We start from the raw sequence: 144179 nt of genomic DNA, 5'->3' as shown, positions 1-144179 counted from the left end.
CTACCCACACTCTGCTGGACCCTAAGCAGACGAGCTAACCACACCCTGCTGTACCCTGAGTAGACGAGCTAACCACACCCTACTGGATCGTAAGCAGACGAGCTAACCAAGCTCTGTTGGACCCTGAGCAGACGGGCTACCAACACTCTGCTGGACCCTGAGCAGACAAGCTAACCACACTTTGAGGGACCCTGTGCAGACAAGCTAACCACACTCTGCTGTACCCTAAGCAGACGAACTAACCACACTCTGATGTACCCTGAGCAGACGAGCTACCCACACTCTGATGTACCCTGAGCAGACGCGCGAACCACACTCTGATGTACCCGGAGCAGACGAGCTACCCACACTCTGATGTACCCTGAGCAGACAAGCTAACCACACTCTGATGTACCCTGAGCAGACAAGCTAACTACACCCTACTGGACCGTAAGCAGACGAGCTAACCACACTCTGCTGTACCCTGAGCAGACAGGCTTACCACTCTCTGCTGTACCCTGAGCAGACGAGCTAAACACACTCTGCTGTACCCTGAGCAGACGAGCTAACAACACTCTGCTGTATCCTGAGCAGACGAGCTACCCACACTCTGATGTACCCTGAGCAGACGCGCGAACCACACTCTGCTGCACCCTGAGCAGACGAGCTAACCACACTCTGCTGTACCCTGAAGAGGGGCTAACGACACTCTACTGTACCCTGAGCAGACGAGCTAACCACACTCTGATGTACCCTGAGCAGACGAGCTCCCCACTCTCTGCTGTACCCTACGCAGACGAGCTAACCACACGCTGTTTGACCCTGAGCAGACGGGATAACCACACTCTGATGTACCTGAGCAGACGAGGTAACCACACTCTGCTTTAACCTGAACAGACGAGCTAACCACACTCTGCTGCATCCTGAGAAGACGAGCTAACCACGCTCTGTTGGACCCTGAGCAGACGAGCTAACCACGCTCTGTTGGACCCTGAGCAGACGAGCTAACCACGCTCTGTTGTACCCTGAGAAGACGAGCTAACCACACTCTGCTGTAACCTGAGCGGACGAGCTAACTACACCCTACTGGACCGTAAGCAGACGAGCTAACCACACTCTGCTGTACCCTGAGCAGACAAGCTTACCACTCTCTGCTGTACCCTGAGCAGACGAGCTAACCACACTCTGCTGTACCATAAGCAGACGAGCTAACCAAGCTCTGTTGGACCCTGAGCAGACGAGCTAACCACTCACTATGCTGGACCCTGTCCTGACGGGTTAACCACACTCTGCTGTATCCTGTACAGACGAGCTAACCACTCTCTGTGCTGGACCCTGAGGTTTAGCAGTTTAAGACTTTGATGAAACCCACGAGCAAGTGTATGGTGCTGACAACAAACCTAAACATAATCTGAGCTTGAAACTCACAACCATAGGAAGTACTTCGCCTTTCACGGCAGGGCCAGCCTGTTCCCTGTTTATATGTATCTAGAGTCCCTACATCCTGATATATAACTGAATGTTACATTAGTTACCAGGGAGGAAGAACTGTACAATTAATGTTAGCGGACAAAGTAAAGCCTTGAGTACGTGTACAGTGAGAAATATTTTCAGTATTACTCAGTAACTGTGATATGAACCACTACTAAATAGAACCCGATATCGTGAATCACGAACAAGTCATACAACCATATCTGTTTGTTTTAAGAACGGGAACTACCACACCCAGGTAATAGTACCAAGCGAAAGATATAATCGTCGGCCTCTCGGGTTGTGGTGGTTCCTTTAATTCTCCACTCTGTAAATGTGTCAGATTTTCCAGTTTAGATAACTGTTGCCTAATCTATACTATTTGGCAGAGTTAGGGAACAGCTTTGACACTGTTGCTATCCGTTAATCTGTTGAACTTCCTTGCTCTTAAAGGCCAGTGTCAAATTAATCTGTTCCTCGTTCAAGATTCCTCATTGACAGCTTATATCCATTCAATGTTATAATTGTCAAACCCGTGGTGATTCCGAGTCAGAAAAGGCCCCAGGTACCACGTGCTTGTATAAAGGGTGGGTTATGGAATTGGGGGCCGGGCGTACAGGGTATGAACTGATTGACATATGTCCTCTTGAGCCGACGCAGTGATTTGCCTGGCTTAGATTTATTTAGTTAAGGGGCTATCGTGATAATGCTTGACTTGTGTTGCGTAACATATTCCATGTTTACTTAACATTTGACAGGAAAATTATCATTAATACATTAATAAATGTTCTGTATAAGAGATACCACTGCTCTAGGGTGACCTCATCAGTACTCCCTCGATAATCAATATGATCGAACTAAACTGACCTCATGCTGTGAAGGGGCGGTCGGGTAGCCTAGTGGTTAAAGCGTTCGCTCGTCACGCCGAAGACCTGGGTTCGATTCCCGACATGGGTACAATGTGTGAAGCCCATTTCTGGTGTCCCCCGCCGTGATATTGCTGGAATATTGCTAAAAGCGGCGTAAAACCATACTCACTCACTCACTCACTCATGCTGTGAAGTGCATAATTGACAAATCCGCCTTTGTCTATACTGTATCGTGGCATATGGGAGGCTATATCAATAAGGCCTTTTGGGGGGGGGGGGACTTTTTCAAAGGGAATCAGAGGTTTGAACTATTTACATAACAGCATCTGAGGTTACCTCTCAGTATATTTGACAGATAAATACCGTATTGTTCCTTTAAAATGTGCAAAACTAAAGTAATCTGATGTGTTGGTTCTTGAAATATATACATACATGCGTGGATAATTCTGTTAAATATGCCACAATGTTTCAGACGAATGGATTTTTATTATTACAGGTGCACGTTTGTCCACTGTCTACTGTTACAGTGGCCCACAATGACTCTATCAGTTCAGTAACACATGTATGCAGGACACATAATTAGTCATGGGAAGTTCAACAGTGAGTGAGTGAGTACGTAAGCATTGTTGTATGTCATTTTAAGCAACATTCAAGAAATGCCACGCCGGAGACTCCAAGTATGGGCTTTACACATAGTACCCATTTAAGGAATAGAACTCACTGAGACGAACGAACGCATTAGCCACAAGGCCACCCATCGCCCCTGATATGCAGCATACCACCTCCAAGGAAGTGTTCTTAATACAGAAGCACTCGTCATACGAGGAAGTGATGTTTATCTGCCAATATTTACCTTTCCACAGCACATGTCCTCGCTGAGGGGGGCTGAGACAGGACCTAATGCATAGTGAGACACCCGTAATGGACTGGAACTACATTGATAACTATCCATAACACTTAAATCATAGTCAATCATAGTAAGACACCCATAATCGACTGGAACTACATTGATAACTATCCATAGCACTTGAAGTTCACTCTTTCATCGTTTAAGAATAATTTATATCGCTATATATCAATATGCTTGATATCTATCATAGTCGTTCTTTCCATGAACGTGTCAAACACAACCTCATATGTTTTATATATAGGTGTATGAAGTATACACTGACACGATGAATCTGAAGTGTTATGGTACCTTTATATCTTTTGACTATATATTATCTACACAAGTTAGAGGTACAGCAAATTTAATCATACACGCAAATAATACAAATTAGTATCCGAATGGACGGCAATATTGATATTTGTTATTATCATGTGGCGGCAGTGAAATCGTCAGTCCTGGCAAGTGAGATGTATACCAGTGGAGCCATGACGCTGATGCTGGAGGTGGCAAGGAGACTGAGCAGAAACTCTCCTGGGTGTCGTTGTACAAAGCGATCTTAGCGCTAAGGTAATCGTAACTCCCATACCTTAACACAGACTTACGACAGTCCTAGCGTTATGGTTCTTTTGTACAACGGCACCATGGTGTGTAGGTCACGGGAGGAAAGTGACCGACTCAGGCAAATATGAATATCTTGTAGTCAAAAACGTGTAGTCGGATAGAAAGGTTCGAGAAATCAACTTTTAACATGATGTCATGATATTATTGCGATTACTGTTGGTATTCGATGGTGTCAGGTCAGTGTACGCTTCAACAATATCTATGGATCATGTTGGAAACTGGGATCTGTGCAAGTTTGAGAATGTTGTCCACGATACTCATGATATACTGTGAACCAATGGTAGTCTCTATGAGGTGAGTGCGTCTGCTAATTAAAACGTAATGTCTTCAGACCATTTAAACTAAATAGTTTGTAAAGTGGCCTTGTTAATTTATTGTTTTCTTAAGAGAGGTTCAGGAGAACTATTACAAACAATTCTTGTATATCCAACAATCCGGTTCAGTGTATTTTCATTACCCAAAAGAAACGCTCTTTATTTACCGGTTAGTTAAATTTCAATGACATTTTGGATGACTCTCGTTAGTTTCAACCACTCACATTCAGTTATCGAGACAAATTGCGTCAGTGACATTTTCATTATTTTCTTAAGTCGGCTACGTTGATTAACACCACCTTACATTATATTACAAAAAATTTCTTAAGTCACTGTATTTTTAGGCTACTCATTATTTGATAAATTATTGACCTTTTGACGATCCTCGAATATCTAGCCTCAGTACTTTTGATATGGTCGAAGGTGAACATCATGAAACTAATTAAGTATGACTCGCACATGAACCTTCTGGCTCTTGGCCCCTGTGTCATATTTTACAAGCGCTTTGAAAGATGCCTGAAAACGCTACTCCGTTTACAACTATTCGTATACACGTAAAAACTAAGTACAATGAAAATGAACTGAACACTCGCACTGAGAGTCAAGTCTAACCTGATTGACTTATATCATCAATTACCGATAAATTAAAACAAGCTTGTCATGATGATAACACTATATAAACACAAATTGCCCTGCGTATAAGTTGCGATCATAATGCATTAGGCCACGTGACACTTTTGGGCAACGATACCATGTGTAATAGATATATGGAAAGCTCTTTGAAATGAGCACCGATATAATGCCTTTTTAGCCATTTGAAGTCATAAGTGAGTAAGTAAGTTAAAATTTAACATTGAGTCATTTATGCAAAGGCATAACGAGGCATAGCGTCAGATTACATGGGTGCTTTTTGTTGCTTTTGTTTGTCCCATATTACCTCTGATTGACAAGAATTAGACAGACTGTATGCTGTCTCTTTATAATTAATTTTCACCATATGGAGAGATTTGTTTTGTTTTGAAATCTAAGTTTTCTTCGAATTTTTGCTTTCTGGTTGGTGAGATTTGCTTGATTTCATTTGTTTATGTAGAAATATAGTTGCATATTTTTACTTTAAACAATCTTAATGACCATGTTTAACCTATAAAACGACGGGTGTAAATAATCGAGTGTTAGTGCATGCTACTTATGATCTGTGGTTAACAATAAACGCTGTTATGTCCAAAACCGTAAACACCAGTGTCAACAGCAAAAATCATTTAATTATTATATTGTATAACTTAGATAAATCGGTGCAGTGGTTTTAGGTGCTTATCGCATAACGGCTTCTCATACGAGTTCATATTCTAGGTGTATGTGTTTATCTCAACCTGAAACATGTCTAAAGTATTACGTTACTTGGGAGTAAACACAGCTACCCCCGTGTCGTCTCTGTTTCTAGGCAACTGTACATGTCACTTTGACATTTCAAACGTTGTGTTCAACAGGTTAAAGGTGGGGCACGATCGATACGTTATAGACAGGGTACATCGACTATATAGTGATTACACCAGCAGTTGTTGCAGAGCCTAGCTCCCGTCGGTGAGTTTCAATTCTTTGTTTTAGGGTTGCATATACTGCCGAAGCGTCTTGAATGTTTACTTCATTAATAAAAAAGACTCATTCTAGTTATGGGAAATTATCTAGACACGCCAGCATGCCTCAATAAAACAAACTTTCAGGGTTTATATCGATGAATTACTTTTCCATGTCGAAACTAAGATAGCTACGCGATAAATCACAAAGAACAAAGAAGAAAGCGTGGTTTATTTCACCCCGAAACATTGTTCTAGTATCACGTCATTTCTGGAGATTCGAACATGCGCTTGCAACGTAATGACATCGTAAATTGGATGACGTTTTCTTTGGGAAGGAAGTGTCTCGTCAGTTGTTCCTCACAGATGTATCTCGCCAACGCAGATAAACGCAATGGCCAAACGATCGAATCCAAAAGTGGGCGAGATAGGAAATTGTAAGAATATCCGGGACATAGGAAACTTAACCCCCCTTTTTAGAAAATGAACTTGTCCAACATTGCCGATGTTGGATAGTATTCTGGGAGTCATCATTAATTCAATACGGGTAAATATTTTTAAAGCTTATTTCTTATTTCAAACATTTTATTTAGATCCTTAAAGAGGCTGTACATAATGATGATATGTCATATAAAACATAAACAACCATCATTTTTTATTTCTTAAATGTAGCGTATATCTCTTACCTATAATAATCTTTATACTTTTTTGGAAATTTATATGTCGATGTATTACTGAGCAGCCTGGAGCGCATGTACCCTTTGTTCGAGAAAATCCAAAGACACTTAAATCACACTGTGGATCTTTTAGATTTTCTTTAACCGCCAAGTGGCATTATTTCAATACGTATTCATATTTATAATTACTTAAAAATATTCTTATGAACAAATATGAATGCAACTTTCCTTTGCGCAATGTCCTTTCAGTGAATGATACAAAATAACTATCAGCTTTCCAGACATATAACCAAAGGCAAAACTCATGTGACATACAAAAATAAAACAGAATCAGTCAAAACATTTTACTGCCGGGGGTGGAATTAAATCATATAGAAAAAAATGTATGAAGCTACGATAACAGTCCATATGAAGAACTCCCCTGTTATATGCTAATGTGTCATGTCACACAAGGGAGTTCAAGGGTAAGTCCACGCAGTCAGTAGTGAATGTATACATCCACCTTGTGCATTGATGTAGGGATGACACCATCGCCCGAATGAGGCCACTAAACGTCAAGGAAAGACTTTCCCGAATGTTCGTCATGCATTGCCTGAAAAAGGCAAGCAATCCCACGCCATTTGATTGGTTGCACGCTGTAGTAGACAATTGTAACCGCTCAATGCTAGGCCAGATGGATTCACCCATGATTCTCAGAAACCAATTTCAGCAAGTCACGTTGACAGATACCATGAACAGACTATGTTTCCCTGAACTTCCCACAATAGTTCAAACTCCAGGGACCACCAACAATTTCATTTTCTATAAGAAAACCATTTCACCCATGTTGTTCAGTTCTAGGCAGAACGTGGCCTTGACAGCTCATGATGTAAATTCCATAGCTTGTGGCTTCCAAGACACTATATACTTCTACCAACCTGCAGGTCATATAAACACTGGTGACTTCTCTTATGCTGACAATGACAACTATCGTCAGTTATTGAAATAATGACCATTCAAATAACGTGAGCAACCAACTATAGTTGTGACCATCGGCAGTGACACAACCAATTGCGACGACGAGTGCGACACGAACGGGTCAGATTGCGAAAGAAAATATCATAAGACGACCCCTCTTATGCTGTCATTCCACAAAACGGTGTATAGCACGAGCAGTACGTGTTGGCGCTGTTCCTCCTATCGTTGTGCTCCCCTCCGTTCAGGATGTCAACTTGTACATATAACAACATGATAGTTTCTTAAACAACGTTTTCCAGTGATGGGAATAAAAAACAACAAACAGCAGAGGTATTGTTGGGTACAGGATATTCATTGCCGTGTACCGTAGTAACATTTAAAAGACTTTTCGCGAATTTGAGTTATTTTGCATATCTCATTTGGAGCCAGACAGACTGTAAACGTGATGACCACAGATGCATCTCTGTCCTCTGAGGTTAGGGACAGTTTCAAAAATGGAAGCAAATGTTATTTGAAGCTTACTGAGAAAGCAATATGTGAAATGCTGGACATCCTCACTGATAACATCAATGTAGAATTTAGGCAATATGTAGGCATCCAGATGGGATCCAATTGCGCTCCCCTTTCTGCTGATCTGTTTTTTTTCATGCATTTGAACCGGAACTTCTGCTCTGATTGATGAAATCAAAACAAGGGAATTTGGCCAAGAAGTTTAACTAAAGCTTCACGTCTACCGATCATCTGATATAGTTCAGTATCGTCCTCCCGGAAACAGGTCCAGGGTTCCTTCCCCGGCCGCGTCGTTCAAAAAAGACTTTAAAAGAAGATACTTGTTACCTGCCCGGCACTTGTCATTAAGGGGATAAAACAGGGACTGGTTAGCTCGAAGTCAGTATACAGTGTCTGTTGTATCTCAGTGGGCTAAAATCGGCATTAGTCAAGACTAGTACAAACATTCAAGCACGCATGTATGCACGTGCACACACGCACACACACGCGCGCACACACACACACACACACACACACACACACGCACGCACGCACGCACGCACGCACGCACGCACGCACGCACGCGAGCACACACACACACACACAGAGCACCAAATACCAAACAGATATTACAGGATAATTTGCCGCCCAAAGTGTCAGCAATAAATAGAAACAGTATCGGATTCCACTCTTAAAGTATTTGATTCCTTCTCATGATACGTAATTGTACGAGGGGCTGGGCTGTCAATGACAAAGACCCTACAGGACGAGTGACAGAAAAATAGACTTTTCTGGTTTGGCGCCAAGTTGCGTCCTAAGCTCGCTAGCATTTATCCATGCAGAGTCAACTACAAAAAAAGGTTTGGGCCGTGACTTTAAAAATGAGCCCCATTATGTTGCAAAACGAATATATTCTTAACGTTTTTCTTTTTGTATCAGCAGCAAAATCTCTCCACACAACAGGCGTAATTCAAAATTACCATAAACACGTCCCATTTTAATTCTGGAAACCCAAAAGTCCAGAAACTCTAAGCTCTTTGCCCAGTCTCGGTTAAAGGTATTTACAAAATTAAACATGCCGTTTTCATGGGAACATACCAAGGAAGAAAAAATGAAAAACAAATTGTTTAAAAACTCAATATTTAGACTATGTCGCCCATGGGCCTGCCCATGGGCGAAGTCTGGCCCATGGGTAGGCCCATGGGCAGGCCCATGGGCGAGAATATGTTCCTTTACTTAAAACTCATGTTTTTGTTTCGCAAATACATTTAATGTATTCATTCAAGTATCATGACACAAAATTTAACTCATTTTAACTTAATTCAACGATTTTTTAGCGTTATTGAAATATTTCGTCCATGGGCGAGAAAAAGGTTTGGCCCATGGGCGAGAATATGTTCCTGTACTTAAAACTCATGATTTTGTTTCGCAAATGCATTAAATGTATTGAAAGAAGTATCATGACACAAAATTTAACTCATTTTAACTTAATTCAACGATTTTATAGCGATATTGAAATATTTCGCCCATGGGCGAGAAAATGGTTTGGCCCATGGGCAGGCCCATGGGCGAGTATATGTTCCTTTACTTAAAACTCATGATTTTGTTTCGCAAATACATTAAATGTATTCATTGAAGTATCATGACCCAAAATTTAATGAAAAAATGAAAAAAAAATGTTCAAAAACTCAATATTTAGACTATGTCGCCCTATTGCGAAATGTGGCCCATGGGTAGGCCCATGGGCAGGCCCATGGGCGAGAATATGTTCCTTTACTCCAAACTCATGTTTTTGTTTCGCAAATACATTAAATGTATTTATTGAAGTATCATGACACAAAATTTAACTCATTTTAACTTAATTCAACGATTTTATAGCGATATTGAAATATTTCGCCCATGGGCGAGAAAAGGGTTTGGCCCATGGGCGAGAATATGTTCCTTTACTTAAAACTTATGTTTTTGTTTCGCAAATACATGCAGGTGTTCTTACTATTTTCATGGCACATGATGTAACTCAATTTTACTCAATTCAGCTATTTTACAGATTTATTGAAATATTTCGCCCATGGGCGAGAAAAGGTTTTGCCTTCGAAATCCTTGATTATTATATCATGCCAGAGTTCTGAAATTCAGTGACAATGTTGCTGAACAGTAGAATCTGATGGACGTTTTGTGCAGAACCTGTTTGACACTATGGGTTCCAGGACCACTAACACTCTGAGCTGAAAAAGTTTGATCCTAACCGCACCCAACATCTTTAATGAACCCAGCCTTATCTCTCAAAACGTTTTGGCAGTTTATCATACGAATTCATGTCCGTGTACAACATTAAATTTTAGTTAGTTTCTATTTCATTTCCCATTTTATGACCCGTTGATACATCCCACTGTGCAATTACGTGACAGGTACGCGTGCGCGTATTTTAATGGAAAGAAACTATTCATCTTTTATTGCATAACGTTTGGCTGAATATCTTACATTCTAACGAAATCTCGAAATAATTATTTAATTACAAGCAGTGTCGAACTGACCAGTAGGTATTATGTTTCAATGCGATTGAGGAAAACGTGAGTGAATATTGTGACACTAAAGCAACTTTTAACTGCATTGTCACTTTTGGTATGAAAATGGTAATAGTTAAGAAAAACGTAACAGCCTTCTTATGATAATTCTCATATTCTCATTAGTACGTTGTGTCTAATTACAGTGTCGGCCTTATTTACAGGTGATTCTACAATGCTTGTTGTCGGTCAATTACAATCTGCCACACCACGCGTGAATAAACAGTTATGCAGGTGTTGCTGTGGGCAAATACCAAGCCTGTACATGTATATTTTTGTGGATACATGTATTACATATTTTCGTTGATATGTGGATATATTAAGCACCAAGACACAAAAAGTTTATGAAAGATGAATTTGTGCCTTGATATATATATTCAACGCGAACGAAGCTTGTATTTTCTCCGCGATCCTGATGTGTGTCATCGTTTAATTGGTCATTCATTAAAAGTATGTTGTGAGGCGATATCAAAGGAGCCGCTCAATATACACAGGGTCGTCCGTTTCGCGTGAACTACCACCCTACCCTGTCAGTAAGAGTTATGTAATCGGTACACAAATATATTTGGTGCGATGTCAGTGTGGAAGGAGTTTGAATTACGTCCGCCAGTGGCCACAGAAAGTATAGTACTAATCAACAAGGCCAATGCCGTACTAATAACCTAGTGACTCGCGTAGCAACGGCTGTCAATATGTCTGCTACATCTACCATACCATCATCCCTGTCACAACTGGCGTATTAACGGTTTATTCAAAAAATTATTGTAGAAATGTCGTTACCAGACTAACATACGTCGTATTCAGTCCTCAACTGGATGTCACATTCCTTATATCAGTTAACAGCCCTGTTTGTGAAAATATGTATTAGACATAAGATTTAAAGACTAATAAAATCAATTGTAAGACCGCATAAACCATAAAACCGAATAAATATGTCTTGGTATCATCTCTTGTCTATTAGATGATGGCAATGACCGGAAATGTTATAACGTTAGATTAAGAAGGAGAAACATTAAAGTGTTTTACAATACTTTGAAACATGAGCAATATAAACATGCATGGAATAGGGGAAAAGGATGAAAACAAATTGAAAGGATTTTAATACAAAATTATCGAACTAAATAACTTGCCTGAACAGAAGGGGTACCCAAACTTGTTTGACAGTTATTCGTGTGTTGTAGACTGTCGAATGGGACTCATGTGTGTACGTAGGGTACGCATATCTATTGCAAGTTTTAGTACTCATACACTTTCTCTTTTTGTGTTTTGTTTGTTTGTTAGTTGTATAACGCCACACTTAGCAATATTTCAGCTGTATGACGGCGGTCTGTAAATAATCGAGTCTGGACCAGACAATCCAGTGATTGACATCATGTGCATCGATCCACGCAATTGGGATACGATGACATGCATCAACCAAGTCAGCGAGCCTGACCACCCGATCCCGGTAGTCGCTTCTTACGACAAGCGCTGTCGCCCTTATACGCCAAGAATGGTTTGTTGAAGATCTTCACGGGTCTGTTGAATGCAGGGATTTGTGTAAAGTCATCAGACAGCATACAATGCCAACTAAAAAATTATACTCAGTGTCTCCGCAAAGTAATATAGTACGGTACTTAGAGTACATGTGAGTTTATACTCAGATAAGGGAGATGTTTAATCCATATAACGTGTTATTATTCTACCTAACAATGTATTTAATGAAATGAATGCAAAACAAACTCTACGGCTAAAAGGTTTCATTGAAAAAACTACCCCTAGTCTTGACTAATAAAACAACTGCAACCCGACACAGATTAAACGCAACTTACAAACACAATCATAATCTGGTTAGTCTGTATCACTCAACGAGGCCGCTTACTCTGCCCACAGTATGACAGTATTGGGCAGTTCAGTAATTAGGAGCCAAAACCAGGCAGGTACGCTGGTCACACTTGACTGGTCTGACTGATGATTAGGTCATCTGACAGTTGGGAGTGAACCATAGCAAGAAGTATCTGCGAAACTATTTGCTCCTTTTATGGGACCGATTAGTTTTATGACCATGGGCCTCGGCACAAGCGTGGTGTTGGAAGACAAGTTATACATGTACATCCGATATGGTGACTGTTTTTCGCTATTCATATTCTAAATACATTCATAATACCACAACATTTTAGTACTCCTTGAAACTTTACAATCACTTCAATATGTACAATAGATTGAACGAGAACACTTGATATATTGCAGATTATTAAATCATTGTCTCTATTATCAGCCGCTACGTTTGTATCGTTTGCATTGTACAAAGAAATATGTTATCTGTCCTTTTGCAGATTTAGCCTCAGAATGTGCTCATTCGAATTAGGAACGAAAATAATTGCTTATCATGAGTATATATGATACAGTTAAAAGTTACTTGTACACTGTATTCACTTTAAAGTCGCATACGACCTTCGCGAGCGAGTTGAATGATCCAGGTTAATTGGAACGAAGTCTAGAAAGGGTTATAAAGTTGTGTAATTGGTTTGTTAAATATAATTTTTTAAATTCCTTTTATTTCAATATGTAAAAACATAACTATGCGCTTAAAAACAGAGCTGACTTGATGGGAGATAGCCACCTCAGATTGTCTGTTGGACACGGTTTAACCTTACTGTGTCCTCACCCTGGTTGTTGTTACCGTTGTTATAAGGGATTAAGAGCTACGGCTCATTGCATTTTTGGTTACAGTCTGTATCACTAAAGTGGACATGTGCAGGTGAACTCTGTTCAATTAGTATATGAAATGCCCCAAAATGTGAACTCCAGACAATAATAACCTGAGGGTAAATCCACGTGCGTCTGCCTTTCCCCTCGTTCACCTTCGAAATCCTTGATTATTATATCATGCCAGAGTTCTGAAATTCAGTGACAATGTTGCTGAACAGTAGAATCTGATGGACGTTTTGTGCAGAACCTGTTTGACGTTATGGGTTCCAGGACCACTAACACTCTGAGCTGAAAAAGTTTGGTCCTAACCGCACCCAACATCTACACGTTTGTAAGCTTGTAGACATCATTAAGAAGTAATTAACAGTCCCATGCTGAGACCTTTCTCAAAATTCAGACCGGTGGCAGGCTGCCAACAAAGAGAAGAAAATATCGCAACCCCGACACGAGTGTGCTCAGTCAAACAATGAACTTACGACCGGCAGAAAACAACTCCAGTTGAATATGCCGATGCTGTATCTCAGCCGTGTTGGCCTGAAAATTTAAACATGCTAATTAAATCCAAAATCGTATAATTATTTTTAATAGAAACCGTATCTTAATTTGTTCTTGCACTGCATCATATCGTGTATTTCATCTGTATATGTGTAATGTGTATATGTATCAATGACTACACTTATACCGCATTTTCTGCAACAGACTATAATTAATCACCTTATTATTGTCTCTCCATTTACCATGGCTGACTGCACAAATACCCTTTTAACAGTGGACACCGATATCAGTATACATGTAGGCTTTTTGTTCAAAAAGGAATATGCAGGAAATTATATGTAACAATTAACTGTGTACTAATTACATGTTTGAATGTTATCAGTTTTACGTTCTGAGATACAGTGATGTAAGCATCTTCTAAAATCTTCTAAAAATATCATAAAATACAAAACTCTCTGCCGTAATTTTTTGTGGAAATCATTCGATCAAGTAAAAATGACTGCGTGACAAGACGAATCAACTATTTATACCCGATAAAAGAAACTGACGTATTTTAGGAACAGTGCTATAACAAGACATTTGAAATTTCTAACAAGCAGATACATTAGAGACAGTGACTAGACTACACGTACGTAATCCGTATCAATCAAAGGTGTAAAAAACTGAAAATCATTACTATATTTATTACAATGCAAATACTTTAGTGATACATTTTTTAGAGGAGAGGGCATACACACAAGTATATTGCTTCCGTGTGTGAATGCAGGTTGTACTTGGTATCTCAGTTCTCAGTTTCATACCGGTTGTATAACTGAATTTGTATATGGAACCATGCGTACAGCATGACAATTACTTGCTATTTGTCAGTTTACAACACACATAACACGGTCAAACATTTTTAGGCACCGCTTTTGCGAGTTATTTAGTACAATAATGTTTTATTAAAATATATTTCAATTTGTTTTCACCATTTTCCCTATTGACAGTCGTTGTTACGTGCGTCACTAGGTAATTAGTACGGATTGACCTTGTTTATTGTTTCTATACTTTGAGGATTTCTGTGGCAAGTGGCGGACGTAATTCAAACTCCTTCCGCACTGACACCGCATCAAATATATTTGTGTACCGATTACATAACTCTAATGGACAGGGTGGGGTGGTAGTTCACCGGACGATACTGTGTATATTGAGCGGCTCCTTTGATATCTCCTCCAAACATACGTTTATTGAATGACCCCATTAAACGATGATACACATCTCGATGAATATATCAAGGCACTAATTCATCTTTCATAAACATTTTTTTGTCTTTGTGCTTAATATATCCACATATCAACGAACATTTGTAAAACATGTATCCTAAAAAAAATAAACATTTTCAGGCTTGGTATTTGCCCACAGCAACACCTGCATAACTGTTTATTCACGCGTGGTGTGGTAGATCGTAATTGACCGAGAGCAGGTATTGTAGAATCACCTGTAAATAAGGCCGACACTGTAATTAGATACAACGTACTAATGAGAATTATCATAAGAAGGCTGTTGTTTTTTCTGAACTGTTACCATTTTCATACCAAAAGTGACAATGCAGTTAAAAGTTGCTTTAGTGTCACAATATTCACTCATGTTTTCCTCAATCGCATTGAAACATAATTCCCACTGGTCAGTTCGAAACCGCATGTAATTAAATAATTATTTCGAGATTTCGTTAGAATGTAAGATATTCAGCCAAACGTTATGCAATAAAAGACGAATAGTTTTTTTCATTAAAATACGCGCACGCGTACCTGTATATTGCATACCTAGTGTCACGTAATTGCCCAGTGTGATGTATCAACGGGACATAAAATGGGAAATGAAATAGAAACTAACTAAAATTTAATGTTGTGGAAAATAACTCCAATGAATTGGAGTACACGCACATGAATTCGTATGATAAACTGTCAAAACGTTTTGAGAGGTAAGGCCGGGTTCATTAAAGATCGCTACAATATGTAAAACAGGTGAAATTTGTAGAACTAAAGGAAACATCCAGCCAAATGCCCTTTTTAAATAGTAATGTAATGATATAATATAAAGTATATTTCACATGATACAATATACTTTGCAAACAGTTAGTTGATGCTTGAAAGGGACTGACGAAAACATGGGCGAAATATTTTAATAACGCCGTAAAATAGTTGAATTAAGTAAAAATTAGTTAAATTTTGTGTCATGATACTTGAATAAATACATTTAATGTATTTGCGAAACAAAAACATGAGTTTTGAGTAAAGGAACATGTTCTCGCCCATGGGCCTGCCCATGGGCCAAACCTTTTTCTCGCCCATGGGCGAAATATTTCAATATCGCTATAAAATCGTTGAATTAAGTTAAAATGAGTTAAATTTTGTGTCATGATACTTCAATAAATACATTTAATGTATTTGCGAAACAAAATCATGAGTTTTAAGTAAAGGAACATATTCTCGCCCATGGGCCTGCCCATGGGCCAAACCTTTTTCTCGCCCATGGGCGAAATATTTCAATATCGCTATAAAATCGTTGAATTAAGTTAAAATGAGTTAAATTTTGTGTCATGATACTTCAATAAATACATTTAATGTATTTGCGAAACAAAATCATGAGTTTTAAGTAAAGGAACATATTCTCGCCCATGGGCCTGCCCATGGGCCAAACCTTTTTCTCGCCCATGGGCGAAATATTTCAATATCGCTATAAAATCGTTGAATTAAGTTAAAATGAGTTAAATTTTGTGTCATGATACTTCAATAAATACATTTAATGTATTTGCGAAACAAAATCATGAGTTTTAAGTAAAGGAACATATTCTCGCCCATGGGCCTGCCCATGGGCCAAACCTTTTTCTCGCCCATGGGCGAAATATTTCAATATCGCTATAAAATCGTTGAATTAAGTTAAAATGAGTTAAATTTTGTGTCATGATACTTCAATAAATACATTTAATGTATTTGCGAAACAAAATCATGAGTTTTAAGTAAAGGAACATATTCTCGCCCATGGGCCTGCCCATGGGCCAAACCTTTTTCTCGCCCATGGGCGAAATATTTCAATATCGCTATAAAATCGTTGAATTAAGTTAAAATGAGTTAAATTTTGTGTCATGATACTTCAATAAATACATTTAATGTATTTGCGAAACAAAATCATGAGTTTTAAGTACAGGAACATATTCTCGCCCATGGGCCTGCCCATGGGCCAAACCTTTTTCTCGCCCATGGGCGAAATATTTCAATATCGCTATAAAATAGTTGAATTAAGTTAAAATGAGTTAAATTTTGTGTCATGATACTTCAATAAATACATTTAATGTATTTGCGAAACAAAATCATGAGTTTTAAGTAAAGGAACATATTCTCGCCCATGGGCCAAACCTTTTTCTCGCCCATGGACGAAATATTTCAATATCGCTAAAAAATCGTTGAATTAAGTTAAAATGAGTTAAATTTTGTGTCATGATACTTCAATAAATACATTTAATGTATTTGCGAAACAAAAACATGAGTTTTAAGTAAAGGAACATATTCTCGCCCATGGGCCAAACCTTTTTCTCGCCCATGGACGAAATATTTCAATATCGCTATAAAATCGTTGAATTAAGTTAAAATGAGTTAAATTTTGTGTCATGATACTTCAATAAATACATTTAATGTATTTGCGAAACAAAAACATGAGTTTTAAGTAAAGGAACATATTCTCGCCCATGGGCCTGCCCATGGGCCAAACCTTTTTCTCGCCCATGGGCGAAATATTTCAATATCGCTATAAAATCGTTGAATTAAGTTAAAATGAGTTAAATTTTGTGTCATGATACTTCAATAAATACATTTAATGTATTTGCGAAACAAAATCATGAGTTTTAAGTACAGGAACATATTCTCGCCCATGGGCCTGCCCATGGGCCAAACCTTTTTCTCGCCCATGGGCGAAATATTTCAATATCGCTATAAAATAGTTGAATTAAGTTAAAATGAGTTAAATTTTGTGTCATGATACTTCAATAAATACATTTAATGTATTTGCGAAACAAAATCATGAGTTTTAAGTAAAGGAACATATTCTCGCCCATGGGCCAAACCTTTTTCTCGCCCATGGACGAAATATTTCAATATCGCTAAAAAATCGTTGAATTAAGTTAAAATGAGTTAAATTTTGTGTCATAATACTTGAATGAATACATTAAATGTATTTGTGAAACTAAAACATGAGTTTGAAGTAAAGGAACATATTCTCGCCCATGGGCCTACCCATGGGCCAGACTTCGCCCATGGGCAGGCCCATGGGCGACATAGTCTAAATATTGAGTTTTTATACAATTTTTTTTTCATTTTTTCTTCCTTGGTATGTTCCCATGAAAACGGCACGTTTAATTTTGTAAATACCTTTAACCGAGACTGGGCAAAGAGCGTAGAGTTTCTGGACTTTTGGGTTTCCAGAATTAAAATGGGACGTGTTCATACCATTTTTATTTGTTTCAACAAAATCAGGAATGGTACTCTCGTGTCATTGGATTTTGTGGTTCATCGATCACTTGATTGTCTGGTTAGTACTACTGTGTTACGTCAGGCAATGTACATTTACTTTTTAGTCAAATTGTGTGAATGGCGGGTGCTACCGGTAGGCAGGACATGTTGACCCTTTTCGCGAACACCTGGTGTCATCACTTATTTTCAGTGGTCAATTCATAGAATTTCCACAGTTATTTGCCCTTTATGCCAAGTGAAATCTGTTTCGGCAGGTTAGTTATTCTCTTGCATTGACAATTCACACGTGATACCTCGCCTACAGTAGAGGAAACGCTGTTCAGCACACAGGTCATGAAGCTTTACGATTCAGTTATCATTATCTGTATAATGAAGGTCTAAAACCAGATTTGGAATGAAGAAGTAAGTTCAATTAGACAACACACTGAAGGACTATAGGAACATAGTCACATCTACATGCTGTTGGGCACAATTTCAAACATCTCCGCCGATAGTTACAGTTATATTTTCACACTGAGCAAACATGTTAGCCCGTCGCAACTCACTCGCCTCTTAAGTATTTGTAATCGCAACTTTGTTTTCTTCTCCCAGTAAATCGCTGACAAGAACTACCGCATGATAAGAGTATAGCTCATGGGTGCGAATATATTGATTGACGTGCCTATGTAAACACGACATAAAGTTTAAGTCTCAACAGGTTTTAAAATAGCTATAACACTATGTGGATGACTCATTGCAGATTGTGATTTGTACTGAACTAAAGCCGTTTCAGCGAAATAGATGAAAACATTAGCACAAAATGTTATATTTAAGATAACAATTTCACAGTAAAGTACACATTCTTGTACCTTTGTGGTTTGAGTCCCATACTGAATTCGACCCACACTATAGCTACCAGACTGAGGCACCTTATCGCCAGCACACAAAGTCAGGGATCTAACCAACTCAGACACCGAGGCTTCCACAAAATGAAAATCCGACAACTGTTAGTCTAGGTAACGTACTCTTCTGACAAGTGTAAATTGGTTGCTGGTTGGTTGGTTTGTTGCACTCAGCAATATTCCAGTTATATGACAGCGGTCTGTTAATAAGCTTGTCTGGACCAGGCAGTCCTGTGATTGATATTATGAGCATCGATCCACGCAATTGGCCTGACCACCCGATCCCGTTATTCGCCACTTACGACAAGCATAGTCGCCTTTTACGGCAAGCATAGGTTGCTGAAAACCTATTTCACCCCGGATCTTCACGGATCAATTGTAAATTGACACGGCTCCCAGACGACCAAAACCAATGAACACAATGTCATTTAGAAAATGGTAAAATATAACAAATGTTATATTTTGGATTACATTAAGTACAGATTCTAGTACTTTCGAAATGGCATTTGGTATTCAAAGCTGTCCCAAATATTAACATATGTCACATTTGGCCACTTTCTAAATGGCATTGGGTATTCATAGCTGTCCCAAATATTAACATATGTCACATTTGGCCACTTTCTAAATGGCATAGTGTGTTCATAGCTGTCCCAAATATTAACATGTGTCACATTTGGCCACTTTCTGAATGGCATAGTGTGTTCATAGCTGTCCCAAATATTAACATATGTCACATTTGGCCATTTTCTAAATGACATAGTGTGTTCATAGCTGTCCCAAATATTAACATATGTCACATTTGGCCACTTTCTAAATGGCAATGCTTGGTCATAGCTGTCCCAAATATTAACATGTGTCACATTGGCCACTTTCTAAATGGCATTGTGTGTTCATAGCTGTCCAAAATATTAACATATGTCACATTTGGCCACTTTCTAAATGGCATTGTGTGTTCATAGCTGTCCCAAATATTAACATATGTATCATTTGGCCACTTTCTAAATGGCATAGTGTGTTCATAGCTGTCCCAAATATTAACATATGTCACATTTGGCCACTTTCTAAATGGCATTGTGTGTTCATAGCTGTCCCAAATATTAACATATGTCACATTTGGCCACTTTCTAAATGGCATTGTGTGTTCATAGCATTCCCAAATATTCACATTTGTCACACTTGACCACTATCTAAATGGCATTGTGTGTTTATAGCTGTCCCAAATATTAACATATGTCACATTTGGCCACTATCTAAATGGCATTGGGTATTCATAGCTGTCTCTAATATTAACATATGTCACATTTGGCCACTTTCTAAATGGCATTGTGTGTTCATAGCATTCCCAAATATTCACATTTGTCACACTTGGCCACTATCTAAATGGCAATGTGTGTTTATAGCTGTCCCAAATATTAACATATGTCACATTGGCCACTATCTAAATGGCATTGGGTATTCATAGCTGTCTCTAATATTAACATATGTCACATTTGGCCACTTTCTGAATGGCATTGTGTGTTTATAGCATTCCCAAATATTCACATTTGTCACACTTGGCCACTTTCTAAATGGCATTGTGTGTTTATAGCTGTCCCAAATATTAACATATGTCACATTTGGCCACTTTCTAAATGGCATTGTGTGTTCATAGCTGTCCCAAATATTAACATATGTCACATTGGCCACTATCTAAATGGCATTGTGTGTTCATAGCTGTCCCAAATATTAACATATGTCACATTTGGCCACTTTCTAAATGGCATTGTGTGTTCATAGCTTTCCCAAATATTCACATTTGTCACATTTGGCCACTATCTAAATGGCATTGTGTGTTTATAGCTTTCCCAAATATGAACATATGTCACATTTGGCCACTTTCTAAATGGCATTGTGTGTTCATAGCTGTCCCAAATATTAACATATGTCACATTGGCCACTATCTAAATCGCATTGGGTATTCATACCTGTCTCTAATATTAACATATGTCACATTTGGCCACTTTCTAAATGGCATTGTGTGTTCATAGCTGTTCCCAAATATTAACATATGTCACATTTGGCCACTTTCTGAATGGTATTGTGTGTTCATAGCTGTCCCAAATATTAACATATGTCACATTTGGCCACTTTCTAAATGGTATTGTGTCTTCATAGCTGTCCCAAATATTAACATTAGTCACATTTGGCCACTTTCTAAATGGCATTGGGTATTCATAGCTGTCCCAAATAATAATATATCCCACATTTGGCCACTATCTAAATGGCATTGTGTGTTCATAGCTGTCCCAAATATTAACATATATCACATTGGCCACTTTCTAAATAGCATTGTGTGTTCAAAGCTGTCCCAAATATTAACATATGTCACATTTGGCCACTTTCTGAATGGCATTGTGTGTTCATAGCTGTCCTAAATATTAACATATGTCACATTTGGCCACTTTCTAAATGGCATTGTGTGTTCATAGCTGTCCCAAATATTAACATATGTCACATTTGGCCACTTTCTGAATGGCATTCGGTATTCATAGCTGTCTCTAATATTAACAGATGTCACATTTGGCCACTTTCTAAATGGCATTTTTTTTTCATAGCTGTCCCAAATAGTAACATATGTTACATTTGGCCACTTTCTGAATGGTATTGTGTGTTCATAGCTGTCCCAAATATTAACATTAGTCACATTTGCCCACTTTCTGAATGGCATAGTGTGTTCATAGCTGTCCCAAATATTAACATATGTCACATTTGGCCACTTTCTAAATAGCATTGGGTATTCATAGCTGTCCTAAATATTAACATATGTCACATTTGGCCACTATCTAAATGGCATTGTGTGTTGATAGCTGTCCCAAATATTAACATGTGTCACATTTGGCCACTTTCTAAATGGCATTGTGTGTTCATAGGTGTCCCAGATATTAACATATGTCACATTTGGCCACTTTCTGAATGGCATATTGTGTTCATAGCTGTCCTAAATATTAACATATGTCACATTTGGCCACTTTCTAACTGGCATTGTGTGTTCATAGCATTCCCAAATATGAACATTTGTCACACTTGGCCACTATCTAAATGGCATTGTGTGTTTATAGCTGTCCTAAATATTAACACGTGTCACATTTGGCCACTTTCTAAATGGCATTGTGTGTTCATAGCTGTCCCAAATATTAACATATGTCACATTGGCCACTATCTAAATGGCATTGGGTATTCATAGCTGTCTCTAATATTAACATATGTCACATTTGGCCACTTTCTAAATGGCATTGTGTGTTCATAGCTGTCCCAAATATTAACATATGTCACATTTGGCCACTTTCTAAATGGTATTGTGTGTTCATAGCTGTCCCAAATATTAACATATGTCACATTGGCCTCTATCTAAATGGCATTGGGTATTGATAGCTGTCTCTAATATTAACATATGTCACATTTGGCCACTTTCTAAATGGTATTGTGTGTTCATAGCTCTCCCAAATATTAACATATGTCACATTTGGCCACTTTCTAAATGGCATTGTGTGTTCATAGCTTTCCCAAATATTCACATTTGTCACATTTGGCCACTATCTAAATGGCATTGTGTGTTTATAGCTGTCCCAAATATTAACATTTGTCACATTTGGCCACTTTCTAAATGGCATTGTGTGTTCATAGCTGTCCCAAATATTAACATATGTCACATTGGCCACTATCTAAATCGCATTGGGTATTCATAGCTGTCTCTAATATTAACATATGTCACATTTGGCCACTTTCTAAATGGCATTGTGTGTTCATAGCTGTCCCAAATATTAACATATGTCACATTTGGCCACTTTCTAAATGGCATTGTGTGTTCATAGCATTCCCAAATATTCACATTTGTCACACTTGGCCACTATCTAAATGGCAATGTGTGTTTATAGCTGTCCCAAATATTAACATATGTCACATTGGCCACTATCTAAATGGCATTGGGTATTCATAGCTGTCTCTAATATTAACATATGTCACATTTGGCCACTTTCTAAATGGCATTGTGTGTTCATAGCATTCCCAAATATTCACATTTGTCACACTTGGCCACTTTCTAAATGGCATTGTGTGTTTATAGCTGTCCCAAATATTAACATATGTCACATTTGGCCACTTTCTAAATGGCATTGTGTGTTCATAGCTGTCCCAAATATTAACATATGTCACATTGGCCACTATCTAAATGGCATTGTGTGTTCATAGCTGTCCCAAATATTAACATATGTCACATTTGGCCACTTTCTAAATGGCATTGTGTGTTCATAGCTTTCCCAAATATTCACATTTGTCACATTTGGCCACTATCTAAATGGCATTGTGTGTTTATAGCTGTCCCAAATATGAACATATGTCACATTTGGCCAATTTCTAAATGGCATTGTGTGTTCATAGCTGTCCCAAATATTAACATATGTCACATTGGCCACTATCTAAATCGCATTGGGTATTCATAGCTGTCTCTAATATTAACATATGTCACATATGGCCACTTTCTAAATGGCATTGTGTGTTCATAGCTGTTCCCAAATATAAACATATGTCACATTTGGCCACTTTCTGAATGGTATTGTGTGTTCATAGCTGTCCCAAATATTAACATTAGTCACATTTGGCCACTTTCTAAATGGCATTGGGTATTCATAGCTGTCCCAAATAATAATATATCCCACATTTGGCCACTATCTAAATGGCATTGTGTGTTGATAGCTGTCCCAAATATTAACATATATCACATTGGCCACTTTCTAAATAGCATTGTGTGTTCATAGCTGTCCCAAATATTAACATATGTCACATTTGGCCACTTTCTGAATGGCATTGTGTGTTCATAGCTGTCCTAAATATTAACATATGTCACATTTGGCCACTTTCTAAATGGCATTGTGTGTTCATAGCTGTCCCAAATATTAACATATGTCACATTTGGCCACTTTCTGAATGGCATTGTGTATTCATAGCTGTCTCTAATATTAACAGATGTCACATTTAGCCACTTTCTAAATGGCATTTTTTTTTCATAGCTGTCCCAAATAGTAACATATGTTACATTTGGCCACTTTCTGAATGGTATTGTGTGTTCATAGCTGTCCCAAATATTAACATGTGTCACATTTGGCCACTTTCTGAATGGCATAGTGTGTTCATAGCTGTCCCAAATATTAACATATGTCACATTTGGCCACTTTCTAAATGGCATTGGGTATTCATAGCTGTCCTAAATATTAACATATGTCACATTTGGCCACTATCTAAATGGCATTGTGTGTTGATAGCTGTCCCAAATATTAACATGTGTCACATTTGGCCACTTTCTAAATGGCATTGTGTGTTCATAGGTGTCCCAGATATTAACATATGTCACATTTGGCCACTTTCTGAATGGCATATTGTGTTCATAGCTGTCCTAAATATTAACATATGTCACATTTGGCCACTTTCTAACTGGCATTGTGTGTTCATAGCATTCCCAAATATTCACATTTGTCACACTTGGCCACTATCTAAATGGCATTGTGTGTTTATAGCTGTCCCAAATATTAACATATATCACATTCGCCACTATCTAAATGGCATTGGGTATTCATAGCTGTCTCTAATATTAACATATGTCACATTTGGCCACTTTCTAAATGGCATTGTGTGTTCATAGCTGTCCCAAATATTAACATATGTCACATTTGGCCACTTTCTAAATGGCATTGTGTGTTCATAGCTGTCCCAAATATTAACATATGTCACATTGGCCACTATCTAAATGGCATTGGGTATTGATAGCTGTCTCTAATATTAACATATGTCACATTTGGCCACTTTCTACATGGCATTGTGTGTTCATAGCTGTCCCAAATATTAACATTAGTCACATTTCGCCACTTTCTGAATGGTATTGTGTGTTCAAAGCTGTCCCAAATATTAACATTTGTCACATTTGGCCACTATCTAAATGGCATTGTGTGTTTATAGCTGTCCCAAATATGAACATATGTCACATTTGGCCACTTTCTAAATGGCATTGTGTGTTCATAGCTGTCCCAAATATTAACATATGTCACATTGGCCACTATCTAAATCGCATTGGGTATTCATAGCTGTCTCTAATATTAACATATGTCACATTTGGCCACTTTCTAAATGGCATTGTGTGTTCATAGCTGTTCCCAAATATTAACATTAGTCACATTTGGCCACTTTCTGAATGGTATTGTGTGTTCATAGCTGTCCCAAATATTAACATTAGTCACATTTGGCCACTTTCTAAATGGCACTGGGTATTCATAGCTGTCCCAAATAATAATATATCCCACATTTGGCCACTATCTAAATGGCATTGTGTGTTCATAGCTGTCCCAAATATTAACATATATCACATTGGCCACTTTCTAAATAGCATTGTGTGTTCATAGCTGTCCCAAATATTAACATATGTCACATTTGGCCACTTTCTGAATGGCATTGTGTGTTCATAGCTGTCCTAAATATTAACATATGTCACATTTGGCCACTTTCTAAATGGCATTGTGTGTTCATAGCTGTCCCAAATATTAACATATGTCACATTTGGCCACTTTCTGAATGGCATTCGGTATTCATAGCTGTCTCTAATATTAACAGATGTCACATTTGGCCACTTTCTAAATGGCATTTTTTTTTCATAGCTGTCCCAAATAGTAACATATGTTACATTTGCCCACTTTCTGAATGGTATTGTGTGTTCATAGCTGTCCCAAATATTAACATGTGTCACATTTGGCCACTTTCTGAATGGCATAGTGTGTTCATAGCTGTCCCAAATATTAACATATGTCACATTTGGCCACTTTCTAAATGGCATTGGGTATTCATAGCTGTCCTAAATATTAACATATGTCACATTTGGCCACTATCTAAATGGCATTGTGTGTTGATAGCTGTCCCAAATATTCACATGTGTCACATTTGGCCACTTTCTAAATGGCATTGTGTGTTCATAGGTGTCCCAGATATTAACATATGTCACATTTGGCCACTTTCTGAATGGCATATTGTGTTCATAGCTGTCCTAAATATTAACATATGTCACATTTGGCCACTTTCTAACTGGCATTGTGTGTTCATAGCATTCCCAAATATTCACATTTGTCACACTTGGCCACTATCTAAATGGCATTGTGTGTTTATAGCTGTCCCAAATATTAACATATATCACATTTGTCACTATCTAAATGGCATTGGGTATTCATAGCTGTCTCTAATATTAACATATGTCACATTTGGCCACTTTCTAAATGGCATTGTGTGTTCATAGCTGTCCCAAATATTAACATATGTCACATTTGGCCACTTTCTAAATGGCATTGTGTGTTTATAGCTGTCCCAAATATTAACATATGTCACATTGGCCACTATCTAAATGGCATTGGGTATTCATAGCTGTCTCTAATATTAACATATGTCACATTTGGCCACTTTCTACATGGCATTGTGTGTTCATAGCTGTCCCAAATATTAACATTAGTCACATTTGGCCACTTTCTGAATGGTATTGTGTGTTCAAAGCTGTCCCAAATATTAACATTAGTCACATTTGGCCACTTTCTGAATGGCATAGTGTGTTCATAGCTGTCCCAAATATTAACATATGTCACATTTGGCCACTTTCTAAATTGTATTGTGTGTTCATACCTGTCCCAAATATTAACATATGTCACATTTGGCCACTTTCTAAATGGCATTGTGTGTTCATAGCTGTCCCAAATATTAACATATGTCACATTTGGCCACTTTCTAAATGGCATTGTGTGTTCATAGCATTCCCAAATATTCACATATGTCACATTTGGCCTCTATCTAAATGGCATTGTGTGTTTAAAGCTGTCCCAAATATTAACATATGTCACATTTGGCCACTTTCTAAATGGCATTGTGTGTTCATAGCATTCCCAAATATTGACATATGTCACATTGGCCACTATCTAAATGGCATTGGGTATTCATAGCTCTCTGTAATATTAACATATGTCACATTTGGCCACTTTCTAAATGGCATTGTGTGTTCATAGCTGTCCCAAATATTAACATTAGTCACATTTGGCCACTTTCTGAATGGTATTGTGTGTTCAAAGCTGTCCCAAATATTAACATTAGTCACATTTGGCCACTTTCTGAATGGTATAGTGTGTTCATAGCTGTCCCAAATATTAACATATGTCACATTTGGCCACTTTCTAAATTGTATTGTGTGTTCATACCTGTCCCAAATATTAACATATGTCACATTTGGCCACTTTCTAAATGGCATTGTGTGTTCATAGCTTTCCCAAATATTAACATATGTCACATTTGGCCACTTTCTAAATGGCATTGTGTGTTCATAGCATTCCCAAATATTCACATATGTCACATTTGGCCTCTATCTAAATGGCATTGTGTGTTTAAAGCTGTCCCAAATATTAACATATGTCACATTTGGCCACTTTCTAAATGGCATTGTGTGTTCATAGCATTCCCAAATATTAACATCTGTCACATTGGCCACTATCTAAATGGCATTGGGTATTCATAGCTGTCTCTAATATTAACATATGTCACATTTGGCCACTTTCTAAATGGCATTGTGTGTTCATAGCTGTCCCAAATATTAACATATGTCACATTTTGCCACTTTCTGAATGGTATTGTGTGTTCATAGCTGTCCCAAATATTAACATTAGTCACATTTGGCCACTTTCTGAATGGCATAGTGTGTTCATAGCTGTCCCAAATATTAACATATGTCACATTTGGCCACTTTCTAAATTGTCCTGTGTGTTCATACCTGTCCCAAATATTAAGATATGTCACATTTGGCCACTTTCTAAATGGCATTGTGTGTTCATAGCTGTCCCAAATATTAACATATGTCACATTTGGCCACTTTCTAAATGGCATTGTGTGTTCATAGCATTCCCAAATATTCACATATGTCACATTTGGCCTCTATCTAAATGGCATTGTGTGTTTAAAGCTGTCCCAAATATTAACATATGTCACATTTGGCCACTTTCTAAATGGCATTGTGTGTTCATAGCATTCCCAAATATTGACATATGTCACATTGGCCACTATCTAAAATGGCATTGGGTATTCATAGCTGTCTTTAATATTAACATATGTCACATTTGGCCACTTTCTAAATGGCATTGTGTGTTCATAGCTGTCCCAAATATTAACATTAGTCACATTTGGCCACTTTCTGAATGGTATTGTGTGTTCAAAGCTGTCCCAAATATTAACATTAGTCACATTTGGCCACTTTCTGAATGGTATAGTGTGTTCATAGCTGTCCCAAATATTAACATATGTCACATTTGGCCACTTTCTAAATTGTATTGTGTGTTCATACCTGTCCCAAATATTAACATATGTCACATTTGGCCACTTTCTAAATGGCATTGTGTGTTCATAGCTGTCCCAAATATTAACATATGTCACATTTGGCCACTTTCTAAATGGCATTGTGTGTTCATAGCATTCCCAAATATTCACATATGTCACATTTGGCCTCTATCTAAATGGCATTGTGTGTTTAAAGCTGTCCCAAATATTAACATATGTCACATTTGGCCACTTTCTAAATGGCATTGTGTGTTCATAGCATTCCCAAATATTAACATCTGTCACATTGGCCACTATCTAAATGGCATTGGGTATTCATAGCTGTCTCTAATATTAACATATGTCACATTTGGCCACTTTCTAAATGGCATTGTGTGTTCATAGCTGTCCCAAATATTAACATATGTCACATTTTGCCACTTTCTGAATGGTATTGTGTGTTCATAGCTGTCCCAAATATTAACATTAGTCACATTTGGCCACTTTCTGAATGGCATAGTGTGTTCATAGCTGTCCCAAATATGAACATATGTCACATTTGGCCACTTTCTAAATGGCATTGGGTATTCATAGCTGTCGCAAATATTAACATATCCCACATTTGGCCACTATCTAAATGGCATTGTGTGTTCATAGCTGTCCCAAATATTAACATATGTCACATTTGGCCACTTTCTGAATGGCATTGTGTGTTCATAGCTGTCCAAAATATTAACATATGTCACATTTGGCCACTTTCTAAATGGCATTGTGTGTTCATAGCTGTCCAAAATATTAACATATGTCACATTTGGCCACTTTCTAAATGGTATTGTGTGTTCATAGCTGTCCCAAATATTAACATATGTGACATTGGCCACCTTCTTAATGGCATTGTGTGTTCATAGCTGTCCTTAATATTAACATATGTCACATTTGGCCACTTTCTAAATGGCATAGTGTGTTCATAGCTGTCCCAAATATTAACATATGTCACATTTGGCCACTTTCTAAATGACATTGTGTGTTCATAGCTGTCCCAAATATTAACATATGTCACATTTTGCCACTTTCTGAATGGCATAGTGTGTTCATAGCTGTCCCAAATATTAACATATGTCACATTTGGCCACTTTCTAAATTGTATTGTGTGTTCATACCTGTCCCAAATATTAACATATGTCACATTTGGCCACTTTCTAAATGGCATTGTGTGTTCATAGCTGTCCCAAATATTAACATATGTCACATTTGGCCACTTTCTAAATGGCATTGTGTGTTCATAGCATTCCCAAATATTCACATATGTCACATTTGGCCTCTATCTAAATGGCATTGTGTGTTTAAAGCTGTCCCAAATATTAACATATGTCACATTTGGCCACTTTCTAAATGGCATTGTGTGTTCATAGCATTCCCAAATATTGACATATGTCACATTGGCCACTATCTAAATGGCATTGGGTATTCATAGCTGTCTCTAATATTAACATATGTCACATTTGGCCACTTTCTAAATGGCATTGTGTGTTCATAGCTGTCCCAAATATTAACATTAGTCACATTTGGCCACTTTCTGAATGGTATTGTGTGTTCAAAGCTGTCCCAAATATTAACATTAGTCACATTTGGCCACTTTCTGAATGGTATTGTGTGTTCATAGCTGTCCCAAATATTAACATATGTCACATTTGGCCACTTTCTAAATGGCATTGTGTATTCAAAGCTGTCCCAAATATTAACATGTGTCACATTTGGCCACTTTCTAAATGGTATTGTGTGTTCATAGCTGTCCCAAATATTAACATGTGTCACATTTGGCCACTTACTAAATGGCATTGTGTGTTCATAGCTGTCCCAAATACTAACATGTGTCACATTTGGCCACTTTCTGAATGGCATTGTGTGTTCATAGCTGTCCCAAATATTAACATATGAATCATTTGGCCACTTTCTGAATGGCAGTGTGTGTTTATAGCTGTCCCAAAAATTAACATATGTCACATTTGGCCACTTTCTGAATTTCATTGTGTGTTCAAAGCTGTCCCAAATATTAACATATGTATCATTTGGCTACTTTCTAAATGGCATTGTGTGTTCATAGCTGTCCCAAATATTAACATATGTCACATTTGGCCACTTTCTAAATGGCATTGTGTGTTCATGGAACAAAATAGCTAAATTATTGCATGATGCGGGTAATTTTCATCCTATATCTATATCGTCAACCTTTATTTCTCCTGTGTGTAAATTGCATAGCTGCATTTATAAACGTAACACGCTCATGGGTGTCCTTCTTCCATGTAGGGGCGGTCGGGTAGCCTAGTGGTTATAGCGTTCGCTCGTCACGCCGAAGACCCGGGTTCGATTCCTGACATGGGTACAATGTGTGAAACCCATTTCTGGTGTCCCCCGCCGTGATATTGCTGGATTATTACTAAAAGCGGCGTAAAACTCACTCACTCACTCTTCCATGTATCCATGTTCTTAAATGCTAGGCCTGAAGAAGCACATACGCCATGTAGCTCTCTACATTAGGTATCTGTCATCTTATGTGTACTGACCATGCTGACAGAGAATTCGATGTTTTTGTTAGGTTAATGTAGGCACCGAGGATGTATTCATATCAGCCTGTAAAACAAGTATTTGTCCGAGACAGTCACTCGTCAGCATCTAATCACAAGACGAATATCAAGAAGCTAATAAAATGTATATTAATATGAGTCGCTAGCATCTCTATGGAATTAATTCGAGGTGCGCACCCATGTACCACAGTCTGGGTTGGGAACAGCAATACCCATGTGTGAGCAACATGGTGCCTTACATGCATACAAACGTGCATGCCATCGTATCCCAGAAGCGTGGGTCATTGCTCATGATGTCAATCACTGGATCGGCTGGTCCAGACTCGATTATTTACAGACCGCCGTCATATAGCTGGAATATTGCTCAGAGCGGCGTTAAACAGCAACTAACAAACACACAAACGTACATCTACACTCTCGTATAAAAGAAGTCGGAAAGACGATTCTAAAAATCCGTGGTACATTCTATTTTTTTGGTTCTTCAATCACTACATAAATGAAGATATTAGCAATTTCTCTATTTGCTCTTACGTCGATTGCGACTGATGTATATATAGGTATAGGGTGAAACGGATTAGGTATGTTTACCATGATGCTGCCGTCCAGTTACATGTTTGTGTTATTTATTACAATTGAGTGTGCTAAAGCATGTTGGTTTGGTTGGTTTGTTGTTTAACTTGCTTCAACCAAGTCAGCGAGCCTAAAGCATGAGTGACATATAAAATACTTTACCACCAAACGAACATTAACATGGTGCCTTGGCAAGAGATAACATGTTTGACTTACTCTTATTGCTCCAACTGCCTAAACCCTATTATTTGTGTCAGCGTACAAAGTTACGCTGACATTACTAACAAACGTACACTTTAGAAACTTGGCAGCTGATAAACTCGGAGCAGCAACCACAATGAGTTACCCTTGGAAACACCCATCCAGGGCACAACGAAAATATTCCTATACAAATATGTTTACGGTTTTTATTTTTCGAATGGTTGCAGTGTGTACCCGCTGTGCACTTGAAATCAATTTCAAGATAACGTTACCCAAGTCTAACTTGCACAGGGTACACAGGTCGGGGGAGCATAGTTACCTAGCAATTCGACACAGTTACATTAGATAAGGTTGACAGGCACATGTTTGAGAACTTGAATGACACATGTTTCGAACAGACTGCCCTTTGCTTCGTACAAACCCATAGGAGATAACACTGGGAGTGAGTACCTGCTCAGTTTGTTTAGATCCAATGTGCATTGTATAAATATGACTCCGTATGGTTGACAATAACTTCCAAACAAAATACAAAGGCTAGAAAGAATCGGAATGAACAATAGGGTGAAAATACATCCATACGAAGGGAAATATCCATAAGCCATCATATCTAGTGAAAAAGCCTAGCTATCTCATTGGCCAGTAACCGTCTTGTAGCAAACCCCTAAAAGTCGGTTGGTCGGCCTGTACAGATACCGTGACATCATTATGTTTGATTTAAATGTCAAGAAATAATTAACCATGTTCGCACTTCCAGATCCCATGCTGAAATCGGATGTCTGTCACAAGATAGATCGAATTCATAGATAATTTTTTATCGAATTCATAGTCAAGATATTTTTTACCGAAAATAAGTACTTTACATGTGTCACTAGCGGGGCAACCGAAATTCCATTCATTACTTCCAACACAGTAGGTGAGATGAGGTGAGGTGAGGTGAAATTGGGTTTTAACGTCGCGTCCAAGATTATTGCACTTATATAGCGACGTGCTTGCACGTGTGGGTCCGGACTGATGCTGATTTATAGTGCTAGCACGCTGTGATACCATGCCGCAGTTTAACATGAATACCCCACCCAGACACAGAATACTGAATCCGAGCAAACCAGTCCTTTACCCCTTAATGCCGAGGACCAGGCAGGGTAACAACAAATACCATATTTTAACGTCTTTTGGTATGACGCGGCCGGGGATCAAACCCCGGACCTTCCGCTCTCCAGGCGGGGATACACAGTAGGGGATTCCAACATTGTAAATGGTAGTTATGGTAATAATAAACGAATTGGGAACATATTGCAACTGGTAATAAAGTATAACAGTAGATGTTATGACCGCAAACGATCTTGAAGGAATGTAGGGATACGATGGGAAATGTCAAAATTGACTTTTGTGGATCAGTAGTGCATAATACCGCCACGGTTATGTAACATATCCATTCACTCGACGAGACATACTGCGTATCACTCTCCCAATGGCGATTTGAGGGGGGTTGTCCCAATCGTCTTGCAGCGGCTGGCCGTAGCCAGGTTCAACCAATGTAGTCGGTGGTCTATGACGTGAACTCAAACCCAACAAGCCCAACTTATTGCCATGGAAACGTGAAAAATAAACATTTCTAAAATTCCTAAATAGCAAGAGGCACCAGTTCAGTATGTGACTGTTAAACATGCACAGTTTTTGTTTGAAAGTATTGAATGGGTTTAGAGCTATGCTCCGGAAACAAACTCTACCCTATAGAACCTAAGTCCAACTTGTTGCAATGGAAACGTAAAAAATAAAAAATTATAAAATTCGAAAATAGCAAAAGGCACCGGTTCAGTATGTGCCTACTAGACATGCAAAGTTTTGTAAGAAAGGATTTAACAGTTTTTTAGTTATGCTCCGGAAACGAACACCACCCTTATAGAACCTAAGTCCAACTTGTTGCCATGGAAACGTAAAACATAAAACATTATAAAACTCCTCAATAACAAAAGGCACCAGTTCAGTATGTGTCTGGTGAACATGCAAAGTTTTGTAAGAAATTATTTAACGTTTTTGAGTTACGCTCCGGAATCGAACAGCACCCTTATAGAACCGAAGTCCAACGTGTTGCCATGGAAACGTAAAAGTTGAACATTTATAAAATTCCTAAATAGCAAAAGGCACCAGTTCAGTATGTGCCAAGTAGACATGCAAAGTTTTGTAAGAAAGTATTTGATGGTTTTTGAGTTCCGCTCAGAAAACGAACACCACCCTTATAGAACCTAAGTCCAACTTGTTGCCATGAAAACGTAAAAAAGTAATAATTTATAAACTCCTAAGTAGCAAAAGGCACCAGTTCAGTATGTGTCTGGTAAACATGCAAAGTTTTGTAAGAAATTATTTGACGGTTTTAGAGTTACACCCCGGAAACGAACAGCACCCTTATAGAACCTAAGTCCAACTTGTTGCCATGGAAAAGTAAAACATAAAAAATTATAAAATTGTAAGAGCCATTAGTTTCTAGTAATATTTGTATGATAATAGTGAACGAATTGAAAACACATAACGTAATACCACCAAGATTTGTCAAACTTTCATTTACTGAGTATGAGACTTGCAGCGGGTCACCAAGTTCATCCAACGTGGTCGACGGCCTATGACGTTGCACACACGTCTCCCTATCATGTCCAAAACGTGTTCAATTGCGGAAATGTCTGGGTACATTTCTGGCCATGGCATTCTATGTATGTGGTGCTGCTGGCGGTGAGCATTGACCATTCGTGCACGGTGAGCATTGGAGTTTTCGTCCATAAAGACAAAACGTCGACCCACACGCCTTGAAAACGGGACGACAACGGGTGTCAGTTTGTACAATACAGCGTGAGGTTCTGTCAACCATAGAGTTGCCACCTAACATCAAATCCGATCCATCGCTAAATCTGTCATAATGTCTCAGGTTGGCGTTCATTTCGACGTCGCAAGATACGACCACGACAATCAAGTAAGTGTAAAGTGAATCGGTACTTATCGTAAAACATTAACGTAACAATTACCCCAGTTTCGACACTGTGGACTACATTGCCGTCTGTTAGCAATATGAATATTTGCTAGGGGTGGCACAACACGTGGCCGTCGGCCATGGAGATGTTGCACGCCGATAGCCCGTAGGCGCTCCTCGAAATGCAGACGCCGCATCACAAACAATAAATGAGTGAGTGAGTGAGTAAGTGAGTTGGGTTTAAAGCCACTTTTAACAGTATTCCAGTTATATCGCGGCGTGTCAGCTTAATGTGGGAGGAAAGCCCGAAGTGATGAAGGTCTCAGACGTTTACCACTTCCGGGTGAAACCCACTTACCCCCCAAAAACGAAGGAGTTCAAGTACTGTATGATAAGCGGAATCAATATAATTAACAGAAAATATGGCCCACAGAGACTAATCGACCTTCCTTGAAAGTGTCAAAATCAGGAATGACACCCATACGCACGTGTGTTGCGCTACTGCGTGAGGCACATGCAAAATCGCAAAAGAAACATCACCCAAGTAAAACTGCATAAACAGTTGTCATTTGAATATCGGGGTATTTTTTGTCAAAGTTTCTAAAATTTGGCATTACCTTGTCCGGAAAAATGATGAAATTTGATGAAAAAATAAAGCAGATCACAAATAAACCGATCACCCAAACGCATCACGGCAACGACAAATTGAAATGCACATGCGTTCCCCCATTTCCTGTCCTATATGAATCCACTCAGATCGGATAAAATTCATTCGTTATTGAATTGCTACAACATGCCAAGATTGACAAGAAATCAGCGCCACCAAGCCCTTGGGCGATTGCGAGCTGGACAAACCGCCCGACACGTAGGCAATGGATTTCAAGTCCACGTTAGGACCATATACAGGCTCCAGCAACGGTACCAGACCACCAGCACCACAGATGAACGACCATGTAGTGGAAGATCAAGGATCACCACTCGACGTCAGGATCGTCAGATTGTGTGACAGCATCTTCAAGATCGCTTTGCTGCGGAAACTGCTCGACAGACCATGGGGAAACACCGTGCGTCGACGATTGACGAGCAGACACCTCCACTGTCACAGACCACACCGAAGACCCATTCTGGCACCACGTCATCGCCGGGACCGTCTTCAGTGGGCAACACAACACTAGCATTGGCACCACCAGCAGTGGAGAAGAGTCCTCTTCTCAGACCAGAGCCGTTACTGTATCTTAACAGCAGATGGCAGAGCGAGAGTCTGTCGACGCCGTGGAGGGACGTTATTCGGATGCTTGTGTTGTTGAGAGAGACTCGTGGGGTGGTCCGAGCATCATGGTGTGGGGTGGAATTGGTCTTGCATAGAGGGTCGGCCCTGTGGTCTTCCAGAACATCGGTCCAGGGAGAGGCAATGGTGTAACAGCAGCTCGGTAGATTGATCAAGTCTTGAGACCAGGGCAATACCTCATTTGGCACGTCGAGTTTTAGCATGATAACGCCCGTGGCCACACTGCGAGAGCAACAAGAGACGTCCTCCAGCAGAATTGCATCAGAACCATGGAGTGGCCTGCCATCAGTCCCGATTTAAATCCCATTGAGCACCTGTGGGACGAGATTCAAAGACGGCTGAATGACGTCCGACCAAGGCCGACAACTGCAGCTGAACTGCGTCAGGCGTTCCTCGGAGTAAGGGCTCAGGTGCCTATGGCCTTCATCAACCGCCTCATCCATTCCATGTATCGACGTTGCACGGCAGTCATCAATGCACATGGCAGACACACGAGATACTGACTTGTGATGCCATTTTCTCATAGACTGGTGTTGTGTTTCACTTTATGAACATTTGACACTTTAATTTCAACCTTGATCACAGTTTTGCCAATTTTCATCTTTTTAATATGTCTCAAAGTATGTTTACAGTTTTTGGACAAATAAAGTTTCTCATATATCTACCCATGGTGACATTTGTTTTGCGGTTCAGTATGTCAGACGTGTTTTCGTGTTACGCTTTACAGATATAAATACTTGGTATTAACATTTATATTTCATGATCCCCTTCATTTTCGTAGAGTTTATATGAACTTTAGTTTTGCATAAATTACATATTTCACTTTCTAAACATGTCACGTGTGACGAATGCGGTAACATAACATCACATTACTCGTCGTTATAGAGGCAAGCCTGTCCCAAATAAATTGAAGTGGCAAATGCATTACAGCATTTATATTTAACAGCTTTCAATCAATGTCAAATATTGTCAAAATGGAACATTGCATGCCACATTCTGTATATAACACAGCAGGGTGTTGATATGATATATTGCTACTTGGATCCACATATCGCCGTCGGGGTACGAAGGTAGGTAATCCTCCACGTAACCTGAACCAGTAAAATGCACCTCAGAACAAGGATATTATAATGGGGAACTATTCTAACCCGGATCAATACTTGGGAGCTGACTGAGTCAGCTGTGCTTAGACTTGCGTGTGTTATCTGTGATATGTGTGTCGTTCACACGTTTCAATTTACGACAAGTTGCTGCAAGGTAGGTGTTAAACTGATTTCCTAATCAAACAAATTATCAAATCATATATATATAATCAGTCAACAATAGAATGTTTACAATCAATTATTAGAGGAGATTTACACTCAGTTATAGAGAGGTACATATATGTGAAAAACATGACATGGAATCATTACACAAGATATATGTATATACACGTACAACATTAGTCACGATACATATTCCAAGGTAATCAAGGTAATACAACAGTTTACAAATGGTTGAACATAGTATATCCGTCAAACACTAGCTGATAGTGAGTGAGTTGGGTCTAACGCCGCTTTTAACAGTATTCCAGTTATATCGCGGCGTGTCAGCTTAATGTGGGAGGAAAGCCCCAAGTGATGCAGGTCTCAGACGTTTACCACTTCGGTGAAACCCACGAGCACGGGTATGGTGCTGACAAACCTAGAAACATAATCGGGGCGAACCGGGATTCGAACCCACAATCATAGGTTTCTGGCGTGCCCAAGGGACGCAACTCTGCACAGCGAATCGCGGCGCTTGAGACGACTGGGCCACCCGTGCCCCCACTAGCTGATGCATTACCCGAGTTGGCATTCAGACTAGATACATTCAGCTCAGCCACAGTACATATTCCAAAAGGTAAACAACGTAATACGGTTAACAATATTGTCATGATCTAGACACAGAAGTAGTCCATGGGAATATCTAAGATATAAACTGACGTCCAAAAGAAACTTTACCAGAGTTTGAAATCACTCTTGCTCAAAAACAACAAAACATACATGCATGAAGTAAAGTGTATTGCGAAAGTCAATATATCAACATAATCATCACTGAAAATGACAATCATATCGCGAACGAGAATGACGTCAGAGCCCCCCAAAGTTGGGTGTGGTACAAAACTCGAGCTTTCAGAATCATGGACAATAGGCAGAGTACATAAACAATCGCTCACGTTCAAGAACAAGTCATTAGTAGCGTGTGTGACCACCAAATGCCTCAATACACGCAAAAACTCTTCGACGCACAGAAAAAATCAGTCGTCTGATGTGGTCACGTGGGATTTGACGCCATTCTTCTTGGAGGGCCAAGATCAGTTCTTGCCGGTTGGCCGGAGAGTGTGGTCGTTGTCGAACACGACGATCCATCAAGTCCCAGAGGTTTTCTATGGGGGACATGTCGGGTGAGCGTGTAGGCCACGGCAGGACGTTGACGTTGTTGGCTGCGAGGAAGTTAGTGACAATTCTGGCTGTATTGGCTCTAGCGTTGTCATGCTGATAAATGACACCACATTGCTGCTGTTGGAGAAATGGTAGGACAACTGGACGAAGAATATTATCCATGTAACGCTGAGCTCTCAAGTTTCCGTCAACGATGACCAGCGTTGTCCTCTCCTACCAACAGATCCCTCCCTCCCATGACACTACAATATGGTGCGACCTCCTGCACGCAACACGCCGCCGTTTGTTCACCCCTTCGGCGGTAAACACGTTGTCTTCCATCAGCCCTAAACATGCAGAATCGAATTTCGTCAGTGAAAACAACCCTCTGCCAGTCACGTCGTTGCCAACGTCGTACAGTCCGGGCCCAGCTCAATCGCAGGCGACGATGTTGCGCTGTCAATAGCTGCCCTCTGTATGGTCTAAAATCCCTGATTCCATGAGCCCTGAATCTTCTGGCCACTGTCTGTCGACTAACCCTGTGACCTAAGGCATTTGTCGCCGATGACGTCACTGTCAGGAAGCGATTTCGGAGGTGCAAAGTACGCAAGTACCGGTCATAATGGGGTGTAGTCACCCTGGGTCTGCCTGTTCTTGGCATGTCAGCAGTCCGCCCTGTCTGTCTGTAACGTTGCATCAAGTTGGTAACGGTAACACGGGAGCAACCGAAGGTTCGTGCAATATGGGCGTGGGCGGCTCCCATCTGTACCATACCCAAGGCTCGTTCACGTTGTTCGACTGTGAGTCGTGGCATTTCTTTCGTGTGTTTTTTTATCACTGTGGATGTCTGACTTGCCGTTGCAATCGTTTTATACCCTTACCCGCATGTGCATTTGCAGTTGTCCGTGGTGCACGTGTTTTTCACTTTTTCGCGTGTTATCTCGCAAACATGTAACAGACTATTAACATTTTCTGCATACACTATTGTTGTCTTTAGGTTATGTGTTTTAGATAGACTTCATCGAAAATAAATGTTTTACTTTGTCTGAAATTTATATTTTCAGTTGGTAAAGTTTCTTTTGGACGTCTGTTTACACACAAGTATGACATTTTCAGTAACCAACTAAACTTGCAGGTATTGCTATGGGTAATAGTATATTGTTTGTGCCTTAACATTGGACAAGATAGTACAGTTTCTTACCTGAGTGAATAAACAGTCAGTTTATTAGACAGCCACAGAATGATTTGTGACTGTCTGTCGTCCATATTTATACCTATTCTAGCAAGTACAGATAATCTCATTGACTGATTAAAGCTGGAGATAAAATTGTTTTTGCGAACTTAAGTGGCACTATTTAGACAAAATTATATAATTTAGTTTGACCAAGACATCGATGATAGCAAGAATAATAGTTTACCAGCAGCTAGTATGCAATGAATGTATACACGGTACGGGTGATTTGATAAGGTTGGATGATAAAGATATTAACGTACTTATATAAATCTATCAGACCAGCAGCATGAGAGATCGTGGTTAGTTGGAATATTCCCTTATTTTACAATTTCCAATTCTTAATAAGTGGCACTTTACGTGAAAAAAGATTTGTTAAACTTTGTTCGTTTTCCCCATGTTAATAATATATGATATACAGCTGAAAGCGACTTATTTCATTTTCATATGTAAATGACAATATAGGGCATATAGGGATTCGAGAAAACACTATAACACTTGTGAATGGAAAGCAGTATTGCGCCAGTGAAGGACGCACCAGTAAGAGAAACCGATCTACCACGAAGTGAAAGACAACTGTAACATTTCAACGCCAGGCCAGTTTGATTCAATCTTGATTCTTCAAGCCACGTTCAGCAAGCCACGATTGACATAGGACGGTACCATGAACAGTACAAGATCTTCGTGTTTTGGGTATCCTTGCTAGGTTTGGTTGAAGTGATCTTAGATGAATCCATTATCCTGCTTTATCTCACACGCAGGATAATGATATTGGGAGTGATCGTCACCAATGACAGTAACTGGTCGTTGCTGCTGTTAATTTAAATGTACGTGTATTGTCGTTCCTAAGATGTCAGGCCACAGTTTACCAGCGCAACACGGGCTCAGTAGTATAACACCTTCTGCAAAACAACAACCACAGCGTGTATGATAGCGTGTATAACATAATATATTCGTATAGAAAAAAATCTCAACCCTCTATATACATAGAGACAAGGAGTGACACCCGCCATCTCTATGCTGCGCCGCTGAGGTAAACAAGAAAAAGGTGGCCGGAAATTACGGTGCGACACGGGCTTGAGCTCAGCAAACGTTTTTGTAAAAGCACTTATTTAATCACGACAACAATCAGATTTGTTTAAGAAGCGTCCCGATTCAGCCGTTTCCAGCCGAATTTGTCCCGATTCTCCTGTTTCAATCCGAATCTGATCCGATTTGTATCTTCCGCATGGTAAAAAACGACCGAGTCTGTCCGAAAGAGATCAGACAGTGACCGGACAGTGAACCAACAAAGACGGTTCGCATTCGGCAAGATCTGGACGCAATCTGGTCTCAATCGACAAGTAACGGCAATGAACAATTTCTCCGAATAATGCCCGTTCATCACGACAGCGTCCGGACCAACAGGACCCCGTCCAGACAAGACAGGATATTGTTACAATTTTGATCCGTTACAGCAGAATCTGACATAGTCACGATTGTAATCCATACGGTTGGGAGTGCTTGGCCGACCTCTCTGGTCCTTTCCCGATCCGTAGGACTCTGTTACGAACGTTCAGACAATGATAGGACATTCCAGATCGAGGATAGTAATCCGACTTGTTCACTTTTCGTATCATAGCTCTGTCTGATCTGAAACGGGAGCCATAATCGGCACTGTGTGAACGCAGCCTTACATGTGCAATACAAAATTGGCGAATAAAGTGAGGTGAAATTGGGTTTAAAGAGCAATATTCCAACAATTCCAGCCTTAGGTGTCTACATTTCACAACCTCTGGGGTACAATCGAGCATGTTCTTCCTACCAAGATTCTGAAGAGTACACTTTAGAAACTTGCCAGCTTATAAACTCGGAGCTGCCACCATAACCCTTGGAAACACCCACCTACGGCTCAACGAAAATGTTCCTAAACAAATATGTTCACAGTGTTTATCCGCTGTGCACTTGCAATCGATTTCAAGACAACGTTGTCCAAATGTAACTTGCACAGGGTACACAGGTTAAGGGATCATATTTACCTAGCAACGCGACATAGCAACATAAGATATGGTTGACAGGCACATGTTTGAGAACTTGAATGACCCATGTTTCGAACAGACTGCCCTTTGGATCGTACAAACCCATGGGAGATAACACTGGGAGTGAGTACCTGCTCAGTATGCTATGCTTTAAAAGAACTTATATAGCGACGTGCGTGAATGTGTGTGTGTGTGTGTGTGTGTGTGTGTGTGTGTGTGTGTGTGTGTGTGTGCTTGTTCTAGTCTGGACTGATGCCGATTTATAGTGCTAACTCATTGAGATACCATGCCGCAGTTGAACATGAATATCCCACTCAGACACAGTATACTGACTCAGGCCGACGAAGTCCTTGTTTTAGCCTCTTAATGCCGAGCGCCAGACAGGGTAACAACTAGTACCATCTTTTAACTTCGTTTGGTATGACGCGGCCGGGGATCGAACCCTGGAACCTCCGCTCTCCGGGCGGACGCTCTTTCAGTAGACCATGGAGGTGGTCCCACGTGACGAATAAAGCGTTTGTGACAAGTAATGATAAGGTCATGTGCATAAATGAATACACCGGGAGTTGAGAATGATTGTTAAGTGGACACTGATTGACAGGTATATTAATTAGGCGATAAACATACTTTGTTTTTAATGTAGAGCTAGGTTACCTTATATTTAACCGCGCTATATTGAATTTGGAACCGAACGCGCAGCGTGAGGTTTCAAATGTTAAATTTAATCTTCCTCTTTGCAAAGCAAAACGCTTAATAGATTTAGTGACAAACAGAAGGAAAGGACTGAAAGAATCGCCCTGAAATATTCCTCTTCTAATAGAAGGGTTTCGAAATCACCACCTGTCCCTGCGAATACATCTCAGGTAATTGATTTAAATGTTTTCTTTTGTTTTTAATGTTTTCCAATGTCGTTTTGACATTGATTGCTTTTAGCAACGTAATTGTTAGGAAAGTTCCATCCAGGATATGTCTTTCCTTGTTTCATTTCGTTTAATTTGGAACCGGTTTTCTTTTGATGATTTGTTAGCTTTTTGTGGTTCAATGCCATTGGAAACTGTATATAGTTCCTCTAGTGTTCGAGCAGCAGCATAGACGCAACAGTTAATGTCATGCAGAGAACAGTCCGCATTGAGAGTGACTGAAATAATGTCATTTAATTTATTAAGTTGATTCTGTGGAAATGATTTGATTAATTTGTTTCGGCCTCCGTTCTCAATCGGAAATTCAAATTTAAATATAAAATGACATAAACAAAATATACAAGGGGACATGGAAGAGGGGTCTAGCCCTAACTGGGTGATTTACTCTTACTTCAGGGAATAATTCCTCCCTATCCAGAGAGGCATACATCATTTGGCCCTGAGCACAAACATTAACTTCTGAATCACGACCTTAAAGTCGATAGCATGTCTTCATAAATAGGTTTTTAAAGTTGTTTATTTTAAATTTCAAAATATATTTTTATTTTCTTCTCTGATAGGCATTTAAAAGTTGGAGTACTAAGTAAGTGAAGTATGTTGAGCTGACACAGGAGTGTCGGATGATGCTGTCAGTTGTTAGAAGGGTGTCTAGGGATGGGTGGATTTCCTTAATGCGGGTTCTGATGATATCAGTGGCCTCGTCCCGGGGTACATTAGTGAACAGGCCAACAACGTCGTAGCTGATTTAGGATCCTGGTTGGGGTATGTGGAGCATCTTCTTGCAGAATTCTGACAAATCTGCCACAAAGGACTCGGCAGTCTGCCCAAGAGGTGCGAGGAGGCGGGCTAGGTACTCGACCGTATTGTTGTGGACAGTCTCTGGAGCAGACTAGGAGACGTGCTTTGACGGGGTCTTTATGAATTTTTATGTTTGCCCGGGCATAAGGGTGAGGGGTGATGAGTTTTCTGTGGAGGGTGGGGCCGATTTCATTGCTGTCCCAAAGTTGGTTGAGTAAGGTCTTGAGCTCTTTCTGTAGGCTGTTTGTGAGGTATTTCGTTAGCTGCGTGTAGCTTGATTGATCATTGAGGATGTTGTCGGTAAGGTATTGAAGTGGGTGATGTCCATGATGACAGTTGTCATCATGGACACCACCCACTTCAATACCTTAACCGACAACATCCTCAATGATCAATACACCTACAAGCAGCTACTTTTTTAAGAAGCAGGTAATGTTTTGCCGTCAGTATAGCATATCGATAAAAAGACGATGACACAAGGCAATGGAGAACAGCTACATGTTTGTCAATTTGTCAAAAATGAACGCAAAGGCAATACTGAGAAACAATTTGTGAAATACTGGACTTTCTATTTGCTAGCATCTATTTAAGATTTGGGGTAAGACATTTCGGCAAGAAGTAGGCATCCCCATGGCCACCATTTGCGTTCCCCTACTTATTGATCTGTTTCTTTATGTAAAGTCAAAACGAAGTAATTTGGCTTGCCTTTATGAGCAATATTCCTGCAGCTCCAGCCCTTGGTGTCTACATTCATAACATTAACCCTTTCGCCCCGACTGCCCGATTTATCGGGCAGCATAAACCGTGTCCCAGTACCCGGCTGCCCGAAAAATCGGGCGAGAACTGTCCAAGCCCCACACACGGCTGCCCGATAAATCGGGCGGCGCGAGCGTGTTTACAAAATCGCTCTTTCTACTTCCTTTCTCGTGTGTAATCTCGTTCTAAATATGGAAACGAGATCTACACGTGACTGACACGTCATTCTATGGAATTTCCCCGTCTTTTTGGCGCGAAAATCGCGGATGTCACCTGTTTTCGCGACAGGTATTTTTCTCGCTTGAATCGTAAATCAAGCGCAATGGCGGCCAACTACGATTCGGATAGCGATCAGATGATTAACAACGACTCTATCGGGAATAATAATGTGTTTGAATTGAATAAATTAAGCGAAGGGGAGAGGGAATTTCGCGAATATTTTGGTGAAGATTTTGACGGTTTCGACGAGGTGTCCCCCCGTCAACTTTCAAGAATGGGAGTGGCAGAGGGACCACAACAGTGGAGACATGAGGGATTTTGAAGAGGCGACCGGACTCAAGAATATATATATTGACACGTACGGTGAGTGAAGAGTCATGCTATTGATTTTTTCCAACTGTTTTACAATGATTCTGTGTTTGAACAGATTATCAGTGCGACGAATGAGAATGCAGCCTACACGTGAACGAGCGATCACAACAACAACAAAGGTGAGTGGCATGACGTATTTGTTTCTTTTTTTTTTTAATTTATTTTTCTGATCGCAATCCGAATTGTAGTTTGCCGGTTTGTCGTATGTCCTTATATTTCGCTCAATTTGAATAAAATTTATTTCTATAATCATGTTTGTTCTCTTGTTTTTTACATCTTAATTTAAATTTTAGTAACTGTATAAATTATTTATTTATTAATTGATTTAATAAAGTACTGATTTAATTTATTATGCAGTTGTAAATAGCAGTGTATTGTAAATATGTTATCACAACTTTTATATTTGCAGAACTTGAATTTACGATCTTTCTGTCCTTTTACAATCTTTCCCTCTTCAGATCAATCTGTGATATCTTCCCTGTGATGTCATTCTTATAGTAGCTGTGGTTCAATGTTCATGTAATGTGATAAATTACTTTTTAAAAACTTAAATACTTAATTTTTGTTTCAAATCCTGAAAAAGAACAAAATAAATCAAATATTTGTTTTTACCTGTGTTAACGAGTTTACCTGCGTTAACAAGTTTACCTGTGTTAACGAGTTTACCTAAGAGGCTGTAGGTGTATCATAAGTAATATGTGACATCAGTATAGAAAACAAAGTCAGTACCAAGAGTTGTAAACTTGTTTATTTGTTTACAGATGTGCATGAAGAGAATTTACCTGTAACACCTGCGATTACCTGTGCCGTCCAAGATGACAAGACCACTGTGTTATGTTTACCTTGTATCTGTGATTTAGTTTTGTAATTTTTAATACAATTTGAGCCAAAATTCATTGTCTGTTTTCATTTTTTCAGTGTTTTCAAGTTTTATTTCACTTGTAAACACCTGTAATTAGAAAATAACAAAGGTTAGAGACAATAACAACAAAGAATATTAAAGTATACTTAATCCTCTTTACAATGGTATATGATCAATGTATATTAAAAGCAAGATTCTGGTAGAAAAAGTGCATCAAAAATGATGGTGTGATTTTCCAATAATACTGCCAGGGAGGCCACTGTACAGGCCTTGTCAGTGTCAGGGACTGCAGGGTTTCAAGGGACATAACTCTGGGGCAGCCAGTGATGAAAGAGTTAATACAATCCAGGATGCGCTTTCTACCAAGATTTCAAAGAGTGTCACACATCTCTTGCTCAGAAATTGTTTGATCAAGGTTACAACACTCAAGGCCTCAGTAAAGCTTTCAAAAGGTGTTATGGCAAACATGTGGAAGACATTTCCAGATTTGACGCATCGGTGACAAAACATATGTCCGATGCGATTCCCTATTTTCACTTGCAGCATATGTTCCCGTGTTTTTTTTCAGATGATCACATGACTTGTTTCAATGTAAACTTATTTCAGATTTCTCCGTTTTTCATTCTAGGTAATGTAAAGTACAAGGATTCCAGATGAGATGTTACTATGTAGCTACTGTGGTGAAGATCTCCCATCGGGGACTAAAAGTGTACAGGGAGAAAAGACGTACCATGAGGAATGTATCAAGTGAGTTTGTCGGTTTTATTACAAGTCTCTGTTCTGTTTTACATCTGTCTCGGGTTTCTGTTCAGTTGCACTATGCAATGGTTATTTATTTGTTTAAATACATGAATGAAATGACAACCAACAAACAAACAAAGCACATTGAAACAAGGTGCAACGAACTGTAAATCACTTAAAATGAAGTCAGCAAATACATTATCACATTTTCTTACTATATTTCTATCCAATTAATTTTCAAAAGAGAGATTTTGATGTGTTTCACAACGGAATACGACATGCCAACCAACATCCATATCACGTATTTGAATATCTCAGCCAGCAGTTATCTTCTATAATCAAATCAGAAACTAGATAGGTGTTTTGCATGTTCATAAGGAATATCTGCTCAAAGCAGTGTTTACCGTACGATTCCGCACATATCATAAGCGAGTGTTTTGAAGAATATTTCATTGGCAAGGAAGAATTGTCACTTGTTGTTCCATTGTATGATATGTATGTAAGGGGGTAAGAAAGAAACGACGTTATACTATGATAAGTTAACCTGAATGTTAAAAAAATCAGCACACTACCTATATGCCATAGTCTTTGCCCATTTAAAAGAAAACACATTCCATGTGCCATGGTTAATTTCCGATTTAACAACTGCAGGGCCCAATTAAATAGAAAGTGAAAAACTATTTCAATAATCATGAGACTTCTCTGCTTAAAACCCGCCTCCGTGGTCTAGCGGTAGAGCGTCCGCCCGGAGAGCGGAAGGTCCTTGGTTCGATCCCCGGCCGCGTCATACCAAAAGACGTTAAAAGATGGTACTTGCTTTTACCCTGTCTCGGCATTAAGGAGCACAAAAACAAGGACTGGTCGGCTCGGAGTCAATATACTGTGTCTGAGTGGGGTATTTATGTTCAACCACAGCATGGTATCTCAATGAGCTAGCACTATATATCGGCATCAGTGCAGACTAGAACAAGCATCCACACACACACACGTGCATGCACGTCGCTATATAGGTTTAATAATCTTGGACGCGACGTTAAAACCTCACCTCACCTCACCTCACCTCACCTCACCTCACCTCACTGTGTTGGAAGTAATGAATGGAATTTCGGTTGCCCCGCTAGTGACAAATGTAAAGTACTTATTTTCGGTGAAAAATATCTATGAATTCGATAAAAAATTATCTATGAATTCGATCTATCTTGTGACTGACATCCGATTTCAGTATGGAAACTGGAAGTGCGAATTATTACGTCAATTATTACGTGACATTTAAATCAAACATAATGACGTCACGGTATCCGTACAGGCCGACCAACCGACCAATAGGGGTTTGCTACAAGACGGTTACTGGCCAATGAGATAGCTAGGCTTTTCCACCAGATATGATGGCTTATGGATATTTCCCTTCGTTTGGGTGTATTTTCACCCTTTTGTTCGTTCCTATTCTTTCTGGCCTTTGTATTTTATTGGAAGTTATTGTCAACCATACAGAGTCATATCTTTAAAATACACATTGGATCTAAACAAACTAAGCAGGTACTCACTCCCAGTGTTATCTCCCATGGGTTTGTACGAAGCAAAGGGCAGTCTGTTCGAAACATGGGTCATTCAAGTTCTCAAACATGTGCCTGTCAACCTTATCTAATGTTGATATGTCGCGTTGCTAGGTAAATATGATCCCTTGACCTGTGTGTGCAAGTTACATTTGGACAACGTTATCTTGAAAACGATTTCAAGTGCACAGCGGATAAACACTGTGAACATATTTGTTTAGGAATATTTTCGTTGTGCGGTGGGTGGGAGATTCCAAGGGTTATGGTGGCAGCTCCGAGTTTATACGCTGGCAAGTTTCTAAAGTGTACATTTGTTAGTAATGTCAGCGTAACTTTGTAAGTTCAATAATCTTGGACGCGACGTTAAACAACATTTCACCTCACCTCATCTCTTAAAGCATAGTCTAATGTACGATTCAGACTACATCATAAGCATGTGTTTAATAATCACTATCACATAGTGATGATACAAATGTTCACTGGTGGCACCTGCCACAAATACATTATAAGGCCAGACAACTGTTCACTTAAAAAATACGTGAAAATATGGTACAAATCCAAATAGCGAATACCTTCGGACATCATCTTTGTCACTGATACATCCAATTTGGAAATGTATCCAGACGTACCCCGAAAACTGGACAGCTTTACTAATGCCTTGAATGTTGTAACTATGATCAAGCAACTTTTCAGTAAAAGTCACATGATGCTCTTGAGAATCTTGGTAGGAAGAACATGCTCAATTGTACCCCAGAGGTTGTGAAATGTAGACACCAAACGCTGGAAATATTGGAATATTGCTCCGCCAAAAAAAGGAAAGTAGACTGTTGGAAAGCTGAAGTCATCCATTTTGCCATACAGTCTCATAGGTAGTCTTTTGTCACTCTGAATCGGAAAACCAGAAACAGACTCACCATCGTCATGTCCCGTATATGCCTTTCAGGTCTGTACCGTTTGCGTTCGATACACCCGGACAACAGAAGTTTAAATGTTCGATATCCTTGCCGGGTCATTTCAAATGATGTTAACAGTTGTTTGTTGTTTAACGCCGCACTCAGCAATATTCCAACTATATGACAGGGCGTTAACAGATGGTAGTCACTGATGCCATTGTGTATCGGCAATTGCATATGTGTCTGATTAAAAACTCAATTACCTCACATTGGTATGATTATGTCCATAGTTAATAGACATTGCATGCAAGAGATCCAAATCAGCATGTCTGTTTTGCTGTAATCTTAACTTGAATTATAGGATACTACTATTTATCATATAATGGGTAGGTTTCTCTGCAGGATAAAGCAAACGGATAAAAACGATATCCGCTGGGGTCATATGCGGATAGAGATGTAAATATCAAAGGTCAAGTAGGGACTACTTTCAGTGTTTATAAACAAACATGGCGTCGCACTTGTCATTCGGCGATCGAGTCAGAATTACCCACCGTGAATCTGGATAAACTGCAGGGATAATTGATACAATTATTAAAAAAAACCCAGTCTTATATACTGAAAGTTAGTGTCGAACCGCGACGTAACTAAGGCATTTTATAAGTTTTGGCAACTTTTGAGATATAAATTTCGAAACAATTTTGCGAGGGCACTAGGCCTAGCCAATCAGGATCAGAAGCCATATCTGTGCTTGTAGACCTCTGCAGCTTGAAACCTTTTCCACAAATAAAAATAGTTGGGTTTAGGCGAAATATGTATGAATTGTTACCTTGTTTCGTTTTGGCGCTGTGTGTACATATGACTACACTTCTTAACGTTATGACAGAACAGGCCGACTGTGAACAATCACTGGCCGTGATGTCTCATAGATTAGGGTTAGAGTAGCTTCCCTTTGACAAAGGGCAGTTACTCTAGCGGACAGACCGATGGATTGTCGCGAAAGGCAAGTAAAAAAAATTGTTGTTTTGCGTATATGTTGCTTCGCCACTGTATAAGAAACAGATTTCAGTTTGAACTATATTGGCTACAGTCACTGTCCGACTGACACATCACCTACCCTGTGACGTAATAAATATTAATGCGCGCATTCCAGGAAAACTCGCAATGTTTCGGAAATGTTTGTGAGAGAGGGGAAGCGATTTTCAATCACAGAATTGAAGAATGACATTATATGATAAAGAGGTTATCACGCTTGTGTGTTTGGGGATGGTAAATATCCGTTATTAGGAATAAACACTATGTATTTAGCTCGCCAAGGCTCGCTAAATACAATGTTTATTCCTAATGCAGGATATTTACCATCCCCAAACACACTCGCGTGATAACCTCTATATATCATTGCATTCATAACTGAGAATCAATGCTTCAACCACTGTATACACAATAACATAAGGATTTATACACAGTAACATAAATACTTTGATAATCCACAAACATGCTTCTTTGACGTGGTTGTTTCATACTTAAATGACAGTTGTATTTCCTATAATTTGAAAAGCTAACGAAACAAATAATACCATTACAATGATTTGAAGGCATTATGATGCCATCGCTAGAAGCAACAAACATGCGAGAGTTCAGACTCAAACGGTCCAGCCGTTTCAGAGGAGAAGATATTTATTGAGTAAAATATGTTTTGAGATATACTTTTTGTGTCGTGTTTGTCTTTCGAATAAAACAGCCTTAACTTCAACATCTTCTCCTCTGGGAATTCTTAAAAAAATCTATTTCCAATTGATATGTCAGCTTGAAAACGAACAGTTTTAGTCAGGTGTAACTCCATAACAAATCCACTTCTTCCCGACTGACAATTTGACAAGATATTTTGTAATTCTTATTCGATTAACATGCAAAAAGTAACAATATTAGATAACCTTGATTATTACCATATATATATATATGCGTTGAGTTGTATGATAATGACAGTTTATTGCAGAGTATACCATACTAGATTCAATAAACTATGTACACCTTTTTGTGTATCTATCTGAGTAACGAATCACTGATCTTATACTCAATTATGATTATCATATTCATCAAATTATCCGTCCTTAATTAAAAATACGTTGGAAAAAACGAAGGTTACTTTTCCCACTGTGCAGATATTGGCATAAAAGTGTTGTTATGTCGTCATCAACGAAAGGGGTTTCGTCAAGCATTAAAGATTTTGTCAGGTATTGCGATTTAGCATGTAGGCTATGTTCAAAGGTCTCGAATCATTTTTCGTTCAACAATTCAAGGAACCACAAACTTTCTGCATGAAAAGTATTTTCCTAATTCAAAAGTTTTGCACAATAATTTGCAATCAGCTGTCAAACTTTTGCAGATTCATCTATAATTTATTATTTTGTAGTTCCAACCTCTTGCAACGTAATTCCTTGAAACATATATGCTGACCAATCACAGTGCTTTTTTCATTCCATAAGATTCCAATAGCTCTGCCGCCATGGGGTGCTGCATTCATGTGGCATGTAGGGAAGATGGTCAACTTCTACATTTTTCTCAGGAAAGTTTCTCCCAAGTTAAGGAACCCATGCATTCTTGGCTCCAACTGCATGGGAAAGAGAATGAAACTTCACAGCAACTGTCAATCCTTACCTCGGAAACCACTAAACATTCCTCCTTGCCTCCCCATATGGGCTACCATAGAAAGAGTTATTCCTCCCCTGCCTGAAGTAGGGGTAGTATAAGGGGAGTTTGTTCTTGACTGTAGGAGAGCGCCATTTACATGTACATGAGATACTCTGACCGTACAAAGATTGATGCAGCCAAGAAAAAGTCAATGACCACTGACGGATCAAATTGCATAATGTATACTGAACAACAAAAGTTCCTGTGACATTGAATAAGATATAATGCAAAGTTATGTTTTTTACCAAATCTGAAACAATTTCGATTTGCAACAGATAAAAGACTCCTGTAAGTGTTCAAATGGTTTAATTTGCTATACTGACTTCAGAAAATGCGCGATTTCATAAAAAAAATGAACATGCCAAAATGTCAACTTACAAATCAATAGCGTGTGTGTCCACCTCTGGTTGCGATGCAAGCAACATATCTTCGTCTCTCGGAATGGACCAGGCGTCGCACAAAGTCCTGTGGGATATCTGTCCATATCTGCTGGAGCATGTTTCGAAGTTCCTGGAGTGTCTGTGAAACACGTGTTTGACGTCGAAGGCGCCGACTGGTCGATTGGTGAGAGATTAGGGGAGCGAGCCGGCCAGGGGATGACATTCACGTTGTTTTTTTTAAGAGAATCCTGAACAAGTCGAGCAATATGAGGCCAGGCGTTGTCATGTTGAAAGGTAATGCCTGGGCCATGACGACGCAAAACCGGTAGAACAACAGGGCCGATGATCTCGTCGCGGTAGCGCTGTCCATTGAGATTTCCCTCGACCACTATCAAACGGGTCCTTTGTCTTGCTATAATCCCACCCTACCCCATAACGCTGCCACCCCTGAACCGATCTTCTTCCATGACGCAATGATTGACGTAACGTTTACCTCGACGTCGGTACACTCGAATCCGTACATCACTGTGGCTGAGGCGAAAACGAGACTCGTCAGTGAATAGAACTTGACGACGACGTACGGTTTCTGAAGATATTCGTCGAAGGCCAAGGATGCTTCTTGCAGTCACTGTCGCTGGCTGGAATCGATTTCGTAGGTGTGTTGTTCGAATCCAGTTGTCTTGTCGATTATTGATTACGCGTGGCCTGCCACGCCGAGGATGGTCTCTGACTGCATTCGTCTGTTGCCAACGTTGCCATAAACACCAAATGGTGTTTCTGTGGACGTTAAATTGTCTTGCAATATCACGTTGACTCGATCATGCTTCATGCATACCAATGGCTCTTTCGGACAGGCGTGGCATTTCGTAATGTTAATTAATTGCGTAATTTTGTTGTTTTCCTGAGTGGTTGTTGTCAGCACGATGCTAAACAATGCATATGGGATCCTGTTAACGCACGTGTTTTTTATACCCATTCTTGGGTAGTGAAATGCATGGGGCTTGCATCAAAGTCAACGTTTGCATGGAATGCATGCTTTTCTGTCGCAGTTGCGTTTTTGTGAGTTCATTCCATACATGTACTACAATATTGAAAACCAAACATTACTTGTTTGAAAAATACACTAAAATATTGGTGTCACAGGAACTTTTGTTGTTGAGTATATTATACTGAACCCAGTTTTAAGATCAGATCTTTGTCTCATTTACTGTTTCCCCATCTTCCACTCATGTAAACACTCAGGCTCCATCTAGCAAATCAAGCATACTATTGTTTCCAAGGCAACAATATATTGTCTTATGGGCAGGGAAACAGATATTTCACTGAGAGATATTCCAGAAAGCCAAAATTTGAATCACTGTCTCTCTGCCAAAAGAAAATGCTCCTGTAAAAGTAAAAACATTAAATGTTCTGACATGTGCCAGTGTTCAAGCTGTGACAATATTTTCAATTTGCAAGAACATATTGCTGACTACGACTTCGATGATAATGATGACAGATTAGACCAGCTTAATTTTGACTTGATTTTGAGCTTGATGTTTTTGAGCTGTGATTTGTCTCGGCGACTTTCTGAGATTTGTTTGAACTCAGTGTGTATATACACCACATAAGCTGTCATCATGGATAGCTCTTCCTCCAGACCATCAGTATGATGACACAAGATGTGTAAGACACCCTATAAATATTTTGTACTGTGTATTCGGACAAGTTCTAGGGTGGAAGTTTTGCACAACAATTTTTCTAATTAAGTTTAATTTAGAACCGGTTTTTCTTTTGATGAGTTTGTTTATTATCTTTTTGAGGTTCATTGTCTTTGGAAACTGTATGGAAGGTTCAAGCAGCCGCATACAAGCAATAGTTAATGCCATGCAAAGAGCGTTTAAGAGTGACTGGAATAATATCAGTAATGTATCAAGTCGTTTCTGTGGAAATGATCGGTTAAATGGTTTACTTGGTCTTCGCTTCTCGATCGGTAAATCACGTAGTTGATTATGAAATGCCACAAACAAAATATACCAGGGGTCATCAGAAACATTACTGACAGAAGAGGGGTAGGAATCGGGAAAGAACTCAACATCTTCGAGGCCACCGTCAGAAATTTCATTTTGTGAGCCCATCTGGGGGTCATCAGTGAAAACTGCATCAGCAGAACAAACATGAAATACTCATATCCCCCGCCAATATGATATGTCCGGTTGTGTGCAATGCTCACTGGATCTTTTTGTAAACAGCCTAATTGCAGCACCAAAAAAGTTAATACTGGTGTTGTTTGCCATCTGCAGTTTATAATAGAATACGTAACTGTATTTGTAATGAGGATGAGCCATATTGACGAACAACTTCTTTATTACAATAAGGAGCGACGTTCAGTGTAGGTTCTAACACCGTTATCAAGGTGAAATGAAGTGAAATGTGGTTTAACGTCGCATCCAAGATTACTGCACGTATATAGCGACGTGCATGCACGTGTGTGTGTGTGTGTTTGTGGCTGCTTGCACTAGTCCGGACTGATGCCGATTTATAGTGCTAGCTCACTGAGATACCATGCCGCAGTTTAACATGAATACCCAACTCAGACACAGTATACTGACTCTGAGCCGACTTGTCCTTGTTTTAGCCCCTTAATGCCCTTAATGCCGAAACACAAGACAGGGTAACAACAAGTACCATCTTTTAACATCTTTTTGTATGACACGGCCGGGGATCGAACCAAGGACCTTCCGCTCTCCGGGTGGACGCTCTACCTCTAGACCACGGAGGCGGTCCGTTATCAAGCAAGTGAAGTACAGAGTATGGTTGACAAGAACATATACAGCATAGAAGGCAGTGTTTATACAGTTGAGTAGGTTTAAGATGCAGTTCAGTCTTGTATTTGCAATGAGTTGTGTTATTACTTAAACAATAATCAGAGAAGTGAGGGTGTTCTTACTTTACTTAGAGATCAATGAGGGCAGGGGTCACCATGAGGTGTACAGAGAAGTGTAGTGTAGCTCCAAGACAGTGGAACTCGAAAACTCGAAAAGTATATTTTTTTAAATCCCAAAGTAACAAAAGGCACCGGTTTACCACTAGACCTATTTATGTGCCAAGTTTGGCGAAGGAATACATGTAGTGTACGGTTTTCAAGATCTGCTCCGAAAACGAGCACTACCACCATTTTCAGTCAAAGTCAAAGTTGTTGCCTGGGAAACCTCGAAAAATATTTCTTTCAAAAATCCAAAACTACCAAAAGACACCAGTCATGTGCCAAGTTTGGTGAAGACATATTGTACGGTTTTCAAGATCTGCTCCAGAAACGAGGACTACTACCATTTTCAGTCTAAGTCAAAGCCGTTGCCATGGAAACTCGAAAAATATTTTTTTCAAAAATCCCAAACTATCAAAAGGCACCAGTTCACCACTAGACGTATCTATGTGCTAAGTTTGGTGAAGATATCTCTCATGTTTTTTGTGTTCTGCTCCGGAAAGGAACTGTGCCGGACGGACGGAAGGATGGAAGGACGGACGGACGGACGGCACCCATTCTTATATCCCCCTTTCACAGGCGCATATATAAAAAAATGTTATCGCCAGAGCTGACCAGGTTCTTTTCATTCTGTCATTCTGCATGGCTTTGTCCCAATGCCGCTTTAATAATTTGCCATTTACTCGTGGTATTTCTGACCACCCAGCTGCTTTCGCACACTCAGGAAGTGTGGACTTCAGTTGTTTGGTGCAAGATATTCTTGGATGGGTTCTGTGCATCCGTCTGGGGCAAGTCCCATATCCAGTTTGGTTGGTTTGTATACCGGAGGGAGGCTGACAGGGCTGCGGAGTTAAAAGACGACTTTCTTGTTGTTCTGTAACCCAGTTTTTAACAATTTTCGGGAGGTTAGCTCTAGCTTGGTGATGTAGGTTTGCTTCAGGGGAATATTTCCCTCCCTATCTAGGCCTACAACGGGGAGGTGCCCATCACCAGGCCTTATTGTTATGTACAGATTAAAATAAAAAATACAATAAAGATGGTTTGGGTGATCCTGATAAAATCAGTCTGGTAAAGCTCTACGATGCAGTTTCAGCCTGTTCGTACAATCAGTGGTGACCGACACCTTTGTATCTACCAGGCGTATCGGTGAACTTTAACGTCTAGAAATGGAGGTTTGTTAAAGGGGACGATAACTCTGTCAAACATATATTTCTTTATCTATTTTGGTTCTTAAAACTTGTGAGAGTTGCGCGGCGGTCCTTAGGTTTGGGGCAGGTGTCGGTCTGTAAACTGAAACCTTTAGTAAAACATGATTTTAAAAAAAATTGGGAAGAAGAAAGAGTAATGCTTGAGCCAAAGTAATACATTTTCAAACTTAACTGGAAGGTGCTTAGCCCAGTCGCGGCTATGGGTCACGGAAGTAAACAACAAATCGCAATGCTCAATGGCGTCGAGTGCTGTTATTGGCCCAAGCATAACAAACGCACATGGGGATATTTACCAATCAGAGCGCTCGGGGGGCTTTGAATGCGGAGATTTGTCTTTACTTCCGTGACCCACAGCCGCGACTGAGCCAATATTTGGATAATATCACCCGATATAGCTAATCAATTGCAAAAATAAAGGTTTGTGGAATGGAGATCGTATGTGGAGGGAGCTTCAGCCAAGACAGCGAGCGACGTACCTTGTCTATTTATATATATGGGTCAAGTATTTCGGTAATATCACTATCCTGCTTCAGGGGCCTGTGCACGAGGGTTAAGTTATCTCTTACAGATTGATGAAAAAGCCTGTAACTATTCATAAGTTGCATATCCTTCTCATTAGAATATACTATTATGAGGAGATATGGATAAAGAGTCAAATGTTTTTTTCATCGGTTAGATTCTTCTCACATCTTGCTCTTCAACCAAGTGTCACGGATATAGAAAATATCTTTAACGTTTCAGTCTAAATATTCCAAGAGGGCAGGAAGCACTTGAGACCTTCAGAAACATTTCTACACAGTCCAATGTTTTGTGCATGGCCATACATGTCAACTATATACACGGACTAGCACAGGAAAACAGGGAACAAAATAAAAGGAAGAAAGAAAAGCGGGCTATCAAAACCAAGGAATTGTTGAAAAATGCAACTGCACTCCGCAATTCTAATTCTGGTCATCTACTGATTCATTTTGTTGGACGAGAAAAAGAAGACACCTTTACTGGGGCCTTTGATGAATTTGCTGATGACAAACTTCAGACTTTAATTCAAGATGGAAGCCTGTTCACTGATGTCTACACGAAACGGTTCTTGAGTGATTATGCCATAGATCTAGACAAACTGCAGAAGAAGCAACATGGAGTACTTGAAGAAATATCTGGGAAGCTGGAGAAGAAAACCAAGGAACATCAAAGTCAACAGGAACAGCTGGCCAAGCTTGACCTGAAGGCAAATGAGACACTAGGTGGGGAGTTGTTTGAGGAGATACGGAAAATACTGAAACAGAAAATAGTTGAGACATCGAAGGAAATTGAAAGGTTGAAGAACAGTAAGTTAAGAGAAGAAAGGAAACTGTCTGTGTGTGTTGATAAGGATACTTTAAAGGATACACATCAGTATAAAGATTTCCTTGTACTGTATGTTGAAGGGGGTGTGTATCTCACAACATCTGACTCTAAAACCAAAATAGCCCTTGATGAACGAATCATCAGGCCATCTGATCCAACTTTGATAACATTCCTGAAAAACAGAACTCAGTTTAAATCAGTGCATCCTTCTGGGCATACATTGCAGGATTTAACAAGACTGCACGAGAGTATATCCGTTCAATTCAAGGGTTACTTCAAAGGGAAGGAAACAGATGAGAAAATAGTTCGTTTCATGTTTGATGACCACAAACTTCTTGAATACGTTAGTGCATTTACAAAGAACACAGATGGTGGCACCTACTTCCTTGGCATAGCAGAGAAAGACCGTTCTTTCAATGGACGTCTTTATAAGTCAAGGTTTGTGGAAATTCAGCAAGTTCCCATCAATAGTCAACAGACGGTAGAAGCTAAAATAAAGGAAGGTGTTTCAAAGGGTGTTTTAATCTGTGACTATGATGGACATAAAATACAAAATGGCCTGGTGGATGTCTTTTTCATTCCAAGAGACAGTGATATGCAGAGTACTGCTGCGAAGGTGCCTGGAGACTTTGTTATCGAAATACACGTCCAGCCCGTCAGTGGTATAGTGTTCTATGACACCCAGGGACCCCTGGCGTACAGAGTGGAAGGGGACACAGTCACAGCATACTCTGTTGAAGAGTGGTTCCATGCCGTCATTGTGAACAGCGTAGTGAGGTAAACAAAGAGATCACAAAGAATTCAGTAAGTTTACTAAGTTTATACATTATTAGCTATTTTCACCATTTTTGTCAGTTCCATTACACTACAAGACTATACTTGTATTTACGGATACTGTTATGGTTGAACAATATATTTCTATTGCTATTGCTTAGATGTACATATACACCAGTAACCGTCTCCATATGTTTTGGTACCTTTACTGACATGTTCTTTTTGAAAGACCAAGTTCAGGTACAACAAATAGCGACGCAGTGACACACACAGCTTACTTGAAAACATAGGTTTCTGTTCACCCTTGCACATTATAACATGCCAATAAAAGACGATGTGATGATGTCAGGGGGGAAAAGAATGTTTCCATCAGAAACATGTTGAATGAAAAGTATGGAAATGAATGGTTGAAATACATAGAATATAATATAACTAAATGTTATATGCGCTACATGTGGAATTAATCTCAGTGAAATATGGTTACAGTTGAAATTGGAAACTCATGTATAGAGGAACACACACATAAAAGTTGAAAGTAATTTATGATACGATCTAAATCAAAAGTATGGTGACAAAGACAAAAGATTATGAATACAATAGATTTTTAACATTTGGATAAAAATAATTTCTGTTTGTTGATATGGCCCGATGATGTTATTGGGGTCTCATGTTCCACGGATTTCAATGTCAATGTTTCAGGTAATAATGCAGAACATGCCAGGGCGAGAATTGTGCTTAAACAGCAAGGATTTTCGGCGTCCTCGTTTGACACAAATCAAAGAGAGCATTACAGCGATTAAAAGTAATTTTGTGAAGAAAGGTAAATGGTAAAATGTTTACATTTTAATGCTAATTTTGAGATGTCATGACAAAATGCCTAATGACCACGTATTTTGATTGTAAACAATTGTCAGTTGTTCTTTCTAATGTCCCAGAACCGATGAAAAATACAAATAACACTAATATTACAGGTACACTGAATGTAGTTCCGTCACGGATACCGGCGCATCTGTTGGATGTCAGAGATGCCTTCATTTCACTGCTGAAGACGGACGGGGTTCTGTACCATGAAGACGTTGTTAATGGTGAATATACGAGTGAAAGAGACACCACGTGCCTTTTGTATTTATCAGAATCATTAGCAACATTGTTAGATTTCCCTGTGTCGAGGACGCAAGGAAATACGAGATGTGACATCTTCATAGCAATGCCCCATCAACCCCTCATGGTGCTGACTCTGGTTGACGACGACAGTGAAACCGAGGAGAAAAGACATTATAACACCAGTGTGGCCAGAGAAGTGACTTCAAAACTACGCAGGTTTACCAATGAGAGCATCAACGTCATTCATGGAGTCTTGAGTTTGAGTGACCTGACAGACACTGATACGTGCTTCATAAAGTTACAGAGAATTGCAGCATTAGCTGCATCCTTTGTTCCGAAGACTTCTCTATTGATGACTCCATCAAAATATGAACACGTGATGATGGCCTTCTGGGCAGCTGTTGCTGAGACTAAGTCAATCCTGACAGAGACAGGTGAAGTAGATGACAGTTGTATCAACTTTCTCACCACAGATCAGTGTGTATATCTTGTGGAGAACATAGAGAGTAAATATGTTCAACCACGATGGGAGGCCGGCAGTGGAACCACAACTCTAATGCTGGAGGTAGCCAGGAGGCTGAGCAGACTAGGGGAAACTCTACTGATATGCAACTCACAGGAAGAGAGGGACAGACTCAGGTAGTATGATATTGTGAACTTAATTATATGACTACCAAGAACAAAGTTTGTGTTGCTCTCCTGGACAATAGTGAGATGACATTCTTAAATATCAGGCGACCATTATTCACATCTGTAGTACTAACCATTAACTATCAAAGAATATGCCGATATTTTTCATTAATTATCATTGAATGAACCTAAGGACAATACAGTAAAATACGGTTATAACAAACTAAAAGGGGCCACTTATTTTAGTTCGTTATAACCGTAGTTCGTTATAGGCATATATTCAGCAAATGAACGGGATCAAAATACATTTCGTTATATCCGTCAGTTCGTTATAAGCGTGTTCGTTATAAATGTAGTGGGTTGGGTGGTTGGTTTCCTGACTGCTGCCACAATTGTTTTCAATCACACGCTTATGTTTCATACCTAAATGTGTCATACCTAAACCTCCTATGTACCCCTGGTGTATATGATTGAATGCCATTTGAGGTCAAAGTCACTCAGGATAAACTAAGAATCACTTCTTTTTGTGAACTTGTACGCGATAGCTTGTGTATTTAAGTTTTGTATTTGACAAAACTTTATTAGCATGATTTCTTCCATAAAAGACACATGAGTACAATGTCTGAAGCCCATATCCCAATGTGTGATCCCCCATCGTGATATAGCTGGATAATTGCTAACTATCTCATTAAAATACTGCCAAATCCTTCATTTAATCTGGATACAATACATGTAGTCAACATTAGATATGACACAACACATGTAATCAACATTAGATATGACACAATACATGTAATCAACATAAGATATGACACAATACATGTAGTCAACATTAGATATGACACAATACATGTAATCAACATTAGATAAGACACAATACCTGTAATCAACATTAGATAAGACACAATACATGTAATCAACATTAGATACGGCACAATACATGTAATCAACATTAGATATGACAAAATACATGTACTCAACATTAGATATGACAAAATACATGTACTCAACATAAGATATGACACAATACATGTACTCAACATTAGATATGACACAATACATGTACTCAACATTAGATATGACAAAATACATGTACTCAACATTAGATATGACACAATACATGTACTCAACATTAGATATGACACAATACATGTACTCAACATTAGATATGACAAAATACATGTACTCAACATTACATACGACACAATACAGGCACTCAACATTCGACACGACACAATACATGTTATCAAGATAAGAAAGACCCAATACAGGCACTTGCCATTCCATAAGACACAATACAGGTACTCGCCATTCGATAAGACACAATACAGGTACTAAACATTAGATACGACACAATACATGTACTCAACATTATATACGACACAATACACGTACTCAATCTTAGATACGACACAATAAGTGTTTTCAGAATTCGATATTGTATAATACTTAATGTACTCAACGACCCAATACAGGTACTCAATTTGATGCCAGTTATTGTAATTCGCCTTTTAAATTAGATGACAAGAAATACACAGAAACTTATGTTCAAATTGTGTGAGTGGCTGGTGCTGTCGGTACTGCCGCTGGTGCTGCCTGGTGTCATCACTGATTTTCAGTGATCGATTCATATAGTTTTCACCGCTAGTTTGCCCTTTACGATAAATATAATCTGTTTCGGCGGATAATCTATACTGGTTATTCTCTTGTATTGACAGATTATATTTTCGTTCATATGGTCAATTATAGGTTTTGATATGTCATTCTAAAACCAAAATGGTTTGTATTCTCACAAGAATGAGGGATTTTCAGGTTGACGTCATGCTTTTCGACATGCAACCAGTGACTTTAACCTTAAACGAAACTGTTCTCTTGTTGCCTGCCTATATCATATACTTGTCTGTTGCAATAGGTGAGACTGACCTTCAAATAAGACAAGTCAATGTCAGATATATTCTCAAGTACTCCCATCTCTGACGTGTCTGACGTGTGTCCAAAAATATGGCAGAGAAAAGAAGCAATGGGATGATAAATTTCTCACAGATACTGGTTCAAATTATTATTATTTAGAAATATGTTCCCTTTGCAGGTCAGTTCACTCGTCCACAATCACGACATTTGATGTGGAAGATTTGAACATGTCCAAGTTTGAGAATGTGGTGCATGAAACTCGAAGTTATCTGTTCGAGCCTTGTGGTCGACAATGGCTGTTCCTGAAAGGTATTGATGTACCGTGAAGTTATGTATATTATATGTTGCTTTAGGGTAATGGCTAATATGTTCATTTACATGTATATGAGAACTTGGCTGGCAATGCATCATATTCAAACATAGAATACTTAAAGGTTATTATCGGTAATCCATAAATTTTAATTCAAAGACGGCATTTATCAGGTACTAAATACACCAGACTTGACTTATAACTGAATGTTGATTTTCAGGTACTCCAAACAGGTCACGTGATCCACATGTACAAACAGTAAGTCCAAACTAAATACATGTCTATCAACTAGTATTTGTATATACTAATTTGGACAAATGTATCGCAGGATCACTCAATATACACCTGAAAACGAAAATGACCTGTTGATCAGTATGTTTGTATCAGTAGCAAAGACACAGATACAGGTAAAGCATATATGCTTGTGGCCACTTTTTATATTTACTTGAAATGTCAGTTATCACTGACTTTCTGGATGTTTTAGAACTGATGATTGTTACACGTGACAGTATTTTCAGATTAATACAGCAAACGGGAAGGAGGATGGTTTAAATTATTTTAACAGCAAAGACTTTCTGCGCCCGCAGTTACAGAAGACAAGAGAACATATCACTGACATTAAGCGTCACTACATGAGCAAAGGTACACTTGTTTCTTTTCTTTGGGTAAACAAGTAAGGTAAATGCAGTTGATATGATTAATTAAAATAGCAGAAATATATCACTCAACATTTGCTAAGGTTCACCAGCTCAAAAGGTAAATTGTGTATCTGTTGAAGTAGCCAACGACTATATTGCGAGAAGACATGGTCAGTGTGGTAATCCACGTGAAGCGATCTCTGCTCCCTATAAGTGTTTGGATGGTGCCATGTGAAAATTGTCTTCAGTAATAGCAGGATCACTGAGACGATTGCGTACTGTCTGAGGAATAGTCACGATATGGCTGAAATATTGCCGATGTGACTTAAAATTTTAACTCACTCACTCACTGTCTGAGGAGAAACGTTAACGCCACTGGCGTTCCGCAGGTCATTTCTGAGTGTTGTGGCAGTCACAAAATGATGACGTCTTGCTACAATCAGCAGACACCTATTTTCCAGTTGTGTGATGGGATGTTGTCGACCTGAATGTCGCTGAGAAGCTGATAGAAATATCTGGTATCGATTCTATGCCCTGCGGATCACACTTTGGCTAACACCCAAAGACATCTGCAACAAGACGTTGTGGTGACCTAGTTTCAAGCATGACTATGCGTCAAACAACGTCTTTGGCGTAATACATAATTGCATTAGTTGTTGTAATCCTTCGTCGCAAATGTTGTTGGTTTTGCTCTCTGATACTGATGTACAGCGATTATCTCACTGTACCTCCAAACAGTTTTTTACCACCTTGTGCAAATAGTGCCAATGACATCATGACTCTGTCCGTTCATCATGAAATTGAGGCTCTTTAGGTGTTCCCAATCATTGTGAACCGCGATATTTCAATCTGTATTTGTTGGAGGATATTTTGATATCTTCAAAACTTGATCCTTAGCAAACTTTGAGTAGTATAATTCTATAATCAAGACTTGGGGAATACTGTTGTGTAGCTGTGAGTGATGCCATCCCACACCATCACTAAACCGCCACTATTGAGGTCGTGCTGTGTCATATCGAAGGAAAATCAATGAGTCACTGAAAACGAGTTGAGTGTTTCTGACGCAACAGCCATGGTCATGCTAACTTTAAACTTTCGTTGATAGCTTATTCCCTTGTGAGCTATGGCTCTAACTTGTGTTAATACTTGATGATGATCTAAGTCTATCCCCTAATGTGATGAATCGTACCTCACAGTCTTCACAGTTTGTTATTATCATGATTTCCAGTGTGCGCTACTGTCATGTTTGATTTAGTGGTATTGTCATGACCACTGATTCAAAGCAACAATTTCTTATCAATTTCGGAGGTTGCATAGTCGTGCATGTGACACCAGCACGCTTTCTGCATTTTTCTGCGAATACACTGCGTTTTGGTAACTTCCTCACAGCTTTTATTGCTTCTGACTACGATATGAATTGTTTCTAATCACTGATCATGTGATTCCTGATGGTTTGCCATATGTAAGGAAATTCAGATACGAAACCAATAACTTGAAAAGACAGTTATTATCATTGGCAAACAAAAACTTTCGCTGTTTACACTGACATCAAGAAGTGAATTAACCGATCTTGATATCCACAGGCGGCGTCAACATCGCTCCAACCAACCTGCCGGGTCACATTGTGAACATCAAGGACATGCTACTTTCACTACTGGAAACTGATGAATCCCTGTATCGTTGCAACCTTGTCACTGGTGCAGAACCGGACACCTGTGATGACACAACGTGTTTTGTGCATTTGGCAGAATCCTTAGCAATAACACTAGACTTTCCAGTGTTAGAAAGACCAACTCCAATAAGATGTGACATGTTTCTAGCCATTCCCCACCAGCCCCTGGTTGTACTGACAGTGATAACCTGTGACAAGGAAACTGATATGGTGCGAAGTTACAACACCTCAGTGGCCAAAGAAGTGACTTCAAAATTACGTCGGTTTACCAATGAAAGCATTAATGTTATACATGGAGTTGTTTGCACGAATGATATGAAAGATCCTGGTGTGTTCTTTGCAAAGTTACAAAATATTGCCGTGATATCTTCAGCATTCGTTTCCAAAACTTCCATGTTGATGAATTCATTCAAGTATGACCAAATACTTATGGCATTCTGGGCAGCATTAGCTGAGACAAAAGTAGATGCAAAAGAGAGTCAGTTAGGATTTCTTACCAAAGAACACTGCATCCTTTTGTTGGAAAATATAAACAGTAACAACGTTAAGGTGAGGCTTCATTCTAAACGTGAAGCCACCGTCCTGATGCTGGAGGTTGCAAGGAGACTGAGCAGACTGGGCGACACTCTGCTGGTCTGTCGGTCAAGGGAAGAGAGGGACAGATTGAGGTAGGTTCAATAGAACGGTTCGACCTTTATGATGTACCTGATTCTACAGTTAGTTTTCCCAGTAGCCTGTATCTCATGTTCGATTCCATTTCAAGACGAGGTTTTTCATTTCCAGATCAGTACACGAATCAACAATATCACTGAATGACGTCTGGAAGTGGGATCTATCAGCGTATGAGAACATTGTTCTTGATGCTCACATTTTGCCCTACAGGCCTCGAGGTCGAGTGTGGCGATTTCAAACGGGTACGTTATGTATGAGAGATGTAGTTGTTTTACCGCAAGAGTTTCTAAAATAAGTGAATTGATTACAATTATTTTCTCCAACATCAAAACGATTTTTTGGTAAGACATGCAAATACATGTACAGACAAACTTTGTAAGATTTATTACAATCATTGATAGTTTAATTTCAACAACCATAACTATCAACTGAATCATTGCAATTTACAACATACCATGGTTGCTATGAAGCAATATTCCTGACAGCAGGAAGCAATGTTATAAACATTGATATGCATTAGACGAGTGTTGTGCGCTTTACATGCATGAGCAGTAAGGTAAGTTAAGGAGACAATAATTGAGCTCAATCAATATGACCAATAAATGTGACCCAAAAAAATTTAGGCGGACTTATTATGGACGTTTATATCTATGCATATAATGGCAGGTGAATAATTGTTACATATAAACAATGGTATGCATATAACATAAACGATTTAATGTCACTTTTCACCTCATTATTATATTGTACAAAAGTAGATTTTGCTTTCGAGTAATAAAATCAAGAAACGTGACACCGTTTATAATGGCTTCACATTCTTGTCATATATGACATTTTTGGTATAAACATAGTTAGTAAGTGTTTGCATTCGTTAAATTTGTTCTGAGTAGTTTATGTATTCATCATTTTGAATAAATTGCCATCACAACATATTGCTTTCAACGAAGATCCTACCAGTGTTGAAGAATTGAAGATGCGGTTACAGACAGCAGACAAGGTAAAAACATCATTCAGATATTTCTAATTTTCTATGTTCTGACTGTAAGTACATAGCACCCTGACGGAGTCGATAAGTTGGCCTTTTGAAATCGTAGGTCTACGAATCGAGTGCTTAGTATTTCATCTTTACATACAGTTAGTGATTGAGTGTGTCAGTAGGGTTTAACAATATTCCAGTTGCATTACATTCTCTGGAAACTAATATGATATTTTTCGAATGAAATAGATCTAGGTGGTATAACTCTAAGTTTGATCAAGTCAGATGATAAGAAAGAAGTGGTTAAATCGCTAACTGTGGTATTCTTACCGATTCGGACAAAACCATGCATGCCTAGGACAGACCTGCATTATAACCAGTTCACTTGTCTCGAGGATGACATGGGATGATATACACTTTGTTAGTTAATGTTCCCCTCGTCCTTCGAGGCCTCGGTGCAGACTGCAGACTTGTTCAGTCGGACTCGGGTAACATAAAGTTCCATAGAGAGTACATCAACTCATGCCCCCTCGAAACTGTTGGACAACTTATATTGTCTTACTTTATATTTCAGGAAGTACACGAGATGGAGAAAAATCTCTGTGGTCTGCACGATGGTATGACTTTTTAGAAATGCTTCTGACATTGGAAATATTGTTTGATAAAGTTCTCTTTACATTATATTTAGTGGTGAGTGCACAAAGAAATGACGTTCAATTTTGATTGTCTCATTTCTATTCAGATAAGTGGAAAAGGAAGGTGGAGTACTGGTTATGGGAAGTGGATGCTCTCAAGTTACTCCGTTTTATACAGGACTTTGATGTCGTAAGTTTTATGTTTGTTCTCGTCTCCTCGGAATGGCTCTGTGATGTTGTAAGTGTAAGATGTATTTCTGGGGTATTTTCTGACCACGTGTTCTTCCGAACTCTTCCTCGTGTTTCACTGTAGCTCCTCTGCAGTACGAGAAAAAGCTAACGATATATCTGATTGCGACTATCATTTTGGTAATCCACTAAACGGAAACAACACCTATTTGGGATGATCATGGATTTTTACACACGTGTACATGTAGTTGTAATCATCTATTCACATTTATTTTGATGGATCTTTACTTACTTTGCAAACGCAATTGAAGCAATTGTAATTTATAGATCTTAGTCTTGATACAATATTGAACTGCGCAGTTGAACTGATAATAACCAACACTCAAAGCGATGATAAACCATCTTGGAATAAAATATTATTGGCACAAAGATATTAGTATATAGCACTTGAAAAGGTAAAGTTTACTTTTCCCCTTCCAAAACTGCATCGTGGGCAGTGAAAATCTTGTTAACAATCTGCTTTTTAGTCAATGTTTAACGAACAAATATATATTTCAGCAAATAATGGCAACTTTACTTGGAACATTGACATTTTTATTTTCAGTCCAACATTCTCAGATCGAGCATGATTGCTGAACCATTAAAGAAGGGATTATCATTAGGTATGCATACTATATTCACTTTTCACATTATTGTATCCAGCGACGTGGTGTCTCACATGACTGCGTTAGTGTTAACAGTGACACGTCGTATGTTTTGTAGAGAGTTATAATGGTAAGGCTGGTTATGTACCGTTTGCTGGATCCTGTTCAGTTTTATTACGACGGTGTTACAGAGGAGGAGGAAGGTGACCGGCAGACCGATGTTCGTCGAACACGGATGATGCAGCTCAAGGACGGAATAGAAAACCAGGAGGACCTTTTCCAACTTTTAAGATCGGTTAGATGATTAAACTTAGTTATAAGGATATCATTATCTCCATCATGTTGTGGAAGTTGCAGTTCTGAATCAATAAATAACATAGCGAGGTCAGAAGCTTACTCACCCTTTATATATAATACAGAGGACATCATGATACGTGATACATGAACATCTGTTAATATCAACGTTATCTGTTTGAACAGGCAGTCATTGAGGATAAGACCGAGCTTATCTGTCTCCAAGACCTAGCAATATCACCTGCAATGGGTATGTAAATCATTGTTTTGGATTTTCTGAATATGACTGCGGCGCAGGGTCACTTTTATTGAAACCACGCAATGTTTGGATATCCCAGGGATATTATTTCATGTGTATCTCATTCATAACCATGGTCAATATTTTGTCACAGGGACTTATTAAAGGCTTATCTATGTGGTGGTAATATTGTTTGAATACTTATGTATGACAAATGATGACATTCTTTTAATACCAGAAGTAGGTCACGGTGACTTGCAAGACGTCATATTTGCATGAGATTTTGACATGTTCTTGAACAACTTGCCACTGATAGTGAAGGTCAAATTTATACTCAGGGTATACATTTACAAAAGGCATTATATTCACTAGAAACACTGACTGGAAAAGGAAGACATTTTGTACATTTGTTTCCATGAGATGCTTGTAAAAGCAAGGACCCATATTTTCAAATAGAAATAATCAAGCATAATCATGATTGAAACACATTTGTTGCATCTAGGCAAAGGTAGGGATGGGTCCGTTCCTTTGGATGTAATAAGAACACCTTTCTAGGCTAGTGTCACAGTCGGCTTTTGAATACAACTTATGTGACAAATAATACAGTGGGTGACAGGATGACGAGGACACCCAATTGACAAGAGTGCTCAGTGTCACGACCAGATGCACAGTTTTCGTCTGGTTGAGGTTATTGCTGATAAACACTTTGGCAAATTTACATCTTATTCTAATACAGAAATACCTTCTAACTATGTTACCAGTAGTCTCCTTATCGGTACTAGGGTCTTATTGACCTTTTTCACACTTTCGCCATCTTGGATCAAAAACGAGTCTCATCAGCTGATCGGGAACAGAGAGCTAGTTGTGAAGGGTATGGCATAACTCTCTGCCCCAGCATTTAACAAAAGGACATTTCTTCCATAGAATTGAATCCTCTGTGTCGAATACAAAAAAATATTGCTGAGGTCCAACGAAAATATGCTTGAGATACACTGGAATTCGCATGTTGCTGTCAGGAACCCGGAATTGAATCAAGAATTACATTTCGATATTGTAATTTCATTGTGCATTAAAAAAATAAATATTTAGTAAATATCAATCCATGTTAAAAACAAGTTAAATATGGCAAATTGAAAGCCAAATAATAGTTAGGTATTCCTATTTAGTTGAAGTCGGAAAATAATTAGTTATTTGTATTATTTCAAATTGTCAATAATATCCTTGTCACTGTCTTCATTCTGCGTTCTGGGTCTGTCCACAGATTTTGTTACAGAGTGTTTTAAGAATATATTTAACGTGCCTTTTGACATAATTTTTACATATGTTTTTTTTCTTTGGCACTGGTTTTGAAGCCACCAACAGCCAAACTTTTCATACATCAAGTCTGATAAAGCTTACTTCAGAAGTATGGTAGAATATGAAAAGTAAATTTAGCATCATCCAGAAAAACAGTTAGTCAACCAAACTTCAGATTGAAAATGTGCCGATTTTAAAATGGAGGTGGCGAAGTCTGGAAAAGGTCAATATTGGCACTCCATGTGTCCATGAGTTATAAATCAAAACGTCGCAAACTAAAAATTCATAGGAAATAATATTTCCATAGGTTTTTTGAGTTTGTGACGTTTCACAATGCATACATGCTTCCAGGTTTGCCTATGCATATTTGAGCTAATTTCAACACTTGCATGGCGTAGTTTTGTTCTTATTTGGATTTCCATAGATGTTTCTGAGTCATGGCAAATAACCCATTATGCTTTATGTTGTTGTTTGTTTGTTTGTTGTTTTACACCGCAGTCAGCAATATTCCATCTATATGACGGCGGTCTGTAAGAAATCGAGTCTGGACCAGACAATCAAGTTATTGACAACATGAGCATTGGTCCGGGCAATTGGGATACGATGATATGCATCAACCAAGTCAGCAAGCCTGATCCCCCGATCCCTTTAGTCGCCTCTAAAATCAAGCATAGTCGCCTTTTACGGCAAGCAGGGGTTTCTGAAGACCTATTATAACCCGGCTCTTTACGGGTCCTTTATGGTGCTACCAAGGTAGCTATGATTATTTACAATTTCCACATTTCTTCTTCCTTCACGAATTCACCAGAGGCAGCCAAAAAATCTTACAATGTCCCACAACTTTACATATGATGTTATCTACAACCACTCGTAATATTACACTGGTATGACCTCTTGACGATCAGAACAATCGAATCAAAGAGTATGCCATCCGGGGTGACCGAGTATAACTAATATCACATATTCATGTATGGTATCCCATTTTACACTTGGATTGACAAAGCATCAATTTCCTCCGATGAAGATCCAAATTTACTACCATTCTTTGAGTACTTACGTTGAGGAATCGCGTCAGGACACAGGATAGAATATGACTCAAGCCCTCTGTGGCTTGTCGTACGTGGCAACTGAGTGGACGACAGGTTCTGTGACTTGCTATATTGCATGTCATCATGCTCCTCTGGCTGTGGGTGTTGCTCGTGATATCAACCTCTTGTTTATACTGTCCAGATTCTATTATCTACTATCCGCTGTGATATAACTGGCATATTGCATCGTCCAGACTTGATTAGCTACAATCCACTGTGTTATAAGTGGCATATTGCATAGTCCAGACTTGATTATCTACAATCCGCTGTGATATAACTGGCATATTGCATCGTCCAGACTTGATTACCTACAATCCGCTGTCATATAACTGGCATATTGCATCGTCCAGACTTGATTATCTACAATCTGCTGTCATATAACAGGCACATTGCTGGTCATGGCACAAACCAGCAAACTGCAATGAGCATGTCTTTTTTATTTGTGTGTATTGTTTAGTTAAATGGTTACTGATAACGATTCACCTTTGAACTTTTTTTTCAGCTACTGAACCTGCCGAAAATGTCATTCAAGACGCTGGTATGAAGACACGTTGCTAATTACCACTTCACAATCAAAATATCGAATCAAAGCGTGTGAGCTAAAATGTATATGTATCAGTCAGGGACCGTTAGTATGGTATTGACAGTATTTCATCCGGATTGAGTATGTAACATATTAATTTATAGTATGTATTACATATATCAACATGGACCACAGGAGACAATCGAAATGTTTCTGTGACTATTATCAGTGTAACACATACAATGACGATGTCATCATCTCATATTTTTAGGTTGTTTCTAGTCACAACGTCCCTGTTTTCATACTTTTCAGCATCCGAACCTGTAAAGCAGTTCATTGAAGAAAAGCCAAAGACGTTCTTTGGCAAGGCTGTGGCATCGCTTAGAAAAAAAGGTATGACAGGTATCAACAGTTGAAAATGTGGGAGGTATCAATGCATTTATTGGAGTGTCATATTGTAGGATGGACAAAGAGGACAAGAAAATGAATGTTCAGATCAGCACATACAGAACATTAAATCAAAATGTTGTAGTATGTGAATGGAGTCCATATTATTCTTATAGGAGTCTATATTTCAGGCTAGATCTTCTCAAATCAGTAATATTCTACTGTTTGCCCTTGCAGTGAGTGGATTCCAGAAGAGGGGGAAGCATCCGGGACAAAAGACAAAACGGGTATGTTTGCAATTCTTCTTCACTTTGATTCAAGGTCCTTTCTGTTGAATGTAATAATGTCACAATGGATGCTTTGTGTTTTATGTCATGAAATCTAGAAGGTGTGTATGAATAATGTGAAAGATATGATCTCGTTCGATCTCGGTTGTTGGTAAGCAGTCACAAATGGAAAAAGTCCGAAAACGCGACCAGTAACCATAATGTCGTGAATCTCGTATTTCCCTAAATTGTACTTCTCTTCAAAGGGTTCTGTCGTAGACTTGCGTTTCAGTCGTAGTCCATGGCCACGCACAGAACTTTTAGGTCACAGCACATGCGCTTTTAATGGCCACACTCAGTATACCTTGTCAAGATCTTGTTTGTATTTCTGTTTCATACGAGCTACAATGACTTACTGTCCGAACGTGAGATCATCAGATGAGACTATAAAAGGACTACATCGATATGATGAAAACAAGAAACATTTTGAGTTCACCCGAGTACCTTATCATAAGTTTTTTAACTGTTGGAAGCCCACGTGGTTATCGTATTCCACATCCAGATGATTGTTATGTGCATTATATGCTATATGTGTTTATGCCTGTACTACAGTTGGATGTAATTTATTACCTACACGTTTCCGCCCCGCTCCTGGTGTTTTAATTTTTGAGAGACTTGACAGGTGTAAAGTTATACTCGAAGACGGGAGCGGGCCATTGAACACACTTGTTAAATATTTGTTCACACGAATTCTGCTGTGTGAGTGACATTATTTTCATCAAGATTATTCAGATCGCTGGCTACACGGATCATTCTCTCTTGTAACTATGTCGACATGAACATAATTTGCGACCCTTGTAAGATTCAAAAAATATTTCCAAGATTTTTGTCTCAGATCGGTGCACAGGTTTCCACAGGGGCAGAAAAAAATGAAAAGTTCATATTATTTCACGTCGAACATGGTCATTCTTCGAAACGTTAAAAATTTGTTCACACTAATTCTGTCCTGTGCGTGAACATTATTTTCATCATGATTATTCAGGTCTCTGGATCTTGTAACTTCTTCGGCATGAACATAATTTGTTCTCGTGAATACTGTTATAAAACATGATGTGTTTTACATATGTTTGGATTGCACTGTTGATTCCTTCTCATTACTTTCTAAAACCTTTTCTTTGCCGCTTTTCCAACCACGCGATCTCACAGCAACCACACCCCGTGTGCGCATTCGAATTGCTTTACTGCTTACTGTCAAATACTTTGCAAGTTCGCTTTTATTCAATACGAGTAACAATAAAGCATTTTCGTGTGACGCTTAATTTGACGGAAGAGCTTTTCGAGATGATCAGAGGAGCCTTTGGTCATTTCAATTATGGCATTGATGACTTTATCGTGGAGAAAGTTCCAATTCAAGATGACATCATTCCGGCTGTTAAATCGAACCTACAAGATGGCGCACCTTTTCCCGCCCTTGCAAGTGCAACAGAAACTTTGACAAATTCAGTGCCGATTTTTGGGATGAGTGGATCAGTTATTATAGGCATGAAAGCGTAATACATATTTAGATAATTAAAGGGTAGTTAAATCAATAGGTCATAGAAATAAGAGGGAATATATACCAGATAATATAACAAGAATTGGCACCATCTCAGAGTGTGGGGACACACTCTTCGCCAGAACGGGGGTCGTATTATAGGCATAAAAGTACAGTAATTAACAGCTAATTAAAGTAATTAACAATTCATTAGGACACCTACGTGATTGTATATAAAGGTCAAGAAGAGGAGTTGAAACCAGTAAGATGTAAACATAACACATTGATATATATATATATATATATATAGGAGACGGGCAGCTCTGATAGTTGAAGACTACGGGAGCATACTTGGCCACGAGTAACCAGGGGTGAGGGTAGTAGGTCGAGGGCTATACATTAATGAAAAACAAGTGGAACAGAGATGAGAGGGGCGGAAACGTCAGGGTCTTGAGACATATATGGTATTGGGGGGGAATAGTTCGAATTCCAAAAGGGTGAGAAGCTACATCATGGCAAGTCCGAATAAGGTGCTGGTTATTAGATAAGAGTGGGTTAGAATGATCTAGTGTAGGGGGGAAAGTTGGTTGACCAATGATAGATGGAAAAATGAGTAGAGCTGTGACGTAGGTACCGGTTTAAAAAGGGGCAAAAGCCACAAATCGAGAGAACGGCTAAGAACGAATAGAGAACGGCTAAGAACGAATAGAGAACGGCTAGACAACGGCTAGAGAGCGGCTAGGTAGCGGCTGCGGCTGGGGAGACTACATCTGGACTGGTGCTCCGCTCTCGGCTTGTTGTCTTGATCTTTCGAACCAGAAACCAAACCTAGGCACCAGCATTTCGACTGAGACTGAAGCTTTGCGGCCGAAGTCTCATAATTAAGTGACAAATAGTGTGGGTTGACCGGCAACACAAAGTGGGAATAAAAGCTGTTAAACGAAGATCACTCTTTGTGCTTGTTGGAGGAACTACGGTAATTCATCCAAGGCCCTCGGGTACTGACATTGTACCTCTCGCTCATCCCAGACAGTCAGAACCAAAGAACGAGGGGATTACCGTAGTTCAGGTGAAGAGGTACACAAATTGCCACTTTTAATTGATACCAATTACCGGCGATTAACGTCGTTAAAATTACCTTGGATACGTGGTGGACAGATGCGGGGTACGATCTTCCCTGACGACTGCCAAAAAGCATTGTCAGGTGACGGTGTGCAGCGGTTGCACAAGTGAAGAGACGGAGTGAAGCGGTTTCATGAGTGAAGTGAAGTTGTGCAGCGGTTGCACAAGCGAAGTGGCGGTGTGAAGCGGTTGCACAGATTCCTTCCTAAGTGGTACATGGTCAGTGCCGACACGGTGAATACGCCAGGCCAAGTCAGTGCAAACTAGTGAGAGTTGACTGTGCAGTGGTTGCACGAGAACTTCCACTGTGAGGGAGATTACAGTCGTTGGGAGGAACGGTGCAGACGTTTGCACATCCGGAAAGGTGCACATCCGGAACGGTGCAGACGTTTGCACATCCATGGACCACTCCGGGCTCACTATGGAGGGGCGTTGGGAGAGACGAGCGGATGGTTTCACCTGGACCCAGTAGTGGGGTGACGTGCAAGGAAGTGATGGACAGAACTAACAATTGTGACATTTTAACATTTTGTGTGGTGCAAAGTTTCATTGGACCGAGCCTGGTTAGGTAAGCAATATTTTGATGCATTGTGTTGAATACATATTGTAAAAGAACGAGATCCTTGAACATAATCATGCCACCAACACGAGACTCAAACAATAACGGTACAACAGTCGATCAACAGGGTAGGCGTGGGTCGGCTTTATTTTCAATTCCACTCACAAGTTGTAAGGTCGTTCCATCTGACCTAGTGAGCCCAGCACCAATAATAAGCACTCCGGTAGCATACCAGTCTCATGGTGCCAGTACACATTTCAGGCCCTCAGTGAATGGGAGCATCACCGGCCTCGCACGGCTTGGCGAGGTAATTGAGAGATAATTGCTCCTAGCAAATCTTGAAGAAAACATCTCCCAATGACATTCCTCAAACTTAATCATTGCGCTAAATAGTGCCAATGACCTTACTGACATGAGACAACAAACGTTTGAGCCATTTACTTACTTTTTACAAGTGGTCAAACATCAATCGGCTATAATTAGTTGAATCAAGGATGATTGTATCAGGGATCTTGTTCTTGGAAATGCATCTCAGAATGTAATAATATTTGTGATTACTAGATGATATTCTACACTTGCTGAAGTTTTTTTTAACACAGCTTACGCTGCCGGGTCCCCTCAGTTTGAGTCAAAAGTAAGCTTGCAATTCACTTACTGAGTGAACAGGTGGACTAGCCACTAATTCGCGGCAATCTTCACTCCAACCAGTAAATGCTGTTAATTTGAGCCAGTACCGTCGTGCCCAAACACCACAAGACACACTCACCTACCTAGATCCCTAGAAACACATATACGGTCAACATTTTACTGTCCTCAGAATAACAGCCATAATCCAGGGAAAACCACCATGGCAGTGACATTTTACAAATAGAGCAGAAAGTTTCCACCATCCCCCGGGCGACCATGCACGTGTAGGGGAGGTAGTATACTACACTCCTAAGTAGGGATTCCCAAGTCACTCACAGCACACCTTGTGGCACAAGTCTAACCTCTCCCGGCCAGCAATCTCTCCCCCGCCCCCACCACATTTCTCACTGAATCAGATACTCATGAGCCTCTTGAACCATGATCTTTTCAGTTGTTACCCTGCTCCAGTAAAACAGACAGGGGCGAGCGAGCTAGTCTGAGTTGTTTACTGTATGGCACTGATGGTGTGGGCCAGTGTCTATTCACCAAAAACAGTTATCCCTTGAATTACGTTCAGTAACCATCTATATACATATCGGGCTTCAGCTATTAGGCAATTCATTAATCATTATTAATGATGGCAGTTATGGGGTAGGCGCACACTGAGGTTTGTTAGTACAAGAGACCCTTATTAAAAAAAAAAAGAAAAAAAAAAGAAAGAAAAAAAAAAGAAACCCATATAATTTTGATAGAAACCAATAACTCCAATAAATTGAAAAAGATCCAAACTGAAATGAGAGATTCAGCTTTGGAAATTGTAGACGTGCTTCATTTTTAGGGCTATATCGTTACAGTAAGAGCTCGGCGGAAGAAAAATAAGGTTCAGGTTCTGTGAGGCAGACTAGTAATTTAGTAGCATCATGGTATTTATATCTAAAGAAAACCAAAATAAAAATATTCCTATATAGTTCGTTTTAACTGAACTTCTCGCCTTTACATAAATATTCCTAGAAGATCACGAGCATCAATAGTGGTATTGGGCAGAAACATGATGTCCATAGCACCTGCAGGGGTATGAACAGGGTTGTGGGACTCTCTTTCTTATTATGTCAAATATTGAATCCAGTTTATTAGTTCTACTTCATAAAAAAAAAAAATATAAAAAAACAACAACAAAAACAAAAACAAAAAAACATCTCAAAACAAACAAACAAAACCCTACTTGATTTGTTAATTAAAAACATTTGTTTGTGTTATTCATCAATGTCTACTGTGGTACCTTTGATATTTTCCTACAAAATTGACTTGATAAACGTTTCATGATAAAAGAGTTATACTTGTAATATGTGTTTCCTGCTTTGAAAAGCATTTGAAAGGCAATTGTGTTACGCCCAATAAACGAAAATCCAAATGGTTCAGCTATAAGTGGACCGATATCTTTTAATCTGCAGAACATAGATAAGGTAAGATAGATAAGATAATATTTTTTGCAGAAACATTCTATTACAGGACGTGATATTGCTTGAATATTGCTAAAAGCGGCGTAAAACTAAACTCACTCACTCAAGCACTCACTCACTCAACGGTTGATTAGGATTAAGGGTATTTATTGTTTAAAATAATAGACATGGAAACAAATGTAATTGATATTGATGGCTTTATTATCTGACAGGATGCAGTGAAATAATTTGTTTTCATGGCTGTGAACATGTACATTTACATTCTTTGTGGAAAATTGGCCAAAGAGTATACTTCTTTCTTGAACGTACAGCGAAGTAGGTAGAGCTACAAGTGCAATATTTAATTTAGGGTTACCTAATCTTAGTTTAGAAATATAAATGTTTCGAAAGTTGTAAAAATTACATCAATATCAGTACGTCAGACCTTTTACCCCTCCACTGCATTTGAACTCGTCAATAGATCACCAAAACCTGGCCCTTCCCCAATAGTAGACCGCCAAAGGAGAAACCATGGCATGTGCTCAGGAATTCTTCTCACCCCACCCCCAACCCCCACCCCCCTCTCTCGATAAGCAACCCAACATATGCCCCTGGAATAAATGTATCAGGTTAGGAGATTATAAGTGACCACAGTGGTGCTGTTACCCCCTATTCATTAACAGTGCGCACCTTGCAAACTTGGCACACTTGGCACCTCCGGTGGCCTGGCACTGGCCTCAGTGTCAACTATCGACATGGATGCTAGGTCAAATAACCCCAAACACCCTGTCCCCACTGGTAATATGTCACCAACCTATGTGTCAATTATGGTAGCATTTAAAGCATCTCATGGTGGATAGGATTTCAGGAGAGAATAGTTTAACAACAAAAACTACCGAAATGCAAGCATATCTGTAGCATCTGACACACGACACGTACCAAGTATGGTGGCAGGCACACCTCAAAACCAAAAGGGGGTTCACCTAAAGATGTACATATATTGATCCATTAATGCCGACGAGATGGTTTCTTGTCGAGGAAGTAATGCCGACGAGATGGTTTCTTGTCGAGGAAATAATGCCGACGAGATGGTTTCTTGTCGAGGAAATAATGCCGACGAGATGGTTCTTGTCGAGGAAGTAATGCCGACGAGATGGTTTCTTGTCGAGGAAGTAATGCCGACGAGATGGTTTCTTGTCGAGGAAATAATGCCGACGACATGGTTTCTTGTCGAGGAAGTAATGCCGACGAGATGGTTCTTGTCGAGGAAGTAATGCCGACGAGATGGTTCTTGTCGAGGAAGTCATGCCGACGAGATGGTTTCTTGTCGAGGAAGTAATGCCGACGAGATGGTTTCTTGTCGAGGAAGTAATGCCGACGAGATGGTTTCTTGTCGAGGAAGTAATGCCGACGAGATGGTTTCTTGTCGAGGAAGTAATGCCGACGAGATGGTTTCTTGTCGAGGAAGTAATGCCGACGAGATGGTTTCTTGTCGATGAAGTAATGCCGACGAGATGGTTTCTTGTCGAGGAAGTAATGCCGACGAGATGGTTTCTTGTCGATGAAGTAATGCCGACGAGATGGTTCTTGTCGAGGAAGTAATGCCGAGGAGATGGTTCTTGTGGAAGAAATGGATTGGTGACACTTGCGCAATGGAGGTAGATAACACGTATTGACATACCATCAGGATATCGAGAGGTGCCTGCCGCCACGTAACTGGATAACGAAAGTGAATTTTATTGCCCGGACCGAATAGCCTTCTTCTGCAAGGGTGATAGTCGGTTCTGTCGTACAGGACATGGGCGCCAGGAATTATTGATGTTACTGTAACGGCACAACATGATGACACCAGACAAATTGACTGCTACACCGGTAGATAGCACACTTACATTACAGACAAGCTGACTAACGAATCGACAGGTATAATAGCCAACTATACCACCTTGGGGCCACCGAGAGAGATCTGAAATAATTGCCGACCAGGTCGTGTTGCTTATTAGGCAGGTACACCTTAAACATCACATGACATGTCATGGCCCCTTATCAGACAGAACCCGATACACGGAAAAATAACGTGTAGTGAAAGTAGAGAAAGCTCACTCACACGAGTCACCTATACAAGAGCAAATCAAGTTAAGCCCATGGTGTTGATTCTCCTAAATTAAAAACAAAAACAACAACAACAAAATACATAATAACAGACAGAAACAACAACGATTGTGACAGTCATATGTTGGCTGGCTACTCATATGAGAACGTTCCTTGGCTCAGGGTCTCACCATGTCGCGTACACGAATATAGACATAATATAATTTCGCTTACACAAATATCCATTGGGATGCCTTTGAGTGAAGATGGTTGCCTGAGAATTATTAAAAATTACATTGGTGTATCACCCTTTCGAATTGTCCATCCTTCTTATGGAATTGAGAATCACATAAGTGTGTGACCCTTTCGAATTGTCCATCCTTCATGTTCTGTTAAGGAATATTGGAGTAACCTCTTGTAATCGTACAAATCATAACAGGGTGATTCATTGTAATTTTACGTAAAGGGTGTGACCCTTCTGAACTTGTCCATGCTACTTGTACTTGTACTACGAATCATTGTACACTGGTTAAATTGTCCAGGTTATTTAGGTATCAAGAATACATGGAAGGTAACATTTGACAAACTGTCATTGGTGGGATCGATAAAGTGATGATCCCCGACAGGTCTGAAAACATTGCAGGTAGGTTACTCCTGAAATTATTTAGTTAGCAAACTAGCGTGTTGTATTATCGAATTGTATGAAATTGTTAGTCCAAGGGCTTTGTACTATGAAACCGGATTTCCGGGAATATATCAATGTATGTATTGGAATGTATCTCAATGTGTATGTTAGGTTGCGGTCAACCAAATCCACTTGTTGCAAGACTAATAATAGGAATAATTATCTCGTATATCTACTGAACGTTCAGAACAAGGCCCGGATCCCTGCGTCACTGCATCCGAGAATGTGGGGACACACTCTTCGCCAGAACGGGGGTCGTATTATAGGCATGAAAGCGTGATACATATTTAGATAATTAAAGGGTAGTTAAATCAATAGGTCATAGAAATAAGAGGGAATATATACCAGATAATATAACAAGAATTGGCACCATCTCAGAGTGTGGGGACACACTCTTCGCCAGAACGGGGGTCGTATTATAGGCATGAAAGCGTAATACATATTTAGATAATTAAAGGGTAGTTAAATCAATAGGTCATAGAAATAAGAGGGAATATATACCAGATAATATAACAAGAATTGGCACCATCTCAGAGTGTGGGGACACACTCTTCGCCAGAACGGGGGTCGTATTATAGGCATAAAAGTACAGTAATTAACAGCTAATTAAAGTAATTAACAATTCATTAGGACACCTACGTGATTGTATATAAAGGTCAAGAAGAGGAGTTGAAACCAGTAAGATGTAAACATAACACATTGATATATATATATATATATATATATATATATATATATATATATATATATATAGGAGACGGGCAGCTCTGATAGTTGAAGACTACGGGAGCATACTTGGCCACGAGTAACCAGGGGTGAGGGTAGTAGGTCGAGGGCTATACATTAATGAAAAACAAGTGGAACAGAGATGAGAGGGGCGGAAACGTCAGGGTCTTGAGACATATATGGTATTGGGGGGGAATAGTTCGAATTCCAAAAGGGTGAGAAGCTACATCATGGCAAGTCCGAATAAGGTGCTGGTTATTAGATAAGAGTGGGTTAGAATGATCTAGTGTAGGGGGGAAAGTTGGCTGACCAATGATAGATGAAAAAATGAGTAGAGCTGTGACGTAGGTACCGGTTTAAAAAGGGGCAAAAGCCACAAATCGAGAGAACGGCTAAGAACGAATAGAGAACGGCTAAGAACGAATAGAGAACGGCTAGACAACGGCTAGAGAGCGGCTAGGTAGCGGCTGCGGCTGGGGAGACTACATCTGGACTGGTGCTCCGCTCTCGGCTTGTTGTCTTGATCTTTCGAACCAGAAACCAAACCTAGGCACCAGCATTTCGACTGAGACTGAAGCTTTGCGGCCGAAGTCTCATAATTAAGTGACAAATAGTGTGGGTTGACCGGCAACACAAAGTGGGAATAAAAGCTGTTAAACGAAGATCACTCTTTGTGCTTGTTGGAGGAACTACGGTAATTCATCCAAGGCCCTCGGGTACTGACATTGTACCTCTCGCTCATCCCAGACAGTCAGAACCAAAGAACGAGGGGATTACCGTAGTTCAGGTGAAGAGGTACACAAATTGCCACTTTTAATTGATACCAATTACCGGCGATTAACGTCGTTAAAATTACCTTGGATACAGTGTCAAAGCTAGATTTCATTGTGGAACCAGATGAAGCCGAATATGTCTGTTTCATTGCTGTCTCATTGCTTCTGTCAACCATGCGTGACACAGTACAGGCAATCGCGGTAAGAGAATAGTGCCCCACCAAGTTGCGATATTCGTCGATTCCAAAATACTTCTCGACTGAGCTGACGACACGCAGTGTTTGGAGAGATCCTAGTTACTTGGACTTGAAGAAATGGATATTAAACGTAGCAGCAGATGAAGAATTGTCGTGTAGAAAACGGGAAGTGATGCCAGACTGTGCGTTAAAACTGGCGCGCTAAGTGTATCCAAATCCACCAAACAAAAAATAAATGATCCAAAATGATCATACTCAGTTTGTGTGTGAAATTATGTGAAAGAAAAATAAATCAATAGATAAAACTCTGTTGGAATATGTTTATTGGACTTTTCCTTTATCGCAAGTAAAATATTACAATATTAGGTATCTAGATAGGCCTAATTTAGGATATTAGGTATCTAGATAGGCCTAATTTAGGATAAAACATCTTGTTTTATTTCGTTACTTATTTATCAGCTGGCTATGTGCATTGTTATGGTGATAACACGCGACATATTCATATATTGCTGTGAAGCAAAGAAATATTGCCTCGACTTCTTGTGTTTCAAATTATTCCTCTTTTAAAAATATGATCTTATTTTGTGGCATAACTGTTGATATATATATATATATATGTCATTTTACGGATTGCAGAATGATGTCGCTAATACGTGTGCAAATAACATCAGTTTTGCATTTATATGTAGTTATTGTTAATTTACCGAAACTGTTGTTGCGCTGCAGTTCTGCCGTAAATATATATACCACAATGCAATTTGACCACAAATGCATCAAATGTGTCACATGTGCCCATGACTGACTGACTGACTGATATAGAAGATTTAACGTGCGCTTTCCGACTGCAGCGTATTTCGCACACGGGCCTGGCCATACCATTTAGTGTATTTCCGAGAAGGGTGAAAGTGGTGTTGCTTATATCAATGTTTAGGCAACCCCTAAAAGCCCCCGCTTGGGTTGCACACACCACTTTCACCCTTCTCGGAATACACTAAATGGTCTGGCCAGGCCCGTGTGCGAAATACGCTGCAGTCGGAAAGCGCACGTTAAATCTTCTATATCAGTCAGTCAGTCAGTCAGTGCCCATGACGATGTGCTTGGCTATTTATAGCCAACATGACGGCAGGTGGACACCGGAAGTGTCTTTATTTGGATTGTTTTAACCACTAGGCTATCAAACTGCCACAGGAATCTTAACATAGGTACAATACACCATTATCTAAGCAACATAAAAACGTGTGATATTATTGCAGAATTATGACAACATACGGGTTATTGGGTAACTTCGTTGAAAACGTTGTTAATCACGCTGGTTTAAATGACCCTAAGGAAAACAATGTGCGAAGCTCTTTATTAGTAATTGGAATATTAAGAATATTATATCACTCACACACTCTGAGTGAACATGTTATTGGAATATTCATAATAGGGTAAATATCACTCACTCACTCTGAGTGAACATGTTATTGGAATATTAATAATAGGGTAAACATCACTTACTCACTCTGAGGGAACATGTTATTGGAATATTAATAATAGGGTAAATATCACTCACTCACTCTGAGTGAACATGTTATTGGAATATTAATAATAGGGTAAACATCACTTACTCACTCTGAGGGACTCGTGAAGATCCGGAGTATAATAGATCTTCAGCAACCCATGTTTGCCATAAAAAGCGACTCACATTCGGGATTTCCTTATACGTCGTGCACAGACACTGGGCAGTGGGGTAGTCTAGTGGTTAAAGCGTTCGCTCGTCACAACGAAGACCCGGGGTCGTATCCCCACATGTGTACAATGTGTGAAGCCCATTTCTGGTGTCCACCGCTGATATTGCTGGAATATTGCTAAAAGCGGAGTAAATCCATACTCACTCACTCACTCACTTACACTAGAGCCTCCTGCACATGATCAGCGTGAATTGCAGTCCCTTCAGTCCCTTCGCCCCTTCAACTGATCCTGACGTAAGAGGCGACTAACGGGATCGGGTGGTCAGGCTAGCTGACTTGTTTGATGCATATAATCGTATCCCAATTGCGTGGATCGATGCTCATGTCATTCACTGGTCCAGACTCAATTATTTACAGACCGCCATCATATGGCTGGGATATTGCTGAGTACGGCGTTAAACAACAAACAAATTAACCAAACACGAGTAATGACAAGGAAAATAACAAATGAAATGCTCATGTCAAACGATAAGTATTGATAAAGATCTTGAACCGTTTACAACGGCATATTTATCCGTAATTATATATTTGTTTACTTTGAAGCATACTTAGTAGTTGGGACACATAGGGTACCGTTTGCTATTTTTATTGATTTTGCTCGGTTTCTTCTAATTATTCTTTGTATTTTTTATTCTTCCTTCAGCTTTGTGCACTCAGAAACGACAGATAGTAGAGCCATGGAACTTGTGTATGTGCACAGATTTTTTTTAGATTCCAGCTACCTCTCAACAACGAGCACCTGTTATTTACAGTTTTTCTTTAAGTGGCCATTACTTATATGTCATTCAGCCTAAAACAATATTCTTGGTACATGGTCGCATCTAGGGACACTATTCAATATGACTTTATTTTCGTTACCACCTTGCAATGGTAGTCTCAGCAGAGCTGATTGATCGATATCAAGAGATTCCGTTCAAAGTTGGTATTTAGGAACAATGTATGTTAGGTTTCAACCTAATTTTGATTGGTCAATATGTAGATATTACCCGATGTCTTATTTATATAGCAACGGAACGAAGTCCTCTGATTGGGCGAAAGTTAGATAATCAAGCCTATTTCTTTAGCCAGGCACACTTCCACCGAGTTTTCTAATGATTTGTATTTGAACTGTTCACCTTGATCTGGTCGTGCAAGCACCAAGCAATGTCTTAAAATACTAACGATAAGATTTCCAATAAATCAGGAAGCAACCGCACTCCAATTTTACCATTCTCCAACGCCTCTGCTGATCTATGTTGTAGAAGGTGAAATAAAAGCGGACTGAGTACAGGACCTTGTTGTAAGCCAATAGAACACTCAAAGTAGTCTGTATAAGCACTATTTCATCTCACACAGGCATTCACTTAGGCATAAATACCTTCGGGAGACAGTACACATTGCTCTAATTCAATACGACTGACAGAATCAAAGGCATTTTTACAGTCAACAAAAGACACATACGGCTTTATTTTTCCTGTTTAAAAGACTTTCTGTATTATTCCCTGAATATGTGATCTGTGGTAGAGCAGACTGGTCTGAAGCCATGTTAGGTCTCATTAAAACATCCAAGTCAAACAGCTTGTTAAAGAGAGAATTTTAATAAAGCATCACAAAGCCCAAAACCAAACTGTAAATTATCATCTTTTGTAATTAAAATAAAAATAATGTCAAAACATTTCTGTGAATTTATCACCTGCTAGTACGGATGTTTCTGAAAGCCACAATTCTGGTCACGGGATCTCGTGCAAAATAACGTTAATTGTGAAAGTTTGATGCACGTGCAACACAAAGTTATTTAGTCATTTAGGGTATAAAAACAGTGTAGCTGCTCTAAAAAACACAGCTACCATGCCAAAGCTATCGAAAGAAGAGAACGAAAAGGCAATAGGTGTGATATAAATGGGGTTTACACATATTCACGAGGTCGAGCCATTCGGAGGAGGTGTGGCGCTTAACTGGGGACAACAGCACACAGACCTCGTAGTTTTCAACGCCAATCTAACCGCACATGGATGAGGTAATTGGTCAATTGTTCTCCCTTATCAGCTGCAATAAAATCATCGAACCGTATTCCAGCGAGACAACGCCCGACCACACAGCACGACTCACCATGAACTTGCTCAGGGCCATCAATGTGAACGTTTTGCCATGACCAGCCCGATCCCATGACATGTCCACAAATTGAACATGTGTGGGATCCTTTGGGACCTAAACTTAGAGCAAGACAAGTTCCGGTGATAACTAGTCAAGGTTAATTTCATGCACAAGTATGGCGATGGCGCCGCATTCCGCCTCAGGTCATTCGACGTCTAATGTACTCCACTCGATTTCGATTTAAAGCAAGAGTCTGTATTGATGCCCGTGGTCAGGACAAAAAAGTATTGACAAAATTGTGTGACAATCATGCCACCAGGACAGAAGAGGGGGGTGAGGCTTGAAACGGTCTCAGGTAGGGAGGACATGACGTTATATTTATTTAATGTAATGCGAATATGTAAATAAACGTTCATGTGAAACATTGTGTGAAAAAAAATGTTAGTTAATTGCCAATCCTTATTGTGGAAGGCAGGGGAGACAACAGAATTGTTCCAATCGGGGATTCCTCCTGGAAAGTAGTTCCGATCCAAAATCGTGTAAACGTCAAAAGGTGAACATCGTACTTAAATTTTAACCATGAACGGGTCATGTGGGCAGTAAATAAAGCAATCACATCACCGGAATTCTCTTTAACTTAAAATGAAACTTTATATTCAGTTAACCTCTATGGAGCAAGAGTATCAGTGGTTAAGTAAGTCTTAGCTGCTGTAACACGAGGAGCCAGGAGCCGTAATAGGCGCATATCTTTCCAGAGGTGAAAAAGAGATTTATATATTCTCAAACCAACATCATCGTTTACATCAACTGCGATGTGTTGGCAATATACAATTATAGATCTTTTAACCGTCATGAATACAAAGCCTGATAATCTGCCATCGCCAATTTAGCAATACATGTAGCTGGGGTATGTATTGAAGTTTGTCTAGAAATGTTTCTGGCACATATTTTACATCAAACATTGTTTTTATATGTAACATAATCAACTTATTCTTTGAGACCAAAATATTGTAAGTTAAAATATAAGAAGAAATATATTTTCTGCAGCTGACAATTGCTCAATATCTGGGAATGTTGGTCTTACACTTCACAGTTTGTCCCTCGCAGTAATTCATTTGTTATAGGTTGAGTTTAACGGTCTGCAGCTGATACTTGTGACACAACATAAAAGATATAAACAGTAAACAATTATAGCACGGGCGGATGTACACCATACAAGTGTTAACAAGATAAGGGTTGACAGTATCTTACCGTAGTAGAGTTAATTGCACAGGACGTATTTACATATGTAACTGTTGTCCTTTTTCAGTCCAAGATGGACAACATTGCACATGCATCTCTGTTGGACTCGGCAAAAGATAAAACAATGAAGGACTCGCCATCCGAAACATCACTGAAGGATCCGGCTTCTGTTACATCACTGAAGGATCCGACGTCTGTTACATCACTGAAGGATCCGGTTTCTGTTACATCACTGAAAGATCCGGTTTCTGTTCATTCACTGAAGGATTTGGAGGAAAGTCAGGAGAGTAAGTGATGACAATATTATAATGATTATGGAAAGAATTATGTTTAGTCGTAAGAACGTGACAGTTCATGTTTGACGGTGACATCAGAACTTCAGCGTGTCATATGTGCATTCCCCAAAATGATTGTTCAGAAATCCAATTTAGGTATATAAATCTGCTATCTTGCAATGTTTAGGTACAGGGGAAAACACGTCAGTAGGGAATAGCACAAGGACCGTTTAAACAACATTTATTAATATTTGTTTAAAGTCATTTAAAAGTGGGTTATCATAGGCTGAATACACATGGTCGGGAAATACACGCTACACGTGGTACCTTCCAATGTACCACATCTCTTTATCTAGTTCTGTGGTCTAATGGATAGAGTGCCCGATGAATGATCGAGAGATTGTGGGATAGGTTCCATCATTCATTACCAAACCGTTTTTATTCTGGTCTCTGATCATAGAACATTGAACGTTTGAGACACTGAGTCCAAGCTATATCTGTGACTAAACTCACCAGGTCTTGCTGGGAAAAAGTAAAATCTCATACCCGATGTTACAAGGGAAAAGGTAAAACTTCCACGGAGGTTATAACGAAACAAATCTAAAAGAATAGTCAATATCCGTAATAGGTTTAAAATCAATACGAATGCATTCCACGGGGTAGTCCTTTAAAAATACCGAGCCACCATTACAAAATAATCAGCCGATTTTTGAGAATACAAGGTCAAACCAATGCTGTGAAGGTCTTTTAACGATCATGGTGATATCTTGTGACGTCACAGCGTGAACACGGGACACTGCTTTGATCAGTTCGACGACATCCTTTTTCTACGAGTCCCGTCCTGAGGCGACAGTGGCTACCCAGACCCTTTACCAGAACCTCGAGGAACTGCTTCAGAGGGGCAGGAATGGCGTTCAGGAGAGTCATCAAACGGCATTAGTTCACCGTCAGAGGTTTCGTTTGACATGGTGTTTAACACGACGAGCTTAGAATCTGAGAACCTGTCGGAAAAGAGAGCCTCGGGGATCATTTAGGGGGTGTATCTCACACGAATGAAAGCTGGACTTGATCACCATACAATGCAACTTCACAAGTAATCAGCACCGACCATGCCAGATGTCCTGGAAGCGGTTGTTGACCCCCATTTCGACAACCACCAACTCGCCACGAGGCCTCCGATAATGGATAATGACGCCAGACGCCGCCGCCGTGGCTGTTAGAATGTGTTATTATAATGGATGTTGTTTGGGTATAATAGTGACTATTATATATTTTATCTTCATCAGCGGTACTGAGGGTTCCGTTGTTGTCCATTTCAAAACAATGTTTTTTCCTGCAGGTTTTGCTGATGTAGAAAAGCTTGCCGAAAACTTGGATATCGTGGAAAAGGTAACACATATTTAACATTTTACCAAGAATTTGTAAAATTGCTTGATTCTGATTGGCCAATCAGAGGCTATTAAATCACAAACAAACCCCCTCTGATTGAAACAGCTGGTTTGACGGACGCATCACCGCGGAAGCTAATATTAATAGAATAGTACTTTTTTTCAGTCATTGTCGGTAGGCATTTTTAATTAATTATATCTGCAATTATAGGTAACAAAATGCAAAGTTGCGTTTTCTCCAATATTCAAAGTATTTATGGCAATACTTTTTGTCCAGAAAACACGATATGAATCTATAAAAAGAATGTATTTACGTTTTGGAGACACAGAGAGCTTGGAATTTGGCGCTTTTCTATATACGATATGACGTCATAATGGTGACACGAAGTATAGGACAAAATACTTGCAAAGCTTGCTTAGTTTTCTTTAGGGATGCTCACCTGAATGGCATGTTACCGTGCTTATATGTTTTCAATGCCTGTCATATGTTCGAGTGAAATTTGACGGTATAAACAAACTGCTTGAGCTGTTCAGTTTCCTATTCAATATAGTGCTGTTAAATCTACAGGTAACCTGGCTCTACATTGAAAACACAGTATGTTTATCTCCTAATTATGGTACAGAAATCATCAGCATCCTCAACGTGGTTACATAATGACAGTCAAATCAAGGAACGTGTTGCCAAACATTTACAGACTGGTTGTGTCATGGGCGCCGACTCCGGGGTGGTGGTGGTTTCCTTGGCTTGTTCTCAATCCATAAATATTAGCACACATGCAGCTATCTTGTGGCGAGGCGAGGACTATAGTTATGATTAATGTACATTTGAGCAGATGAAACACAAGGGGATTTTTTTGCACAAACGTCAGACAGTTAAACCCTATTTTATGATGACAAAGTATGTTAATCATGGTTACTCAAAAACAAAACAATCTGTGGTCGCAGAACAACTCACATGTATTCATGGCTATTTATAACAAAATCACTACAAGATACCCACTATGACTCGAGTGAGTGAATGAGTATGGTTTTACGCCGCTTTTAGCAATATTCCAGCAATATCACGGCGGGGGACACCAGAAATTAGCTTCACACTATGTACCCATGTCGGGAATCGAACCCGGGTCGTCGGAATGACAAGCGAACGCTTTAACCACTAGGCTACCAGACCGCCCCTCTATGACTCGAGATAAGCAGTGTGGGTAAGGACGAATAATAATGAATATGTGTTTAAATCCTGTTAGCTTGGACTTTATTTCTTTTATAGAAGAAAAAGATTAGAATTAAGTATACTATGCTATATAAAATAAAGTGAATGGGTTGAGGCTTTTGGATTAACGCTGTTTAGAGCATTGAATCAATTATATCACACAATGTCAATTAAATGAGTGCAAAAGTCCAGCAACATCACGGCGGGGTTAATGATAGAGGAATGGCCAAGTCAACATTAAATTTGTTGTATGGCACCTTAAGCTAATGGTGCAACATCGTGCACATCTCCTTGCTCCTCGTGTCCTTCAACGCACGCACACACATGCTCACATGAATACTAATGTATACACAGACGCACGCACGCACGCACGCACGCACGTAAATCAGGCAAAGCTGAGATTTTTGGTTTGTTTCAGGAGAAAGACAAAGTAATGCTGCAGCTGAGTCCTCTATATACAGGTAGGGAGTCTTCTACATACAGGTAGGAAGTCCTCTATATACAGATAGTGAGTCCTCTATATACAGGTAGGGAGTCTTCTATATACAGGTAGGGAGTCCTCTATATACAGGTAGGGAGTCCTCTATATCCAGGTAGGGAGTCCTCTATAGACAGGTAGGGAGTCCTCTATATACAGGTAGGGAGTCTTCTATATACAGGTAGGGAGTCCTCTACATACAGGTAGGGAGTCCTCTGTATACAGGTAGGGAGTCCTCTACATACAGGTAGGGAGTCCTCTATATACAGGTAGGGAGTCCTCTATATACAGGTAGGGAGTCCTCTATATACAGGTAGGGAGTCCTCTATATACAGGTAGGGAGTCCTCTATAAACAGGTAGGGAGTCCTCTACATACAGGTAGGGAGTCCTCTATATACAGGTAGGGAGTCCTCTATATACAGGTAGGGAGTCCTCTATATACAGGTAGGGAGTCCTCTGTATACAGGTAGGGAGTCCTCTATATACAGGTAGGGAGTCCTCTGTATACAGGTAGGGAGTCCTCTACATACAGGTAGGGAGTCCTCTGTATACAGGTAGGGAGTCCTCTAAATACAGGTAGGGAGTCCTCTATATACAGGTTGGGAGTCCTCTACATACAGGTAGGGAGTCCTCTGTATACAGGTAGGGAGTCCTCTAAATACAGATAGAGAGTCCTCTATATACAGGTAGGGATTCCTCTGTATACAGGTAGGGAGTCCTCTACATACAGGTAGGAAGTCCTCTGTATACAGGTAGGGAGTCCTCTACATACAGGTAGGGAGTCCTCTTTATACAGGTAGGGAGTCCTCTACATACAGGTAGGAAGTCCTCTGTATACAGGTAGGGAGTCCTCTACATACAGGTAGGAAGTCCTCTGTATACAGGTAGGGAGTCCTCTACATACAGGTAGGAAGTCCTCTGTATACAGGTAGGGAGTCCTCTTTATACAGGTAGGGAGTCCTCTATATACAGGTAGGGAGTCCTCTGTATACAGGTAGGGAGTCCTCTACATACAGGTAGGGAGTCCTCTATATACAGGTAGGGAGTCTTCTATATACAGGTAGGGAGTCCTCTATATACAGGTTGGGAGTCCTCTATATACAGGTAGGGAGTCCTCTATAAACAGGTAGGGAGTCCTCTATATACAGGTAGGCAGTCCTCTATATACAGGTAGGGAGTCCTCTATATACAGGTAGGGAGTCCTCTATAAACAGGTAGGGAGTCCTCTATATACAGGTAGGGAGTCCTCTGTATACAGGTAGGGAGTCCTCTACATACAGGTAGGGAGTCCTCTGTATACATGTAGGGAGTCCTCTAAATACAGGTAAGGAGTCCTCTGTATACAGGTGGGGAGTCCTCTAAATACAGGTAGGGAGTCCTCTATATACAGGTAGGGAGTCCTCTATATACAGGTAGGGAGTCTTCTATATACAGGTAGGGAGTACTCTATATACAGGTAGGGAGTCCTCTATATACAGGTAGGGAGTCCTCTATAAACAGGTAGGGAGTCCTCTATATACAGGTAGGATACTTGAAATAGATATATCCCTCGATCACTCATAAAACGTTTGACAAATACGATTAACATCATGATATGTAAACTTTCTTTTCATTCCTCAGCTGAGTGGCAGAACACATTAAGCTACGTGGACCGGAACAAGCCACGATGTGATACTGTAAGTGTTATGTTGGTGTCAACAAACGAATATCAAATCAATTACTTTCATCGGTAGAAAGTTGTCTTAGAGTCACTGCCAGTCAATTTAAGGCTCCTAGGAGCATTGAACTGTTATACACTCTTATGACCTGATACTCATATCTTCATAGGGATTGAGGCTGATCTGATTCATCTAATTGTGCCTTTACAGACTGCCTATGAACGCCAGGACCATCTGATGTTCGGAGATTCTTCTGAGACACCACGTGACTCCCCAGGTGAATGTAACAAATTCAGTGTTGTGTGTAATGGCTTGGCACCTATTAGTGTCGAGATATCATATTTTCATATGTTTTAAGTTCACTTTGTGCTAAAGCTATTTCGATAATTATTGTACCTATCAATTTATTCGTTGTTGTGAAATATTAGGTTTAACTGTTAGTTAACTGTACGAGTTAAGAACGACGACGTCATATCAGGGGCAAATGTGTAAAAGTATGTATGTAATAATTTTCCCGATATCAATATTAGACAGAATTGGTAGGGTTAATAAGCTGGTCTAGTTCAATGATGCGCACACAATTATGTCCCCTTATGTACAAAAGTTCACCTTTTTGCGAACACCTGGTATCACCAGTACTTGATAGTGATTCATGAATACATGCTAATAACATCTTTCAAAATCTTACAATGGACAAAAATAACTATTAAAGTCATGGAAAGGGTTTTGTTACTTGTATTCCCTAGTGGTCCATGCAGTTGGACATATTGAGGAGATCATATTCCGATGTAGAGATTCTTGTCACACTATCAACCAGCTGTTTGTCAGTTCTAGGTTTGATTAACACGTGGATCATCATGATGGCCTCTAACTCATAAACTGACTTTTACACATTGCATCTAGATACTGACAGTCAACGGAGGCAAACACAGAAAAACCACGTCCTTCAAATAAGACAGTTTCAACAGGGACGACTCAGCAGAACTCCTTTGTACGCGATGCTTGAAAATGTAAGTATTTGTTAAACATCCGATTATGGAATGTTGAACTGCTTGACGAGTAATTAGTTTGTGCAATTCAAGCAATTAAATTATCAAATATTTAGGTAAGAGTGATAATTACAATTTCAAAAATGACTGTTTGCCATAATTTTGGTTAAAGAACTGTATAAGTTATGCTCAATCGGTATAACTATTTCTTACTTAACCCTGAAGGAGATCATCACATGACCACTTGTTTCCTTTTATCTTACGAAAAATGTTGTTTGTGTTCAAAATCGTTTGTCCCTCAGTCTGGTTACCTGACTAAAAATGATTTAACTGTGCCCTCACTTTGTACTCATAATTCACTCATTTGTGGTTCCTATATTTCCAAGTTGGTTTAATGTTGGAGCTGAGACACAAATTTTATTTAAAATTCAAAGATCTTGCCAGAAACGCAGCATTTAACTGTCATGTGGCATAACATTGAGTCAATGTTATAGTTATCAAGCCACACCATGTTGTGTCGATCATGTTATCCGGATAACCTGTCACTTACAACACCTGGTATTTGTCTTGCTGTAAGTTTAAACAGCCACTTCCTGTATATATTTCATTAATACAGGATTTATTGACGTGATCCTGTTCATGCAATACACTGTAACGGTGTTGTCCGTATATCCTTAGACATGGCGACCACTACGTTTCGGTCCCAATGAATCTTTGCACTGCCAGAAACAAAGTTACCAATTCTTCAATATTGATTTACTGATCGCTAATCGCAGGGGGTGGACTCTTCCACTTTACATAGCACCGACCGTCACCAAGCGCTGCCGCCGCGTTCCTCGCATGCATCAGTGGAACATCCCTGATAGGGAAGTACTTTACCTTTAAGAGCAAAAGTAGTTCCATTAAACTGTCCACAGAATTTGACCTCGACAACACATTAAGAGTAAACAACTTTCCGTTTAATTTAAGACAATAAGACGCCTCGTAAACGTCCATGAACCGTAGGTGACGTTTTCCTAGCAACTAATGTAGTTGTAACTTTTTAATTTTCTTCAATTTTTCAAATTGACCCAAACATTCTTTCAGATCTGCATTTCTATCTTCGGGGAGAATTAAAGTTCCCACAACACTTTCTATATTTATGTCAAAATGTCAGTTTGGGGGTTGGTGCTACAAATTTATCATAGACTAATGTAAAACCTGTCATCAATAAGCTGCTGCAATGAATCCAAAACTGTATCACAGTGGCCAATAGTCACATCGTACCCTTAACGTTTCATCATACAGGTAAAGCTGGAGGCTCTGCCTTATTTCTCCCCAGCATGGAGAGGACTAGTGTCGATGACGCGCAGCGCTGAATTTAAAGTTGGCAAATATGTCATTGATATTATCAATACGTTTATGGACAGTATCTTACGTTTATTTAACATGTTTCATCACATTATTATTTCATTCTATATAATTTCCTCTGTGATGACTTGTGGGGCATACTGATTATGGTTACCTTTCTAGGTACATCCTGTAAGGCCTGTTACATCCTGTAAGGCTTGTTACACCCTGTAAGGCCTGTTACACCCTGTAAGGCCTGTTACATCCTGTAAGGCCTGTTACATCCTGTAAGGCCTGTTATATCCTGTAAGGCCTGTTACACCCTGTAAGGCCTGTTACATCATGTAAGGCCTGTTACATCATGTAAGGCATGTTACACCCTGTAAGGCCTGTTACATCATGTAAGGCCTGTTACATCATGTAAGACCTGTTACACCTATTAAGGCATGTTACACCCTAAAAGGCCTGTTACACCCTGTAAGACCTGTTACATCCTGTAAGGCCTGTTACACCCTGTAAAGCCTGTTACACCCTGTAAGGCCTGTTACATCCAGCAAGACCTGTTACATCCTTTAAGGCATGTTACCTCCTGTAAGGCCTGTTACATCCTGTAACGCCTTTTACACCCTGTAAGGCCTGTTACACATTGTAAGGCCTGTTACACCCTGTAAGGCCTGTTACATCGTGTAAGTTCTGTTACACCCTGTGAGGCATGTTACCTCCTGTAAGACCTGTTACACCCTGTAAGGCCTGTTACATCATGTAAGGCCTGTTACATCATGTAAGGCATGTTACATCATGTAAGGCCTGTTACCTCCTGTAAGGCATGTTACACTCTGTAAGGCCTGTTACATCCTGTAAGGCCTGTGACATCCTGTAAGGACTGTCACACCCGTTACATCCTGTAAGGCCTTTTACATCCTGTACGGCCTGTTACATCCTGCAATTCCTGTTACCAAAGTTTCTTAGGATGTTATAATGCTTATGATAAACTACATGTACCTTTCCTTGGTCATACAGATGATTGCAGATGACAAGGTATTATATCAAGACATCATTCTCTCTATAAAGCAAGGTTGGTATATTCTATGGAGATCATTGGAGAAATTGTTGTACAATCTTGATAATGCATTTGAATACTCAAGTACAGAAACAATTTCTTATGATGTTAGCACAGCCATGGTAATTAATTGTCAATGCTTTGGTACCATACCTCTCTAATTGCTAATAATGCTATATAATTACATAAGAGACCGACCGTTTGAGATTCTGGGAGAGGAGTGTTTCAGCTTCAGCTACAAAACCAGATATATATTTTTATTTCCGGATATGAACCTTGCAATAATGTATTTCAGAATATCAAGTCGTCGGTCTCTTATATTAGTAGAGAATGGTCCCCTGTACTGTAACACAGTGTGTGCGAGGGCAATGTTGTCTTGACATCTTTGACATGCTGCACCTTTATCATACTTAAATGTGTAAACTGCATGTTTTTGCAAGGATGTGTGAACATAACGTATGACGTTCCCATGGTCGTTTCAGGTGGTTCTGCCTTCCACAATGTGGGAGATATCAGTTCATGGCTTCCTGTTTTGTGTAAGTTAACTTAAATCCCATACGATACAAACCTCAAATGTATTCATTCACAAACATTAGCAGGAACTATTTTTATTCGATAGGGCTACAACTACAAATATGTGTATAACAGAGTTTCAATACTTTTGTATGTAATGCATCAATCATTTCATAGAAACATAACACTTTGGACATTCTGTCTTGAATGAGGAATTTGTTCATTGAAATGAAGTGAGAGAACAAAATCATTGGACTTATTACGAGTGAGGTGTGTGGTGGTGTATGTAGTGGTTATTTAGTGAGGGAATTCTTGCTACTGGGCAAGTCGATATATATACTCATTAGAAAAGTATGAGATCATGATTCAGAACTATTAATGTTAATACCAAGTAATGTTTGTGTATGAACTAGCGGTGCGGCGTCTGCAAGGGGCGGAACGTCTAGGGGCGGGAGGAGTGGGCCAGACTCCCTCAAGTCGGCATTTGGATACTCATACGCGATATGCCTTGTCGAGTGAATGAATGTTTGACAAATCGTAGGGGTAGTGTGCACTACTGATCCAAAAACGTCAATTTTGAAATTTCCCGTCATACCCCTTAACAAGATCGTCGGTACCCATAGCATTTACAGTCACACTTCACTACCGGTTCTTATGTAATTCGTTCAATATTCTCATACAAATATTACTAGAAGCTACTGTCTCTTAAATTTTTTATATTTCCGCGTATCCCTGCGAAAGTCCGTGGTTCGAACCCTGGCCGCGTACTTGTTGTTATCCTTTCTGGCGCTCGGCATTAAGAGGCTAAAATAAGGACTGGTCGGCTCGGGGGCAGTATACTGTGTCTGAATGGGGTATTCATGTTAAACTGCAGCATGGTATCTCAGTGAGCTAGCACTACAGTCCGGACTAGTACAAGCGCACACACGACGAAGCTAGTCGTTTTATCAATCAGATCCTGAGAAGATTTGCCTGATCCTATACGAGTACCATTGATTCAGTGAACCACGACCGAGGGTCCCAGTAAGCTTATGGTAGTGCGTGTCCGTTAGTCAGTCAACTCATTGCGACTATAGAACTAGCCACTGATCCCATCACAGCGTCTCTACCAACTCCGGCGAATGAATCTGCTTCTGCGTTCTCTATGTTCTCTACATGTTAGAACAGCTCTTCAACCAGCAGAAAGTGGATGATGGAGTCGATGTTTGAGTCCCGCTTCTCAGCTATATCTCAATAGATGGAGATGCTTAAAAAGAAGCAGACAGTATTGGCTAAGAGGCCGCATCAGGGGAGAGCCATCTGTCCAGACCACAGTCACAGCCATACAGACCAGTCGGGTAGAAGCTCCCAAGCTGACCCGACTTCACGCGGGTTCACTGAAAATTCTCGGTCATGTTTCAGATGGTTGAACACGGGTTCGCTGGATACACTAGAAAATGTTTCATTTGGCTACACACGGGTTCACTGAATACACTCGGTAGTGTTTCAGGTGGTTGCCCACGGGTTCACTGAATACACTCGGTAGTGTTTCAGAAGGTTGTTTCGTAGTTCACACAAAGCACTCGGTAATGCTTCAAGTGGCTGCACACGGGTTCACTGAATACACTCGGTAATGTTTCAGGTAGTAGCACACGGGTTCACTGAATACACTCGGTAATGTTTCAGATGGTTTCACACAGATTCACTGAATACACTCAGTAATGTTTCAGGTAGTAGCAAACGGGTTCACTGAATACACTCAGTAATGTTTCAGGTGGTAGCACACTGGTTAACTGAATACACTTGGTAATATTTCAGGTGGTTGCACAGGGATTCACTGAATAAACTCGTGACTGCACACGAGTTCACTAAAGACACTCGATAATGTATCAGTTGGTAGCACACGACTTTACTGAATACACTTGGTAATGTTTCAAGTGACTGCACACGGGTTCACTGAATACACTCGGTAATTTTCAGATTACTACACAATGTTTCGCTGAATATACTCGGCAATGTTTCAAGTGGCTGCACGCGGTTCACTGAATACCCTCAATAATGTTTCAGGGGGTTTCACACAGATTCACTGAATACACACAGTAATGTTTCAGGTGGCTACACACAGATTCACTGAATACACTCAGTAATGTTTCAGGTGGCTACACACGTTTCACTGAATACCCTCAATAATGTTTCAGGTGGTTTCACAAAGATTCACTAAATACACACAGTAATGTTTCAGGTGGCTACACACAGATTCACTGAATACACTCAGTAATGTTTCAGGTGGCTACACACGGGTTCAACGAATACACTCGCTAATGTTTCAGGTGGTTGCACACAGGTTCACTGAATACACTCGATAATGTTCAGGTGGTCGTTCACGGGTTCAGTGAATACGCTCGATAATGTTTCATGTGGCTGCACACGGATTCACTGAATACACCCGGTAATGTTTCAGTTGGTAGCATACAAAATCACTGAAAAGAATTGGTAATGTTTCAGGTGGTATCAAACGGGTTCATAGAATACTCTCGGCAATGTCTCAGATGTTAGCACACTGGTTCACTGTATACACTCGGTAATGTCTCAATTGATTGCGCCCGGCTTGACTGAATATTCAAGGGTTAATTGAATACACCCGTTAATGTTTCAGATGTTAGCACACGGGTTCAGTGAATACACTCGGTAATGTTTCAGGTAGTAGCGCATTTGTTCACTGAATACACTCAGTAATGTTTCAGGTGGTTGCACACGGGTTCACGAAATACACTCGCTAATGTTTCAGGTAGTAGCAAACGGGTTCACTGAATACACTCGCTAATGTTTCAGGTGGTTGCACACAGGTTCGCTGAATAGATTCGGAAATGTTTCAGGTGGTTAGCACACAGGTTCGCTGAATACACACATTAATGTTTCAAGGTAGTATCAAACGGGTTCACTGAATACACTCGGTAATGTCTCAATTGATTGCGCCCGGCTTGACTGAATATTCTTGGTAGTGTTTCATGTAGTTGCACAAGGGTTAATTGAATACACCCGGTAATATTTCAGATGTTAGCACGCTGGTTCATTGAATACAGTCGATAATGTTTCAGGTGGTTTCACACAGGTTCACTGAATACACTCAGTAATATTTCAGGTAGTAGCAAACGGGTTCACTGAATACACTCAGTAATGTTTCAGGTGGTTGGACACGGGTTCAATGAATACACTCGGTAATGTTTCAGGTGGTTCCACACAGTTTTCGCTGAATACATTCGGTAATGTTTCAGGTGGTTGCACACAATTCGCTAAATACACTCAGTAATGTTTCAGGATGTAGCACACGGGTTCAATGAATACACTCACTAATGTTTCAGCTGGTTGCACACAGGTTCGCTGAATACATTCGGTAATGTTTCAGGTGGTAGCACACGGGTTTAATGAATACGCTCGATAATGTTTCATTTGGCTACTCACGAGGACACTGAATACACTTGGTAATGTTCAGGTGGTAGCACACGGGTTCACTGAATACACTCGATAATGTTTCAAGTGGTTTCACAAGGGTTCACCAAATACACTCGGTAATGTCTCAGTTAATTGCACCCGGCTTGACTGAATATTCTTGGTAGTGTTTCATGTAGTTGCACAAGTGTTAATTGAATACACACGGTAATGTTTCAGATGTTAGCACACAGGTTAACTAAATACACTCGGTAATGTTTCAGGTTGTAGCTCACGGGTTCACTGAATACAGTCGGTAATGCTTCAGGTGGTTGCACACAGGTTCACTGAAAACAGTCGATAATGTTTCAGGTGGTCGCACACGGGTTCACTGAATACACTCAGTAATAATTCAGGTGGTAGCACACGGGTTCCGTGAATACACTCGGTAATGTTTCAGTTGGTAGCATACAAAATCACTGAATAGAATTGGTAATGTTTCAGGTGGTAGCACACGGGTTCATAGAATACTCTCGGCAATGTCTCAGATGTTAGTACACTGGTCCACTGTATACACTCGGTAATGTCTCAATTGATTGCGCCCGGCTTGACTGAATATTCAAGGGTTAATTGAATACACCCGGTAATGTTTCAGATGTTAGCACACAGGTTCACTGAATACACTCGGTAATGTTTCAGGTGGTAGCACACGGGTTCAATTAATACACTTGCTAATAATTCAGGTGGTTGCACACAGGTTCGCTGAATACACTCAGTAATGTTTCAGGTAGTAGGAAACGAGTTCACTGAATAAAATTAGTAATGCTTCAGGTGGTATCACACGGATTCATAGAATACTCTCGGCAATGTCTCAGATGGTAGCACACTGGTTCACTGTATACACTCGGTAATGTTTCAAGTGGTTTCACAAGGGTTCGCCAAATACACTCGGTAATGTCTCAATTGATTGCGCCTGTCTTGACTGAATATTCTTGGTAGTGTTTCATGTAGTTGCACAAGGGTTAATTGAATACACCCGGTAATGGTTCAGATGTTAGCACACTGGTTAACTGAATACACTCGATAATATTTCGGTTGTTAGCAGACAAGTTCACTGAATACACTCGGTAATGTTTCAGGTGGTAGCACACGGGTTCACCAAATACACTCGATTATGTCTCAGTTGATTGCACAAGGCTTGACTGTGTATTCTTGGTAGTGTTTCATGTAGTTGCACAAGGGTTAATTGAATACACCCGGTAATGTTTCAGGTAGTAGCGCACGGGTTCACTGAATACACTCCAAAATGTTTCAGGTGGTTTCACACAGATTCACTGAATACACTCAGTAATGTTTCACGTAGTAGCAAACGGGTTCACTAAATACACTCAGTAATGTTTCAGGTGGTTGCACACGGGTTCAATGAATACACTCGGTAATTTTTTAGGTAGTAGCAAACGGGTTCACTGAATACACCCGGTAATGTTTCAGTTGGTAGCATAAAAAATCACTGAATAGAATTGGTAATGTTTCAGGTGGTAGCACACAGGTTCGCTAAATACATTCAGTAATGTTTCAGGTAGATGAGGGGTTCACTGAAGACGGGTTCACTCAGTAATGTTTCAGGTGGTTCTTCACGGGTTCAATGAATACAGTCGCTAAAGTTTCAAGTGGTTGCACACAGGTTCGCTGAATACTTTCGGTAAAGTTTCAGGTGGTTGCACAAAGGTTCGCTGAATACACTCAGTAATGTTTCAGGTGGTTGCACACGGGTTCAATGAATACACTTGCTAATGTTTCAGGTAGAGGCAAACGGGTTCACTGAATACACTCGCTAATGTTTCAGGTGGTTGCACACAGGTTCGCTGAATACATTCGGTAATGTTTCTGGTGGTAGCACACTGGTTCACTGAATACACTTGGTAATGTTTCAAGTGACTGCACACGGGTTTACTGAATACACTCGGTAGTTTTCAGATTACTACACAATGTTTCGCTGAATATACTCGACAATGTTTCAAGTGGCACCACACGGTTCACTGAATACACTCAATAATGTTTCAGGTGGTTTCACACAAATTCACTGAATACACTCGGTAATGTTTCAGGTGGTTGCACACAGATTCACTGAATACACTCAGTAATGTTTCAGGTGGTTGCACACAGGTTCAATGAATACACTCGCTAAGGTTTCAGGTGGTTGCACACAGGTTCGCTGAATACATTCGGTAATGTTTCAGGTGATTGCACACAGGTTCGCTGAATACACTCAGTAATGTTTCAGGTGGTTGCACACAGGTTCCTTGAATACACTCGATAATGTTCCAGGTGGTCGCACACGGGTTCACTGAATACACTCAGTAATAATTCAGGTGGTGGCTCATGGGTTCAGTGAATACACTCGATAATGTTTCATGTGGCTGCACACGTATTCACTGAATACACTCGCTAAGGTTTCAGTTGGTGGCATACAAAATCACTGAATAGAATTGGTAATGTTTGAGGTGGTAGCACACTGGTTCACTGTATACACTCGATAATGTTTCAAGTAGTTTCACAAGGGTTCATCGAATACACTCGGTAATGTCTCAATTGATTTCGCCCCGCTTGACTGAATATTGTTGGTAGTGTTTCATGTGGTTGCACAAAGGTTCACTGAATACACCCGGTAATGTTTCAGATGTTAGCACACTGGTTCACTGAATACACTCGGTAGTGTTTCAGGTGGTAGCACACGGGTTCAATGAATACACTCGCAAATGTTTTAGGTAGTAGCGAACAGGTTCACTGAATACACTCGGTAATGTTTCAGGTGGTAGCACACGGGTTCAATGAATACACTCGCAAATGTTTTAGGTAGTAGCGAACAGGTTCACTGAATACACTCGCTAATGTTTCAGGTGGTTGCACACAGGTTCACTGAATACATTCGGTAATGTTTCAGGTGGTAGCACACAGGTTCGCTGAATACACTCAGTAATGTTTCAGAGAGTAGCAAACGTGTTCACTGAATACACTCAGTAATGTTTCAGGTGGTTGTACACGGGTTCAATGAATACACTCGCTAAGGTTTCAGGTGGTTGCACACATGTTCGCTGAATACATTCGGTAATGCTTCAGGTGGTTGCACACAGGTTCCCTGAATACACTCAGTAATGTTTCAGGTGGGAGCACGCGGGTTCAATGAATACACTCGCTAATGTTTCAGGTAGTAGCAAACGGGTTCACTGCATACATTCGCTAATGTTTCTGGTGGTTGGACACAGGTTCACTGAATACATTCGGTAATGTTTCAGGTGGTAGCACACGGGTTCAATGAAGACGCTCGTTAATGTTTCATTTGGCTACACACAGATACACTGAATACACTTGGTAATGTTTTAATTGACAGCCCACGGGTTCACTGAATAAACTGGATAATATTTCGGTTGTTAGCATACAAGCTCACTGAATACACTCGGTAATGTTTCAGGTGGTAGCACACGGCTTCACTGAATACACTCAGTAATGTTTCAGGTAGTAGCAAACGGGTTCATTGAATACACTCAGTTATGTTTCAGGTGGTTGCACACGGGTTCAATGAATACAATCGCTAATGTTTCAGGTGGTTGCACACAGCTTCGCTGAATACACCCAGTAATGTTTCAGGTGGTCGCACACGGGTTCGCTGAATACACTCAGTAATGTTTCAGTAGAAAGCACACGGGTTCAATGAATACACTCGATAATGTTTCATTTGGCTACACACGAGTTCACTGAATACACTTGGTAATGTTTTAATTGACCGCCCACAGGTTCACTGAATACACTCGATAATATTTCGGTTGTTAGCATACAGGCTCACTGAATACACTCGGTAATGTTTCAGGTGGTAGCACACGAGTTCACTGAATACACTATGTAATGTTTTAAGTGGTTGCACAAGGGTTCACCAAATACACGTCTCAGTTGATTGCACACGGCTTGACTGAGTATTCTTGGTAGTGTTTCATGTGGTTGCACGCGGGTTCATTGAATACACCCGGTAATGTTTCAAGTGACTGCACACAGGTTCACTGAAGACACTCCAAAATGTTTCAGGTGGTTTCACACAGATTCACTGAATACACCCGGTAGTGTTTCAAGTGACTGCACACGGGTTCACCGAAGATACTCGATTAAGTTTCATTTGGCTGCAGGGGCGGTCGGGTAGCGTAGTTGTTAAAGCGTCCCACCCCCCCTCCCCCCCCCCCCCCCCCATTGAATACACTCAGTTATGTTTCAGGTGGTTGCACAGGGATTCACTCAATACACTCGGTAATGTTTCAGGTGGTCGCACACGGCTTGAGCCTATACACTTGGTAATGTTTCAGGTGGTCGCACACGGGTCACTGAATACACTCGGTAATGTTTCAGGGGGTCGCACACGAGTTGAGCCTATACACTTGGTAATGTTTCAGGTGGTCGCACACGGGTCACTGAATACACTCGGTAATGTTTCAGGTGGTCGCACACAGGTTGAGCGTATACACTCGGCAATGTTTCAGGTGGAATACACTGGGTAATATTTGACTGCACACGGGTTTACTGAATACACTCGGTAGTTTTCAGATTACTACACAATGTTTCGCTGAATATACTCGACAATGTGTCAAGTGGCACCACACGGTTCACTGAATACACTCAGTAATGTTTCAGGTGGTCGCACACGGGTTCGCTGAATACACTCAGTAATGTTTCAGTAGAAAGCACACGGGTTCAATGAATACACTCGATAATGTTTCATTTGGCTACACACGGGTTCACTGAATACACTTGGTAATGTTTTAATTGACCGCCCACAGGTTCACTGAATACACTCGATAATATTTCGGTTGTTAGCATACAGGCTCACTGAATACACTCGGTAATGTTTCAGGTGGTAGCACACGAGTTCACTGAATACACTATGTAATGTTTTAAGTGGTTGCACAAGGGTTCACCAAATACACGTCTCAGTTGATTGCACACGGCTTGACTGAGTATTCTTGGTAGTGTTTCATGTGGTTGCACGCGGGTTCATCGAATACACCCGGTAATGTTTCAAGTGACTGCACACAGGTTCACTGAATACACTCCAAAATGTTTCAGGTGGTTTCACACAGATTCACTGAATACACCCGGTAGTGTTTCAAGTGACTGCACACGGGTTCACCGAAGATACTCGATTAAGTTTCATTTGGCTGCAGGGGCGGTCGGGTAGCGTAGTTGTTAAAGCGTCCCCCCCCCCCCCCCCCTCCCCCCCCATTGAATACACTCAGTTATGTTTCAGGTGGTTGCACAGGGATTCACTCAATACACTCGGTAATGTTTCAGGTGGTCGCACACGGCTTGAGCCTATACACTTGGTAATGTTTCAGGTGGTCGCACACGGGTCACTGAATACACTCGGTAATGTTTCAGGGGGTCGCACACGAGTTGAGCCTATACACTTGGTAATGTTTCAGGTGGTCGCACACGGGTCACTGAATACACTCGGTAATGTTTCAGGTGGTCGCACACAGGTTGAGCGTATACACTCGGCAATGTTTCAGGTGGAATACACTGGGTAATATTTGACTGCACACGGGTTTACTGAATACACTCGGTAGTTTTCAGATTACTACACAATGTTTCGCTGAATATACTCGACAATGTGTCAAGTGGCACCACACGGTTCACTGAATACACTCAGTAATGTTTCAGGTGGTCGCACACAGGTTTTCTGTATACACTCTGTTATGTCTCAGGTGGTCGCACACGGGTTCACTGAGTACACTCAGTAATTTTTCAGGTGGTTGCATACAGGTTCACTGAATACAATCAGTAATGTTTCAGGTGATTGCATACAGGTTCACTGAATACGCTCGGTAATGCTTCAGGTGTTTGCACACGGTTTCGATGCATACACTCGTTCATGTTTCAGATGGTTGCACACTGGCTTAGTGAATCCACTCGGTAATGTTTCAGGTGGTTGCATACAGGTTCACTGAATACAATCAGTAATGTTTCAGGTGATTGCATACATGTTTCAGTTTATTGGACACGGGTTCACTAAGACCACTCGGTAATGATACAGATGGTCGCAAACGGGTTCACTGAATACACTGGGTAATGTTTCATTTTGGTTGCACACGGGTTCACTTTATACACCCGATAATGATTAAGGTTGTTGCACATTGGTTCATTGCATACACTAGGTGCAGTTTCACTTACACTTTGGTTTGCTGACTACACTCGGTAATGTTTCAGGTGGTTGCACACGGATTCACTGAATACGCTCGGTAATGTTTCAGGTGTTTACACACGGGTTCACTGCATGAGTACATTCGGTAATGTTTCAAGTGATTGCAAATGGTTGCACTGCATACACTCGATAATGTTTCAGGTGGTTGCACATGGGTTCATTGCATACACTAGGTGCAGTTTCACTTACACATTGGTTTACTGAATACACTCGGTAATGTTTCAGGTGGTTGCACACGGATTCACTGAATACGCTCGGTAATGTTTCAGGTGTTTACGCACGGGTTCACTGCATGAGTACATTCGGTAATGTTTCAAGTGATTGCAAATGGTTGCACTGCATACATTCGATAATGTTTCAGGTGGTTGCACATGGGTTCATTGCATACACTAGGTGCAGTTTCACTTACACATTGGTTTACTGAATACACTCGGTAATGTTTCAGGTGGTTGCACACGGATTCACTGAATACGCTCGGTAATGTTTCAGGTGTTTACGCACGGGTTCACTGCATGAGTACATTCGGTAATGTTTTAAGTGATTGCAAATGGTTGCACTGCATACACTCGATAATGTTTCAGGTGGTTGCACATGAGTTCATTGCAAACACTAGGTGCCGTTTTAATTGCACATTGGTTTACTGAATACACTGGGTAATGTTTCACATGGTTGCGCGCTGGTTAACTGCATATACTCGGCAATATTTCACGTGGGTTACCTGCATATACTCGGTAATATTGTACGTGGTTGCACGTGACTTCCATCTCCCTCTCTCATAAAATAACACTGGCGGACTAACACGAGCACCTCTGTTTTGCAGATGTGAATAACGTCACACTCCCGGGTTTGTGAATACAAACGGAGTGAAAATATTTGCCCGAGGTACAATACGCGGAAAGCTTTGTCCAGCTGGTTTTATCAGACAGTGGAATCTAGTGACCGTTGTATATGTTCAAGTATTGTTACAACAATTCCCCTTGACATCTCCGTGTAGTTATATTCTCAAATCACATCGATAGACATTCATCAGTTGATCAAAGGAGGTAGTGATATCATGAAACGTCGGCGCCTTTCCTTATTTATTGCAGAGGCAGCTAACGGCTGCGCTTGCGCGATGCGGCGATTTATTCAAAAGTGAAACTTTAAGTAGAGAACGTGATAAAATATATTTGTGGTACAAAATGACAGCTGTGCGAGACGTTGGCTGTTATAAACCTTGAGTCTTTATTTCGTGTTCATCACAAGGTCAATGACAATCATTGGCATTTAGTTTATGTTATATTTTCATGAAAACACTGCTTTCACTGTCTGGCACAAAGGAAACTTGAAAATGCATTTATATGTATATTTAGTGACAAAAGGTCAGAACAGAACATACTTTGCAAAGGATTTAGATCTATTAAGTCTATATTTACGTTTTATAAGAATTGATTGGTACACGTAATCATATACGAAATGACATTTGCGTGTAATCCGTACTCTAAGATGAAATCTACGTCAGATCTAATTTTTTTTAATGTTCATTACACCTCATCTGGTTTTACAACACATTAATTAACTAAACTATGATGAGGAACACATTAAAAGTGTATTAAACTATATATCAAAGCGACGTTAGATACATTTTTATACAGTTTAGTGTCGGAATTAAGAGTTAAAGTTCTCGGATCGTATATACGTGTTTATGTCATGATACCAGGCAATATGAGTTATTATCAAATAAGGGGCGGTCGGATCGTTAGCGTTAGCTTGTCACGCCGAAGACCCAGGTTCGATTTCCAACTTGGGTGCAATGTGTGAAGCCCATTTCTGGTGTCCCCCGCCATGTTTGTTTATTTGTTGTTTAACGCCGCACTCATCAATATTCCAGCTATATGACGGCGGTCTGTAAATAATCGAGTCTGGACCAGACAATCCATTGATTAATATCATGAGCATCGATCCACGAAATTGGGACCGATGACATGCATCAACCAAGTCAGCGAGCCTGACCACGCGATCCCGTTAGTCGCCTTTTACGACAAGCATAGTCGTCTTTTACGGCAAGCATGGGTTGCTGAAGACCTATTCTACCCCGGATCGTCCCCCGCCATGATATTGCCAGAATATTGCTAAAGGTGGCGTAAAACCATACTCACTCAGTCACCGACTATTATCAAAAATGTGTAGACAGTTAAAAAAGCAAAGTATTATTCTACCATGACCTCATCCTCGACCATCCAGTGTATTATATCGTCATTCAATTACGATGAATAGCTGCCAAAGTTCCGTTATCTGTGTTATCATAAGTCTTCTTCTTGCTCGAATGTAATTTGATTGCACGTCGTCAGTCTTGAAGTCGCTTATTTCAATTCGGCCTCTGTAAGAAGCTATGTTGACGTATGAGTCCAGGGTATTTATGATATTAGTATGTAGACAATACACTGCATAATCGTCTGTGATTTGTCTTTATTCAACATAATTTGAAAACAGTGAGTTACATCATAACTAGATTTAATAAATTAAATCAGTATGTGCTAATCATCAACGAAGTGCTGTTTGTGCGTAATCTGAACTTTAGGTTTCCTGAATCCGTAATAACACAAGAATAGATCTCTCACCTGCTTTTTAATTGCATGTATAGCAAACTATATGTCTGCGTTGATGCAGCAGTAATGAACTACACTCTGTTAGAGAAGGTAATAGTGAGTGAGTGAGTTGGGTTTAACGCCGCTTTGAACAGTATTACAGTTATATTGCGGCGTGTCAGCTTAATTTGGGAGGAAAGCCCGAAGTGATGCAGGTCTCAGACGTTTACCACTTCGGTGAAACCCACGAGTACGGGTATGGTGCTGACAAACCTAGAAACATAATCGGGGCGAATCGGGAGTCGAACCCACAATCAAAGATTACTGGCACGCCCAAGGGACTCAACTCTGCACAGCAAATCGCGGTGCCTTAGACGACTGGGCCACCCGTGCCCTCCAGAGAAGGTAATAAAAGTATTGTATGGAAATAAATTTTATTTATAACACACCATATAAAACTTTGATATTATTACTGTTATTTTTCTAACTAAAAGTATGTGAAAAGTTGACATGTGGAGCACATCAGAAGAGAGTGACAAAACATTACATCGGTGATGGTACGGATGAGTTGGATGCTGTGCAGAGCTCGCACAGACGCTACTTTCTTTAAAAAAACATTATTACAAACAAAGCACGATTGAAGAAGGATTTTGAATGAAAAATCGACTCAGAGATAGGTTAAGTGAGGCAATATGAATATGATGTATTACTTTACAATCGAATGTGTCGGTGAAAGTTTTCTCACACATCAGTGTAGATGTACGATACAAAGTACGTTGATATCAGATGTTATAAATATATTATTTTGGTGTTTATTCATTTATCAATCATTGTAATTATGTGTAATAATCATTTAGAATTCCCACACGTATAGTTATAACATATACATCCCGGCATTCCCCGCCAGTAGACAAGACAGCCTCCCCGCCCAGCGAGTGTGATGGTGTTACTGTGAAAGTGACTGAAGCGGACATAGAAGTTACCTGTTCATGTGATGTCTGTTGTCTGTACAGATGTTAAAATGTCTCCACTTGATGTAGTTTTCTGTTTCATTGTATTCTATATTGTACAAGAGAAGTTTAGAATTCACACAGTGGCACTTAAACATGAAGTTATGTAAATATTACTGCATATTTTGACAAAGAGCCTCGATGTCTGACTTCTATATCACAGCAATAGGGCGGAAAAAATGTTTGTCAAAAATTGTTTTATATGGTGTTGATTTGATCAGTAAACCATGTAACTTTGTATAAAATACAGTTAGAATTCACATACAAATAGTTTTGCAGTATATCTATTCCGATATGAGTCACAATAGTGACCGAATTCACGAATTGCTGAAACTCACGGTCGAATATTTAGTGCGCTGTTTACAGATAATATCATGAGATTCACAATAAATGTCCGACTTTGTCTCTACAGTAAATAAACTTGTCACACAACAAACACCATCTATATTTCCAGGTCCTAAACTACATCTGGACGCCGCTCGAGCCAACACAGACAGGTGCCACGTAACTACAGACGGTGAGCTGGTCAACTCGACACCCGACACATGGCCTGATGATAACAGGCGCAGGCTACAGGAGTATTGGGGGACCTGTGCCTCCACCCCCATCCCCCTTCCTCCACCCCACCCCACTCTCACCCCGGTATACAGCACTCCCAGATACTGGGAGACACTTACCAGGGTGTTGGTGGTGGATGGAGAGTGGTGGTTGTGGCCTGTCCTGGATATGGGGGTGAGTGAGGCAGGACAGGTGGACAGTGGGTTGTTGGCTTCACTACAGCGTCGCTCCTGGTGTGTCAGTGTAGAGAGGTGTGGAAGACACGGGAGGAGTCTCTGTACCAGGGTGTGGCGGGAGGGGGAGCGGGGCGAGTGTCAGCAGAACACCATGTCACGCACTCGCGGCACACAGGCCACCCTCCACTATGGTGTCGTGCTGGATGTGGGGAGGGGCAGACTCGCCTTCATTGATCTGAACAGGGGCGTTGTTTTAGCCAAGTTTGATGAGAGGTTTAGGGAAGACCTGTACCCCATGTTTGGTGTTTGGCCGGGGCCAGAGGACTACACTATCAACATGAAACTGATCAGCGGCGAAGACATCGTCATCACCGACACCAAGAAGTCACTGATTCACGATGCGCTGATTTAGGACATGACGCTGTGTGAAGTTAGCAGTGTAATTCAATGATGTGGAATCTGCTGTGTCAATGACGAGAACTGAACTGAGTGAAGCGGACATAAAAGTGTCCGGTTTGTCTGCTATTTCATGTTTACAAAAACTAACAAAGTTTGCTAAACGTGATGTTTTGCGGCACGAGAGGGTTGAACTGTGTATAGAAAGTATTTAGAATTATCACATGAGTATCTGTATGTTGACAGTATTGCTGTAGTGACTTCCAATATGAGACACTGTGTGATGTTTTGAGATTTAATGTGATGTGAAAATGAGTGAAGTGCATTTTTACAAAAGTTGTTTCAGTTAGCAATTTTCTTTATTTCACTTCACTTGTCTGTGTATAATAACTGTATTGAATCCACACATTCATAGATTCATGATCCTATTATTTTTGTAGCAGCTGAAATATGACACATTCTGTTGTTCTCCGATGAATGACGGGCTGTGTAATAGTGAGAACACAGCACTGACTCAAGTTGTTTCAACTGATAATGTTCAGTGTTACACCATAAAAACCTCTGATGGAAGTTATGCTTTTAAAAGCTTGATAAAAAGATTTTTTTCAAATTTGCAATTTTCACTTTATTTGTTATCCATTCGAGAAAAAATTGAATACACATTTTGTCGTCTTGATATGTTTTTCGTGGTATTATTACATTAAAGGTTGTAGAAAATAGTTCCGAAACATTTCGTCCTTATTGGTTGAAGGAGTGAGTGGGTGTTTGTGACAACAGTAGGCAATATTCCAGCTATGTCAGAGCAACCTATAAGTATTCCCGGTCCTGATCAGATAACCAATGGCTGACAGCATGAGCACTGGTTAACTACTTGTTGCCTGGTCATTTATAGCAACATCAAGGGATTGTGGGACCTACATCTATCCGACTCCCCCCAGGGATTGAAACATGCTGTGCCGTGCTGGAGTGCACAAACAATATTTCATATGGTGGTTTATCGGAATCAGTTTGGTCTTGTTGTTCATTGTTCAGAGTCAACACGTGTCTATGAATATTTAGAGATAAAATATGCATATACACACACACACACACGCACACACACACACACACACACACACACACACACACACACACACACACACACGCACGCACGCACGCACGCACGCACGCACGCACGCACACACACACAAAAAAAACACACACACAAATTAACGTCACAGGCCTGTCATTTAGTAATTTACAAAAGAAACTGTGGACAACGAAACGAAATAAGTGACATTGTTGAGGACGATAATGCAGCACAAGCCCCGCACATTCTTTTATCTGCCAGTCAGGAAACAGTTGTCCGTCAGGTTTAAGGCAACATGAAAACGCAAAAATAATTCCATGGAATCACTCACGATTTACCTATAAGGCTTTAATTTGTGTGTTTGTTGTTTTGTTTGTTTGTTTGCCACACTCAGCAATTTGCAGCTGTATGACAGCGGTCTGTAAATAATCGAATCTGGACCAGACAATACCGTGACTGACGTCATCAGCATCGACCCACGCAATTGGGTTACGATGACATGTATCAACTAAGTCTGTGAGCCTGACAACCCGATCCCGTTAGTCGCCTCTTGCGGTCAGCGTGGGTTGTTGAAGACCTATTCTACCCCGGATCTTCAGGGGTCTAGAATGCTTAAAACAATCATGCATCATGTATAGGCCACTGAAGGCATGACACATGCAGTGAAGTCTCAACCATTACAAAAATGTGTTATATATCACGTTTCCTTCTCTTACTCAACTTATGTGTGTAATAAATGTATGGTTATGTATTTTTGATATTCTTATATGCAATGTGTTAAGGCATATTAGTCCAAATTGTGGCCTTTATTTGCCATTCTCTTTTATTGTGTCTGGTTTATATGGTTATCTATGTAGATTTACCATAAGTATGTCTTTGACCATAACAAATATCAGCTTTAGCATTCATGTTCCTATTATAGTCATCACATATAGACAGAAAATATACACATTTATAAACTATAATTTCGCTTTGTTACAATTAAAGGCAGTCCACATGTGCAACTCCTGTAATGGCCATATGCCATCGATATTGATGAACAATTGTTATGGTTTACATTGCGATGATATATATACATTTGTTCGTTTATCAAAACAACCAATTGCTCTGGAGCAGACACTGTCAATAATGTGACCATATATGTTCACAATATCATTTTTTTAATAAGCCCCACAATGCATTTATGGAAATTTAAAGTAGAGAACTACACTTACGTGAGATTGCGATGCAGATGAAGCCATCACGGTCGCTCCAATCAACATGCCCCTACTGTTGATTGTATTCTATATTTAGACAAATGAATATGTAAATACTGCGTTTGTTGTCACCTGTGATTATGACTTGATATTTACATTGTTAATTGTGAATGAGTATCATTATTCCGTTGTGGTTTCTTCATTCTTTTACAACAAATGATTTTTTACAAGAAATCATTGTTTAATAGATAAAGGGTCTATAAATTGAAATAAATGTTAAATGTTATAACTGTATCTCTTACTAATACAGATATTCAATCTTGTGTGTTGGTAGATCGTTTACAATATCAGACTTCGAATGTACAGTGGTCGCAAGGCAAGGGTGCAGGATCAGTCCTCTACTGCTTACTTTGTTTCTTAATGAGAAAGGTAATCCATATTTGTGAATGAATTTGCTGAAACCATTACCTCATCGCTGATGTCATTGCCAATGTAGGTGAATAAAGTTAGAATAATCAGATTTGTATAGTTTAAGAATTAATTTAGGCATGACCAAAGTAATGGGTTTTTTAAAGGTGGTGTAATCAGACAAAAATATAATGAGATATGATGGTTTAAGTTGTTTCACAAGTATTTGGGTGTAATTTTTGCACGAAACCTTTTATGGTATGAGGCCAGAAATACACTAAGCACAACAAGCAGAAAAGTCAAAGTACATGTCGTGTCATTTTTTCAAATGTACCAAAACTTTAAAAATATGCTTTAATTCTTGTTTTTCTTAAAGAATGATTGCAGGTGACAAACCTGACTGGTGATGTACAACCTGCCTTATGTTTGATCAAGAAATTATAGTGGTTAAATCCTGTATAGTACCAGAGAAAAGGAAATCTACTCATCTTTGCAAGTAAAAGATTAAGAGTTGAGCTGTGTAGATACAGATGCAGAAATCGTGGAATGGAATAGACCCAAAAGCCTGGATTTTTAAATTTTGTAATGAAAATCTACATTTGTTACGGAAGATGAAGTGCATGTTATTACTACATGTTCATTGTAACAGCGATACAAGCTTTGGCCATCTTAAGCATCCAGACATGTGGACATAAGTGTTGAAATATTGACTGAGAATAGTATGTTTGAAACTATGGCTTTGTCTAATTATGTAGAACACCGGTTAAGAAAGCTTTTATGACAGTAACTTGAAATTGATACTTGAACAACTTTGTAGTGCCCTATAGTTGTATTGAGTGATTTATGTATCCACAAGTAAAGAGTGATGTTTCATATGATTGATAATCAAGCCTTCTATGCTTGTAACATGTTGTCTGGGCCGGAGGCCTAAAATACTGAAATAAAGACTTTAGCCTTGAGGTTCTCGAATTCGTTCATTCCCACAACAGCATTATTACTCATCAACTAAACCAAAACTGTAATGACATTTGCTGTAGTTAGTAGAGCGGTTCAACATATATAACACATGACAATTCATTTTTCAAACGTTTTGGGGAAAGATAGAAACCTTGAAAGCTCTATACAGCTCCCTACTTCTCACGTGCGAAATCTATTTCGAAATATGGAAGCTTGAAAGCTCAACACCGCTTCCAACCTCTTACTTCCCTACACCGTTTTTTGAAATGACACAATCCTCTATCTGGAAACTACCGCTATCATAAATATCCCTGCAAACAATTTTCAACAATATTGTAAAAACTCATTACTCTTTTAAAAAAAGAATTGTGAAAGCTTGGATGACATGCCGAAGATACAGTTTATTTCTGAGCAACGATATATAGTGTGTACATCTGATGACATATGATCGCTGTCTTTGATGACAGCGCAATTTATACTATTCAATACTATACATTAAACTAATATTTCATTCAGTTTGTTGCTTTGTTAATGTAGGATAATTCAAAATTTCCCTGAAGGTTTTATTTTCTGTATATTAGGAGTCCGAGTCTTATATACGTGAAATGCCGGTAGCATTGACGGGGAGTTCCATTGATATTCTGTGCCGATTTTAGTTTGGAACTTATTCATTTACAACACAGATGAAGTGGTTGTTGTCGCAAGTGTATACAGTACTTTAGAAAATGAAGATATTATGAGCAAATGCATTAAACATAATCAAGATAGGTCCCATCAACAAGTTAGCAAGTAAAATTGTCGCTAATGTATTTAAGCAAAGTGTTATTGGCCCATTTGGGTACAGTCCATGACCAGTAGGCTATATATGTGAACGGATACTGTTGAATAAATTTAAAAGATACATATTTTGTACGTTATTATAGTGACAAGATAAGCAGTTGCAGATCGCACATTATGATCACATTTTGATAATTATATTAATATTTGAAGCTTGTAACTATTTCCCAATCACTGCATCGGCGAGGAATTGGCCCCCACTTGTCTACTCGTTTATATTAGACAGGAATCCAGTAAATTATTGCATGTCGTGTATGAACTTTAAAACAATAGTGGCGCACGCGGCGGGATAGCTCAATGGAAAAGGTGTCGGCCATGTACACGAGAGATCCCTGGTTCGATTCCTGCGGTCGTCACATGTTGTATGAAGCCGATTTAAGTGGCCAGTCTGCGTGTCTCCGCAAAGTTGGAGTGGACGTAAAAACTAGTACTCACTCACTCAATACGACAACAATATACCCGTATTAATTAATGGTGTGAATTTATGTGGTTACTCTCGTTTCTGAAGTGTTCATCTATCGTCATATATAAAACATTTATTACAGAACTGCATGGGAAGAAACACATTTATATTTATATAGTGTTGTGACTGATCACAACTACAGACATTATAGACCAGGACAGATAAAGCCACCAGCCCAAAATACACACGGAAAAAACATTGTTCGGACACTTTCATTTCTGTTATATACATAAGGGGTAATACATTTATTACCAATACTGAAAGTACATTCACATATGCAGAACTGAAGAGGTTTCTTGAAGAGGTATCTTGATGATCATATGAAGCATACTGGAGAGGTTTCTTGATCATATGCAGCACACTGGAGAGGTTTCTTGGTGATCATATGTAGCACACTGAAGAGGAAGATATACCTCCACCATCAGGTATTTAGAAAGCTGCAAAAAGTCTGCGATGATATTAAATCTCAGAACACAAATGACGTGAGATATGGGAAATAATTACAGGGGAGCAAATTTAATTAACGCAATCTTACCACCTGATGCAATGTACAACAATCCACTGTGTTCAGGTTTTGGGAAAACTCCTTTTCAGCCAGCCACTCAAGTCACCTATGTAACCACAGAAAACCAGACTAGTGACCACCACATTTTGGCTTAAAACAGAAAATCAAAACTCTGTTTAAATTAAAGCACAGCTTTGTTGACAATATTTCTTATGTAAGCAATTCAGACTGCACATCTGATTTGCACATGTCAGAATCAACTGGAAATGAAAAACAGTTATAGTGTTTCAGAGACTTTAAGAAAATACCAAATTGAGGTAGAATGTTGACAACAGATGCTGAAAGTGCAGCTCGCACAGCTCTCATTGAAATGTATGAAATGGTTGTATGCTCTCAAATTGTTGTCAGTACACGGCATCTATCGGCCAGTCATAGACAATTTATTAACAATTCTAAATTTGTTGTGGACATTTTCTATAGACTGTGCATCAAGATGTGCAACTAAGTGATCCAAATGATGGACAAGACCCAAAAGTCAATGTTTGATGCAACAAAAACAAGGCAATGCCCCGGTCCTTACCTCGTGATACAATCTTTGCTCGTAATTCCCATGGTAGAGCCCACAGTGCTGTTCATAACGTCAACTGCAAGAGTCCGGCAAAGTCAATATTGAAACTTCGACTAGGACTTGGGTGTACTATCACTGCAAAAGGAAATATATGTGATGAGATTAGCTAAACCCATAAAAAAGTACTTAAAGCTAAGACATACAAGAAATCCCAGAAAAGTAAGGGCTGCCTTGTAAAGATAAAGCTATAATTTTTAAAAACTCTATCGTTGTAAAAAAATAATTATTCGAGAGATATGTTATTGAAACAAATGCATATTTAAGAAATGTAAACCATAACGAGGATCATCCACATAAATGGGCCCAAACAGGAAGACTTAATGATATATTACATTACTTACACCAAACAGTAGGTTTTATGACTGTAAGTACACCCTTATGTCGGCAGTGAATTCTCTCCATATCAAGTTCATGGGACTCGACAATCAAATGGTCAATTTAAGACTTGTTGTGACAGAGGGCTATTCTGTGGGTTTTTTCCTCTGCCCGCCTTGGACGGCCACAAAAAAGAAACATCGCCCATTGCCCTGCATATCACTGCTGCCCAACCACTCCTTGCAACACAAATTCCCACTTGCTTCACTCATTTTGCGTTTATATTTCGCTCTACAATTATTCCAAAAGGTTTCCATGGCAATAAATGAAATATATCTATATCTTCAGTCACTGCTGATTCTGATTTAATGTAGTAGAACCTTCAGGCGAAATGACAGGCAATGTCAAGGGCAGCCATTCGAAAGATAATCAACAGTATGCCATCAAGGTATCATAAATGTATCGACCAACATTGTGGACACACCAAATATTGATCTTCACGCTTGAAATAAATTTTACAGACATTTATTCTCATTACACCTACATTTTCATTTCATCAGTTACCTTACTCATTGTCAGTATTATATGATGTACATAGATATATTTTATTCATAACATACCATACTTTTTACAACTGTCAGTTTGATATTACAGTAAACAACAGTTATAACGAACTGAAAGGGACCAATTTTAATTCGTTATAAGCGTATATACAGCATATAAACAATCTATGTATATCCGTCAATTCGTTATAGGGGTGTTCGTTATAAACCTAGTTTACTGTTTACTGATAATCTCACGAGGAAAAAGGGGAATCGAACCCGGGTCTTCGGCGTGACGAGCATACGCGTTAACCAGTAGACTACCTCACCGACCCACTACCAACAGAGGAATATAGGTGGAAATTCAATGGGGATATCATGGAACCCATCATTGTTACCCGGGAACGAATCCCAGCATTGTATCTTGATTTACACAACTGTAAATGCACAACAAGCTCCTCGTCCAGTTGTGACTGCACCAAGAAAAAGAAGGGATGTTCCCTCGGATGCAATTGTGCTATGTCATGCATAAACAGAAACAACCTACCCACCTCTCCTGAAGTGATGGTAATGAGGAGAGACATTATTACACAACTCTTTACTCTGTAAACTATATGTATACTTCATAATAATACAAGTATTCACATGTGTTTTCATTCAGTTAATAAGCTAGTGAGATGCTAAGATAAAAGCACGGTATATCTACAATGTAGAGTGAAACTACGTCCATTTTAACTGAAATCTGACTTTGAGGGTATGCTGGTGTTGCTGGAGAAAATAGCTCTTAGTATATCATTTGTTGAACAGCTTTATTAGATCTTGATTTTGAGAACAGGTGGAAATAGCGGCAATTCAAATGGCCGCCATAGATGTTCATAGAAAAACAAGACCTTATTTCTTTCTTTATGATGGTAGTATTTTGGTGTTTTGAGCATTGTTGCAATTATCCTATCTATCCAAAATATTAACATAATCTTCCACTATAACTTAATATGCTGTTTTCGTCAAAATTGGTGTGAGTGAGTATGGTTTTACGCCGCTTATAGCAATATTCCAGCAATATCACGGCGGGGGACACCAGAAATGGGCTTCACACATTGTACCCATGTCGGGAATCGAACCCGGGTCTTAGGCGTGACGAGCGAACGCTTAAACCACTAGGCTACCCGACCGCCCCGTCAAAATTTGTATTTTTGTATTGGGGTTACATTGTATACAACATCTCAGGAGCTATCAAATATATTTTCTTTGTGTTTGCTGTATAGGATAGCACAGTGGTTCAGGCAAATTGTGATACACAGTTATAGTGGTTTTGTCGTTTTTAGGGGCGTTTTTAAATTTGATGTGATATGAACATGAGGGAAGTGAAGTTCTTTGAAATAGCAATTTTCTACATTTTATTTCACTTTCCTGTGAAATATAACACTTTAGAATCAACAAATTAATAGTTTAATGATCATATTATTATTGAAGCAGCTTAAAATATAACACATTATGTTTGATGAATGACAGGGTTTGTAATGGCGAAAGCACAATTAACACTGACAAAAGAAGTATCAAATACTAGAAATACATTTCGGTATATCCCTTCATGTGTACACAATCTAACATAAACAGTTCTATGGTTATTTCTAGAGCTACTCGCAATATGACACATTTTCTTGATCACTGATAGAGGTTATACTTTGCAACAATGAACTTTAAGGATTGAAGATAAGAGAAAGCACTTTAAAGATTGACCAAAAGCTGTAACAAATAGCAGTTATGAATATTTATTTTTTAGTTTAACTTCTTTAGAGAAGAACTTGAATACACATTTTGATATGTACTCACGGTATGCTCCTTATCACAATACCAGTTAGAAAATAGACCTCATACATTTTGTCAGTATTGATTGAATGAGTTAGTGAGAGTTGGATTTGACAACAATATGCAATATGCCAGCTGTATCACAGCAACCTGTAAATACTCTGGTCCCGGTCAGGTAAACCAGTGGTTGACAACATGAGCAATACTTAGTTGCTGAGAGATCGGCTCCTTCATCGTGGGATATATTTCTGTTCTGGGACTGTCCACAGAGATTGCAGTGGAGTGAATGTATAAACAGTATTTCTCATGACTGTTTATCGGAACTATTTTGGCATTGGTGTTAATTGTTCAGAGTCAACACGTGTCTATGAATATCTACAGAATAATCTATGCGAGGATAACCTATTTGAGTTGGGAGCTATCTGTCGTGAATGAAATTAAACATTATAAAAACGCGCGATGTGCGTTTGGGTTCCAGACGCTGTCTATATTGATAACGATTACATGCATGTTACGATATGCAAGGTGTCGCCGTACGGTTCTCTGTAGGGAGATATAACTCAAGGACATTAAGTGATTGCGCAATGCCCCGGTTTGCTGAGCAGCCCCGACGTCTAACGACGGAACCACACAAAATCTCTGCAAACAGCGATGTGACTTGTATGATATCGACTGTGTCATAAACATGTGTTTATTAATCACAATCATCCCAGGTGTTCGCGAGTGTTTATCCCAGGTGTTCGCCCATCATTGGCACCCGACACAAACGCATGCAAAGACAATGAAAACCATCACCTTAAAAAACACGGGTGGTATTTTACCGTTTGTAGTTGTATATATCTGGGTTGCGGGGTCATAAATATATAGTATAACAACATGCAAATTCAGGTTGTTGGTATAACATAAATAGTTTTAACCACCGAATCCTCACGCATGTATGGATCAAGATAATTCAATTTTTGCTTACAAAAACAAGCTTTAAATAGCTGTTTAATTCAGTTCAATATCGAGACTTTCTGTACTCAATTCTCATCTCATATCACAGTCACGCCACACACCCGTGATCGTCGCAACATGATACCAGAAAGATGTCAAGTGGATCAAAGTCATAAATTGATGATTGTTACATTGTAAAGTGTAATCAATCGCTAACCTGTTTACGCAAGTAAAACTAATTATTCTTCAATGTTTCTACACCCTGGTGCTTATGATACAGCCGGGATCGTATTTGAAAAGTGTTGAATGTATCGAACGCATCGATCAGATGTTAATTGTCATGATGAATTGACATATATATCGAAATAAGCTTTTTATATAACCAAGACGGTGATGTCATATGAATCGTTTCCATCATATCTGGGGGGCACGGGTGGCCCTGTCGCAATTCGTTGTGCAGAGTTGCGTTTCTTAGGCACGCCAGAAACCTATGAATGCGGGTTCGAATCCGGTTCGCCCCGATTATGTTTCTAGGTGTGTCAGCACCCGTGCTCGTGGGTCTCACCAAAGTGTTAAACGTCTAAGGCCTGCATCACTTCGGGTTTTTCCTCCCACATCAAGCTGACACGCCGTCATATAACTGGAATACTGTTAAAAGCGGCGTTAAACTCAACTCACTCACTCCATCATATCTAATACAAAAATAGTGAATAGTTGCTCAGTCGTACATTCTTCAATGTGCTGCCATGACCTGGCTTTAATCGTGTATCCTTACAATACCATGCTGTGCAATATATATTCAAACATTTACATAATGAATAATATGTACATTATCCTTACTCATTTTCATGGCAGAAGCTAAAATTTGAAATCAAAGAATATACTGATGCATAGCTAATTTAATATATGGAGAAATAATCATGGAACGACTAGTAAAATGTCTTTATTGAATTGCAATATATCATTTTGATTGATACAGACGAACAATTGAATTGGCAAGACGTGATTGTTAGAACGAAAGAGTCAGTTTACATTATTTAAGGACATTAAAATAAAAAAACAATCGTTACAGACAGTAGGTGTTACACTGACATTGCGACGTCGGTCCACTTTGACACTCGCTTGTCAAAAGGTCGCGTGTGACGCACATGTGCGTGATAACCCATGTGATAACTCTTGTAATCAATGTCAAGAAGAACAAAGGTTTGGAGGTACTTGATATTGCACAATAGGTAGACTTTATCTGGTGGATACAAACGTAGAGATGATGCAGTATGGATGTAGATTTAAGTCAAGGTGCCCTTGAGACAACCAGGCGATGCTACTGTGATCAAGAGTCGTGTTGGTATTCTTTCAGAATACGTCCCTGTTAACCTTCACTTGTCCCAAGAGCCGACAGGGGTGTTCACTTGTTTTTATTGTGTAGCATCATGCACAATGCATTTATTATCGGTTAGGGCCAACACTAACTGTCACCGTTTTTACCTGTGTCTGACAAGAGAACACGGTCTGTGGTTGCGCTTTTAAGCATCAAGTGATATTATTTCATGTTAAACGCACTGAACGCGTCAATGTCATTGCGTTCTTTGAGCTGGTTTACGATTTGGGGGTGGAGGGGTTTGGGAGGGCGTGGGACTTTTAAATCGCGTCGCATCATATATCGCAGCTGTGTAATCTAAATATAACATAAGTAGTATGAAAGACAGTTCTGGCGCAGTGAACTTTGTTCCCTCAACGCCTGTTCCCTCAAAGGCTATCCCCAGGTCGCAGTGTGACGTCACAGAACTGTCCCAGTCGCTGAATATAGATACCGCGTTGCAAGTCGGACGCATCTTTATCAGAGATAGCATCAATTCTGCCCCTATTAACTATGATGGATCAATATGAGCTTTATTATCATCTGGTTCTCACATTCTGCATCTCAATACCAGCAAATAAAGTAGACATTAGTAAACAACAAAAATATACAATTTCTAGATCATTTAATATCCCCGTGCATACAGAAAGGACATGGGTCGGAGAGCCATCCCAAGCCACCCTTACAACGTGTAGGTTTATCTTAAAAGGTACAAGCTAGGATTTTTTACAATTGTTCATCATCACTGGCCTAAATTCATATCATCCATGCATTGCTTAAGTGTTTTTTTTCCTTTGGTCTTTAGGATTGTCTCTACTTTCCACGCGGGCACGGGTAGCCCAGTCGTCTGAGGCGCCGTGATTCGCTGTGCAGACTTGCGTCCCTTGGGCACGCCAGAAACCTATGTTTGTTGGTTCGAATCCCGGTTCGCCCCGATTATGTTTCTAGGTATGTCAGCACCATACCCGTGTTCATCGGTTTCACGTGGTAAACGTCTGAGACCTGCATCACTTCGGGCTTACCTCCAACATGAAGTTGACACCCAGTCATATAACTGGAATACTGTTAAACGCGACGTTAAACCCTACTCACTCACTCACTCACTCTACTTTCCACATGTCAACTTCTTTCACATGTACTTTCTGAAGTTCAGATTGGTAGATGTTGCCCTGAATATCGTCAGTGCTTGACACGGTAGACTGACAGCCCTCATCATGATAGATTCTGAGGAGATAGTGAAAACCTCTTTTGTCAACCGTTCATCGTATTCCCGGGTGACGACATTCCTGAGATAGTCAGTTGGACTCGATCTCCCACTTTGAAACGGAAACGTTTCTGTGCCTTTCTAGTGGTCTTCATAGATAGTTTCTTATTTCAACCCATACGTTTACAAATAGTCTTCAGTCACTTTGGATGGTGGCATTCAAAAGGTTATGTGATGTGTTTTATTACAGTGGTTGGAAAAAGTATAAGGTTTGTCTGCATACGCATAAGAGGTGACAAAACGATACAGTCTTGTCTTGATGGTCTTCAGTTCTCTTTTCTGCTACAACTGCATTGGGTTCATTGTTTGTTAGTAAATGTTGTATCTTCCTTCGTTGTAAAAAAATCCCTGGCTCTGAATTCTTGACCTCGATCAGTGTGAGGTCGGGATGGTTGTCTTCCAACTTTCAATATGTCTCTTAATGCTTTGGCTACACTAACACGTGGTCTTCAATGGAGTCAACCAAAGTTATCTAGAGAACACGTCAGAGAGAGAGAGAGAGAGAGATAGAGGGGGGGGGGGGGGGGGGGAGAGAGAGAGAGAGAGAGAGAGAGAGAGAGAGATTGTTTTTTCATTGTATGAGGACACAGGCCCATAGAAACATAATTTTGATACATATATTAAAGCACCTCGTATTTTATTCTCCCTACTGTGTTTTATTGTACGATAGACAACAACCACGAATTGTATAAATGAGATATCAACATTATGTACAGTCTCTTTACGGATGTTGATAAAATGTGTAAGCTTTACAAATAGTTACCTTCATTTTTACATCGTGACTCCCTGAATGGAATCCATTTACTAAACAGGTGGGTTAAGTTTTATATTTCCCGCACATACTTACGTCAACGTGGTGCCCGGGGAAGATAAGAATGTGTCTTCCGTAATAGGCGACCGAATTGGGCAGCCTGTTTCCCGTTGGCTGCGACCCTGTGTCGGCAGAGGAAGGGAGTGTGGTGGTTGAGGGCGACGCAGCCGGCATTGTGCTTCTTAGTCCAACACACCACTTCGACGCTAGCTTCGCCTAGAATGAGCCGATCTGTCTGTCAATGCACTATTTCGCTCAATATTTGGCATTCAAAAATAAATTTATCCTAAATGTCTTATACATGCATATAAATCAATCTATAAACTTGCCCAGAAGGCAGTGACTCATGGGCCGATCTGCTGATGCTGACCTCCGAATTCTGTACATCTCCAATTTATTGGCATGGGCCGAACCAGCCTGATCCTTAAGTTGGTAGTTAGTTATATCTTTTCGCGTCAAATTTCCTGGAGTATACCACCCCTTTATCCTCGAGCTCATATTAAGCATGTCCTTGTTGACATTCCATGGTGGATGGGGAAAAGGGGCGCTGAATCTTTTTCCTTTCGACATGGCTTCCCAACACTCTGGTTAAAAAAGACGACACATTGAATCTCATGAGACTACGACGCCGATTCGATCCGACTACTGGCCACGTCTCTTGGTATAGAAGCTTTAGACAAAGAACCAATCAAACTGAATCCATTTGCAATCTCCAAAGGTATCATTGGTATCTGCAGAGAGGTTACAAATGTCACGAAGCTTCGTTCTGGCTCTCTACTTGTAGAATGTGAACGAAGACAACAATCTGTCCATCCTCTCAAATTATAAGAGTTTGTCAATATCAAGGTTGTTGTCTCAGTCCACAAGACACTGAACTCGTGTGAGGGCATGACCGTTGACGAATCACCTGCAACAAGGTGCAACTTTACAAAGGCCAATTGGTCTTTATTCCAAACACTGTGTACAGAATGACTAACACCTGGCAGTTTCAGGAATGTTCCTGATCCTATACAACTTTTTTTCAGATTTATTAAATGCTATTCCTGAGTCCTATTGCAAACCCTCGTATACGTAAACCATGGTTTGATAATGATTGTAAACAAGCTAGGAAAAATAGGAAGAAAGACGAGAAATATTGAATAATGTTAAAATCATGGGCGCCAGTACCTTTAAACAAAATAAACGGCTATCCTGGAGGAACTATGTATCCAAAATCAATTCCCGCACACCCATGTCCTAGGCTTGGAACATGATTCAAAAGTTTAAGGGCAAAGGATCAAAATCTGGATCTCATCATCCTGAAGATTGGAATACACTTTTAACCACTAAATCTGAAATTGCCAACAAGCTTGGTGAAACTTTCGCAAATCATTCCTCATCTTCAAAAAATAATCATCAATAATCCAGATGTTTCAAAAACAGCAGGAAAAGGAAAACGTAAATTTTAACTGTGAGTGAGTGAGTGAGTGAGTGAGTTAATATTTAGAGTCACATCGGCAATATTTCAGCCATATCGTGACTTGAACAAGCTATAGCATATATTAAAAAACTGTCGTCAAAGGACAGTACAACAACTAGCAATATATCACAGATTATAACTTTAAAACTAGTTTTAGAACAATAAAATGATTGGATTAGGACAGACGACACATCATAAAATCAGGCTATTGATTACCAACAACCAAAGCTAGGCCACCATACCAGGGACCATGGGGACTTACAGTACCCTTGCTACCTGCATGGACCCCGGCAGGATTGACACCATCCCTTCAGTTACTGGTGATTATGGAGAAATGTAGCCAAAATTTAAAACAAACAATCATTCTACGATTAAAAACCTGGCATATATAAATCACTTTGAATGAAGTGGGCTTACGTACCCTCTCTGGGGGACAATAATTTTACGCTACTTCAACCCCCATCAAGGGTACAACCACTAACAATCTCAGTTCATAATGATATATTACCAATTTATAAAATATAGAACTTTCTACATCAAAATTTATTAATCAATTCAATTTCCTTTAAAAACCAATAATTAAATGAGAGTTTATGTTAAAAAGATCCTTGAGTGATGAAACTTTGAAATAGTTATCCCTTGTGACGGAAAAATCAACACAGTCAAGCAGGACATGCTTGACTGTGATTCTTTCATCACAAGGGATGCAGAATGGAGGATCTTCACCTTTTAAAATATACTCCTGAGTGTAACGTGAGTGACCAATATGACATCGTCTTATAATGACCTCTTCAAATCTGGACTGACAACCCAAGTAGGTGTTATCAATATTAGGTTTAATTTCATGTAATTTATTGATACCTACTTGGGCGTCCCACTTCTGCTGCATTAAATCTGGGATGTAAGATCTAATCATGGGTTTGAAATCAGTGTACGGGATCAGAAGTTGTGTCACAGATTTGTTGAGTGCTGCTTTTGCAGCAGTATCAGCCATTGTGTTACCAGTGATACCAACATGGCTTGGTAACCGACAAAAGACGATGTCATATTGGCCAGTCTCAAGATCATTAAATAACTCAAGGATGTTGATTAAAAGTGGATGTTTGCATGATATATTTTTAATCGCCTGAAGGCACGATAGAGAATCTGAAAAAATAATGAATTGTTTATGTTTAGATTGGCTTTTGATATATTGTAGTGCGGTAATAATGGCGTTTGCTTCTGCAGTAAAGATAGAACTGTTATCTGGTAATCGCGAAGATATTGTCCTGGATCCAATGACAGTGGCACTAGCAACAGCACCACCATCCTTGGAACCATCAGTAAATATAGATTTATAAGTGTTATAAGTGGTTCTTAATTGATTGTATTCTTGTTGATAAATTAATGGGTTAGTATCTGATTTCTTTAAGTTGGTTAATGTGAGGTCAACCTCTGGCCTTACCATTTGCCAAGGAGGTGATGGAAACAGTTGAAAGGGAGCAATATCATGCAATTTAATATTAGAAGCAAACATGGCAGACTGGATTCTTATTCCGAGTGGTGGAACGAGAGATGATTTTTTATTGTAAAGATCTTGCTAGAGAGGATTAAAGACGCAATTAAAAGCTTGATTTGACTGATTTGAATATAATTTAGAGACGTATTGTAAAGATAATTTCAGACGGCGATGTTTAAGAGAAGGTTCATCCGCTTCTACATACAGACTGTGGATTGGAGACGTTCGAAAAGCTCCAAGGCAAAGCCTCAGGCCCTGATGATGGATAGTATCTAGTTTTTTTAAGTTACTTTTGCAGGCTCCACCATAGACGATGGAGCCGTAATCAAGTTTTGAACGGATCAGGGACCTGTACAAGTGCAATAGTGTTGTCTGATCCCCTCCCCACTGTGAATTAGAAACGACTTTCAACAAATCAAGTGCCTTCAGGCATTTAGCTTTAAGGTATTTAATGTGTGGTAAAAAAGTTAAATGGCTATCGAAAATAAGTCCCAAGAACTTGGCCTCCTTCACAACTTTGATAGGGGTGCAATTAGAAATAGCTCAGGGTCTTTATGCGGTTTATATTTCCTGCAAAAATGTATGCAGTTAGTTTTGGATTTGGAGAATTTAAACACGTTCTCTAGACACCACTTATCAATTTTATTGAGACATAATTGTAATTGCCTTTCTATTGTGTGCATATTTTTACCACGATTTGTTAAAATCATCCACAAAAAGTGATCCATCAACTGAATCATTTAAAACTTTTGACAAACAGTTAATTTTTATACTGAATAAAGTGACAGACAAAATACTGCCCTGTGGGACACCCTGATCCTGATGATAATGGTCAGACAGGATTGTACCCACTCGGACTTGAAATTGCCTGTCTGTTAAAAACTGTGATATAAAATGAGGTAAACGACCTCTCAAGCCAAAATCATGTAAATCCTTCAGAATGCCATGCTTCCAGGTAGTATCGTATGCCTTCTCAAAGAAAATGGATACTACGTGTTGTTTATTGACAATAGCATTTTTAACAAAGGATTCTAATCGTACTAAATGATCAATAGTACTTCTATTTTTCCGGAAACCACACTGAATATTTGTGAGAAGGTTATTGGTTTCCAGATACCAAACTAATCTATTATTCACCATTCGCTCCATGGTTTTACATACGCAGCTTGTTAAGGATCTAGGTCGATAGTTAGAGGGATCTGTATGATCCCGGCCAGGCTTCGGTATTGGTATTACAATGGCATTATGCCATGAAGTAGGAAAATTCCCTGATGTCCATATTTGATCAAATATGTCTAAAAGTGTCTCCAGACAAGATTCAGGTAAATGTTTTAAAAGCTGGTAATGAATGTTATCGGCTTCTGGTGCTGTGTCATGAGCTTGCCCAAGGGCGGTATGTAGCTCATGTAATGAGAAGACTTCATTATAGTCTTCACCATTATCAGAAGTGAAATTAACTTTTATCTTTTCCTGTTGTCTTTTAAATTTTTGAAACTCCGGGACATAGTTAGATGTTGAAGAATGTTTTGATAACGTTTCTCCAAGTTTATTGGCAATATCTGTTTTGTCCGTTAAGAACGTGTCACCTTCTTTAAGATGGTGAACAGACGATCTTGAACGTTAACCTTTGCCTATTATTTTTTGCACCATATTCCACACCTTGGATATGGGCGTGCGGGAATTTTCTTTGGAGACATAGTTTCTCCAAGATTGACGCTTATTCTGTTTAAAAGCACGTCGTGCCTTGGCATTTGTAATTTTAACTCTATCCAAATTATGGACGGTAGGATGTCGGCGAAAATATTTTTCTGCTTTCTTTATACACTTTCTGGCCTGTTTGCAGTCATTTGTAAACCATGGTTTACGAATATGGGGATTCGCAGAGGACTTAGAAATGGTTTGGTCAGCAATGTCATTCAGTAAATCCGAAAACAACTGTACTGGATCTGGAATATCCTGGAAAATATCATGTTTTATTCTGTCAGTACACAGTACCTCATATAAGGACCAATTAGCCTTGGTAAAGTTCCACCTACATGATGGTGGCTCATCAATAGGATTAACAGTTTTAAGTATAGTGGGAAAATGATCACTCCCACAGAGGTCATCATGGACTGACCATGCAAATTCATTATACAAGTTTGAGTCTGTGAGTGACAGATCGAGGGCAGAATACGAGCCCGTGGCTGGATGTAAATATGTGGCAGAATCATCAGTAAATATACACAGGTTGTTGTCAGAAATAAATTCCTCAATGATTTTTCCTTTAGAACTTGTATTTGCACTTCCCCAAAGCGGGTTGTGTCCGTTCAGATCACCCATGATGATGCATGGCTTTGGGAGTTGGTCATACAGACCTTGAAGATCAGACTGTCGAAGATCAGAAGAAGGAGGGATATACAAAGAGCACAGCGTAAAAGCAATGTGCAGAGTCAGACAAACAGCAACAGTTTGAAGATTGGTATGTAGAGGGACAGGACTATGTATTATCCCCTGTCGCACCAAGATAGTAGAACCTCCCGTTGCTTTATCTCCCGAAGGAGAAAATGAATGATAGTCATTGTACTGTCGTAAGTTGAAATGATCAGTAGTTTTCAGGTATGTTTCCTGAAGACACAATGCTGACGGTTGAAAATACTGTATTAATAATTGTATCGCATTAAAATTATGCCTCTGCAATTCCACTGTATTATGTTGGGCAATTGAGTCATGGTGGCTCAATTGGAGATCGCTCGCGTGAATGTGAGGAGGAACTGCTCCTCCGCCTGTCCTGTGAGGACAGAGTAACCTCCATATCCAGAGGCCCAAATGAGTTCTGTAAAGGAACCTCTGAAGGTGAAGGGACGATCGGTGCTTGTTTTCTATTCAATTTCTTTTTCCCTTTTTTTGACTGATTTTCTGATTCTTTCAGAGACATATGAGACAGTTTCTCAGACTGAAACTCAGTTTGAGATCCTGAATGAGTGTGAGTGGCAGGAATCTGTTGAGTGAGTTGAATAGTAGCAACAGGTTTTTCTGACTTGACCCATGACAAGTCAGTCTGGCACGAAATAGAAGATGTTGCTACAGAGCGGGAGACTGCAGCAGAGTAGGAAATGGTAGATGGAGTCGTGGTCTGATCTTTAAATAGTTTTTTGGCATCCCGGTAGGATATGTTTCTTTCACATTTGAGTTTCATTATTTTAGATTCCATTTGCCACATAGGGCAAGATTTTGACGAAGCAACATGTGGGCCAGAACAGTTTGCACACTTTAAATCATGATCACAGTCAGAGCTCTCATGGCTGTCACCACAGCGATGGCATACCACAGAGTTACGACATGATTTGGAACCGTGACCGAAATGTTGGCACTTGTAGCATCGGAGCGGATTGGGGACATACACATCCACTCCGTTTAGGAAATAACCTGCTTTAATTGACTGTGGAAGGGATGTACGGGCAAACGTCATGAGATAAGTATTAGTGTTTGTGATGACACCGTCTTTCTTTATTGTGAAGCGTTTAACTTCAGTAACGGCCTGGTCTCCCAATTCTGCAACGATGTCTTCTTCAGACATGTCGGACAGACAACGAGCCCTGTCACGAACAATGCCTCGACATGAATTTAATGTTCTGTGCACAGACACAGCAACCTCAATATTGGCAAAGCTGGAGATAGATAAAAGATTGAGAGATTGCTGTCTCCGTGCACACATCACCAGAAGCGAACCACTACGGAGACGGGTGACGTTCTTGACCTCACCGCAAATCCCAGACACAGCCTTAGGTATAGCAAAAGGATTTAATTTAATGGGTAGTTTGTCAGCAGCCTCAATAACCAGGAAACGAGCCCAGGAAACAATATTTTGAGAAACCATTCCAGTTGTAATTTCAATTTCCTCTAAACGTCTCTTTTTTTTCATTCCGAGAAGAACCAGATTGTTGTTGAGCCATGATGAAAAGAATATAATTCAGCACCCCTGTTCCCCACCCGCCATCGAGTGTCAACAAGGACAGTGTTATATTGCACCGGATATCCAGGATGCAAACACCAGGGATACAGGGATGTTATACTCCAGCAAATATGACTTGAATAGCTATATTTATCTACCAGATGTAGTGCCAGGCAGGTTCAGTCCATGACAAGAAACTGGAGACATACAGAATACAGAGGTCAACATCACCAGATTGGCCCATGAGCCACCGCCTTCTGGCGTAAGACTCTAGGCAATTTATTCCAACCAAAATTGTTAATTCATACATGTTAAGCACGGCCAAGACCAAAATATACATTATAATACAACACATGTGTGCAGATACTAATTTACAAACATGGCCTGGCATGACCAGCCGATTGATAAGACCGGGCCCATCTTACCACCCGTCTAGGCGAAGTAAGGGTCGAAGTAGTGTGTTGGGCAGAGGAACACAGTTCCAGGAACCAGTGCCCTCAACTACCAGACTCCCGTCCTCCGCCGACACAGGGACGCAACCCACGGCAAAACAGGTTGCCCATTTTAGTCGCCTCATACGACCAGCAATGGGGTGCAGTGGAAATATTCTACCCCGGTTCCACACGGGGGAAGAGCTATTAGCGCTACCCAGCACTCACCACGAGGAGGTTGCTCTTCACGAATGCCAAATTTTAACTGTGATAATGGTGAGGACTATAATGTAACATTTTTACTCCATGAATTGCATACTGCCCTAGGGCAAGCTCATTAAATTGCAGCAGGAGCCGACAGCATCAACTATCAGCTCCTGAAACACTGGCCTGATTCATGTTTGGAAACTTTACTTAATATATTTGATGGCATAATGCTAGCATTCCTATACGAAAGCCTGGATGGCATCATAGAGATCCATCCAATTACCGTCCAATATCATTAACTAGCTGTGTTTGTAAAACCATGGAGCGCATGTTTAACAATTGATTGGTCTACTTGGAGACCAATAACCTCCTGATCGACATCCAGTGTGGTTTCCCCAAAAAATAGAAGTACCATTGACCATTTGGTGCGTTTAGAATTATTTATAAAAAATAAATACACTCTTTAAAAAGAAAAGAAACGAACAGGTAGATTTTAGTAAATTTATTGTACCTAATAAAGTCGATAGATTTAAGTTAATATCATAGATACAAATAGGAAATTTTGGAGCTCGATAGTCACATGTTGTCGTCGTACAAAGCTATATCTATTGGGAACAACTCATCGGACACTACCCTCTAAAAAATAACGTTAACCAATGTATGACGTCGTCATGTAACTAGCGCATATTCAAATCTCCAGAAACACGATGGAACAATGTTCTAACGTGAAATAAACCACGCCTCGATCTTCATTGCTCTTTGCGATTTAACCGTCAAATGGGCGAAGTAAAAGCTCTGTCCCTGCGTATTTCTTCTTTATTCACCATTTTCGGTTGTGTCGAACCTCGGGTAACTCGAAGATAAGTTTTTATACTAATTAACACATATTTAATCACATGACATTGAAACTGCCTCCGTGGTTCAGCGGAAGGTCCGGAGTTCGATCCTTGTTCTTACCCTGCCTGGCGCTCGGCACTAGGGTCCTAAAACAAGGACGGGTTGGCTTTGAGTCAGTATATTAATTTCTGAGTGGGGTATTGATGTTAAACTGCGCCATGGTATCTCAGTGGGCCGGCGACGTTAAACCCCATTTCATCTCACAACCTCACCATATGTCATTGAAGTATTTCAATATTCAGAAATCAATTAGAAGAAAAAAACGTATTCTGATATCATCAGATAATGCAGGGTAAAATAATGTATAATGAAGAAATGTAAAACAACAAAATTACCAAAATGGTATCTTTTCAAGATAAACATTTTGTCATTCCAAAACAATTGCACTATTCCAGACTAAAGTATTACATGAATTGGATACATTTTGAAAACCTTCTCATTGTAAAACATTCATTTCCTTACTCAACTTCATGCATATTTTTGTCGTGGAATATTATTATTTTATTGAAAAGCATATATCAACACACTGAAATAGAAAATTGCGCCACATTCATTGTTTGTGTGTTGTTTATTGCCGTTCTCAGCAATATTGCAGCTCGATGACGGCGGTCTGTATATAATCGAGTCTGGACCAGACAATCCAGTGAATTATATATCAGCATCGATCCACGCGTACGCAACTGGGATATGATGACATGCATCAACCAAGGGAGCCCAGGAAGTCGTTATAAGTCAGTTTGTGTAATATACGGTCCATGGACTTTGTATGTAAGGGAATGTCTGAAACTGAGAAATAACGAGTTCCTGTGCATTCTGGGTAAGTTATCTCCTTGTGCTGTCATGAGGGGCGGTGAGGTAGCCTAGTGGTTAAAGCGTCACGCCGAAGACCCGGGTTCGATTCCCGACATGGGTACAATGTGTGACGCCCGTGATATTGCTGGAATATTGCTAAAAGTGGCGTAAAACCATACTCACTCACTCACTGTGCTGTCATGGGTGTCAGTGAAAAGATGACACACAATGATACATAGGACAATTATGAAAATATACAGCCCGAATCCCTGCATCGTATCTGAAAAGTTGTCTCCACCCCTATAGCGTGAAAACTGTTTCTTTGAAATGTAATGAGACTCTCTGTAAGCCCCTCTCCCAGAAAAGCTGTAACCTCCCCTGCAAGATAACAGATTAATCTATCTACGCGACATGGTAACAGTAAACATCGTTGATTCCGATTCCGTATGGTTTCCAATAAATTCCAAACAAAATACAATTTAAAGTTAGAAATAATAGGATACAGTCAGATGTCAGCGTATGTATCTTTTCAAACGTTGGTTTTTAATGAAAAATAGGGTGAAAATACAACCACAGGGAGGAAAATATCCATAAAACATATTAACTAGCAGAAAAATCTTGTTATCTCATTGGCCAGCACAAATCGGTTGGTCAGCCTGTACAGATATCATGTCGTCATAATGTTGGATTTGATTGTTGTTATATGGCAGTGTATTGTATTGTTTAACTATGATTATAACTGTATGGCATTGTTTCTGTTGAGATTCGGTAGAAGCCCATTGCATTGTATTAGACTGTAATTAGTTCGTCAGGAATGTAGTACTGTTTAATGTAAGCAGTTTTGAGGAAGTTTCTTTATTTAGATGCTGGTGTCCTGTGTAAACTTCCGGAATACTGTGATAGAGCGTTACAGACACGTGTCGGATATTCTTTGTTGTGAGGACACTGTGTGGTCATGTCCAGAAGCTAGTCAGGCTATATATAAGGGCGTGCCTATCGTATCTCTCACACATTTCGCCTCTCACACATTTCAATAAATCAAGACCAGCTTTCGTATGAAGATCACTCATCTGCCAGGATTCCCTGCCTTGGCCTTTCTCGGAAGCTTGACCACCATCGCCGCTGGATGACGCTGATCACTGCATTTTCATATTTGATACTGACCACTACGATCATATTATATTAGACATTGGATATGTACTACCACTCTATCCGGTATTGCTATTGTAATTGCTGTGCAGTTATTTGTGTTGGTTTGTAAACCTAGTTAATTTTTTAATACAATTGTTAACTGGATACCATTTATTGTTTGTTGGTTTCACACTAAGTTATTTTACGTACATATTTCTTGGTTATCATAATGTTTCAATTTGGGAATCGACGCATGGCATTGCCCTGTCACAATTGACCATGTTTGCCCTTGTATTTACTAGATAAAAGTCTGATGGCAGTCACAACATATATCTAATTGATAGATCTGTTGTTTCGACGACAATATGTTTTTTAACATGTATTTATAGAGATAAATGAACCGTTACATGTGGCACTTGTGTAGAGCTTTCACTTTTCTTAGCTTGGTGTACAAGCCCATTCAGCGAGTAAAAACAAACCGAGCACTCGGAGAGTGTGACATGTGCCTCGTTATACTGAATGACGACATTCACAGGGCTACCAAAATTGCATTCATTACTTCGTTTAATAACCATCGCCAAATCCCTTCCACTGCTTTACCCACCTGAACTAAAAATATGGAGACCAGTGAAACCGCCTCGTCTGTTTCATATTTAGATCTATGCTTAGAGATTCAGAGTGACAAAACACCACCCACAAGACTGTATGACAATAGGGTTGACTTCAACGTTCCAATAGTCAACGTTCCCTTTAAGGCGAGCAATATTCAACAGCTCCAGCCTTTGGTGTCTACATTTCACCACTTTTGAGATACACTCGAGCATGCTCTTTCTACTAACATTTCAAAGAGCGTCATACGACTCCTGCTTAGAAGTTGTTTGATCAAAGTTACAACATTCAAGGCCCGAGTACAGCTTTCAAACAGTTTTATGATAGACATGTGGAGGACATTTCAAAATCTGACGCATCAATGGCAAAATTGATGTCCGATGCAATTCCCTATTTTCTTAATCGTAGAAAGCATCTTTTATATGGATAACGTTTTACTCTTATATTATCTTTATAGCATATCTGTATGAATTCTATGATAATTTGTCTCTCTATTCTATTGAATGGTTCTGTACATTCTATTAATGTCAGTTTGTACAAAGTTGTTTTATGTATGCAAAGAAGTGGGTCACTAGTAAACTATTGTCTGTCTGTCTGTCTGTCTGTCTGTCTGTTATGACCGCCAACGATCTTGACGGACGATAGGGATAAGATTGGAAATTTCAAAATTGACGTTTGTGGATCCGTAGTGTGGAATACCGCCACGATTTGTTAAACATGTATTCACCCGACGATGGCATGCAGCCTATGCGTCTCCCAAAGGCGATTTGGGGGAGTCTGTCCCTATCCTCTTGCAGCGGCTGGTCATGGCGGTCGATGACGTTGACGCACACGTCTCCCTATCATGTCCCAGACGTGATCAATTGGTGAATGGTCAGGGCTCATTGCTGCTATTGATGTTGTGCTGCTGGAGATGAGTATTGACGATTTGTACATTGTGAGGCACGGGCGTTGTCGTCCTGAAGGACAAAACGTCGACCCACACGCCTTGCAAACGGGACAACAAAAGGTGTCAGTATGCTATCCCGATGGTTCTGTCCAGTGACCATTCAGTGCGCTTATGGGTGGGGTTCGGTCTGCCATAGTGATTCCACACATCACCAAAACCATTCCACCGCCAAATCTGTCATGAGGTGACAGAGGCTGACAATGGTTAAGCGTTCATTTCGACGTCGCCAGATACGACCACGCTTATCAAGGAAGTGTAAAGTGAATCAGGACTCATCTGAACACATGAACTTGACTAGTAGCGATTACCCCAACTTCGACGCTGTATACACAATTGACGTCTGTTGACGATATGAGGATTTTTAGGGGGTGGCACAACACGTGGTCATCGAACCTGGAGGTGCGTTGCATGCCAATAGCCCGTAGACGCTCCGCGCAGCATCGCTAGTTCATTCATAAACAATGAATGAAATCAAGTACTCTATCAAAAGCAGCATGACAAACAATGACAGAAAAAATGGTCAACCGAGATTAATCGACCTTCCTTGAAAGTGTCAAAATCAGGAATGACAACACTAGTGACCCAACTTTTATTAAGAGGATGTATGAACTTTATTTTGCATAAATCACATATTTCACTTTCTAAACATGTCACGAGGGACGACTGCGGTAACATCCCATCATATTCCTTGTCGTCATAGAGACCGACTTATGCCATATACATTGAAGTGGCAAAGGCAATAAAGCAATCATATTTAACAGCTTTCATTCAAAGTCAAATACTGTTATACACGAAGATTGCATGCCACATTCTCTATATAAGACAGCAGGGTGTTTATATGATATATTGCCACTTTGAATCCAGATATCGCCGAGGGGGTATGATAAAACGTAATCATCTAGCCTTACCACCTGACCCACTAACGTGCATTTTACGACAAGAATACACTACTGGAGAACTATTGTAACCCGAATCCTCACAGGGGAGCTAACTGGTGCATTAAGTAGCCTTTGACGTGAGTCAGCTCTGTTTACACCTGCATGTGTTATCTGTGATATGTTTATCAAAGTCGAACACACGTTTCAATTTACTGGTTGACGCCGACATGACCAGGTGCTGCAAGGTAGGTGTTAAACTGGTTTCCTCAAACAAACTCAAACCTCACATGTTCAGGCTACCGATATTCATTCAACCCCCACTCATCAATAAAGCAATTACAAATATTTTGACGTATTTAATACATTGCTATACTTCACGCAGCTGTGATTATGTATGTGGTAAATTCAGAGAGGATTTTAATGCTTTTTCTATCTACGAAAACGCCAACTATCTGCTGTACTTACACTTGAGGACAATTCAAATCAGGATGCGATTTTCTTTATGATTATGTAAAGATTCTTCAACAACAACAATAATATTAATATTAATTTAGTGAGTGAGTGAGTGAGTTAAAATTTAACGTCGCATCGGCATTTTTTCAGCCACATTGAGACGAGACCAAGTTAATATATTTACAATTTCGTCATTAATGCAAAGTTTTATTTAAAAACAAGTTGTAAGACATCTGAGCATACTATATTTGGAAACAATTCATGAAACTTATTTTAGCATTACAATATTATATATACAGTTTTAAAACACGGGCTATAGGCCACCAGTAACCAAAGCTAGGCCACCTCGCTGGGGATCATGGGGACTCACAGTACCTCTGCTTCCTACATGATACCCCAGCAGGATTTACGGCATCACTTTAGCCACTGGTGGTTGTGCACAATGCTAGCCAATATTAAAAAATACTCGGCAATGAGTTGGCCTAAAAACACTGGTTAATGATAGTTACATTGATTATGATTACGTGTCACACAGGGGGGCAATATTTTTACGATACTTTAACCTCCTGGACAGAGCCTTCAGTAATGTCAGTAGGTAATAGCATCACACCAAATTTTAAAAATAAGCATTTAATACATATTTATGATTTAAGCATCACATACATATTTAAGATTTATTATACAGACCAATTTCTTTCAAGTAATTTATGATGAGATGCCCGCCGACACGGGAAAAGAGATCTTTTAGATTACACTTTGATAATGTGAATCCCTTGCGATTGACAAGTCCACACAGTCCAGCAATATATGCTTGACGGTGAACCTTTCATCACAAGGGATACACTTAGGAGGTTCGTCCTCATCTGTCTTAAGCAGATATTCGTGTATGAACCGACTGTGGCCAATACGACCTCGTCATGTCTTGACTGACAACCCAAGTAGGTATGACCGATTGTTGGTTTAATTCGTGAAGTTTTTTGCTTCCTACCTGGGTGTCCTGCCTCTTTTGCATGAGATACCGTGTATAACTTTTAATTGTTGGTTGTCTACAAGGATAGTCTTATGATGCAGCGGATTTCCAAGCTGCAAAGACCGCAGATAAAGGGGTGGTATACTCCAGCAAATTTGACACGAAGAGCTATAACCATCTACCAAATTAAGGGTCAGGCTGGTTCGGCCCATGACAATTAATTGGAGACGTACAGAATTCGGAGGTCAGCATCACCAGATTGGCCCATGAGTCACCGCCTTCTGGGCATAGGGCTCTAAGCAAGTTTTATACATTGAGACATATATATAGTCGCCTTTTACGACCAGCAATGGGGTGCTGAGGACACATTCTTGTTTATCTTCCCCGGGTCCCCACGGGGATATAACTTAGTAGTCCCCGATCGCGAGCGACTGACTACTAAATCGCCCCGAAATATTCCTCTTCAAATAGAAATGGGTTCCACGGTCACCGCCTGCCCTTGCGAATACATCTCAAGTTGAATTGAACAGCACTTCACTGAAGACTTGAGTAAAACAAGTTTGTTTGTTTGTTGTATGTCGCCACACTCAGCAATATTCCAGCTATATGAACGCGGTCTGTAAATAATCGCGTCTGGACCAGACAATCCAATGATTGACATCATGAGCATCGATCCACGCAATTTGGGATACGATGACATGCATCAACAAAGTCAGCGAGCCTGACCACCCGATCCCGTTAGTCGCCTTTTACGACAAGCATAGTCGCCTTTTACGGCAAGCATGGGTTGCTGAAGCCCTAAAACATTCCAGTGACTTCAAAATCCATTCGTGAGGTACAGAATCATAAGCTTTTCTGTAGTCTATCCAACACATTAAGAGGTAACGGTGGTTAATTTTAGCTTCTTCAAGGATCATTTTCTTAACAAGCAGTTGTTCTTCGCAACCCCAACATCTCTTTCTGGCTCCTTTTTTTCCATGTAAATCATGTCATTGGAAACGCAGTATGATGATGAGAAGAGATCTGTAGGACACGCTGTATCCACAAGAGAATTAATAGAAAATAGGGATACACATTAAAGGTCACTTGGAAGTGCACTGAACAGAAAGCCGAAACAGATGTTGGTTTGTTGGTTGACTGGTTTGTTTTGTTTTACGCCGCAATATTCCAGCTATATGACGGCGGTCTGTAAATAATCGAGTCTGGACAAGACACTCCAGTGATTGATATCATGAGCGTCGATCCACGCTATTGGGATTGATGATATGCTTCAACCAAGTCAGCGAGCCAGACCACCCGATCCCGTTAGTCGCCTCTTACGACAAGCATACTCACCTTTGAAGGCAAGCATGGACATTGAAGTAATGGTGAGTGAGTGAGTGTCTTGGGTTTAACAGTATTCCAGTTATATCACGGCGTGTCAGGTTAATGTGGGAAAGCCCGAATTGATGCAGGTCCCAGACGTTTACCACTTCGGTGAAACCCACGAGCACGGGTATGGTGCTGACAAACCTAAAAACATAATCGGGGCGAACCACAATCATAGGTTTCTGGCGTGCTCGAAAACCGTTAAATATTTCTTCACCAAACTTTGCATTTATATCACTTAAGTAGTGAAGTTGTGCCTTTTGCTATTTTTCGTCTTTTTTTAATTTTCAAATTTTCATGAAAGCATGCTGGACATAGGCTCACTATGTGAGTGATGTTAGTTTCCGAAGCAGAACTCAAAAACTGTTCAATATTTCTCCATGTTACTTTTCATAGGTTTAAACTACATACTTAACTGGTGCCTTTTGCTATATAGGAAGTTTAGAAAAAAATATCTTTTACGTTTCCATGGCAACAAGTTGGACTTAGGTTCTTTTAGAGTGGTGTTTATTCCTGGAGCGTAACTCAAAAACCGTTAAATGGTTTCTTACAAAACATTGCATGTCTACCAGGCACATACTGAACTGGTGCCTTTTGCTATTTAGGAATTTTCTTTATAAATTTTTATTTTGTACGTTGCAACAAGTCGGAATTTTGTTGTATAGGGTAGAGTTTCTTTTCCGGAGCATAACAAAACTTTGCTGAACTGGTGCCTTTTGCTATTTAGGAATTATTTTTTTCTTTAATTTTACGTTTCCATGGCAACAAGTTGGACTTAGGTTCAATAGGGTAGAGTTCGTTTCCGGAGCATAACTCAAAACCCATTCAAAACTTTCTAACAAAACTTTGCATGTCTATCAGACTCATGCTGAACTGGTGCCTTTTGATATTTAAGAATATTATGATTTTTTTTTTTTTTCGTTTCTATGGCAACAAGTTGGACTTGGGTTCTATGAGGGTGGTGTTCGTTTCCGGAACGTAACTCAAAAACTGTTAAATACTTTCTTACAAAACTATGCATGTCTACCAGGCACATACTGTACTGGTGCCTTTTGCTATTTAAGAATTTTATTATTTTTTATTTTTTACGTTTCCATGGCAACAAGTTGGATTTAAGTTTAAATATAGGGTGGGTTCACTTATCGAGTATAACAAATGAACTGTTAAATATTTCCTTGCCAAATATTGCATGTCTATATATAAAGCACATACTGAACTGGTGCCATTTGATATGAAGGAGTTTTAGAAATGTTTATTTTAGAATTCCCATTGCAGCTTTTTTGATGTGGGCTAAGAGAAATGTACGGTCAGTTACCTGGTTTGGGACCATAACGGGCGGGGGATATAGATGACTTCGTTGACTATACGCTTGTTTAGTTATTGTTTCTGGTAATTTGACATTTGTTTGCTTAAAAAAAACCACAGAAACACACTTGATTTACTTTCCATTTCATATGGATGCGACCATGGTGGATCTTTTGTGGGTAAACAAAGTATGCTTCTTCAAGAACATTCAACTCTTGACTCATTACATACAGAATTGCACATTTACTTGTGGTTACTTTACAGACAGCTGCCGGGGGGGTGTCTGATGACTGATGAGTCTGATGACTCCTGTTTCCATTTTTAAGGCAGTCAGCTGTAATGAAACACAACAATGGTGATCTATTATTTCGTATACGCAGTCATTATACTCCAATTCCCATGGCTCCTCCAGGCTACAGCTGCCAGGTATAGACCACAACTGTTTCCAAAACCTTTCACTTGAATCCATGGTGGGTCTTTTCTCATCACAGCTATTGGTTGCATTTAGTTGCCTGTAAAATTGTTTTTCATTTGATTTGAACAATTTGTTTGTTTTTTTATAAAATTATTTTTCTTTCCCTCTTTCTTTTTCTTTCTGTCCAAACATTGAACTTTGCCTCCAACGAATCAAGAAATTGATTTAATTTTGTCTTCTTTTGTTTTTAATGTTTTCCAAATAGACTTTTGTCGTTTTGACATTGACTGCCCTTAGGAACGCAATAGTAAGGAAAGTTCAATCCTTGTTTCATTCAGTTTAATTTGGAACCGGTTTTTTTCTTTTGATGATTTGTTACCCTTTTGTGGTTCAATGTCTTTGGAAACTGTATGCCGTTTCCTCAGTGTTCGAGAAGCAGCATAGACGCGACAGTTAATGTCATGCAAAGAACAGTCCGCATTGAGATGAACTGAGATAATGTCATTATTATCTATCAAGTTGATTCTGTGGAAATGATTTGATTAATTTCTTTTATTGGACTCCGTTCTCAATCGGTAAATCACAAATTTAATTATAAAATGACATAAACAAAATATTCAAGGGATCATTGACAGGGGTCGGAAGAGGGAGAAAACTCAAAATCTACGAGGCCAACAACAGGCATGATATCATTTGGTGAACATATGAGTGGGCTATCAGTGACAACTGCATCAGGTTTTGGTTTGGTTTGGTTTGTTGTTTTACGCCGCACTCAGCAATATTCCAGCTATATGACGGCGGTCTGTAAATAATCGAGTCTGGACCAGACAATCCAGTGATTTACATCATGAACATCAATCCATGCAATTGGGATCGATGACATGCATCAACCAAGTCAGCGAGCCTGACCACCCGATCCCTTTAGTCGCCTTTTACGACAAGCATAGTCACCTTTTAGGGCAAGCATAGTCGCATTTTACGACAAGCATAGTCGCCTTTTGTTTGGGGGATGTCTGCCACCTGGTATCATCACTATTTGACAGTGAATCATTGAAACAAGCTCATGATATAGTCTGAATCACACAGTCGACTCTGTTTTGGGCAGATATTCCTTATTAATATGGAATGGTTTTGTCACTTTTATTACTGAGACCAAAATCATCTGTTAAACTATTTTACAGGTGCATTGTTTCTTTTATGTACAACGGTGTGACACATTATTTCAAAGTAAACTTATTTAAGATTTCTCCGTTTCTCATTCTAGGTAATGTAAACAACAAGGATTCCCGATGAAATGTTACTATGTGGATACTGTGGTGAAGATCTCCCACCGGGGACTAAAAGTGTAGAGGGAGAAAATACGTACCATGAGGAATGTATCAAGTGAGTTTGTCGGTTTTATTACAAGTCTCTGTTCTGTTTTACATCTGTTTCGGACCCGTGACGATCCGGGATAGAATAGGTCTTCAGCAACACATGATTGCCGTAAATGGCGACTATGCTTGTCGTAAGAGGCGACTAGCCCCGTGAAGATTCCGGGGTAGAATAGGTCTTCAGCAACCCATGCTTGCCGTAAAAAGTGACTATGCTTGTCGTAAAAGGCGACAAACGGGATCGGGTGGTCAGGCTCGCTGACTTGGTTGATACATGTCATCGATCCCAATTGCGTGGATCGATGCTCATGATATCAATCACTGAATTGTCTAGTCCAGACTCGATTATTTACAGACCGCCGTCATATAGATGGAATATTGCTGAGTGCGGCGTTAAACAACCAACCAACCAAGTAAGAGGCGACTAACGGGATCGGGTGGTCAGGCTCGCTGACTTGGTTGATGCATGTCATCGATCCCAATTGCGTGGAGACCCGTGAAGATTCCGGGGTAGAATAGGTCTTCAGCAACCCATGCTTGCCGTAAAAGGCGACTAACGGGATCGGGTGGTCAGGCTCGCTGACTTGGTTGATGCATGTCATCGATCCAAATGGCGTGGATCGATGATCATGATATTAATCAATGGATTGTCTGGTCCAGACTCGATTATTTACAAACCGCCGTCATATAGCTGGGATGTTGCTGAGTGCGGCGTTACACAACAAACCAACCAACCAATTGCCTGGATCGATGCTCATGATGTCAATCACTGGATTGTCTGGTCCAGACTCGATTATTTACAGACCGGCGTTAAACACCAAACCAACCAACCAACATCATTTTGGCTTTCTGTTCAGCTGCACTTCCAAGTGACGTTTAATGTGTAACACTTTTTTTCTAATGTATGAAACAATAATTAATAAATAATTAAAAACTTTGATAACTGTTCATCACAAACTAGAGGACTTACGTTTCAATGGTTGTTTATCTGTTTAGATGAAAAATTATTAAAAGTAAAAGACGTACCATAAGGAATGTATCAAGTGCGTTTGTCGGTTTTATTACAAGTCTCTGTTCTGTTTTACATCTGTCTCGGGTTTCTGTTCAGTTGCACTTCCATGTAACCTTTTAAGTGAGTGAGTTAATATTTAAAGTCACATCGGCACTATTTCAGCCATATCGTGACTCTAACTTTTGAAGGAAAACAAATACGTTTAATGTATGAATCTTGCAAGATTGAATCGTTACAAAAATGGAATTATAAATATCTGTTCATTTGAAACTACAGGACTATGTTTACATGTTTATTTATTTGTTTAACTAAATGAATAAAATGACAACAAACAAACAAACAAAGCACATTGAAACGGCAATGCGGCAATGCACTGTAAATCACTTGAATATGAAGTCAAATACATTATCACATTTTCTTACTATATTTCTATCCAGTTATTTCTCAAAAGAGAGATTTTGATGTTTTTAACCAAGTTGGTTGGTTTGTTGTTTAACGCCGCATTCAGCAATATTCCAGCTATATGACGGCGGTCTGCAAATAATCGAGTCTGGACCAGACAATCCAGTGATTGATATCATGAGCATTGATCCACGCAATTGGGATCGATGACATGCATCAACCAAGTCAGCGAGCCTGACCTCCCGATCCCGTTTGTCGCCTTTTACGACAAGCAGAGTCACCTTTTACGGCAAGCATGGGTTCCTGAAGACCTAATCTACCCCGGAATGATACGCCGTCATATACATGTAGCTGGAATATTGCTGAGTGTGGCGGAAAACAACAAACCAAACCAAACCAGTGTTTATCGTACGATTCCGCACACATCATAAGCGAGTGTTTTGAAGAATATTTCATTGGCAAGGAAGAAATGTCACTTGTTGTTCTGATGCTATGTATGTAATAGGGGATAACAAAGAAACGATGTTATATTATAAGTTGACCCGAATGTTAAAAAAATCAACACACTACCTATATGCCATAGTCTATGCCCTTTTAAAAGAAAACCCATTCCATGTACCATGGTTCATTTCCAATTTAACAACTACAGGGACCGATAAAATAAAAAGTGAAAAACTATTTCAATGATCATGACACTTCTCTGCTAAAAGACCGCCTCCGTGGTCTAGTGGTAGAGCGTCCGCCCGGAGAGCGGAAGGTCCTGGGTTCGATCGCGGCCGCGTCATACCAAAAGACGTTTAAAGATGGTACTTGTTGTTACCCTGTCTGGAGCTCGGAATTAAGGGGTAAAAAAAAACAACTGCTGGGCCCGGAGTCAGTATACTGTGTCTGAGTTGGGTATTCATGTTCAACTGCGGCATGGTATCTCAGTGAGTTAGCACTATATATCTGCATCAGTCCGGACTAGTACAAGCAGCCACACACACACACGTTCATGGACGTTGCTACGAGGGGTGTTCATTAAAGATTTACCCTGACCCACATCCGATGGACCTAGTGGAATGAAACTTGGCATAGGTATTAGTCTTTCTCCACATAGGAACCACCAAGAGTTACACACTTTTCTCCCATCGTTTTATGCAACTGTAGAGACCTCGCTTATAAAAGCCCTCATTTTGCGTCTCAAACCAGGACTTGACTTCAGAAAACAGTGTTTCATCATCTGTGAAACGTTTTCCCTTCAAAAATGACTTCATGGTTGGAAAGTCACATGGTGCAAGGCCAGGAGAGTAAGGAGGATGTGGAAGGCTTTCATAGCCACAGCCATGTCTGGGCAACATGAGAGTTGTGTACTGGAGCATTGTCTTGCAGGAGACGGACACCCTTGGCCAGCATGCCACGCCTCTAAA

The 144179-nt window shown here is 39.8% G+C and overlaps 2 protein-coding genes across 2 annotated transcripts; both read left to right on the top strand.

Moving 5' to 3' along the window:
- Nucleotides 1-46171: 46171 nt before the first annotated feature.
- On the top strand, nucleotides 46172-58066 carry LOC139447805 (uncharacterized). Its single transcript, XM_071229291.1, has 2 exons — nucleotides 46172-46260; nucleotides 56683-58066. Exons 1-2 carry the CDS (start codon nucleotides 46172-46174, stop codon nucleotides 58064-58066), a joined length of 1473 nt encoding a protein of 490 aa, XP_071085392.1.
- A 698-nt stretch (nucleotides 58067-58764) lies between these two features.
- On the top strand, nucleotides 58765-110409 carry LOC139447932 (uncharacterized). The gene is made up of 24 exons (XM_071229422.1): nucleotides 58765-58879; nucleotides 59031-59802; nucleotides 61883-62013; nucleotides 62235-62272; nucleotides 62533-62656; nucleotides 64236-64992; nucleotides 65108-65238; nucleotides 65944-65993; nucleotides 66547-66589; nucleotides 66715-66797; nucleotides 67401-67458; nucleotides 67632-67735; nucleotides 67921-67984; nucleotides 71192-71272; nucleotides 71504-71553; nucleotides 86398-86617; nucleotides 87945-87994; nucleotides 89622-89664; nucleotides 91303-91358; nucleotides 91551-91617; nucleotides 92244-92350; nucleotides 94679-94733; nucleotides 95201-95254; nucleotides 108915-110409. The coding sequence occupies exons 1-24, from the start codon at nucleotides 58765-58767 to the stop codon at nucleotides 109604-109606; spliced, it is 3945 nt and encodes a 1314-aa protein (XP_071085523.1). The 3' UTR covers nucleotides 109607-110409.
- The last annotated feature ends 33770 nt before the right edge of the window (nucleotides 110410-144179 follow it).

This window comes from Haliotis cracherodii, unplaced genomic scaffold (genome assembly GCF_022045235.1).
Source record: "Haliotis cracherodii isolate W230 unplaced genomic scaffold, xgHalCrac1.p SCAF_7, whole genome shotgun sequence".
In the NCBI taxonomy this organism is placed as follows: Eukaryota; Metazoa; Mollusca; class Gastropoda; order Lepetellida; family Haliotidae; genus Haliotis; species Haliotis cracherodii.
This window is presented reverse-complemented; position numbering and strand designations above follow the sequence as displayed.

Bases quoted from the DNA above. Each gene is read 5' to 3' on its own strand.
- LOC139447805 (XM_071229291.1), top strand. From the start codon at position 46,172: ATGTTACTATGTAGCTACTGTGGTGAAGATCTCCCATCGGGGACTAAA. The intron at 46,261-56,682 runs GTGAGTTTGTCG...TTAACGTTTCAG, and splicing joins TACCATGAGGAATGTATCAA to TCTAAATATTCCAAGAGGGC.
- LOC139447932 (XM_071229422.1), top strand. From the start codon at position 58,765: ATGCAGAACATGCCAGGGCGAGAATTGTGCTTAAACAGCAAGGATTTT. The intron at 89,665-91,302 runs GTAGGGAGTCTT...TTCATTCCTCAG, and splicing joins GCTGAGTCCTCTATATACAG to CTGAGTGGCAGAACACATTA. The intron at 95,255-108,914 runs GTAAGTTAACTT...CTATATTTCCAG, and splicing joins TTCATGGCTTCCTGTTTTGT to GTCCTAAACTACATCTGGAC.